This window comes from Aulonocara sp. 'chitande type north' Nkhata Bay, linkage group LG3 (genome assembly GCF_057382095.1).
Source record: "Aulonocara sp. 'chitande type north' Nkhata Bay isolate Kocher_YH1m ecotype deep benthic linkage group LG3, A_spYH_male_GT1.1, whole genome shotgun sequence".
Taxonomy (NCBI): Eukaryota; Metazoa; Chordata; class Actinopteri; order Cichliformes; family Cichlidae; genus Aulonocara; species Aulonocara sp. 'chitande type north' Nkhata Bay.
The window spans coordinates 23,600,850-23,745,028 of NC_141346.1; the positions used below are offsets into that span (position 1 = coordinate 23,600,850).

Sequence of the window (144,179 nt, forward strand, 5' to 3'; positions counted from 1 at the left end):
ATTCATAAAGCTTGTTGCTGTTTTAACTAAGAGAAATTAGTATATATGGTTACAAAGTGTGCTTTGCAAGCGTAGTTATACGATGTGTGTGGTTATATGATGTGAGTGCAGCCCTCCCAGGATGTTGTCATTATCTTGTTCCGCCAGGTGGCTTCCTTCATTGAGTAGAGTCTGTTCTTCTCAAGGCTCCTCGTTCCCCTTATGGAGGTCGTGCACATACTCATATGGGTGGGTTACATAGGGAGCAAACAGAAGCATTCTAGCTTTTTTTCAAGTCTGAACATTGTTAGGTTTTCTATTACCAGTGTTTCCCCTTGAGTCACTGCTACATCTTCCACTTTGTGAGGAGATTCTGTAACATTAATGCATTTTAAGTCTCATGAATATAAGTTTACCATCAACTAAGTACAACACCTTTTTCCTAACACTCATTTAACCATAATTTCAGATTGAACCCTAGAAGCAAATGTTAAGTCTGGTGAAAATTGTTTTAAAATCTTGGATTTGTTCAGAAGGCTGTGATTTAAATTAAAAACAGGACTCTTCACCACATTAACCTTTTAAGGTGAAAAGTGGTTTTATTACATTGAACGATGCATCATGGCACTCAGACTGTTAATCACTGGTAAGAAGCTGTAAATAACACCACATTACAGTCACTATGAGCAGAAATGAATATATGTTTACAAAAAATAAAAGTTATTTAAAGTCAGCTAATGCTGAAAGTTCCAGTTCCACTCATTTTTCTTTTTGACATAAACTCCATCTTCGTTCTGTGAGATACAACTTCCATTTGCTTCCGCTTATCCTTTTCAGGACCGCGGAGGGTACTGGAGCCTATCCCAGCTGAATGTCTTTGCACTGTGGGAGGAAGCCGGAGTACCCGGAGGGAACCCATGCAAACACAGGGGCGAACATGCCAAGTCCACACAGAAAGACCCCGGCCTGATGGTGGAATTGAACTCAGGACCTTCTTGCTGTACGGCAACAGTGCTAACCACCGTTCCGCCCAAGATACAACTTATCATATTTAATTTGAGCTCCATCCTCCAATGGATAATCAGCTTTTTCATTTCAACACTGCATGTCTTTCTCCAATGATCTATTTTCCTCATGTATCTTCTTCCTCTCTGTGGCTCCTGATCAGAGTACAAACATAAAAAGAAAAAGGAATTTGCTTCTCCTGAGCTGATCTTTCTGTTTTCTGTCTATAACTGCTGAAAACTGAAGGCCTTAATGTTAATCCACCTCCATCTGATCCTGCAGATCTTCATCCTTTTCTTTCAGACATTCTTGTGGTTCTGTTTGAACTGGCAGCATCTGCTGATCTTTGGTCCATTGCATGGGTTCATACGATTGTGATGTTGCAGCATATTGACTGTGAGCTGCATCATCAACATTCATATGATAATCATTTTGTTTTTTCACATACTTTTTTGGCTTTTTAAAATTCTGATGCTTGCGTGGTCTTCTTTCTTCCTCAACTTTCTGTTTCTTGACTGGCAGTGTGCAGACCTCATTCAGTTTCAGTGCATTTGGACGATTTCTACTCTGGTTATTCTTTTGATCAAAATCACATGTTCGTTGCATCGGCTCCTCCTCCTGTTTTTCTTCCACACAGACGACTCTCTCTGTGAGACTGACAGATTCTTCCAGCTGCTGTTTTTCATTTACGTTCACTTGTTGCTCCGCCTGCAGCTCTCCTTCATGTGGGAGTTGTAGTTTTTCTCTCTCCTTGTCCTTCTTCTTTGTTTCCTCAGATCTGAGCCCTTCATTAACCTCCAGCTTCTTTCCCTGAGCTCCTTCTTTCCTCTCTGCTCCTCTCAGTTTCTCTGGCTGCTCTCTGATTTGTTCTGGGCTCTGTTGACATGTTTCCTCTGGTTGTTTCTTGTGGTTTTGTCCTTGTATTTTCAGATGTGTATCCAGTGGAACTTGGACTGATGAAATCATGCTTTCTGTCTGACCCCTCTGTTCCTCTGGTTGGTTTTTATTATCTTTCCTTATTTTCAGTTCTCCCTCATCTTTCTCTCTTTTCCTTCGTGTCTCTGATTGAAGTCTCCTCTGGTTTTCCTCTCTCTGTTGTTCTGCCTCCAGTTTTTCTCTCCATGTCTCCTTCTGTGGAATAAACACAGAATTTACTTTGTTTACTTCACCACTGTTTTCCTCTGCTCTCTTTTTCTCCGTTTCTGACTCTTTCATGTCCACATTTCTCTCCATCTGTCTTTTTTCTACAAGCTGCTCTTGTTGTCTCTCTTTTTCTCTCCGTGGTTCCTGATCACTGCTCAGATGAAAAGAAAAATTAAAGGACTTTGCTTCTCCTAATAGCATGGGCTCCTCTTTATGTTCTTCTGTAAATGGTGAAAACTGACATCCTAAATCAGTTTTTCCTGCTTGCATCTTTTTCTTTCTTTCACTTTCAGCCACCTCAGCTTTCATTCCCCTTCCTGGCATCTCCTTTTCTTCATCTGTTTCTTGATCTGTTGTAGACTGAGACACTTTTTCAGTCATAATAAACTGATTTATCCTGTCCACTCCTGTCCTCTGTGTTTTTATGTCATCTTTATTTCTCAGCTCTCTGGTGTCCACATTATGTGTTTCATGTCTTCCTCTCCTGCTCTGCTCTTCAAACTGAGGCTCATTCACAGTCACAGCAGATGTTTTTGTTCCTGGACTGTCGGTGTTGCTTCTTTGCTCTGTTTCTTTCTGTTTTTGTTTTTTATCATGATCATTTTGTTGTGTCTCTTTTTCCTTTTCTTCTCTTCCTGTCATGTCTTGTGTTTTTTGTTCTACTGTAACCAAAGACTCTTTGTCACTAACAGTTAATGGATTTATTCTCTTTTCTTGTGGCCTGTCAGTGTCCCTTGTTTGAACTGTTTCTGTCACAGGCTGATTTTGTTGTGTTTCTCCATCTTTATTTCTCTGCTCTCTGATGTCCACATTATGTGTTTCATGTCTTCCTCTCCTGCTCTGTTCTTCATGTGTTTCTTGTTTCATTTTAAACTGAGGCTCAGTTTTAGTCACAGCAGATGTTTTTGTTTCTGAACTGTCAGTGTCCACTTCTTTGCTCTGTTTCTTTTTGGGTTTTTTCATGACCATTTTCTTTTGTCTCTTTTTCTTTCCACTGTTGTTCACATCACCCTTTTCTTCTCTTCCCGTCATATCCTGTGTTTTGTGTTCCATCTTAATCAAAGACTCTTTGTCATTAACAGTAGATGGATTTATTCTCTTTTCTTGTGGACTGTTTATGTTCTTTATTTGTTCTGTTTCTAAAACAAATTCATCTTGTTTGGTTTCTCTGTCATCTTCATGTCTTTGGTCTTCTCTGCTGTCCACATCATAATCTTCTTCTCTTCCTGTCATGAGTGGTTTGCTTTGTTCTTCCACCACTGGCATCCCACTGTTTTTAGAGCTGATCGTGTTTTTCTTCCTGGCCTGTTCAGCTCCATCCTCCTCACTCTTCTTTTTTTCTGTCAAATAAAAGAAGCAGGAGAAATGGATGAAGAACAATATGAAACAAAGTTCTTGTTGTTTTTTTGTAAATGGGTAAAAGTGAGAAAAAATAAATAAATTACACATTAAAGTATTTGAAGCAACCTCAATAAATGAGCAGTAATTGAGATTTAGTGCCATCTAGTGGTGAATTTACAGATTACAACCAACTGTTAGCCTTGCGGATGCACAGAAACAGTGACAGACATCACCAGTGTTGGGGAGTAACACAATACACGTACCACCGTTACATATTTAAAATACACAAAATGAGTAACTGTATTCCGCTACAGTTACCGTTTAAAAAGGTGGTATTCAGAATACAGTTACTCTGTTGAAATAAATGGATTACACGGCGGTATTTTCCTGTTTCATATGTTCGGCTATGCCTTCTCTATTTTTGGTAATTCCACGTCGTGGAAACCAAACAAAACACTCATTAAGAGGCTCTAATTTCTGTGTCTCAATCTTGCGGCCCATGTCACCCCTACTTCCGGCCCGCATAATGACCTGAAGAAATATTTTTAAAAGTGATTGTTCAAAAACTTATTCAATATGAAGGCAATAGGCAGAGTGTTACAGGCACAGCCCTAAAGAATGTAGCCTCATGGTCAGTGTAGCCCAGTTGTAACTAAGCTATTAAGACTCGACTGCAACCTTTAAACACCTCTCTCTGTCTCTTGCTAGCAAAGTTGACCCAGACAACAAAGTAAAGCTAGTTTTCGGCTACGAGCCCGACATGAACCCGACGTATTAGCCAGAGGTCCCTTTACTACGGTTCGGCGCCGCAGACCTGTTTTATATACGCGCGGAATAGTTTCTATCTGGGATCGCTGCAAAAAGTGCAGCCTTACCTAATGTCCACCTACTGTTACTCATTTTATATTAAGATTTAAAAATCTAGTTGGTATTGGTATGGCGAGTATCCTTCAGTAATAGTAATAAATCACACAGCCATAGTACATGCATGTAGTTGTAAAAAGCATGATAATATATTAAGTAATCCAAAGTATTCTGTTACGTTACTCTCATTGAGTAACGTAACAGAATACGTTACAAGATACTGTTTGGGGCATGTATTCTGTAATCTGTAGTGGAATACATTTTAAAAGTAACCTTCCCAACACTGTGGATAAACATATCTGTATTAATTACTGGCATAGTAAGAATGAAGCACCTGCCAATACCTCACTAATGTGGGAGAAATGTTTCGTCACTCATCCAAGTGACTTCTTCAGTCTCAGCTAACTGCAGGTTTCCCCAATTTTATAAACAGTACATTTGCATAATGACTGAAACCAGCCCACTGAAGAAACCCCAAGATTGGGAAAACCTGCAGTCAGCTGAGACTGAAGAAGTCACTTGGATGAGTGACGAAACATTTCTCCCACAAAACGCTACGTCCAGATGAACAGGATCAACTTTTGGAGATTTACTTTCCTGGATGATTGAGCATGCATCAAGACCAACAGTAGCACTGTTTCCATGAGCACCCTGTTTATCAACAGCTCTGGAGACACTTGTTGTTAATCCAAGCCTCAACAGATCCAGTATGGAAATATGGGACCGGCACTGGGAGTTTTTTGGGGGAATGTTTGCCTCCTGTGGGTTCCTAGTTGGTAACACCTTCTGAATATGTTTTTCTTTTATTTCATTCATTCATTCAAGCCAACATACATTCTTACAGCCAACAAATACAATACACTAGAAATGTTGGTGGATTTTGAGTTTCTCTACTAATAAACAATGATGAGCAGACTCTGTGGAACTAAACCATTTTTAGGGTCAAGAAGACAATTCTATTCTTCAGGTGATTGTTGTTCTAATAGATCCCTTTAAATCTTTTACACTGGACTCAGAAATATTTTTAGAAGTAACACATAAAATCATTTTTTGATAGATTGATTGATTATATGAGAAATAATAATAATAATCATTATTATTTACGAGGGTAAAACACAATTATTCATCATTCAGAGAAAAAAAATGACTTACTGAATTTGCCTCTTCTCCACTTCCATACAAAGAAAACTGCACCAATTAGAAGAAGAACAACAGCAACACTGACAGCCGAGGCAACAGTGACATTTGGATTACTGATTGGACGACTGGGTGGACCAGAAGGACTGACCAAGAAGAAATCATCTGAAATTAATAAAACAATTCATAATTCATTGTTTACAAATTAGTAAAATATCATTCTTTGATGCATTTGATACATCAGAGCAACCTGAGCTATTGCTCTGATGTATCAGTTTCTAATTTTGGTCACTTCCAATTTAAATCTTTACATCTTCACCTCTGCCTCATGTCTTTTTGTCAGTGCCACTGTCTCTGGGTCTCATAACCATGTAGTAAACTTTACCTTTCACTCTTGTTGCTATCATTCTGTCACAAAGGATGGCAGACATTGACATTCGTCTCCACCCTGCCTGCTCTCTCTTCTTCACCTCTCTTGTTCACTTTCCATTGCTTGGAATTGTTGTCCCCAAGTTTTTAAAATCTACTTTTAGTATGTCTACTCCTTGGATCTTTAGTGTTACAGTTGCCTCCCCTTCACAGAAATGAAATTCAAACCATTAAATAAAACATTCGATTTACCTGGAACATGTCTGTGTGTCTCTCTGCTCTGGCTTATTTTCTTCTGTTGGACTCTGCAGGTGATGTTGTTGCTGTGTCTCTTCTCCACAGTCACTCTGCTGCTGACAGTATAGAGGTCATCAGGACCTCTGAGGGTCTCTGTAGGTCCAGCAGAGAGGAGGTTTCCCTCACTGTCCAACCACAGCAGCTCAGGCTCTGGATACCAGCCTGCACACTCACACTGTAACACCACTCCACTGATGGTTTTATTGAGGCCTGCAAAGCTGATAACAGGTGAGGAGACGGCACCTGGAAAACAAAAACAGATGGTGACATTGGTTTATTAGTAATTTTTTAAAAAAAGAAAGAAAAAAAAATACAACAACAGCAACAAAAAAACAAAACAAAAAACCTCTTGAATATGGTCTGGAGGTTCTTCTGAATGCACTTCTGAATATTAAACCCAAAATATATCTTTATATTTTTTGTATATATAGTTTATGCATCCAAGGCGAATGGGTAGTGTAGTATTCACAGTTTAACAGCCTACCTCCCAAAACAGCAAAGAAGACATTTTTCCACAGAAGAAGGCTGTGCAGCTACTAAAACAGCACTAATGTCAACCTATGGATCAGAGTTTAAGAAAAAGTTCTACTATTTTAAAAATCCAATGCAATTACACTCATAATATTTTCACTTACCAACAACAAGCTGAACTGTAGTGTCTTTATTTAACTCTGGAAAAAAACATCTGTACGTTCCCTCATCAGACAGTTTGACTTTGGAGATTTTCAGTGACATGTTTCCATTCTTCAGTTCGTCTGTGAACACAGATGTTCTGTTGGTGTAGGACGGATGTTTTTTAGACTCCAGCTCCACACCATCACGCCACACGAAGACAAATCTGGGGTTTAGGTCAGGTCTCGCCCACTCCACAGCCATGTCCAAAGCATCCATAACAGGGTCCAGGTTACATGGCAAAATGATGTCATCACCAATCCAAGCCACTACTGGATGAAGAGGACCAATAACCTCTGACTGACCTGAAGAGAAGAAGTATATTTCCATTGACACAAAGCTGCTGTAACAGAACGGGATTGTGTCTTAGATTTCCAGACTTTTTTTACAGCCTGCTTACCAAGTGCTGTTGAAAAGTGTTTGAAAAACCAGAGATTCTCTTTTAAAAGACCAAAGTTCATCATGCACACTGTTTTTCTTTCATCTTTGTTCAGCTTCTAAAATCATAATATTTGAAGGATTTAAGCCCAAATTTTACATGGGACGCCTGCTCACACTGTCTTTTGACTAACCAAAAATTAGAAGACCACTGTCGCCTCTGACACTAACTTCCATCACTTTTTATCCTTTTTAAATAACAAGTCTGTAAAGGACTGCAACCCCACACACTGTTCTTCTGGTTGCGCTATGAGTTTTTATTGATTTTCCACTCATATGACTCTTCCCGGTTCGGCACACACATCAGCCAGATTTTCAGCTGTCTGTACACTCCTCTGGTCTCCAACCTCAACCTCTATACAAAGGGAAAACCTCATTAGATCAATCATCTCTACCAGTCCCTCCAACCTCCCTGGCACCGCCCCTTGGACTCACTGCACCACCCCTCCCCTGCAGCTGAGCCAGGGACCACACTTCTGCCACAAAGTCAATTCTACAACAAGTCTGAGCTGTGTGACAAAACCTTCAACTACCATTGTTCAGTTTTCAGTGTAGTAGTCAAGCTGGAAGTCATGAGACATAATATTATAATATTATGTCTATTATGTCTCATAATATTATTATGAGACATAATAACTATTCAAAGGAGAAAAACATAGGTCTTTCAAAGATGAACTGCTCAATGACTAAAACATCTGCCAAAAATGGTCAAAACCCTCTGATTGTATTTTCTTGTCATATTGAAATTTAGTTGAAAAAAAAAATAAAACATTTTCTTAAATGCAAAAATAAATAAACTCAAGGACAGGTAAAGATCAAAGTGAATAAAATCATTTATTTGGTTTTTCAGGGAGGGGGGAGTGGCTTTAAAGGGATAAAGGAGCATGTGGTGGCTGCAGTGAAAAAAAGCAAGCCTACCATCACTATGTTCACCCTGTGTTTGATGGAAAGATGGTAAGCTTTTGTGCTGCTGAAAACCATCTCCATTTTGATAATGGCCCCACTGTGAAGGTTAATGTTTTAATGTCATTTGTGCTTAGAGATATATAATCGTTTGTATGTTGATAAAATATCTCATCCTTATTTAGGTCTGTTAAGGTTCTGTGTGCACTCTGTGCCACATGAGATGGGAGGACGTTTACTCCTTTCTGTTGTTTGGGAAGAGGGGGAAGTTTATGGGAAGGTCGCATCTTGTTTTATGATATATGGTATGGCAAAACAAACACTTTATATCTGTCCAGTTTCATGTCTTAGTTGGACTGCTGCCCACAATTCTCCCAGGAGGCACCTGGCGCCAATCATCTTGGGCGAACTCTTGGGAAGTGGTACGGGGGATCCAGCCCAAGTTCGCCTTGGTTCAGGTGGAAGGAATGGCTTGACCTCGGTTGGCTCCCCTCGCGAGTGGTCACACGAAGAGCTCTGTCTTGTGTCTTGTTTTGTGGCTGCAGTTGGTTGTCTTAACGTTCCAGCAAGGTTTGTGCTTAGATAACCTTAACACCCACCTACTTGTTCTTTGTGGTGTATTGTATTGTAGACATACCCCACGTTAAACTATGACAGCATCATCATCACTGCTGCAATGAAGATGAATCAGCAATCTTTTTTTTTCAAAAACTGGGAGCTGTGTAGGCTTTTTTTTTTTATGCAGGACTTTTTTAGGCACAATTGTGAGTAAAATGGTCAGGTTTACATGGTGACGACTGAACACTACAGAGCTGTGCATTAAACAAAGCATCAAAGCAAAGAATTTGCCTTGAGGCTTTTTTGTAATGTAATTATTTGAATTACTTGATGAATCATTTCTGCCTTGGTAGCATTATCTTATTGCAACTGACACTCAATTTCCCAAGTCACTGCTGACTGCATTTTTAAAATATGAATTTCAGTATTGCTCACGTACATCCACATTCAGACTGGAGACAGTTACATTATTAGGCCAACAGGTGGATGTAAAACTTCAAACTTCAAATCATTGTTGCGGAAATCCACAACAAAAATGATTAATAACTCTGTTACACTGATGTGTTTCACTTACCTCTGCATGGGTGTATCAGGGCAAAGACAGCAGCTGTGTAGAAAACCAGGACGCTGCACCGATCAAACAGATCCATAACGTCTCGTCCAGTTCTCACATGGAGCATGGTCTGATTCTGAAAGTAGAAATGAAAAAGCATTGTGAGGAATATGTTTGCAGCACCCAAAATCTGTTTAACAGATGCTGAAAACATCATTTTATCAGCTTAATCACCATCAGAGGTCGACCTTGGAGTCTGGGTTTAAAGTGAGATTAGAAGCAATAACATGGCTCAATACACAGTATAATGCTATATAAGATGTGTTGGGTGTGGCCTCAGATAATATGCCATATAAAAATCTGAATGTGGATTTCTGACAAAATAATGTCATAGTTTTTCACTAACACACGTTGTTTTGTGCTTGTTTACAAAAGAGTTTTATGTTTTGCATGTTTTACAGAAAATGTTAGGTTTCAAGAAACCAAGCAGTTGTAAAAAACCTGTAAGAAAAAGAAACATGAAGCTTTCACCACCAAGATGAAAATTGTTTAAGGTTTTGCTTAGGAGGGACTGATTCACTGTATTACTTTGGGATTTTCAGAGAATGGGAGTTGGCGCCCCCTGCTGCACGTGACGACAGAGTTCCAAGTTCACTTGCAGCGACAGAAATAAACTGCAGTATAATCACGGTGAGAAAATGAATTGTGCGATTGGTTTGAGTTCGGATTTCAATCATTACACTAGATCCTAGAAAAATTACACTTTTCGTTCCTGTTTGATGTCTTTGTCCTTCCTGCTGCAGTCAGCACTCAGTTTAGTTTCACTATCATTTACAATACAACAGCGATTCGGTGTAGAACAGATTTATACCGACAAATGTTTATTTGAAATATTAGACCATCTGAAAAGCAGAAAAAAAGCAGGTTTAAAGCTTTTTAAAGTCACCATTCATATATAAATTTTCAAACCTGGCGTTCATCTGCGCACTACCGAGATCATTTCGAAAGTGGAGGAGATTACGCCATTCCCACGGGACACACTCCACTATCTTCATTTACATGAGCACACAAGAAAGTCCGAGCCTAAGACCTGTATAGGTACAACATCTGTTGAAGCTTCTGCATACCTGTTTCTGAGCGTCCTCAGCGTGATTTCAGGGAATGCTGTTTCCGGTCACCTGGAGAATAAGGAGCGCTTCCGTGTTTCCTGCTTTTTTTTTTTTTTTTTTTTTTCTGAATTAACGCACCTTAAGCTGTAATGTATTCCGTATGATTAATGTTTGCTTGCTATGTTTATTTTGCTAAATGTAGACTTCAATCAGCTTCCAGAAATTATAGTTAGACTTAAATAAATAAATAAATAAATGAGTAACTTTTTTTCATCTATCACAGTTGATCACTTGGCATGTTTCATCTTTGTCCAGGTGGTGGCGCTGCACGATTACAGGTGAACAATGAAGTGCCAGGTGAGCAAAACGACTATTTTTTTCTTCTTTGACTTTGGCCTTAATGCCCTAGAGCAGGTTTCAGCACCCCACTGCTCCAGAGATGCATGTGGCTCTTTCATCCTTCTGCTGCAGCTCCCTGTGACCTTGGAAAATAAATAATAGTACTTAATTAAAATACTTTTTTTTATCGTAGTTCATTAGTTTTTAAAATGTAATTCTAAATTTGAAGATTCATAACCTCCAATGTGTGACAACTTGCGGGCATGAGCTTTTCGACCCCTGGTAGGTCACCCATGGATAAATTCAAGAAAGTAAAAGTGAAGAAAACAGAAGGTTTGATGCTATGTGGGCAGAGTCATTTGCCTTCACTGAAACTGCTTTAGCAGTATGCTTCATGTGTGGTGAGAAACAACGAAAAGCCAGATGTTGCTGGGCATTTCCAGATTGAACACAATAAAGATGAAGGTGATGTCTTACGGTCCTAATGTGCAAACGCTGTGTCCTGAGATTTAGGAGCAAACATCACTTTAACCAGGTAAAATAAATATTCTAAATGACTATTATTTTGTGAATATATATTTTAGATTATTCAGTGAAATATTTGATTTTTTTTAACCCTTTTATACACGAATTATGACAACCTCAATCAGGATTTTTTTCTTAAGTATTTTTATTCATCTTTAGGCATGAAAAAAAGTTTTTAGAAATTGTTTTTTAAACATGTATTTTTCAAAGAGTTTTTTGCATGTCAACTTAGATGGACACCATGCTGACCAGTGGGTGGCAGGGTATGGAGCGACACATCAGTGTCCAATGTAGTGGTTTATGTGCAATTATACCATCAACACTCACACAAATACAAGAAAACAGCATTTGAATAGCTGTCCACTCACTATGCGTGAAAGGGTTAATTGAGGTATACAGCCGACTGCACGCCCCAGCACATGTGATGAAATGATGACAGCACACAGAAGCATACAACCTTTTTGGTTTGCTGCAGTTGAATAATTTAAGCCTGGCTTTTTATTTCATAAATACAAAGAGGAATCAAACAGATACAGAACGTTTTAGTTCTACCCACAGGTGTCTTTTTCAGAGTTAAAATACATTTCTTTTTTTTCTCCAGCAGTTCATTGTTTTCTCAAATGCAATACACTAAAGTTTTCATACACAATCTACAGATTGAAAAAAAAGAAATAGGTGGACTCCATTTCTATGCTAATATTAGATCTTAATGATGGAGTGGGATTTGTCTCACTCAAGATGAACAAACATCACAGGAGTGACTGCGGACCAGAGACACATCAAAAGTTTCACCTGTAGAGTCCAACAAAACAAACATCAGTAAGAGCAGAGAAACACAAACACACTCCAGATAAATCTAAGTTCATTGCGACTGCACTTAGCTATAAAGTCTATATTAACTCCACGTGTTTGATTATTTCAGATTGTTCTCTTCGTGGTCTTCAGTCCTTCTCGTCCTCCCGACGCTTTATATTGTAAGCTAGAACCTGCACAATATACATACACTCTCCAGGTGTAGCTGTTGGCATGATGATATTGTATATTATTTGGATTATTTCTTTATCTTGTCAAGGGCCATGTCATCATTATAAATTGTTTAAGCTGTACATGACTTTATGTTTTGTTATTTTATGTAGTCAAAGTTTTGGTGCTTTTATTTTGAAAGTCAAGCTAGCGTAAAAGTTGCACTACTTTCCTTTTTGGGGGAGAAAGGAGGAAAAAACACATGTAAGCGTGCAGCAAGAAAGGTCTTTATTGAAGGTCGTGTTTAATGGGCTTTAACTACACACGGTTAAAGGAAACCTCAGAAGAACGGTGGCTAATTCCCTTTTTGCAGCATGCAGCCAACGAGATAATTATTGATTTATCGTGTTTTGTTGTACAGTGTTATTTTTTTTATGTTCAGTTTTATTTTGTTAATGCTGTATAGTTTTCATGGTGGCTTTGGAGAGAAGTCTTCAAATAAGCCAGTGATAGAAAACCACTGGTGTCTGCCTGTGCTTCGAGGGAATTATACTTGGGTTAAGTCAGACTCCATCTACTCCATCTACAGCCGCACTTCATTGTCTGCTATACCGATGACTATGCAACCCTGTATTTGTTCATCTTTCTTGGCACCAAAGTCCCAATGTTCTGCTGACTGACAGAGATTTCTAACAAAGGCGTCTACGCTCTCACTGTGACATTGGGAATGGTGATGGAAATTCACACGCTTATGAAGCTTTTTGTGTTCATCAAACTTCTTCACCCCCACCTTATAGTAATGATCATTTTCATCTTCATCTTCATTTCAACTTCTAATTGTGAAAGTACTGAATATAGGTTCTGCCTATTTCATCATTGCAATAACCATGTATTTACTTGCACATCACAATCCTCTTGGTTGAGTTTAGTAGAAACTCAGAAGCGATTAAAACACTGCTTCCACTGGTTGAGTGAAGTCCAATAAATCAGATGTATTAAACGTTGCCATCATCACTGCTACAACTACAGCTTTGAGACATGACTGTCAACTACTTCTGACACCATGTACAAAATGTCACAAGAACTTCGTGGAAGAGCAAACCAGCACTTTATTACTTTACAGTTGTCATCCACACATGTTTTCTTATACCCCATATCTATAGTCCATAAGGAATTGAATTATTAGTGGGATTCATGCGCGTTTTGGTGATTTTTGTGAGAAATAGTGAACCATTGTGGTTAATCATTAGAGACATGGTGCCAGGAAGAGGTGCTCTGCTTGTTCCTAAGTAAAAACCAGTTCATCAGCAATTCTGTTCGCAGGTCAGAAATTTACATAAAAAACAGACAATACATATAGTTATAATATATAACTTGTAGTATATTATATATAAATGTACCACTTCACTGGTTAATTACATAATCACATGGAGGGGAGTACTTCAAACCATAAGCACTACCTATCATAAGTTTTTTTTGTACATTATTATATATATTATTTTATTAATAAAAAAGCATCAAGAAGTCGCAAGCAAAATGAGAACACACCGTGGTACATGTTTAAACAAGGAAGGTTTAATCATCAAAATGAATTATTAACCAAAAAGACATAACATCATTTTCTTTTTCACCCAAAAATGTCATGGCTGTGTGCGGGCAGACAGGGAGATAGGACCGAAAATGCAGCACTCTGAGGCAGACGTGAACTCAAAACACACAGCTTTATTGCTGGAGCAACGGAACAGAAACTAAACTAAACTGAGAATACAAAAATAAACTGGGCAGGCAGACGGACGGAACACACAGATAATGTAAGAGTATGACGCAACACTGAGCAAACATAAGAAACTCAAAATGCTGGGTCAACACTGACTCAGAACCGTGACAAAAAAACACATGTGCAATGCTTTTGGGATATTAGGACCACCAGTTTTAAAGTACAGCAGAAATAACATGAGCCTATATGAGACTGCTTGCTGTGTTGTTTTAAAAACAACAATGACAGCACAAAGAAATGCATTTTTGAAGATTAAATATTCAGAATTTATTTCCAGGTCTGTGTTGACGAGCATAACACATTTTATTTGAATGACGAACAGGTTTTAACAACTGTTAAGCACATTGTTGTGTGCTTTTTTTTTTCCAGAAGAATTTGATGTTTTGAGAGTATAAGTTAATTTTCTAATTTTACCAAGTAAACATTTCAAAAAATGTGCCAAACAGTTGTAAAACAATCTGTAATCTGTAACACTATCTGTAGTGTCTTTGTTTCTGTCTCTTATTTAAATCACTATCTTTTTCATTATTATAAAAAATTATAATTTTAAGTAAAGTTAACATGTATAAAAAGGGTGTGGAAGTAAGAAATATGTTAATAGATGATATGATCTCTGTGTGGCATATGTTAATATCATATGTTAAACTTTTTCCACATAATTATTATCATTATCATTCTGTGGTTTCCGAATTGCTGAAATTATATTTACTCTCCTGACCTCCCCTGCCTCTTTTTGTCCATGCATTGTTGGCTCAGGCCTCCTGGCTCTGGCTCAATGCATGTAAATGACATCGGCAATCAGCAGCAGGTGTGAACAATTCTGAGTTGTTGTGTTTAACTAGTGTTGTATTTGTTGTAGTCGTGTTTAGTTGTTGCCTCCAGTTGCTTCGATCCCATGTCATCAGTAAATCACTGTGAAAAATGGGTTTCAGTGACTGTTTAGAGTTTTACTGAAAAGTGGCTCCACAACATGATGTCAAAACTGTGTGAACAAGATAAAACGTGTTTAAGTTTTGGAAGAAGATAGACTCATTCAATGAAATATTTTAAGAATTTGAGACAATGCAAGTCTCTGTTTTGTAATCTGGCGCCCCCACAGCCGGACATGACGTCAAAGGTAAACTTCGTAAACAATAAATCCTGGAAAAACAACACTTTTCTTTCCTGTGTGATGTATCTGACTTCTCTGCTGCAGTCTCCGCTGAGTTTAGTTTCACTGTTGTGTGTAAAATAAAAGAGTGATACAGTGGAGAACAGATCTGTACTGAAACCTGTTTATTTTAAATATTAGACCATCTGAAAAGCAGGTTTGAAGCTTTGTTAAGTCAGCATGGATTTTTAATTTGTTGCGGTTTTTTAATTTGTTGCATTTTTTTTAATTTGTTGTGGATTTTTAATTTGATGCAGATTTTTAATTTGTTGCAGATTTTTAATTTGTTGCTGTTTTTTTTTTTTTTTTTTAATTTGTTGCGCTTTGCACTTCCCAGCCACCGTAGTTCCACATTAAACCGCGGCCGTCGCCAGGTAACTTGGTTCCCCTTCAGCTGTTCCCTATCAGGTGAACAGGCTGTAACTTCAGGGTCAGTCGAGCTGATCGGTGGTGCCTTGAGGAAGACGTCGGCTCGTTATCTGTAAGAGAGGGTTACCAGGCGGAATACTTTGTAAAAAAAAAAAAAAAAAAAAAAAAAAAAAAAAAAAAAAAAATTAAATTAAGATAATTTCCTTGTCTGAAGATAATATAATGTTGATACGCGTATGCATTTGCACGAGCTGGAGACCTTTTTTCCCTGAAGTGAAAATGATGAATCTGCGGATTCAGCATTTGGAACACGGAGAGTGGATTATGTAAACAAATCTAATCGGTCCAGCCGCCAAAGATATGCGGAAGCTCACCTTTTGCAGCAAGTGAGCGGAAAGAGTATTTACTCTTTACTCTTTCTTTGATTTTGGTCATTGATCGCTGACAGGGAGCTTTCCGAAATACTGGGTTTGCAGGTATGATTCCATACATGTGTATAATGTGCTCTGCTCGGACTTTCGAGGAGAAAAAAAAGATTATTTTGATTTAATTTAAAACAAGGACAGTGCTGCCTTTGTCCTGTGGGAGTGGCGCAGGTTACCACACTTGTACTTTTTTGTTCACTTTTTTTTTATTATAGAAAGTTGTAAAAAATAAATACAAATACATTAGCATCATATAATCGGACCATTTCGTTTTCATAGCCTGTAAGTTAATTCAGGGACATTTAATTTCGTCACCGAATTCCTGCTGGACTTTCTCTTTTGATTTGGACGTCACGAAATACTGAATTAAGCTTTAAATAATTACGTTTTTTTTTTTTAAATAATCCAGATGCTGCACATCTAAAATAAGACACATTTATGTAAAAACACATTTCCATAGAAGTCTGTTTTAATGTAACTGCAAATGAAAGTGAAACTAAGATGAAGCCTGTTCTGCTTCGAAGATGACGGAGTACACAAAGGAAAGCAACAGGTCTTTTTTCGAGCAGTACATTCTGAATTAAATGAACGGAACTATTGCATAATTGGGTTAAAAGATTTGATGGATCCAGCCTGTTATACGTCTTTATTCGGATCGGACCATGTTGTTCACTTCTTAATGTAAAACAGTGACGTCACCTGATTTGTCCTCATGATATCATTACAGTTAGTGGGAACAGGAATACAGTTTAAGTAGTTTATCCATAGCATAGAAGAAAATTATAATAAATAATAAGTATTAAGTGTCTGTCTGTATTCTTTTTTTCCCCCAGACCTGTAGGATGCTTAATCCTTGCTTTGATGTCTTCAGTGTTTTGTACACTTGTATTGTCCTTGGTCTGATATCCTTGTGTCAAGGTAAATTATCCAGTCATTCATTTATATAAATAAAAGATAAATTGTAGATTCATGTTTTGATGCATGCTCAATCATCCAGGTAAGAAAATCCTAAATGTCCAGATAAACAGAATCAACCATATGTTTACATACAGAAATGAATATTTAAATTTATGTATGATTAAGGGACCATCTCGAGTGTCCACTGTATAAAAATAATCAGTGACTACCATACTGCACAGCCAGACACTGGCCATCTCATAGTAGTTTAACTGTACATATCAATAGCACACACCTTCCAAAAACTCATATAATGACATGCTGGGAAAAAAAAAAGGTTTGCAGGCTGGAAAAACTGACACTGTTTGACTTAAGTATATTTATACAGGTGTTTAGCCAGTATTAAACTTTTGATATAGTTGCTTGGCTTCATGAGTGAATGTGTTAAATCATTTGTAATATTGATACAATAGATAATGATTTGCAAATTACATAAAACACATATTTTATTTATTATTGAACAAAAGAAAGATTCCATCCATCCTCTGCGTATGTAACTAATGCTCACTGGGTGGCTGGAGCCTGTCCCAACTACCACAGGGCTCGAGGCAGGGTACACCCCGGACAGGTTGCCAGTTTGTCAAAGGGCTAACACAAAAAGACAGACAACCACTACAAAAAACATTATTTATTTTGAATTTGAAAGGTAATCCTGGAAAAGTAAGTATTACTAAAAAGAAACAACTGGAGGAACACTTTGCATTTAATTACATTAACTGGCAACAGGACAGTACATGACTGGGTCTAAATCATTTTAAGAAAAAATGGACACCGTGTTCTGGACCATCTTGTTATCTCTGATTGTACAGGACTACATTAGTGCCTATAGAATTGGCATCTTGCACATCTTGGAAAAGCATCATCAGTGGTTAAAGGTAAATACAGATCTTATGCTCCAATCTAGATGACATGTTTTTCAGGGAAGGCCTTACATATTTTATCAAGATAATAGAAAACCACATCTTTTACAACAGCACTGCTTCATAGTAGAATAGAATATAAGTTCTTAACTGACTTGCCTGCAGTTCAGACTTTTCACCAGTTAAAAACATTTTGCACATTATAAAATGCAAAATCCAACAAAGATGATAGAAGACTGCTAAGTACCTAAAATCCTTTATCAGTCAAGAATGAGACAACATTCTCACCCAAAAGTCCAGCAACTGGTCTCCTCAGATTCCAGATGTTTACAGCTCTGCTACACAGTGGTGAACATGGCCCTATCCCAACATGTTTGAGACGTGTTGCTGTCATCACATACTTAATATTTTTCTTATAATGGTATATTTACACAGCTAAAGCATTTATATATTTTTTCTGGTTTCTACTGTGATGAAATTGTTTTGTTTAATTTTTCTGTGTATGTACATTGACAGCAATTTCTCCAGATTCTCTGAATCTTTTTATAATATCATGTACTGTACATGATAAGATATTCTAAGTCTCCACAATTTTACGTTGTAAAACATTATCCTACAATTGTTCCACAATTTGTAGACAGTCCTTTTACAGATTGTTGAACTGCACATCTTTACTTTTGAGATACTCTGCCACACTGCGATGCTCTTTTTATACACAGTTATGTTACTGACTTGTTGCCAACTAATCTAATTACTTGAAAAATGTTCTTCCAGATGTTCTTTCTTTTTAATATCACTTACATTTCCAGCCTTTTGTTTCCTTGGTCCAATGTTTTTAAGACGTGTGGCGGCAAACAAATTCAAAATGAACTAATATTTTTCGTCAAATAGTATAATGTCTGAGGTTTACAATATTTTCTATGTTCTATTATGATTAAAATGATTTTCTGTAATTGGCAAATCATTGCATTTTATTTTTAATTACTTTTTAGAGCATGCCCGCTTTTTGGAAGCTGGGTTTGTATATCAGATCATGAAATGTCATGACTAGCAAGTAGTACTAGTATAATTTCATGGTGGCAACACATTTTTTGATATCTCTTAATTCTGATGGTAAGAGCATTAGTATTACAAATCATCTGACACATTAATTCACAAATGTTATAGTATTGAGGGACTATATCAAAGTAGAATAGAATAGAATAGAATAGAATAGAATTCAACTTTATTGTCATTGCACATGTCACAGGTACAGGGCAACGAAATGCAGTTTGCATCCATCCAGAAGTGCTTTAGTGATATAGATATATTACAATATATATTAGCAATAATATAGATATGTGAGTATATTACAGAAATGGGTCTATTATGGTATATAATGTACACGGTATGAAGTATGTTGTGAATATTCTATAACTATAAGTATGTACAGGCTGTAGTGAGTACAAGCTATGAACAGGATATAAATATGAAAAACTATACAGAATATGAAATAAATAACTTTACAGAAATCTGAGATATACAGCTATACAGAAATGGGAACTATGCAAGTTGTAAACAGTTGTAGGATTAAAGATTATCGAATGTACAGAATGATTATTTACACAGAGCTATACAGTAGTGCAGTTAAGATAAGTGAGGGTGTAGATAGTTTCTACAGAGGCTATATAAAGTGCTGGTGGTTGTGAGTGGTGGTTCAGTCCATGTTATTATTGTGTGTTTGAGGGTACAGTTGTCCATTGTGGGTGTGTGTATGTTCAGTCCATGTGTTAACGTGGGTCAGATGTCAGGAGGCAGAGTTCAGGAGTCTGACAGCTGTGGGGAAGAAGCTGTTCCGGTACCTGGTGGTCTTAGTCCGGAGGCTCCTGTAGCTCCTCCCAGAGGGCAGGAGGGTGAAGAGTCCATGTGATGGGTGACTGGGGTCTTTGATGATTTTCCCAGCCCTTTTCAGACACCGCTTCCTGTAGATGTCTTTTATGGCAGGAAGTGGTGCTCCGGCGATGCGCTGGGCAGTTTTCACGACCCTCTGCAACGCCTTCCGGTCCGAGGCAGAGCAGTTCCCGTACCAGACTGTTATACAGTTGGTCAGGATGCTCTCGATGGTGCAACGATAGAAGTTCACCAGGATGTCTGAGGACAGGTGGTTCTTCCTCAGAGTCCTCAAGAAGAAGAGGCGCTGGTGAGCCTTCTTGACCAGCTTGGAGCAGTTGGTTGTCCAGGTGAGATCCTCAGAGATGTGGACTCCCAGGAACTTGAAGCTGCTCACACGCTCCACAGCCGTCCCCTTAATGTGGATGGGTGGATGTGGGTCAGCATTCCTCCTGTAGTCCACGATGAGCTCCTTGGTCTTCTCAGTGTTAAGCAGCAGGTTGTTTCTGTCGCACCACTCAGCCAGACGATCCACCTCCTCCCTGTAGGCAGCCTCATCGTTGTCACTGATGAGGCCAATCACCGTGGTGTCATCTGCAAACTTAATGATGGTGTTGGAACCATCAGCAGGTCTGCAGTCGTGGGTGAAGAGGGAGTAGAGGAAAGGGCTCATCACACAGCCTTGTGGTACACCGGTGTTCATCGTGATTGTAGATGAACAGTGGTTATCCAGCCGGACATGTTGGGGGCGGTTGGTCAGGAAGTCCAGTAACCATTTGCAGATGAGGGAACTGATGCCCAGGTCTGTCAGTTTCCTGATGAGTTGTGAGGGGTGGATTGTATTGAACGCTGAACTGAAGTCTATAAACAGCATTCTGGCATAGGTGTTGTTGTTGTCCAGGTGTGAGAGGACGGAGTGCAGTGCGATGGAGACTGCATCCTCTGTGCTCCTGTTCTGGCGGTATGCGAATTGGTGGGGGTCCAGGGTGGGGGGGAGACAGGATTTGAAGTGTGCTAGGACCAGCTGCTCTAAGCACTTAGTGATGATGGGGGTGAGTGCTACTGGGCGGTAATCATTGAGGCAAGATGGGTTGGAGTTTTTGGGTATCGGGACGATGGAGGTGGATTTGAAGCAGGCCGGTACCACAGCGTGGGCCAAGGACAGATTGAATATGTCTGTGAGCACTCCTGCAAGCTCCCCAGAACACGCTCTGAGAACACGCCCGGGGATGCCATCAGGACCTGCAGCCTTGTGGACATTGATCCTGCTCAGCACCGCTCCTACATCGGTGGGGGAGAGAGTCAGAGGTTGGTGGTCTGGCGTCATGTCTGCTTTGTTTGTGGTTGTGGGGTTCCCTCGCTCAAAACGAGCATAAAAGTTGTTGAGCTCGTTGAGGAAGGAGACATCAGAGGATGCGGGGGAGGGTTTGGTGGTCCTGTAGTCTGTAATGGTCTGGAGTCCTTGCCACATGCGTCGGGGGTTGGAGTTGGAGAAGTGTTCTTCTACCTTCTTTTTGTAATGGTGTTTGGCTTTTTTGATGCCCTTCTTTAGATTAGCCCTGGCTGTGCTGTAGGCGTGTGCATCTCCTGACCTAAAGGCAGTGTTGCGGGCCTTCTGTTATTTGCTAAATAACCACTGGCTTTGGATGTTATCAGTCAATTTAGAATCTGATTTCTGACACCCATTGAATGGACTTATAATATCTGAAGCAGTTGAAATAACTGTACATATTAAAGATTGAATCAAGCTATGTGAGTTTGTTGAACCTGCAAAATAATAATTCTATTAATAATAATATTTACTGACACATAGTTAAACCATTATGAAAATATTAAAGCATGATGAGATTTTAACTATGAAATCCTCTTCCTTATGGGTGTACACTTGACTGAACAAAATCTATGACCAGTTTCTCGGATTAAGGATTAAGGATTAAGTCTGGACAGTGTCTGGACAGTGAGATGAGTTAAAAATGAGTTACTTTTTAGACAGTCAAGGGTTGACATGGATCACGTGACCATGAGTTCCAGGAGTCCAAAAACAATGGTGACACACAAACAGTGGTGGTGCAACATTTACCAACGTAGAAGCTTTAAAATTACAGAGGAAAATCCAACAAACTCCTAACCATGGTGATCTGAATCTGAAAGGATCTCCTTCTAGTGGTGTAAAGAAAATGAAAATGAAATTACAAATAACAGTGATTAAAAAATGTACCAAACCCAAAATAAACTAAATATTCTACAATTTAGAGCAAGTAAATAATCTATAATAATAATAATAATAATAATAATAATGGATTGCATTCATATAGCGCTTTACAATTCCACTATTCATTCACTCTCACATTCACACACTGATAGAGGCTACAGTTGTTGCCACAGTTGCCCTGGGGCAGACTGACAGAAGCGAGGCTGCCATATCGCGCCATCGGCCCCTCTGGCCAACACCAGTAGGTGGTAGGTGAAGTGTCTTGCCCAAGGACACAACAACCGAGACAAACAGAGCTGGGGCTCGAACCGACAACCTTCCGATTACAAGACGAACTGCTTGAGCTACGATCACCCTAACAATCTGTAATAATCTATAACAATGATGCTAATAATACTACTAATAATAATTTATTAGCACTGTGTGTGGTCAAACATAAACATACACAAACACACACACACACATATAATATACTAAAAACATCTTAACAGCCTTCCATATACCATGTACAAATACCTCATACACTGTTTAAAAAACTGACACAAAATGTTACTCTAAAAGTAATAAAATGCCAAAGCCAGCAACATCAACAAAGAGACAAAGTCAAGATGCAAAACAAGCAAGTATTTTTTTTTCCGGCAGGTTATGAACAAATTTATTCATAGAAGCAACTTTAGATATTTATTTTTATATCATAGGACTCCCAAAATCTATTTCTGTTTAAAAAACTGCCTTAATGTTTATTTTCTTGTAAAATTCTTCAGTGTACTTTCGTTTCAATTAATTTCATTTCAGTTTTATTTCTACAACAACAGTTGCCTCAAGGTGCATTGTATTAAAAGGTAAAGATAACAATAATACAGAGAGATCAGAGTAAACCCCACCAATGAAATGACCCCCAATCAGCAAGCACTTTGGCAACAGTGGGAAGAAAGAATCCCCTTTTAACAGGCAGAAACCAGGTTCAGGGAGGGGTTGCCATCTGTCGTGAACAGTGTTGGTCAAGTCACTTGAAAAAAGTAATCAGTAACTAATTACAGATTACTTCCCCCAAAAAGTAATACCGTTACTTTACTGATTACTTATTTTCAAAAGTAATTAATTACTTAGTTACTTAGTTACTTTTTAAAAACACGATTTACAACCTGAATAGGTGATAAAGCGATAGATCTTTCAGCCCAATTCTACTTTTTCTGCATAATCCATCATACAAAATGTAATCAAATGGAAAAGTCCCTTTTAAAAAATAATAAAAAACTAATAAAACAATAAAACTTGTTTTATTACTTTTAATCTTTTAACTTTATGCATCAAGTAAAAATTAAATTATATGCAACATTCTCTGACTTGAAGAAATTTGTTTAAAATTTAAACCTATTTTCTGCACATTCCAGCACATAAAATAAAATATTTTTTCGTGTTTACACTCAGTCTTTCAAATAGATGCAAGTAAAACACAGCAGAAAATAAATAAAATCAAAGACTAGCGGTCCTGTTGCTCTATTTTCACCTGTAAACCAGGAGTAGGGTAGGCGGAGGTTTACCCTGGTGCAGGTGTGTTGCAGTGGTCAGTTGAAGAATCCGCGAGTTTCTCTGTGAGTTTCCCATTACGTGGTAGCGCACTCGGAGCTTGCTTGGAAGTTTAGGGTTTTTATTCTCTGTAAAAATAAATTTTCTTCCCACGCACAACGGACACTAATGTTTTTGTCACTTTTTATGGAATCAAACTTAAAATAAGGTCAGTACTTCCACGCTTTAAATGCTGCACGCTCATACTCTCTCCCGCACTCGATTTATTATCCATTATTGATCTGCACACAGCTGTTGTCATGAACGTCGCACTCGCTTACGTCAATGTCATGAGACATTGTCGCAAAAAAATCACGGTTTTAGTAACGCAGTAACACACGCAGTGTTATGTGGATATGTGAATTAATTCTAAACCAAACTTCATTGTCCTGTAAATTAATTCCTATATTTAAAGACAAATGTAAATGCAACGTTATGTAAAAGCCTCTACACTAATATGGTTTATGTTGCCACTGTGTGGCTGTAAGTGCAGCCATGACATACTCTCATCTCAAGGTTAAGTTCTTTATTACTTTTCTCACTGGGAATAACACGATGAACTGGCCAAATCTGTGATATTTCTATTATTTAATTAATAATATCCATAACTGCTGATGTTATTTTTTTAGACATTCAAAGTTACCACATTAGTTAAGTTCGCCAGTCACTGACTCACTGGAATTATACCAAACTGTTATGTGCTTACAGTAATAACAAGGTTTGTTGTTCATTTCTGTGTGAAATAAAAACAGAAGCCTTTGTTGTCTCAGGTCAGTCAGAGGTGATTGGTCCAAATCAGCCAGTTGCTGCAACCATTGGTAATGACATCATTTTGCCATGTTACCTCTACCCAACCATGGATGCTTCAGACATGACTGTGGAGTGGAGTAGACCTGACCTGGACCTCAGATTAGTCCATGTGTGGCCGGAGAGACCTGAGTTACAAAATCCATCCTACAAGGGCAGAACATCTCTGTTTATTAATGAAATGAAACATGGAGAACTTTCTCTGAAGATCTCCAGAGTAAAACCGTCTGATGAGGGAAAATACAGATGCTTTGTTCCAGACCTGCGTAAAGACTCTAATGTTCAACTTGTTGTTAGTAAGTGGATGTCTAAGTTATTTAGCTTCTTCTATTAAGAACAATTCATTTACTATTAAACATCAGCTAACATTGGCTAACATTAGCCAAAAGAATAGAAAACTCTGAAACTCAGAGTTGATAAGAATTGAACCATGAAGTTCAAAATCCAAAATCTGTCTCCATAACACACACCTCAGAGGCTAGTAGCAGAGAGAAAGATAAAGACAATATTTCAATTTCCATGACAATTTCCATGGCAAGCAATTGGTACATATCACAAAAACATTTGTTTATGCTGAGAAATAATCTCTCTATTCTCCAGTATTCTCTGGTAGTAGTGTCCAGTATTACAAATATTACAACAAAGTAAACAAGCCTTATCATTCATTAAGTTACACAACTCATTATCAGTTAGGAAAAGATTGAAGTCAGAACTATGTTCAAAGTCCACCAGCTGTGAAGTGAGACAAGCCTCTTTTTCCAGGTGCCGTCTCCTCACCTGTTATCAGCTTTGCAGGCCTCAATAAAACCATCAGTGGAGTGGTGTTACAGTGTGAGTCTGCAGGCTGGTATCCAGAGCCTGAGCTGCTGTGGTTGGACGGTGAGGGAAACCTCCTCTCTGTTGGACCTACAGAGACCCTCAGAGGTCCTGATGACCTCTATACTGTCAGCAGCAGAGTGATTGTGGAGAAGAGACACAGCAACAACATCACCTGCAGAGTCCAACAGAGGAACACCAACCAGAGCAGAGAGACACACATACATGTTCCAGGTAAATCGAATGTTTTATTTAATGGTGTGAATTAAATTTTTGTGAATTGGGGGACTGAGGGGGGGGGCGACAACGAGCAATGGCAAGTGCGTAAGAGAGGTGACAGAGGAGGATGCTGGGATGGGGAGAGATGGACGCATATGATTTGGTGACCCATAAAGGTCTGAGAGAAGAAGTGTTAAAGATATGAATCAAAGAATGATATTGTACTAATATATATTGTAAACAATGAATTATGAATTGTTTTATTAATTTCAGATGATTTCTTCTTGGTCAGTCCTTCTGGTCCACCCAGTCGTCCAATCAGTATTCCAAATGTCACTGTTGCCTCGGCTGTCAGTGTTGCTGTTGTTCTTCTTCTAATTGGTGCAGTTTTCTTTGTATGGAAGTGGAGAAGAGGAAAATTCAGTAAGTCATTGTTTTCTCTAAATGATGAATAATTGTTTTAACCTCGTAAATAATAATAATAATTAATATTATTTCTCCTATAATCAATCAATCTATCAAGAAATGATTTTATGTGTTACTTCTAAAAATATTTCTGAGTCCAGTGTGAAAGATTTAAAGGGATCTATTAGCACAAAAATCACCTGAAGAGTAGAATTGTTGTCTTCTGCTCATCATTGTTTATTAGTAGAGAAACTCAAAATCCACCAACATTTCTAGTGTATTGTATTTTTTGGCTGTAAGAATGTATTTTGGCTTGAATGAATGAATGAATGAAATAAAAGAAAAAACATATTCAGAAACTGTCACCAACTAGGAACCCACAGGACGCAAACTTTCCCCCCAAAAAATCAATGTACTCCCAGTGCCGGTCCCATATTTCCATACTGGATCTGTTGAGGCTTGGATTAACAACAAGTGTCTCCAGAGCTGTTGATAAACAGGATGCTCATGGAAACAGTGCTACTGTTGGTTAAAGACAAAGGGAGAGGAGGGAGACAGCATGAGAGAGGGAATATTTTAGATATCAGTCTCATGACAACGTGTTATATTGGGGTGATTTGGTACTATGAGGTCATTAGGATAGATGGAGCCAAAAAGTTCAAGAATATAGATGACTACTCATGTGTGGTGTCCAGTGTTGGGAAGGTTACTTTTAAAATGTATTCCACTACAGATTACAGAATACATGCCCCAAACAGTATTTTGTAATATATTCTGTTACGTTACTCAATGAGAGTAACGTAACAGAATACTTTGGATTAATCATGCTTTTTACAACTACATGCATGTACTATGGCTGTGTGATTTATTACTATTACTGAAGGATACTTGCCATACCAATACCAACTAGATTTTTAAATCTTAATATAAAATGAGTAAGAGTAGGGTGGACATTAGGTAAGACTGGCCTTTTTGGAGTGATCCCGTATATAAAACTATTCCACGCGTATAGAAAACAGGTCTGCGGCTCCGAACCGTAGTAAACGGACCTCTGGCTAATACGTCGGGTTCATGTCGGGCTCGTAGCCGAAAACTAGCTTTACTTTGTTGTCTGGGTCAACTTTGCTAGCAAGAGACAGAAAGAGGCATTGAAAGGCTGCAGTCGAGTCTTAATAGCTTAGTTACAACTGGGCTACACTGGCCATGAGGCTACATTCTTTAGGGCTGTGCCTGTAACACTCTGCCTATTGCCTTCATATTGAATAAGTTTTTGAACAATCACTTTCAAAAATATTTCTTCAGGTCAGTATGTGGGCCGGAAGTAGAGGTGACATGGGCTGTGAGATTGAGACACAGACATTAGAGCCTCTTAATGAATGTTTTGTTTGGTTTCCACGATGTGGAAATACCAAAAATAGAGAGGGCATAGATTAACATATGAAACTGGAAAATACCACCGTGTAATCCATTTATTTCAACAGAGTAACTGTATTCTGAATACCACCTTTTTAAACGGTAACTGTAGCGGAATACAGTTACTCATTTTATGTATTTTAAATATGTAACGGTGGTACATGTATTGCGTTACTCCCCAACACTGGTGATGTCTGTCGCTGTTTCTGTGCATCCGCAAGGCAAACAGTCGGTTGTAATCTGTAAATTCACCACTAGATGGCACCAAATCTCAATCACTGCTCATTTATTGAGGTTGCTTCAAATACTTTAATGTGTTATTTATTTATTTTTTCTCACTTTTACCCATTTACAAAAAAACAACAAGAACTTTGTTTCATATTGTTCTTCATCCATTTCTCCTGCTTCTTTTATTTAACAGAAAAAAAGAAGAGTGAGGAGGACGGAGCTCAACAGGCCAGGAAGAAAAACACGATCAGCTCTAAAAACAGTGGGATGCAGGTGGTGGAAGAACAAAGCAAACCACTCATGACAGGAAGAGAAGAAGATGATGATGTGGACAGCAGAGAAGACCAAAGACATGAAGATGAAAGAGAAACCAAACAAGATGAGTTTGTTTTAGAAACAGAACAAATAAAGAAGATAAACAGTCCACAAGAAAAGAGAATAAATGCATCTACTGTTAATGACAAAGAGTCTTTGATTACAATAGAAAAAGAAACAAAAGAAGAACAGGAAGTGACAGGAAGAGAAGAAGAAGATGATGTGGGCAACAGAGAAGAGAAAAACTTTAAATCGGAAAGAGAAACACAACAAGATGTTCATGAGACAGAAACGGAGCAAGGAAGGGACACTGAGAGTCCACAAGAAAGGAGAATAAATGCATCTACTGTTAATGACAAAGAGTCTTTGATTAAGATGGAACACAAAACACAGGATATGACAGGAAGAGAAGAAAAGGATGATGTGAACAACAGTGGAAAGAAAAAGAGACAGAAGAAAATGGTCATGAAAAAAACCAAAAAGAAACAGAGCAAAGAAGTGGACGCTGACAGTTCAGAAACAAAAACATCTGCTGTGACTAAAACTGAGCCTCAGTTTAAAATGAAACAAGAAACACATGAAGAACAGAGCAGGAGAGGAAGACATGAAACACATGATGTGGACACCAGAGAGCAGAGAAATAAAGATGACATAAAAACACAGAGGACAGGAGTGGACAGGATAAATCAGTTTATTATGACTGAAAAAGTGTCTCAGTCTACAACAGAACAAGAAACAGATGAAGAAAAGGAGATGCCAGTAAGGGGAATGAAAGCTGAGGTGGCTGAAAGTAAAAGAGAGAAAAAGATGCAAGCAGGAAAAACTGATTTAGGATGTCAGTTTTCACCATTTACAGAAGAACATAAAGAGGAGCCCATGCCATTAGGAGAAGCAAAGTCCTTTAATTTTTCTTTTCATCTGAGCAGTGATCAGGAACCATGGAGAGAAAAAGAGAGCCAACAGGAGCAGCTTGTAGAAAAAAGACAGATGGAGAGAAATGTGGACATAAAAGAGTCAGAAACTGAGAAAAAGAGAGCAGAGGAAAACAGTGGTGAAGTAAACAATCTTTATTCTGTGTTTGTGGCACAGAAGGAGACACAGAGAGAAAAACTGGAGGCAGAACAACAGAGAGAGGAAAACCAGAGGAGGCTTCAATCAGAGACACGAAGGGAAAGAGAGAAAGATGAGAGAGAACTGAAAATAAGGAAAGACAATAAAAACCAATATCGCACAAAAGAAAAAACAGAGAGGAAGAATCAAAGAACAAAAAATTGTCTACAAGAAAGACAGGAGGAGGAGCTGATGGAGGTCGACACTCAGAGCAGAAAACCACATGGGGTCTGCACACTGCCAGTCAAGGAAGAGAAAATGCAAGCAAGGAAGCATCAGAATTCCCAAAAGGTAAAAGAGAACAAACAAAATTATCAGTTTATGGACGTTGACAATTTTCCTCACAGTCGATGTACTACAACATCACAATCGTATGAACCCATGCAATGGACCAAAGATCAGCAGATGCTGCCAGTTCAAACAGAACCACAAGAATGTCGGAAAGAAAACGATGAAGATCTGATGGAGGTTGAAGAATATTCAGAAGAACATAAAGAGGAGACCATGCTTCTAGGAGAAGAAAAGTCCTTTAATTTTTCTTTTCATCTGAGTAGTGATCAGGAACCATGGAGAGAAAAAGAGACACAACAAGAGCAGCTTGTAGAAAAAAGACAGATGGAGAGAAATGTGGACATGAAAGAGTCAGACACCAAGAAAAAGAGAGCAGAGGAAAACAGTGGTGAAGTAAACAATCTATATTCTGTGTTTGTGGCACAGAAGGAGACACAGAGAGAAAAACTGGAGGCAGAACCACAGAGAGAGGAAAACCAGAGGAAGCTTCAATCAGAGACACGAAGGGAAAGAAAGAAAGATGAGGGAGAACTGAAAATAAGGAAAGACAATAAAAACCAACCAGAGGAACAGAGGGGTCAGACAGAAAGCATGATTTCATCAGTCCAAGTTCCACTGGATACACATCTGAAAATACAAGGACAAAACCACAAGAAACAACCAGAGGAAACATGTCAACAGAGCCGAGAAAAAATCAGAGAGCAGCCAGAGAAACTGAGAGGAGCAGAGAGGAAAGAAAGAGCTCAGGGAAAGGAGCTGGAGGTTAATGAAGGGCTCAGATCTGAGGAAACAAAGAGAAAAGACAAGGAGAGAGAAAAACTACAACTCCCACATGAAGGAGAGCTGCAGGCGGAGCAACAAGTGAAGGTAAAGGAAAAACAGCAGCTGGAAGAATCTGTCAGTCTCACAGAGAGAGTCGTCTGTGTGGAAGAAAAACAGGAGGAGGAGCCGATGCAACGGACATGTGATGATCAAAAGAATAACCAGAGTAGACATCGTCCAAATGCACTGAAACTGAATGAGGTCTGCACACTACCAGTCAAGAAACAGAAAGTTGAGGAAGAAAGAAGACCACGCAAGCATCAGAATTTTAAAAAGCCAAAAAAGTATGTGAAAAAACAAAATGATGATCATATGAATGTTCATGATGCAGCTCACAGTCAATATGCTGCAACATCACAATCGTATGAACCCATTCAATGGACCAAAGATCAGCAGATGCTGCCAGTTCAAACAGAATCACAAGAATGTCTGAAAGAAAACGATGAAGATCTGCAGGATCAGATGGAGGTGGACTAACATTCAGGAACAAAAGAGCAGCTTGTTTTAGCTAAAACTCAAAACCTCTGCTGCAAAGAGAAAGTCAATTTGAAGGTTATGTGACTTGGAAATATTCAACTTTAAAATTAATTTATTTCATGTTGGCATTTTATTGAATAAATATATCTGCTAATGCATCAAAACACATTTAAAGATAATATGTCTTCTGTTCATATCATATTCTTCAGTTCTGCATGTACTCTGTGATTTTCCCTCCACATTTTACCTTTGAAAACTATTTACTTTGCCTTGTTTGGTATCATTCTTTTTAGCACAACCTCATGTGTCTGAATTTACAGTTATGTTTTCATTTTGGCATACTGTATTAACACAATTGATCTAAAATCAGACAAAAACATAAGATCTGAGTAGAAAAAGTTATTCTTTTACTGTAACAGCAACAAACATGTTTAATGAATCATATTTCATAACTTTAAATCCAAGTCTAAATTGTCAATTTTAAAATCATGTGCACAAGTTTTGCAAACAAGAAAGTTATTTGCGTCCATTTACCTTTTACCTTGATTTTGTAAATAACCATTTCAAACTATTTACAGAACAAGCAGCTGTTCCGCATCAATAAGATGCCACAAAAATTATTTGTGCCACTCCAAAAACATAATTTCTGTCCACTATAAAGGAGAACATCACAGCCTGATACCTGCAGGCCTGACAGCAGCAGGTGTATCACTCCTGTTTCTACCTGGAGACAGCAGTCGCCTCATTGTTCTGACACACAACACAAAACTATCCACAACACTACACACTAACTACACAAGACAACACATTAACTACACACTGCAAACATGCTAAATGTCACAAATCTCTCACATCTCAAAACTCGCTCTTTCTCTTTTTCTGCTGTCTTTCTCTCTCTCTCTCTCTCTCTCGCCATCACTCCTAAAACTTGCCCTGTTTTTCTTTCTCTCTCTCATAAGCAGAGAGGTCTCGCTGTGCTGTCCTTAGACAGTAAACATGACGAAACTATTGAGGAAAAAACACCGCGTATATATTGTTTATCATGACTCTGGTTTTACGTGGCCTATCAACACAATTTATAAACTGGTATATATCACCTTGTTGCTTTGTCTTTAAGTGGTCATGTGATTGGCTCACCACGACTACTTTATTCTTCCTCAGTCAAACAGCAGCACTCATGCGATTGTTTTGCCCCTTAGCTCCAGGTGTTGTGCTAGACAGTGATCATGATTATCATCCGCGGGAGCGCGCGCAGCTGCTTAAAGCTGTAGCGCCCAGATTACTTACAGCTACTTCCGTGCAACTGATATAAGATGCGGTAAGCTGAAGAAAGCTTCAACTATCTGTTTATTGAAAAATAGTAACGGACCGCATTTCCTTGTTAGTAACTGTAACGGCGTTGTAACAATAGGAATAGTAATTAGTTAGATTACTCGTTACTGAAAAAAGTAACGCCGTTACTTGTAACGCCGTTATTCCCATCACTGATTATAATGCCATCATTCTATATGTCACTGTAATTAAATTACAGTAAAGTCACAAACAAGATCTGCAAAGCTGAATTGTAGCATCCCAGCTCTCTCAGCTGGGATGCTATATATAAATAAAATTGTATTGTATGTGCTCTCAGCAGCAGAGAGCTGCAACAGCAGACCAGCAACCACAAAAGTACAATGATAAAACACCAAAGAATGATTGACTCCCCCCCCCTTTTATTATACTTGTATTATAAACAACTTGCCAGTGGGCCCTTAAAGTGGACATAAGAAAAAGAATAATTTACATAACAAAGTCCTTCTCTCAAAAACGGGCATAGATGTAACACTGTCTGTGAAGCTGGATTTAGCACCATCTTGTGCTAGAACAGAACGCTATGTCAGTGGTTTGGTTGGTTGCTGGTAATAGACTTGCATTAGTTTGTGTTAGCTAACTAGTAACAGAACCAATAACTCAGGGGGAAATAAGGCCGCTAAAGCTAGAATTCAGTTTAATGGGGCCACTTTATTGTTGCCTGTAGCTGAAACAATGAGTTTTATGTTAAGAAGTCATGGATATGGCCCTCTTTCACTCTCTGTCACTGAAGTAGTAAATGGTTCCTCGTTGTTTGACTAGCCTCTATTTCTAATAAACAGTTCTTTATTTGTCCACTTCAATCTAATCAAATAAATACAATTTAAAAGAAAAATAATTCAGAAAATTTCTAAGACATATAGAACTTAATTTTCCATTTAGCTTATTGTTTGCTTGGTTGTTACTTGTTAAGATTGCTTATATTTTTTTCTGTTTGGTTGCAACTTAATATTTTAAATTATTCTTCAGATTTCTTTAAACCCTAATATTGTGCATGCATGTTAATGTACTCATCCTTTCTATATATTTTATGAAGGTTTTTCAAAGTTGTTCTTTGGTCCTTCGCTGCCTTTTTTTTTTTTTACAAATTTTTAGTCTGATAGTTGTATCTGAGAGAGGAATATTTTTTCAAGCTCTGTTTTAACCTTGCAAATTAAATTGAAATTTGTTTAGGCGAGTGTTGATGGATTATGCATGGGTGTGTAACTTTTCTCAGCTGCTTCGACAGAGTTTTGTGGAATTATTTCTTTGGGTATGTGTGACAAGACTGAGGATGGTGCCTTCCTTAAAACGTAACACTGGAAGACGTGGCATCTACACTACTACCCAAATTCCATAAATGTAAGTTTTTCCTAGTGGTGGGTGGATCGTTCCAAATATTGATAGTATCGATACCAAGTTGGCATCGGATCGATACTAGTCTGGTGAGAGCGATTCTTTACTTTGAGTACTGCTCTTTCAAAACGCTGTGCTTTCGGCAAAGACGAAACAGCCAGATCGCTGGACTCCTGTGTCAGCGAAGAGCAGGAACACTTTGCTCCCTCTCCCCCACTCTTATGTTTCGGTGTTGCGCTGACACTCACATGACTTAGACACTTTGGGGGTTGTTAAGTTGTTTACATATTAATTATATTTTTACCAGTTGTTTTTATTGTTGAGAATTTTAATTGTAATTTTTGTATTATAGTTTATCAACAGTATTTGTTTTAATTTCTTTACTGGTTTGAGTGCACTTAAAATTTTTCAAAAAAAAAAAAAAAAGACCGCCACCACGGCAGACCCGATGGCATTTTCATGCTTCACAGCATCATTTATTCTTACAATAATCACACAGTCGCTGTAACAGTACATTCAACGGCTGCAGCTCTCCTGCTGCCAGTACACATCAACACCAAAAACAACAACAGCACAAGCAGAGAACAGGTTTTAAGGCGGCGCGGCATGATTGTAGATGCCGTGAAGGTAAGTCCATCTCACCTGCAGCAACATCGCAGACCACGACCTGCCACAATAATAAAGCATTTTTTTATTTAATTATAAATAAATTATTTCTCCTAATTATGTCTTGGGTTTTAACTATTTAATAATAAAAAAGGAAACATCACAAAAAACACTTTTTTAGTGTTTTATTTAGCAATTCAATGACGCATCTGTCGTATTTATTGAAAAGTATCAGTATCGGAATTGCTGATACTGGCCCGTATTTACTTGGTATCAGATCAATACCAAAATATGCAGTATCGCACACCACTAGTTTTTCCTACTTGATATTAAATTTTTGTTTTTGTTTGTAAAATTGTTTAAAAGGAAAAGAGTACATGCTCTCACAGTTACCCCCAATATAAAAAGAGGGATATTTTGGTGATAGAGTTTTTATATACATCTCTGCACTGAAAACTTTTTTTTTCTTTCTGAGTGGACCTAAAGAAACTAAATGGATATGTTCTTGCTTGTCAGGTCATTCCATTAAGTAGAAATTCTGCGTATTTTAGTTATACTCTGTTATAATTTCCATATGTATTGCTTTTAACAGTGTTCTGTAAATCCTTTGTGAGTGATTCCTGCATCTTTCAACATGTACGCATCTTAAAATTACAGCGATGGATACAATACATTGTTGGCCTTCTGCTGGGCGGTTTGAGAGCAATACATTATTAGTAAGACTACCGTTAAGTCTTCGACATAATATATTTAACAAATTGTACCATGCTTAATTATTTATCAAATTTAAAACATATAAACTGTTAAACATATAAATGTTGCATGCCTGCAAATAGCTTTTCCTTGCACACATTGAGGAATCTACACTTGTTTCAGTTGACTCATCTTTAAATTGCATTAGCAATGGATTGAGGTTTAAGGATTTTAAGCCTCCAAGCCCAAATTTATTGCAATAATAGAAAGCATTGTTGTCTGTTATAATTGTGTTAACAAAGTCAATAATAAGCGTAATGGGACGTCACTTCCCCAGTGTTGTGTTTACAAGGTTCTATAATAAGGGAAGAAAATTAGTACATGCTGTTACCCTGTCAGACCAGGGGTGTCGCTAATGAGGCTGGGTAAGAGAAAGAGGAGAAGAAGAAAGTAGAGAGCGAGAACAAGATGGAGCTCCGCTGTAAAGCCTAAAATAAAGTGTTGAACCGAGACGTCGCCTCCGCTCCCTGATTACACACCCAACAAATTGGCGACGAAGATGAGCGCTTCAGTACCGAGCCCACCGCCCTTTTTGCAACATGCGGGTGAGCCGCCAATACCGTTTATGACGTGGCGCAAATTCTTTGAGAACTACATGCTAGTGATAAATGCTACGGGAGATGCATGGCCGGAGGCAAGACGACGAGCCGTCTTATTACATTGCTTGGGACCAGAGGGACAACGACTGTTCTACACACTGCCGAATCAAGGTACAACGTTTGCTGAAGCCATGACTGCGCTTGAAAACCACTTTGTCCCTAAAGTGAATGTAGTGGCATGCAGGCACACATTCAGACAGCGAGTTCAGCGGGCTGATGAAACGGTGACCCAGTATGTTGCCGCCCTCAGAGCGTTAGCTGTGCCATGTGGTTTTGGAATAATGGAGGGTGAAATGATTCAGGATCAACTTGTTGCTAATGCTAATCTCAGTGTTGTTAAAGAAAAATTGCTGCTGGAGGAGGACCTCACATTGGACAAGGCAGTTACTATTGCATGTCAGGTGGAGGCTGCGGTCAAGAATGCTACACTCCTCTCTGCTGCGCCCACGGCCCAGACTGCGGCAGTACAAGCTGTGGAGGTGAAGGACGCACGTCTTCGGGGAAAGAGAGGAGCGCGACCGGCTCAAGCTCGGGGACCTACATCTAAAGAATGGCACAACAAGGCAAGTGATAAAGAGCAACAGCGTCATTGTTTCAGATGTGGATCCGAGAAACACCTGGCTAATGATAGAAACTGTCCAGCAGCAACAGTAAACTGTGATAAATGCAACAAAAAAGGGCACTTCGCCAGAGTTTGTAAATCAGCTGTAGCAGTGGTCAGGGAAGTAGTTGTTCCTGAGTTTACAGTTTTATGTGTCGATGATCACAAACTGATGACTGCAGCATGTGATAAGATTACATGCAAAATGAACATTGAAACACCACAGGGAAACTCTCAGGTTCTGGAGTTAATTGTGGATACAGGAGCTTCAGTATCTATCCTCCCAGAAGCCATCTACAAAGAACATTTTGCACCCTGTGCTTTGACTGAACCGAAAGTTAAGCTTGTCACTTATGCAAAAGGTGACTTGCCTGTCATTGGCTGCCTACAGGCTTCAGTGAGGGTTGCAAACAATGACAGAAAAGTGCCAGGATCATTCTTCATAGTTAAAGATGGATCACCTTTGCTGGGGTTGGACTTAATTAAAGCACTTAACATTGATATCATTGCTGGAAAAGTCATCAACAAAGGAGAGGACCCTGCAAGAGGAGCACCAGCCAGTAAACAAACATGCATGGTGAATAACATTGATTCCTCTTCTTCCCATCATCTCGGAGCTGTTAAAGGGTTTATCCACAAAGTTCAAGTGAACAAGACAGTACAGCCGGTTCACCAAAAACTACGGCGTCTACCACTCAGCATACGCGAGGAGGTGTCAGCTGAATTGAAACGTCTACTCCAAGCAGGCATCATCGAACCAGTGGATGCAGCTGAATGGGTGAGTCCTCTGGTGGTTGGAAGAAAAAGTAAGGGAGACTTAAGACTTTGTGTGGATCTGCGTGAACCTAACAAGAGTGTGATCATGGACTGTTACCCTCTTCCTCACATGGAGGATTTGTTCGCACAGCTGGCTGGGGCTACACATTTTAGCTGGATTGATTTAAGTTCAGCTTATCACCAACTGCCTCTTCACCCTGATAGCCGAAGCCTCACAGCATTCATAACCCATGAGGGACTCTTCCGGTTTACCCGAGTTCCATTTGGACTTGCTTCAGCCCCTTCTGCCTTCCAAAAGATGATGCAAACAGTCCTAAAAGACCAGACAGGAGTACAGAACTACTTGGATGACATAATAGTGTATGGACATTCCAGAGAAGAGCATGATGAACAGTTACAGGCTGTCCTCCAACGCCTGAAGGATGTCGGTCTGCAGATCAACTTCAACAAAAGTTCATTTGGACAGACATCTATTCCGTTCTTGGGACATGTCATTTCCAAGGATGGCCTGAGTCCCAGCCCAGACCACCTGACTGCCATTGCCAAAGCCCCTGCACCAAAGGACATGGCTGCTCTTCGTTCCTTCTTAGGCTTGACTTCGTGGTTCAGCAAATTCCTAGCAAACTATGCAACTGTGGTTGAACCACTCCGTGAGTTACTTCGGACAAGTCAGACGGCTGAACTTCAATGGACTGATACAGCAAATGAAAGCTTCAACAAACTGAAGGAAATGCTACTAAAAAGCCCAGCACTGGCAATCTTCAACCCAAATCTGCCAACGTTCATCACCACTGATGCGTCAGATTATGGTCTTGGAGCTGTTCTGACCCAGATGAACTCAAACAATGAGGAACGTGTTGTTGCTTTTGGTTCCCGCACCCTGTCCCCAGCCGAGAGGAAATATTCAACAATTGAAAAAGAAGCCCTCGCCTGCGTATGGGCCGTTGAAAGATGGAGGACGTACATATGGGGACGCAGATTTACTCTGAGAACTGATCACCAGGCCCTCACCACCCTGTTAAGTACTAAGGGGATGAACAGAGCTGGCATGAGGATAGCACGTTGGTCAGCCAGACTGATGTGTTTCCAGTATGACTTAGAGTACCGTCCAGGAAGCCAAAATGTTATAGCTGATTGTATGTCCCGTGTTCCCCTGCATACCACAAACACAAATGAAGACTTTGAACAGGACTTAATCACAGAGATTGCTGAAATTTCTCCTCAGCTAACAGCGCTTCCACTGGCTGACTTCAAAGCAGAATGTGAAGACTGTCCTGAACTAAGAAAACTAAGACAGATCGTTCTTTCGGGCTGGCCGAAAGTAAGCAAATCCTTACCAGATGATGTCAAACCCTACTTCCTGGTCCGACATGAACTGGCAGCAGAGTCACCGCTGATATTTAGAGGAACACGGCTGATTGTTCCCAAATCTCTGCGAGGAAAAGTAGTGCACCTAGCCCATGAAGGACATCAAGGCATGGTCCGAACCAAACAACGCCTGAGAGACCTATATTGGTGGCCAAACATGGATGAATTGGTCCACGAAATATTGTCCACATGCACAACCTGCCAATCATGTGACAAGACTGCAGCTGTTTCACCTGCACCGTTACAACCCATCAAATTCCCAGAGGGTCCGTTTCAACATGTTGCTGTCGACATTGTTGGTCCGTTTGAACAAGGAACCTATGACTGCAGGTTTGCCATCACACTAGTTGACTATTTCAGTAAGTGGCCTGAAGTCGCATTCACACCAAACGCCTCAACTGCGACAGTGATTGCATTCCTGACTTCCATTTTCGCCCGTGAAGGAAACCCTTATGAAATTACAACTGATAATGGTCCGCAGTTCACCTCAGCTGCCTTTGCTGAGTTTCTCGCTGAAAGGGGCATAAAACACATCAGGACAAGCGTCTATCATCCTCAAGCAAATGGATGTGTGGAGCGCTTTAATAGAGTACTGAAGGACTCCATACAGACAGCACAAGCTACTCAGCGACCATGGAAAACTGTGGTTACAGAACTGCTCCAAAATTATCGAGCGACTCCCCACGCTACAACCGGTGAGTCCCCTTTCCAGCTCCTCAGAGGAAGAGCCATGCAGACTAAACTCAACATCCTGCCTCCACCAAAGGATGCTGGACAATATGACCACATCAGATCCAAAGTGGCATTGACACAGAAAAGAAGTGCACTTTATACAGACAGAAAGAGAGGTGCTAAACCTACTAAAGTGACTGTGGGTGCTTCAGTGAGAGTACGAAAGCCATTCCATGTGGGAAAAGGAGAGCCACAATACACCAAGCCGCTGGAGGTACAGCAGCAGACGGGTGAGAGTTCTTTCATCCTCAGCGATGGGAGAAGATGGAATGCAGCACGTCTCTCACTTGTCCCAGAGAACTCAAAACACACACAAAGAGCTGATATAGAGACAGAAAACATCAGCTCAGCACAGACTGCTACACGTCCCACACTGCAGAGGGACAGACAACCACCAAGATGGACAAAAGACTTTGTTATGAAATAGTTCAGAGGTAAAAAGAAAGGAGAAATATGCAGATGTGAGAAATGACTGTGAAGGGAAAGTGCATTTGAGTTTCATTAGTTATGTTTAATTCCAGCTGTGACTTCTGAGAAGAGGGCACATGGTTGTTCCTTTTGATTCAGGGTTGATCCGGGGCACGTTTACTTTGCCATTACAGTTCTTTTATCAGGATATATATAATACTGTTCTTAAGTTACTAATTGCCTCAAAAGTAAAAGGCTGTTGAATGTTTCCTGTTGTGCTACAAGGGAGAGAGTATTATTTGAGAAAGGGGGGAGATGTTGTGTTTACAAGGTTCTATAATAAGGGAAGAAAATTAGTACATGCTGTTACCCTGTCAGACCAGGGGTGTCGCTAATGAGGCTGGGTAAGAGAAAGAGGAGAAGAAGAAAGTAGAGAGCGAGAACAAGATGGAGCTCCGCTGTAAAGCCTAAAATAAAGTGTTGAACCGAGACGTCGCCTCCGCTGCCTGATTACACACCCAACACCCAGGATTCTGTGGAAAATGGAGGACAAACAATGTGGAGTAAGAGTCAGATCTTCACAGAGGAAACAATTTTTAAATTCAAATAGTAAATGGCCTGTATAGCATCTTACTAGTCCCTAAGGACTCCAAAGCACTTTACACATCCAGTCATCCACCCATTAACACACACTGGTGATGGCAAGCTACATTGTAGCCACAGCTGCCCTGGGGCGCACTGACAGAGGCGAGGCTGCCGGACACTGGCGCCCTCTGACCACCACTAGTAGGTAACGGGTGAAGTGTCTTGCCCAAGGACACAACGAACAAGACTGTCCAAGGTTTGAACCGGCAACCTTCCGATTACAAGGCGAACTCCAAACTCTTGAGCCATGATCACCCCATTCAAAGTTCAATTCAAAGTCATTCTATCATTAACTCAGTTACTTATTACTCCTCATGCAACAGAAGTACCTAGGCTGCTTTCCCCCCAGATTCTTTGGGACAGGAATCAACACCCGTGTCAAACAAGCAGTCCTCACACAGTCCTCATTTAGAGAGTGCTCTATCGACCTTAATGCTGCAGCTAACAGGTGGATCTTCTAGTTTCAGTTCAGCTAGCCAACCATGAACCACTTGCATCATAGAGTGAAAGTGGACAGTCTATTCTTGTTTCTCGTTCTTTTTTGTTTGATAACACTCATTGCTGTAACTATATACAAGAGGTGAGGGAAGGAAAGGGGGTCCAAGGCTCCACGGGGAATGGTGAGGGGAATTCGACACACGATCCTCTTCTGCCATGCTCCACTTCACTCCACTCTTGCGATTCACACTTGCACTCAACTAATGCAGGGACCGGGAACAAGGACAGGACCAGGGAATCTAGATAATACAGACGAGACAATCGTAACTAGAAAAAACACAAAGGCAACATAACAGAAATGTGAGTAGTTCTCAGAACCATTATGGCACAGAGAAGTTCAGACACAGGCTGTATCCCAATTCAGGGTCTGCAGCCTTAAAGTACGCAGCCTCAACGGTCCTCAAGGGCCATGTACTCAAAGACCGCTAAGGCCTGAAGTGCGAGGCTTGTGAAACGGGACGGTCTAGCCTCTGTCGTGCTGCCCAGGTCGCCTAGCAACCATGATAGCTGGAAACGTGTGGTTGACAGAAATGAAGGAGAGCATATTTTGTTCATTTGTTTGTTTGTTTCTACACAAGCTTTGTGTGATCTAATAAGTATCTGAGGCTGAGACCACAGGACTGTAAAACATGATTATTGGGCTTCATATCTGTACTGAACAGTCATTTAAGATTAGCTAGTAAATAACAATTAGCTAATGTTGTTCATGAGACTTATGTCAGTGTAAATATGATATGGCCAATATAATAGTTATTATATTAAGATAAAAGTTACACTGATACTTATTGTTCAAAAGTGGATAGGATTTGCTGAGGTTTTATCGAATCCAGAGCTTCGTTCCCATCAAAGTTTCAGATACCTGCAAGACTACAAACTTTCTTTTTTCAGCAGTAGGACAACAGTTAAATAAACAGAACAGGTCCCAATGATCCATCAGTTATCAGACATTATTCATTCATACATATGACTCAGAGAAAAGCTATATGTATACTTTAATTTAGTTTGTTATTCTTTTTTTTTGGGGGGGGGGGGGGTATTTAGCATTTTATTTTATTATTTTAAGTACATTTATTTGCAGCTGATATAGTCAAATATAACAATTTGTGCACTGTTTACCCTGGTGTGGTCCTTCCTTATTGATGTTTATACCTTGGCTTCCTGCCAATCCTAGATCATCTTATACTGGCCTTTTAGGACTTTTCTTGCTAATAAACCTTTAGTAGGGTTACACCTCAGTACAGCTTAAATGGGCTCGCTTCTGATTTAATTATTTCCAGTTTTTTCCACAAGGTGACGCTATAGTACATGTTTAACACATGTTTTGCTGGTTGCTGCAAGGCCACATAATGTGAAATTTGTGGGGGGATTTTGTTTGTTTGTTTGTTTGTTTCTAGTTTGAATATTAATATGAATAAATCAGACTCTCAGGTTTACTGTTACGGATGATTTCTTTTTCTTTTCTTTTTTTTCTGAAGGCTTAAACATTTAGAGCTGTCTAGCCAGAGCCTTATTTTTGCATTATTGATATGATATTTTAAGACATCAACCTCAAACATGATTCAAATCTTTTCTTTTTAACTTTTGTTTAAGAAAATTATAGAAAACAGGAATGCCAAAAAAACATAAACATCTTAAATTATTTTAATAATGTAGTAAGATTAAGGCAACCTGATCTCCTAATAGAATCAATTGTTGATTGCTATACTGAGAGAAGACACCAAGAGTGTAGTAAGATTGAAGGAATTTAAACCACTCGAAGTTAGAGAAAGAACCTTTGTGTGGTTATATCGCAATTTCTACTTTTATACGGTAAGTCACTGAAGAGCAGGCGGTTGTTGCTTCCCTCTAGTGACATCATTACTCACAGATGCTCAACAATGTTCCTACCACAGCCACAAACTACCAGACCATGTTTGCCTGGAAGCTTGTAATTCAAAATTAAGGATTTTAGTGGCCATTAAAATCCGTTCATAATTTCCAAATAGAAATAAAAATCATGACACAGTGCTCTCCTGTACAAGCTGCCTTTTTTTGGTTAAGAGTATCAGTATTGGTACTGGCATCAACAATACTGCCTCTGTATTTTCTTGGTATCAGATCAATACTAAAATCTGTAGTATCACACAGCACTGTTTTTGTGTCTCTTGGCTGACTAAAACACATATGTCCTATAACTAGGACTTTACACTTTTAATCTGGAGGGATAAGAAATCTGACCTGATATCTGCACTTTACTGACATCTAGCTAACATTTAACACTGACATTTACTGACATAAATACAATAAAAATACAATATATAAACACATACTGATATGTACTAAAAAGTACATACTTTTAGAAGCATATATAACCCTATGTTCATACATATCCATTAAGATTTGAAGACTGTGTATAAGAATATTGCATGTTTGAACTGAAAATTAGTTATTTCCAGGCTATACACACACAACTGGGGTCTTTAATCATTCTGCACTTACTGTGTGTGTGTGATAGAGAGTGAAGATGTGAGATGCTGTGTTTGCTCCAGTAACACGTGGCAGTGACAGAGTTCCTCTGCTTGTGTTTCCAAGAACATAAAAAGAAACCTGGTGCTGGTGCAACTGGGAACAGGATGTTCTAAAATAAATAAATATTTGTGTATACACATCTGTTGTAAATAGTAACATCCTCAAGGTCATTTATTTTACAAGTTTTACTCTCTGGTTCAATTTATTTAAATGATTTCCAAATGTGTCACAGGTTACACATATTCTGCTGAACCTAATCTGTGTTCACAACCTCAATGCAAAGACATGTTTATTTTTGATAATGCAAGGTAAGGAGCTGCTTTTCACAGTAGATAACTCTACTCTAAGAGATTATATTTTAATGGGAGTAATCGTCAGATGTTATTTCTAAAAATCAACTTTAACCAACACGGTGAATTAAACCTCGAAACAATTAAATAAACTTTTTAAAATCATTCCGCCAAAGATCATCTGCAGTTTTGAGGGTAACTGTTTACTATAATGCTGTTTGGCACTGTTGCTGCATCCTGCTACACTGACCAACAGACACCCTCATATCAAATACTGGATATGCAAATATGGGTGGAGAAGTTTTTGTGGGTAGGGTGACACAGGGTAGTCAGAAAAGCTGTCAAGTACAGTTTATGCAACACGGGGACCTTAAACACACAAGTCATGACTGTGACGTCTGTTATTATAAGCATTGGCTACAAACATATTGTGTGTAATTCACAGAGGAGAGAAATACACAGTACATGCTCAGTTTATTTTTGATGTGCAGTGTTAGCAGAGTGGTTTTCTGGTTGATTGCAATAATAAGACAGACTAGCGAAAGACAGGGTAGAAATAGAAAAGAGGGAGAAAACATTTAAAAGAATGGAGTTGGAGGAAAAGGTCAAAGATAAAGTAAACAGACATAGGGATGGGTATCGAAAACCGGTTCTTGTTGAGAACCGGTTCCCACTGTTTCAATTCCTTGGAATTGTTTGCCATTTTTGCAAACGATTCCCTTATCGATTCCAGTCGTCCCGAATGACGTCATCACGTTGCGGAGCGTCATTTACCTGGCAGGAAACACGGCGCGAAAGCGGCTCAAATGCTCAAAAGTTTGGTTATACTTTATGAGAACAGATGACAACAGGGCAACTTGAAAAGTAGATATTTCATTTAAGGGAGGAAACACTACGAATATGCAAAAGCATTTGCTCACAAAACACGCGATGACCTTAAATGAATGTCGTGTTTTTAATTCCGCTCCGGACTCGTGAATCTCAACCCAGCAGCAGCGGTAACGTTTGCACGTCCTCTCCCATTAATGCAGCAGGTAAATAATCAACTAACAGTGCATATTATGTTAGCGCGATCTGCCTTATTACAAAACCTGCCATTACTGTGCATTTAGGTGATCATGATAAGAGAGACAGAGTCTGTCTGGCTCAGATGCTGGCAGTTCTCGCTGCAGTCTACCGGTAGCGTCTCCTTTCAGGCCAGGATAGACGAATGTCACCGAGCAGTGACTAAGTTTGTGGTAAAAGGCTTGCACCCATTTGCCACAGCAGATGCCCCCGATTTTTGGTAAGTGAATGTGTTTAATTGTAGGCAGGGACATTACTGGATATTCTTGTGTAATTGCTACTGAATAATTTATGTTATACTTTGTTATTGCTACAGAAGAATATTTATTTTATTATTTTACATTTACAATTTTTTTTCCTGGGGACCCTGTGACACTCCATTGAAGAGCCGTAGGCTGGATCTCTTAAGATCTCACTGCTGGGTTTGTAAGGCCATGTTACTTGTAAATTTCTATCTTGTTCAAAGAGAAGATATAAAACAAAGTTCTAAGCTAATTGACCTTAGTGTTCTCCTTTTTTAAAAAGAATCGATAAAGAATCTAATCGTTAAACAGAATCGAAAATGGAATCGGAATCGTGAAAATCTTATCAATACCCATCCCTAAACAGACATGCAGGGTGTCTAACTGCTGCTTTTTTAACAAAGAGTTACAGACATCACAGGATTAAATAATAAAGCCTCTTTGTGGATGGTAGGGCTGGTGCTGGGTCATGTCTCATATTCAAACACAAATCTATCACATTTCTTTACTGATAAATCCTTGAATAAACATGAACATTATAAACTGAACTTTGCTTGTGCTGGAGAAAAATCATGTGATCTTCCGGCAGTTCATTGACACAGGATAAGGGCGTTTATGTGCCAGTAAAAGCCCCGGTTCATTTTTCATGCTAAATTTATATTTGCTTTTCTTTCTTTGTGTGTTATGAGTATGTATGACCTCTTTCGTTGTCCCCCCCCCCCCCGTGAACAGGCATATTTAAGACCAGCAGTCTCCAGCTCCCCACACAGGATCTGCAGACTGAGACCAAGAAAGAAGAACAGAAGGTAACATTGCAAAAGTTTTTTCTTTCTCACCACTGGTTTGTAAACCCAATGCAAATGAAACCCCCTTTAGGTCTTTATCAGAGGTTAAGGCTCCGTGATGAAGGCGCTTACTGTGCCTCTGCTTGTGTGCACCATAATGGCTCTTGCCCAAGTTTCTTGTGAGTATTTAAAGGCAAATGTGTAGATGTTTTTAGATTTTACATACAAAACGTGATTGAAAAATAGCAGATTTTAGATGTTTCAATCAGTTAATTGTTCATGAGCATTTTATCTTTGTGGTACTGAATTTATGATACTGTGTTAACTCTCTTGTTTATTTCTTGTCTGTGGCTGAAGCTGTCCCTGCAACTGTTCCAGTTTACAGTAATATACCCTTGACAGATGCTCCTCCTGTACCAGGTGAATGTAAGATGGTTATTTTAGGATGAATATCTCGATGATCCACCTGTAAAAAATTAGAACAGCACATGCTCTACATTAGTAACTGCAACCAAAAGCATTTTCAGCCCATGCAGATGCAGACATTTGGTGAATGAAACCATTTACAACAGATGCAATATAACAATATTTATTTATTTTAGTTTTTCCCATAAAAGCCAAAAAATGAAGAGTGACAACAGATTAACTATTCACTGGCAGCTCAATATCAGCATTTCTTGTCCATTTGTCCTCAGAGGACCCTTTTGGTGGCTGGGTTCCATCTTGCCCTGATGGATGGAGTATGCACAGTCAACAGTGCCTCCTCTTTGTTCCAAGATACATGACCTGGGCTCAGGCTCAAGTAACAAAGATATTAATTTTTACACTAAGTATACTATGAAAGCTTGGAGTACATTAATGATGTAAAATTTCTTGGTCACTTAATTCTGTCTGTTTGTCTGCGCTGTAGAGAAACTGTCAGTCTCGTGGAGGACAGCTTGCATCTGTGTATAGTGCCAGTCAAGCTTACGAGATTCAAAAGGAGGTGCAGCGTGCTGGACGTGGCTATGGACAGTTTTGGGTTGGAGGCCATAATACTCCAGCGGTAAATAGCATGGTGTCTAGCAGTTTATGAAACAATTGCATTTTTAATTAATATGAATTAGCAATTTTGTTTAAATTTTGCTTTAACAGAATCCTTCCTGGTCCTGGAGTGATTATATGGGCGTGTCTGCTTTTGCTGAGTTTTGCAGAGGACAGGAAGCTAAACATAAGCACCACTGTTTGCAGATAACTTTTGGTGGTAAGTCTACCCCCAACCCCCATCAAAAAAAAGAAAAAAAACTGCTAGATTCAAGAAGTTTATTGTCATATACACTGCAAAACACAAGTGGTGATGCAGAGCAAACAAATTCTTACTTTGCAGGTTCTCTTCACACAACTAAATAATCAACTAACTAAAATAAAGAGTAAACTTAACTCTGAGCGTAGAACATAGCACAGAAGATAATAAAGTAAAACAAGAGCTTTGTAGCTTATCTGTGGGTAATTTAGAATAAAGTGCAAGTAGTTGCAACACTGTCACAGTGGTGATATTTACAGAGTATGCAATATTAACATGTTTATATTGTATGAAGTTGTATTGTATTGATTGTATATGAACAAAATAGCAATTTTTCAGGTCAAAGATAATCAACAACTAGTGAGTGATTCAGTAGACTGCTGGCCTGTGGATAGAAGCTGTTCTTTAGTCAGGTTGTCATTGCTTTCACACTCCTGTAGCGTCTGCCAGTTGGCAGGAGTGTGAACAGTGTGTTGTGGGCGTGTGTGTGGTCCTTGATGATGTTGTGTGCCCTTTTCCTGACCCGACTGTTGTAAATGTCCTGTAGTGGTGGGAGGAGCACTCTACTGATGAAGTGTGCCTTTTTAATGACACGCTGGAAAGCCTTCCTGTTGTTGTAGTATCCTTCCAGCTTCAGTCTGTACTGCCTCTTGGTTTCCATGATGTATCTACGCAGATCATGTCTGGCCTTTTTGTTTCTATCTGCATCACTAGAGACGAATGCAGCGGAGCATGCATGTAGCATGGCATGTACAGTTCAACCGTGGCTTCTGATTTGGATACGTTTTGTAGCATGACAATATTGTCAATGCATGTGCTGATGTAACTGGTGAACACTGATGCATATTCCTCTGAATCCACAGAACTGTCCTCTGCTTTTAACTGTGCACATGCATCAATGATGATATAGCCAAATATAATTAATTAAAATAAGTTGACAAATATTGTATTTAGTTGTGTCTTAGCAACTAGCTACACTCATTTTTTTGCTAAAAATTGTCCCCTCATTTCAGAAAGTTTTTGTTACATTTTATAAATTTTGATGAAAGAGGATCGTTGAGTCATAGTGTCACTGTTTGAGACCGATTCCTGTTTTGTTTTTTGTATGTTTTTTGCAGAAGGAAAGGCAGGATGCTTGGATGACATGAAGTGTGAGACTAAGCTCCCATCTATCTGTGGTAGCCTTATCATGTGATCTCATCACTAATGCAAACCAATACTTCATCAGTAAAAACACTGACGTGTTTTTCAGCTATTGAGTCTTTCTTGGTATTTCTGTTCTGTTGCTACAGCATAAGGAATCAAACGACACATACAATAAACTGCAGAAGGATTTTATGTTTGGAAAGTCTTTAAAAATAAAAGAATGCTTTCACACAATGTACACATTTGTTTTGGAAAGTGGACTGTATTTCATATTCTTATGTAAATTAAAACACTAAAGCATTGAAAGAAACTGGTGGTCTGTTGCTCCATGTTACAGCTATAGTTCTACTATATTCAAAGCACAGCATGAAGTAAGTAATTTTTAGTGTACACCTGTACAGCTGGGATAGGCTCCAGCACCCCCTGCGACCCTGAAAAGGATAAATGGCCTGTATTTGTATAGCGCTTTCACACACAATCACACACTGGTGATGGCAAGCTACATTGTAGCCACAGCCACCCTGGGGTGCACTGACAGAGGCGAGGCTGCCAACACTGGCGCCACCGGGCCCTCTGACCACCACCAGTAGGCAACGGGTGAAGTGTCTTGCCCATGGACACAATAACCGAGACTGTCCGAGCTGGGGCTGGAACTGAACAACGAGGTGCTAACCCTGTTGAGCACCACAGTGAGCCTCCTTCACCTTCCCCAATGTCTGAGACACTGACAAGTAGGGGTGGGTTTTCATAATCAATTTATCGATTAAAATCGATTCTTGCTTGGATAACGTGATATCAATCCATTAAAATCCTGAATCGATTTTTTAATATAAATTTATTTTGCCCAAAATGCCAGAGTCTCAGGTTAAACCTCACAAAATTTCTTTCTCTCCCGACAGCACGGACACAGACACGAGCTGAAAGCCGACAGCTCGTTGATTCTGAAGTTTCGGCGGGTCCGCGCTTTGTCTTTACGCCTTTTTTGCCCTGATTCTGAAGCTGCAGGTTTTATCACTCTCCAAACAATATTGAGTAAACCAGCAGCAAAAAAAGCAGCAAACTATGCTTCACATAAACATCGTCATGAATTCCCTCTTATTGTTTTGCTGCCACCATGATAAAATCACACTACATGCACATCTCTCTCTCTCTCTCAGTATACTTCAAGAACAGTTTCCCGTCTAAAAAACTTTTTTCTGCATTATTTGCTTGCTTGTTACGCACAACTCTACCATTCTTACAGTGCTGTCGGCCATTGTTTTTTTTTCCTTTGACTTACTTCCGAAAATAAAACCTCATTTCTGTCGTTCAATAGGCTACTGAACAAATGTAAAAAATTTTAAATTATGCAAAATTGCAAAACGCTGTGTCTCTAATAAAACCTCTGTAACTTTGCTCTGCTTCACTTCAGCAGCATCAAGTGATGTTCATATGTTCATTAATGGTTTTCTTTTGTTTTTGATGCACTGCAGAATATTTGAATGAATATTTCAGGTGATATAGATGTAGAAAAACACATTTTATCAGTTAGTACTGAAAAACTATACTCAGACTTTCTCGCTAAACACTTTCACCTCTGTTGTAAATGTGTTTCATTATTATGGAGATTCTGATTACACATGAGCTTTGAGTGGCACAGACTGAGACTAACTATTGCAGTTTTGTTGTGTTTTGGGTTTGTTTTGTTTGTTTTTTTGCAGAAGAAAAGAGAGAATGCTTGGATACCATGGACTGTGAAACTGGAAACCTTATCATATGATCCTGCAATAATTCTCTAACTCATTAGTAAGAAGCACAATGTCTTCATTACCTTTTCTTTCTCTGTATGTCTGCATTTTTGCTATGATGCAAGCAATCAAGCATCACATGCAATAAATTGGAACTGGGTTTTCTCTTTAAAATTCTGCCTGATGAAGAAAGCTTTCTGCAAAGCTTTATATTGTATATTGAGCTGCAGTTCATTTCTGCATGCAAATTAAAACTATTAGCATTGTAATAAATTTGTCTGTTTTGTGATACATCTTCAGTTCTATTACATTCATAGTCCACCGCAGAGTAAGTAATACATTTGGACAACACTTTAGAATAATATCAATCTATTAAGCATTAGAATAGAATAGAATAGAATAGAATGAATAGAATTCTACTTTATTGTCACTGCACATGTCACAAGTACACGCAACGAAATGCAGTTTGCATCCATCCAAAAAGAGCTTTAGCCATGATATAGATATATTACAAAAATATATATTAGCAATAACATAGATATATAGATATATTACAGAAATGGGTCTATTATAGGAATGAGGGTACACAATATGGGTCTATTATGGGTATGTTGCAATGTACATGGTATGAAGGTAGGTTATGAATATGATATAACAATAAGTATGTACAGGCTGTAGTGAGTGTGTAAGCTATGTACAGGTTATGAAAATGATATAATTAACAAAACTATACAGAAATCTGAACTATGCAAGTCATAAACAGTTGTAAACAGTTGTACAATTATAATTATTGGTTGTACAGAATGATTGTCTATACAGCATTTACAGTAGTGCAGTTTAGATCAATGGGGTTATATAAAGTGCTAGTATGGTTCAGTCTATGTTATTATTGTGTGTAAGAAAGTGCAGTTGTCCATTTGCTTGTTTTTTCCACTGTCTGTGTGTTCAGTTGTAGGTGGTTGTGGGTGTGTGTATGTTCAATCCATGAAAAAGTTTAATGTGGGCCAGTCCATGTTATTATTGTGTGTCTGAGGGTACAGTTGTCCATTGTGTGTGTGTGTGAGTAGGTGGTTGTGGGTGTGTGTATGTCCAGTCCATGTGTTAACGTGGGTCAGATGTCAGGAGGCAGAGTTCAGGAGTCTGACAGCTGTGGGGAAGAAGTTGTTCCGGTACCTGGTGGTCTTAGTCCGGAGGCTCCTGTGGCGCCTCCCAGAGGGCAGGAGGGTGAAGAGTCCATGTGATGGGTGACTGGGGTCTTTGATGATTTTCCCAGCCCTTTTCAGACACCGCTTCCTGTAGATGTCATTTATGGCAGGAAGTGGTGCTCCGGCGATGCACTGGGCAGGTTTCACGACACTCTGCAATGCCTTCCGGTCCGAGGCAGAGCAGTTCCCGTACCAGACTGTTATACAGTTGGTCAGGATGCTCTCAATGGTGCAACGATAGAAGTTCACCAGGATGTCTGAGGACAGGTGGTTCTTCCTCAGAGTCCTCAGGAAGAAGAGGCGCTGGTGAGCCTTCTTGACCAGCTTGGAGCAGTTGGTCGTCCAGATGAGATCCTCGAAGATGTGGACTCCCAGGAACTTGAAGCTGCTCACACGCTCCACAGCCGTCCCCTTAATGTGGATGGGTGGATGTGAGTCAGCATTCCTCCTGTAGTCCACAATGAGCTCGTTGGTCTTCTCGGTGTTGAGCAGCAGGTTGTTTGTGTCGCACCACTCAGCCAGACGATCTACCTCCTCCATGTAGGCGGCCTCATCGTTGTCACTGATGAGGCCAATCACCGTGGTGTCATCTGCAAACTTAATGATGGTGTTGGAACCATCAGCAGGTCTGCAGTCGTGAGTGAAGAGGGAGTAGAGGAAAGGGCTCATCACACAGCCTTGTGGTACACCGGTGTTCATGGTGATGGTGGATGAGCAGTAGTTGTCCAGCCGGACATGTTGGGGCAGGTTCATCAGGCAGTCCAGTAACCATTTACACACGAGGGAACTGATGCCCAGGTCTGTCAGTTTCCTGATGAGTTGTGAGGAGAGGGTTGTATTGAACGCTGAACTGAAGTCTATAAACAGCATTCTGGCGTAGGTGTTGTTGTTGTCCAGGTGTGAGAGGACAGAGTGCAGTGTGATGGAGACTGCATCCTCTGTGCTCCTGTTCTGACAGTATGCAAATTGGTGGGGGTCCAGGGTGGGGGGAAGACAGGATTTGAAGTGTGCTAGGACCAGCCACTCAAAGCACTTTGTAATGATGGGGGTGAGGGCTACTGGGCGGTAGTCATTGAGGCAAGATGGGTTGGAGTTTTGGGGTATCAGGACAATGGAGGTGGATTTAAAGCAGGCCAGATTTGTGACATTTAATGCATATCTGTGTAGTTAGTGTGTAGTGTAGTCAATAGTTTAGTTGTGTGTGTCAGAACAATGAGGCGACTGCTAAATGTTACAGGTGTTACAGGAGTGATACATCTCCTGTTGTCAGGCCTGCAGGTATCAGGCTGTTGTTCTTTATCTCATAGTGGACAGAAATTATTTTTTGGAGTTGCACAAATAATTTGTGTGGCATCAAATTTGATGCAGAACAGCTGATTGTTCTGTAAATAGTTTGAAATGTTTATTTAAAAAAATGCCTTGGCTGCATTTTTAGTTAAACAGCTGGAAAAAACTTTGTTTTCTGCATAACTCAGTTACTTTTTTGAAGAAGTAACTATACAATTGCCGAACATTGGTCTTTATATACTGTATTTTGCAGAGTTACAGGACTCTCTCCCAGACCACAGATTCATACTCATAATACAAGTCAGAGCTTTATATATATATAAAAAAAAAAGAAAGTTGTGTTTTCAAAATTGGAGTTCAAGTTATTTTTACTTCCAATATTGTTAACATACTGCACAGGTCATGAACAAGATGTTTTTAAAATTTCATTGTAAGTGGATTAAAGCAGTTAATTAAAAGTAGTCTAACATAAATGTAAATGCTGTAATTTGATTATTTTAATAAACTATGTAACTTGGATGGATTCAATGCTGGCGTGACCACAGTGCACACGTCTGCTGTTGCTCACAGTGGTCCAAGGGACCGCTCAGGGAGTTTGTGTGTTCACTCAGACACATGAGAAATTAGAGGGAACATCGATCTAATGGTCATTAATCCTTGCCACAAGCATCGGGGGTTGGAGTTGGAGAAGGGTTCCTTCTTTTTAAAATGGTGTTTGGCTTTATTGATACCCCTCTTTAGCTTAGCCCTGGCTGTATTGTAGGCCTGTGCATCTCCGGACCTGAGGGACATGTTGCTTAATTATTATTACTCCACCTTGGTATTACATACCAATTCTCCATTATGTTACATAAGAATTCAAAAAGTTCACACACAAAGACACATAGAAAATACAAATATTTATTTCCAAATGGAAACATAGCAGACCTGTGTTTGTAGAATAATTAAATGTAGGTGGTACCGGTGTCTAAACCAGACATTGTGAGACTGTTTTAAAAGAGAGCAGTTAGGGTGTCCTGCACTGTTCATATAGATTAACTCGGCTGATATGAATACAATACAAGGGGGTATGTTTCTGGGTATTTTTCTTAAAATAAAGTAATTTCAGCTAGAAATGAGTGAAACACGAAACAATCCTCCAGTCTTTTCTTCAGTATAAGCAAACCAAAGTACATAATATGACAGAAGTTCCTGTATACAGTGTGCTAGACAATATATAATCGCTTAAATGGCAGTGTATTATATAACTGTTTCATGCAAGCAGAGGTCGACTCGACTGAGTTCGACTCCATCATCAATTTTCATTCTTTAAAGCAACACTGTAATTATGTCTCTCATTTACTACTAACGCACTGCTTGTTGGCATTCACTTACAAAGACGAGGTGAGTCAGTAGCTGATAGATTGGCAGCCATGTTTTTGCAGAAATCTGAAACAATGCTATATATACTATATTTCTACCTTGACAACTAAAGTTTTTTCCAAAACTTTAGAGGTGGTATCCTGTATTAGCAATGCATTCTTGGGCATGCCTTCCTCGTTCAGAGGGTCACCAGCTTAAAAAAACCCGTAAGACTCAAACGTATTAATTTCATGTCTCTCTCTCTCGCTCTCTCTCTCTCCTTCTCTCTCATTTTTTTGTTTTTTTGCTTGGGGGGCAAAAAACAAATCATTTGTCTTCTCTGTCCAAAATGTGAACATTGGCATCCTCAAAACAGTAACCTTTATGCTTTAGATGCAGATCTACAAGCAGATCCCACCTGAGATGTTTTCTACATGCCACTGTGAAGGGGGCACCATAATGGTCTGGGGAGCTTTTTCCCTCAGTGGAACAATAGAGCTTCAGGAGGTGCAAGGGTGTCAGCCGCTAACTATGTCCAGATGTTACAGAGGGCATCCTTCATGACTGAGGGCCCTCGTCTGTGTGGTAACAACTGGGTTTTTCAAAAAGACAAGGCTACAGTACACAATGCTCGCAGGACAAGGGACTCCTTCCAGGAGGATAACATCACTGTTTTGGACCATCCTACGTGTTCCCATGATCTAAATCAAGTTGAGAACTTCTGGGGATGGATGGCAAGGGAAGTTTACAAAAATGGACAACAATTCCAGACATTAACACAGAATCCTTTGGTAAGTGTATTCTTCATCAGAACTGCCTGTGTTTTGGTCATGTGTGTCAACAATTGTTGTTTTCTGTCTTTACCTTTGGTTGTCTCTTTTTAGGTTGTGAAAGAAGTGTTTTCTCTAGGGCCAGTTCATTTACTGGTAGCAGCATTGTCAAAGTTCAAGCTGAGAGTTTATGAAATACCAGCAGCATCAGTCATGATCGTTTCCAAAAAAATTGGTTCACTTTATCTTAAGAAATAAAAGTTGGAAGTTTAAGGTAACAGTGGTCCCAGTGGTAACCAGAGCACTAGTTGCGGTAAATCCCAAACTAGGTGAGTGGCTCCAGCAGATACCATGAATAACATCTGAGATCTCTGTCCAGAAGAGCGCAGTCCTAGGAACAGCAAAGATACTCTGAAGCTCCCAGGCCTCTGGTAGAGAACCCAAGCTTGAAGGATAAAGACCACCCACAGGAGTAATGGGAAATAAGAGACTCATATTTGTTTCCCCTTACTTCAACTGTACAGAGACATCTAAAAAGTGGCTAATTTATTTGGAATATTATTAATAGAAGCCACGCAGTAGTAAAAACAAAAAACAAAAGGGGGGGATCAAATTGTAATGCCCATGATGACATATTGTTTTCTAACTGTCCAAAGTCTTGGACTAGAAGGACATATTATTAACACCAGCAAGTGCAGATAAATATTTAATTCCCTAATTTTAATATATGTATATTATGACTGCTGAATATTTATATGCCTTGACACAAGAGATGTAACACAGACAGATGCTTCACTGAAAGCTTTAATGTTGCAAAACAAGAAAAAACAAAGAAACAACAGTTTTGTAGGATAAATGCTGTGGTAACACAATCACTCTGCTCTTGTTAAAGACACAAGGCCTAAAAGACAATGCAGCTTTTGCTGATTTGTCATTTTGATGTTTAGATTGGTACCAAGAAAGGAAAAATGTAACTAGGAAAAGAAGTAGGAGCAAGCATAACACAGACACTTATACATCGGTTTGTGTTTTACTGGAAAATTTATGCTTCAGTCTCAGCCTTGGTGTTTTGATATTTTCTTGGCACAGACAGATGGCCGATTTGCGTAACACTGCATATCATCCCAACACTTGGAATCTGCAAATTTCAAAACCAGAAATCAGTAAATTCTATTGCTGTCAGCGTTATTCGTGTTAAAATGACGTTAACGCCATACCGTCATTAACGCGGCAAATCGCCCTTAGCAAGTTAACGCAGCTCGCCCCATGCAAGGGGCTGCACACGGCAGCAAAGCGTTAATGAACCAACCACACTGACAGGTTGATGCCATGCAGCCCATGCACGGCGTGAGCCACGGTAATGGCGTTAATGTCATTTTAACGAGATTAATGCTGACGGCACTAGTAAATTCATTTTAAAAAAAAAGTCATTCAGAAATTAGGCAATCATGTTAAATATTGTGCTTTGAATTACCGCCATAATTCATCTGCAGACAATCCTGCTTGTCTGTATTATTAGGCTCTCCGGGGCACCAGTGTGTATAGTGGAAAGGGGTCCCATCACTCCACAGCCAAACATTTTCCTAGAAGACAGAAATTGATAGCATCATTTCGGGCAGGCCAAAAGATCATGCCTAGCCAAAGTCTTGTGAAATCAGCTTTATTTAATTGACATAACCAATGTAGGCAGCTGGTGAATCTCAATTATTTATTTATAATATAATTTAAGCTGCTTTTAATTGATTCATGTCAATTGATTTTACATTTTGAGATAATGGTAATCTGTCATCATTAACCCTTTGAGACCTATTGGAGCAGGAATGCTTCGTTTTGCGTATCTATTTTTAAATACCGGTAGAACCGCAACCAAATAAGTTAGCACATTATTATTTTTATTATTTATTTTTTTGCATAGCAAACCGGAGAAGTTGTACTTAAATCTTATGCATTCAGCTTGTTCTAGGTCACAGTTTCCTTTCCCATATGGCTTTGCAAAAATTGCATAAAAAGCACTTGCATTTAAAAAAACAAAAAAAAAACCAAACCCATAATATTCCAGAAACACGCTTTGCTGATCTGATCAGCTGTTCGTAACACTTCCTATGTTAGAATAGACATCGGTGCGAACTGTCGCATGTCCGCCATTACCTGCTAAAACCGGAAGTGACGTCATATTTTGTGGGAAACTTAGTTTGGTTTTCCCTTAACGACCTTTATAAACCCATGCTGGTGCTTTTCTGTATAGTTTCTGGGATGCTTAGAACTAAAATTTCAGCGCTGGAAATAGTTTAGTTTGATGCACATGCTGTTTTCTTTGCTAATTTGCATTATACTATTTATTTATCATTATTAGTATTTCCCTGCAGTATATAAAAAAACTAATCTCAAAAATAAAACTATAAAGACACTCAAAACAAATTTCCTGTGGTTGGAAACTATTTTGTGCAACTATTTTGTATTTACAGTTTTGAGAGATAATATGAAATATGTGTAAAAACAAAACAAAAAGTATTTTATTTTTTGTGGACTTTATTGCAATTTTTTTTTTTTTTTTTGAATTTATGAAGTTAGTATAGACGTAATGCAGACATATTATTAAAATTTGGGCTATAATGGTTGTATTGATGTATAGCAACTTGAAATGCTCCCAAAAATGGGACTACAGCATGTAAAAATATAAAGATAAGCTCTGGCGTACTTGGTTCTACGGTAGGTCTTAAAGGGTTAAGAGAAACAGAAACATAACGTAATGATTTAAAAAAGTACCTCAGATGCATCAGTTCCTCCTATCCAAGTTTCTTTGTAGCCATGATCACCAGTCAGCTTCAGAATGTGATGGTACTCGCTGCTGCTGTGCACAGATGCAAGGTGTGCACCCATGGACAAGCAGTTTCTCTTCAGTGAAGAGTGACAGAGAGAGGTTTTTAAAGTCACAACGAGGCTAGATGTGTTTTAATCAAGTTTTGAAGACAATACAAATAAGAGAAACTTACCTCAGCTTGAGCCCAACTCATGGATCGTGGAATGTAGACAAAGCAGCGTTGATTGAAATGAGTCCAACCATAAGGACAACCAGAGGACATGTTGAACCGGTAACTCTTTGCTGGGAACAGATAAATAGCTGTATGTATGTATCTCCAGCTGATATTGTACTGTTTGATTTTTTATTATGACATGTACAATATTGAAAAAAAACAACCATACAAATACCAGCTTGACAATTAAATATTACATATTTAAGTGATCGACAATATACAGGGCACTTTGACTACCTCACAATTATATATTGTAATTATATTAATGCAGCTGTAATCTTTTTTTTATTGATTATTAATCATTTTCATCAAATTAATCATTTCAAGTAATAGGCAGTAAAATTTCAAAACACAAAGTTTCATTAAAAATTGTTATTGATTTTATGATTATTAGTATATTTACAAAGAGAACTGAACAGAACAAAACATGATCACTTAAATACAAGTCAATGCAGATGTGTTTTAGCAGCTGATTCTGCAAGTGTTATCTCTAGTCATTCTAAAGCTGAGGGGACATGATGGCAAAGTATGGTCAGCTTTGGATTTCAACTTTTTAATAGCCAGAAGGGCTGATATGAGGCTGATATGAGGCTGACACTTTTGGTATTTAACTTGTGTTCAGACTTAGACAGCTGTGAGAAACCAATATGGTCTTTTTAGTTATACAATTTATATTCAATGAACAACTTTAATGTATCTAAAAGGTCTTTAAATTGGCTTGTGACTGTTTTTATTTTCGTTTTCTTTGGACACTATTTCTACGTCAAAGTTAAATTTCACAATCTCTCTCTCTCTCTCACTCTGTGATATATAAATATAAATTTTAAAATGCATTTTTGTTTTTCTTTCATTCCTTAAAATGTGTTCTCTACATTCTAAACTGAGAGTCGCATCATGCATGACACAATTGATTTTCTTTTCTTTATAAATGTGATTAACTCTGGTGAAAATATGGAAATGTCCACTGACCAGTTGGAATTAAACCTCCTGCACCACCGCTGACGTCTTCACGTGGCAGAAATGAACACAGCAAAACAATAGATGGCGACTGATTATTTAAACACGTACATACTGACATATATTTACATACTTCTCATTATACGGCAATACTCACAAGCAGTGGTCAGAAACATCGATCCACAAAGAAGTGCAGCCACAACCAGGAGCTTCATGGTGTCTCTGTGAAAAAACAGAAGACATAAGTACTGACAAATCTTTAAAGAAAGGAGAAAAGATAATTTGAGAGTTTGTACCAGACCTTTTGTAGAAGGTCTTCTTTCTTTTCACTGTGAGCCAGTAGCTTCAGTCTTCCACCATAGAGGTGATGAAAAGCTCTGAGACTAGTGTTTATATACTCTTACATTTGTATACTTGCAAAATCAGGAAATGACTTATTTCTTAACCAAAAAAAACAAAAAACAAACAAACAAAAGCCCAATTGCCTCATCCCTAATTTGATTTCATGCTGACTTGGTTTCAGAAATTTACTGATAGTCAACAGAGAGGTTTCAAAGAGTACAAGGATCAAGGATATTAAAATACATTGTAATTAGTGTCTTTATCAGTATTTAAAAAGATACAATGCATAACGTCTTCCTCCTGTTCTAAAAGTTAAGAATGTATTGCCACCCCTTGATAACGTAATTGTGACTGAAAATATTGTTGCAGTTAGTTAAATATAAACTGGAAGAAATATCATGTTGTCCTTTGAGATAAAATTGAAGATTTAAACAGTTTTAAATCCATTACACTAACAGAGAACTCCACAGCCCGGTAACATGGACTTTAAATACTTACAACTTTAAATAAAGACAGTAGCTGCAGGTTTCATAGATGTGTAATTTATTCTTTTCATTTAATAGAGTCCACATTATTATAGTAATAAGGTCTATTATACTATAGTATAATAGTGCGCATGTGCCAACCAGCATGTAGCCTGTTACAGTTAGTCCTGCTTTTTCTCATTAGTTTAGCTTTTTTTCCTTAATTGTACTTTTATCTGTTTATTATCTTTCCCTCAATCATGTGGATTGAGAGAGTTTCTGTTCTGCTGGTGGACGCAGAAGTGCTACTTTTGTCGAGGAACGGGACAACACCTATATACTGCATGGACTGTTTACTCGCTGGCCAGACCTGCAGACGTACCAGCTGAAATTTGGATAAAAACATATCGGGGATGCAGAGGTCAAGGACAGAAGAGAAGAAAGAAGGAGACGGTGAGACAGCGGAGGCTCAAAGCAAGGAGGAGGTATAAACCGTGTCTGCCGTCTATCGTATGGGAAATGTGCGATCGTTAATAAATAAAATTGATGAGCTCTCAGCGCTTGTACGGAGTCAGAGGGAATACCGGGAGTATAGTCTTATGTCTTTCACTAAATCATGGATGCACCAGGACATTCCCAACGATAACACATCCTTGGAAGGCTTCCATACTGTTCGGGCAGACAGGGACAGCATCAGTAGTGGTAAAAAGAAAGGAGGTGGGCTTGCTGTTTTTGTTATACATAACAATAAAAGAAAGGTTTTGTTGCCCGGATATTGAACTGTGTGCTGTTGGATTCGGGCCGTATCATTTGCCCAGGGAATTTGCTCACGTCAGATTGCTGGCTGTTTACGTTCCTCCCTCGGCTAACCCCAGAGCTGCATGTGACACTACCCACTCAGCACCCAAGTGCCTTCATTCTGATCTCGGGTGACTTCAACCATGTTACATGGACAATACATTACCAGCATTTAAACAGTATGTAGACTGTCCCACCAGGGGGGAGAGAATCTTAGACCTACTGTATGCTAATGCTAAGGATGCATACAGCTCCTCCTCCCTCCCCCCACTTGGAAGGTCAGATCACAACCTGATTCACCTCACCCCCCACTATGTGCCAATGGTGAGGAGGGAACCTGTCACCACGAGGAGCATTACCCACATCACCCACTGCGTGAGTATGTGAGTGGGCTGAGCAGCTCCTTTAGTCAGAGACTGAAACACCCTCGCTGCAGGAAGGAGCGCTTTCGCAGATCATTCATCCCAACAGCAGTTAGACTCTATAACTCCTCAATCACGATGTCATAAGTCACTGGACACTGTGAACATCCACAGTCACCACTTTATGCATAATGGACCTTCCATGACCTTCCAAGCTATATAGTTTATGTCTTCCATATTTCCAACTATATCCATAATCACATACTGTGTATGCTACCATTGTATATAGTGTATTATCTTACTTTTTTCATTGATTGTACTTATTTGTATTTTTGTATTTCCTTCATATATCTGTACCTGAGCTGAGGTGACGCAAAAATTTCCCCGCTGTGGGATCAATAAAGTCTTATCTTATCTTATCTTATTAGGAGGTGGTCAGAGGAGGCCTTGGCGGAACTACAGGGCTGTTTCGAGGTGACCGACTGGGAGATACTCTGTGAGCCTCACGCCGAGGACATCAATGGGCTTACTGAGTGTATCACAGACTACATAACTTTCTGCACAGACTCAATTGTTCCAGCTCAGACTGTTCATTGTTTCCCAAATAACACGTTGTGGGTGACTAAGATAAAGAGGTGAGAAGGGTTCAGGTGTTTCTGAAGGACAAGATCAGAGAGGCTAAGGACAATTACAGGAGGAAGCTGGAGTGGAAACTCCAGCAAAGCAGCATGAGAGAGGTTTCGAATGGCATGAAGACCATCACTGGATTCAGGCCAACCAACAGCAGGGGAGGTAAGGGAGGTGAGAATAGAGCTAATGAGTTGAATTTGTTCTTCAACAGATTCGAAACTGCAGTGACTGCTCTCACCCCCCCCCCCCCCCCACCCCCCCAAAAAAAACCTCACCTGTAGTCAGCCTGGAATCCAGAACAACACCACTGTACCTCCCTCTCTCTTCACATAGCGCTGTTGTCTCTTGTGAGAGTCCTGACACCTCAATCGTGCCTATACCCATCTGGACCAGCCGGCGAGCACGGTGAGGGTCATGTTTTTTTACTTTTCCAGTGCTTTCAATACCATCAGGCCGACCCTCCTGGGTGATACGTTAGCAGCGATGCAGGTGGATGCTTCTCTGGTGTCCTGGATTGTTGATTACCTGACAGGAAGACCACAATATGTACGTCTCCCACAGTGTGTGTCTGACAAGGTAATCAGCAACACAGGGGCACCACAAGGGACTGTCTTCTCCCCCTTCCTCTTCACCCTCTACACCACAGACTTCAGCCACTGCACAGAGGCCTGCCATCTTCAGAAGTTTTCTGATGACTCTGCGGTGGTTGGATGCATCAGCAGGGATGATGAGACAGAGTACCGGGCTGTGGTCGACTCCTTTGTCACGTGGTGTGAGCAGAATCATCTGCAGCTCAACGTGGCAAAGACCAAGGAACTGATCGTGGACTTCAGGAAGACCAGGAAACACTTGACCCCTGTTTCAATCCAGGGGATCAATGTGGACATTGTGGAGGACTATAAATACCTTTGGAGTACACATTGACAATAAACTGGACTGGGCTAAAAACACCACAGCACTTTACAGGAAGGGCCAGAGTCGTCTCTATTTTTTGAAGCGACTGAGGTCCTTCATCATCTGCTGAAGAATGCGCAGGATTTTCTATGATTCTGTTGTGGCCAGTGCGATCCTCTATGCTGCTGCATGCTGGAGGAGCAGGCTGAGGGTCGCAGATGCCAACAGACTTAATAAACTGATCCGTAAGGCCAGTAATGTTGTGGGGATGGAGCTGGACTCCCTTAAGGTGGTGTCGGAGAGGCGGATGCTGTCCAAGATAAAGACAATGTTGGATAATACCTTCCACCCACTCCACGACATGCCGGTCAGTCACAGGAGCACGTTCAGTGAGAGACTGAGAGTACCGAAAAGCACCACTGAACGACACAGGAAAACTTTCCTGCCTGTGGCCATCTCCCTCTACAACTCCTCCACCTAACACACTGTATACTGCAATAGCTACACCCTTTTTGCACATGTTCTTCTTTCTTATTCAGCTATTTATCAATAAGTGACTTACATGTATATATATGTGCATATGCATGCATACATTGTATATATTGTGCTATTCCGTACTTAGTGTATTGTCTGTCTGTGTTACTGTTTATACTGGAGCACTGTAACCAAAATAATTTCCCTTAGGGATCAATAAAGTATTCTGATTCTGATTACCAACAGCTATATCCACTATGGGGGGAAACTAGTGAGGGAGACCATTAAGACCAAGCTGGGATTCTTGAGTCTAGAGGTTTGGAGAAACTTCCTCCCTTTCTTTCATCACAGCTGTCATGTTGACCCATTGAGAGAGGCATCGTTTCAGAAACATCAGGAAAGCCTGAAGTTTGTCGCAGGCATCACACAGGACTCAAGATCTTCACCACCAACTCCCTGGGAACTCGTCAAAGCTCCACTGTAGACCTGCCCCAGAAGATGAATAACCCAAGATTTCATGAACAGCGTGATAGAGACCTATCCTCTTTGTAATTTCAGAAGTACTCAGATAATCCTCAGAGGATTCAGTCCTGCAGAAAGATATATATTCAATATATATTATCCTCTCTGGTTATTCTGGTATGAATGACTCTGAATTACGTTATGGTAAATAACACACTATTGGCAAAAAAACGTGTGAAATAATTCCAGATTATAGTTTTTATTTCAACATACATGTGAAGACCTTTGACCTAAATAAAGTTTTATTTAATGCTGCTAGAGAGAACATTGTGTCTTCTTCATGCACGTTCAGTATTTAAAACAAGCTGTGAAGATCTGAGATCAGCAGCTTTTTGAAACACCAAACTGAGATACTGTTTGAACTACTATTGCTGATATATAGTCACAGTTACATGGATGCTTAATCGTTTTGACTGTTTGTCTTTAACTTTATCAGTAAAACAGCTGCAGTTACTGTTGTAAGTCCTGAGGTCTGAATCTGAGACCAGCTTCTGTAATAACAAAGAGAACAGAATCATCACAAGCTATGAAATATAAAGTGTGTCTCTCAAATCTGAAATAAAGCTAATCCTTCCATGTCCTCACACACATCAGGATCTGAAGTTTTACTCTTACATGTTTTTCAGCTGACATTAGCTGTTACTTTATTTAAAAAAAGCCTTATATACTATCAGATTATCCAGGCTAATATTTATCTTTGAGTAATTGGTGCTTTTTAAATGGAGATCTGCAAAGATGAGATGATGGAAAAAGTTTCCAGTCCTGGCTCAATCTGCTGCTGCATCATGGTCACCAACATAGGTGTCATAACTGGTGTTTGTGCTGCTTGGGTATTTGACAGCAAATATTAACGCTTTAAATTATTTCTCTTGAAGGATGTAAGTTGTACAGAGTACTGTTCATGTAACTTTGTGAACAATTAACAATAATTAGACTGTTTTTTAGCCTGAACATTTTAAACAAACTCAGGAAAACAAACAAACAACAACAACAAAACAAATACAAAGAGTCTGCTAAAAAAAAAATCACCAGTGGAAAACTTAACCATAAATTTTAACTTAAGCTGCCAAACGGCCGTAGTTGGTTTTAGCACATAAATATTGGACTTATTATCAATGAGGGGTTACTGAAGTGCAAGCGTGTCTTTTAATTTGGTGTTTCTGTCCTTGCAGATGTGGCCAGAGACAAATTTAAATTTTAAAACCAGCTCTGCACAGGAGCAGAAAGTGCCATGATTCACTGCGATAAAGGACCCAAACGCAAGACTCGGAAAAAAGAGGGATGAACAAGAAGAGGCAGTTTCTATTGTGCTGTGAAAACTCAGATGCCAAAATACAGGCAACAGAACATAATAACTGGAAACAAGGAAACTAAACTTGGAAACAGAGAACTAAGAAACTAAGAAACTAACAAGTTACACTTAGAACCAGGAGCATGGAGGAAACACATAATGCTTGTCGTACTCTCACTAATGTAAGGGTACGACACGATAATAAGCAGGTGATGACAGAGGGCTAAATTACACAGCAGAGTTATGAGAAAATGGGAGACAGAAGGGAAACACAGCTGGGCCTAATTAGGCAGGACGAGACAAGGGAAGCAAAACTAGGCACACAACCTAAGCACACTAAACTATAAACAAAAGAGCAAAAGAGACAACACGAAGCGTGGGTACAGAGACAGAAACTTAACACTTGTCATTTTGTCTCTGCACACTACCACAGTGGATTGTACATCAAAAAATCAATATGTGACTGAAGTACAGACTTTAGCTTTAACTCAAGAGAAAAAGCACAATCACAGTCACAGTCATTTTTATACACAGTCTCCCATTTTCTCCCATGTTCGTATTTCATTGGACAATTACCTTAAAAGCAGTTTCATGGCCAGATGAGGCCTACTCCCTTATTCATTCATGAAAGTGAACCAGACAGAATATCTGAAGTTGTTTTTAAAATGTTGAATTTGGATTTCATAGCTTGTTATTTCACTTTTAATGTTTTTTAAGACATGAGAAATTGATAAGTATGAGAACTACATTTTTCTTGTCATAGAAAAATTAATAAAACTTTCAAGTAAAAAGCAGAACTTTTGAAAAAAAGTATGATGAAATCTATGATGAAATTCCTTTTGTCAAACAAAACAGAAGTTACAAAACAACATTGTCTAGACATTTGTCTAGACAGCCCCAGTTCCAAGGAAGTTTAATTACAGAAAAAAAATTTGATTATATAAATAAATACACATAATGCAATAATTGAATGATTCCCAAACTCATGAATCCAGATTTTATGCATAACAAAGCACAGAAAACATACAAAAATGCTTGAACTGAGAAAACTTAACATTATATGAAAAACAACAACTCGTCTTAAATTTAATAGCAACACATCTAGCTCGAAAAGTCAGTGGTACTACAAAAAACAGCTGGCAGCTAATTGGATTAATTGGCAACAGGGTAGTAACATGATATATTCTATAATAATAGTAACTTAGAGAGGCAGTTTTCTTAAAAGTAAATCCTATTAGAATTTTTTTTCTCAATGTAATAATACAAATAGATTGAGTCTCTCATCATCTACAGTTATGTTTATCATCAATAGATTTTAAGAATCTAGAGAAATCTCTGTGCTCAAGACAAAGGCCAAAAAAACAAACAAACAAAAAACTGCATAGACATGATCTTTGGGCTGTCAGGCAGTGCTACATTGAAAACATTCTGTTCACTGTATTGGAGGATTACTTACAAGGAAAATAGTGTCAGCAGATTTCACTAGGTGATCCACAATTGCTGGTTAAAACTCATGCAAAAAAAATCTATATGTGTACATAATCCAGAAAGGCGAATAATTTGGCTCAATAGTTAAATTGAGGCCAAATTGAAAACTGTTCTGTGGTCAGACATATCAGAAGTTGAAATTATTTTCCGCGTCAGGTGTTGAGGAACCAGGGCACCCTGATGAAAAGTGGGCTACTGGAACAAGAAGGCATCGGTGGGCAAGAGACGAAAACAGGGCGTTGTTGGAATGCTACTACGCAAGTAACCCCGGCGGAAGGGGCTACATGAATAGGATGAGGGACCTATGGATTCTTCGATACCCAACATCCACAATGACGGCGAAACAACTAGTAGCTCAGTGTTCCAACATTCGAAAGAAGGGACTGCTCTCACAGCTAGAGATTGACGAGGTACAACACAAATGCTACGGCAAGGAGGAGTCAGGACGCCAGGTCAGGGGGGCGATATCATCACCCCCAGAGTGGGTACATAGCCCCAAGTGCGATAGGAGAAGGATTGTTGAGTGCGAGAGGAACTGACCTGAAAAATAGGATCATGGCCAAGCTTGAAACCTGGATCCCCCGTAGCCGGTTACCAAGATTACGTGAAGTACCCTCAGAAGGTCTGCTAGATGATGTTAATGCAGCACTACGGGCAATACCTACAACCACGATTACCGACACTAACAAGCTGATCTACAATACGGCAGCAGTGATCAGTGAGATGCTTGGCTACAAGTTGAACAGCGACAAGGGGCAGTACCCTCCATGGAGAAGGAGGCTAGAGGGCAAGATCAAAGTAGCACGGAGGGAGGTTAGCCAACTAACGGAGTTGCAGCAAGGTGCGACAAATAAGGTGCCTAAGAAATACAGCAAGCTGTCCATACCTGAGGCCTTGGAAACTGCCAAGAAAAGACTCACAGCCTTGGCCAGCCGCTTGAGGAGGTACACCAGAGAGATAGAAGGCAGGAGAATAAACCAGCTGTTCTCCACAGAACCAGCAAAGGTGTACTCTCAGTGGCAAGGGAACAATAAGAGAACAGCACCACCAAGGCTGGAGACGGAGCAATACTGGAAGAGCATATGGGAGGAGGATGCAACCCATAACGGCAATGCTCAGTGGCTAGAGGATCTGAGGGCAGACCACAGCGACCTCCCTGAACAGGGTCCAGTAACCATCACAGTGGCAGATATCCAAGAAAGGGTCTACAGTATGAAGAGTTGGACAGCACCAGGGCCCGACATGGTTCACGCCTACTGGCTGAAGAAGCTGACTGCACTCCACGAGCGTCTGGCAGCACAAATGAACCAGCTGCTAGTTAACGAGAGACACCCGGAATGGCTAACTGAAGGCCGGACGGTCCTGATCCCCAAGGACCCCAAGAAGGGACCGGTCCCCTCCAACTACCGACCAATAACCTGCCTCAGTACTACATGGAAGCTCCTGTCAGGCATCATATCGGCTAAGATGAACAGGCACATGGGTCAATACATGAGCGGGACACAGAAAGGAATTGGCAAGAATACCAGAGGCGCAAAACACCAGCTACTGGTAGACAGAACAATCAGCCGAGACTGCAAGACCAGACTGACCAACCTGTGCACTGCCTGGATTGATTACAAGAAGGCCTATGACTCAATGCCCCACAGCTGGATACTGGAATGCCTAGAATTGTACAAGATCAATGGGACCCTAAGAGCCTTCATCAGGAACTCAATGGGGATGTGGCGTACAACACTAGAGGCCAACTCCAAGCCCATAGCACAAGTCACCATCAAGTGCGGGATCTACCAAGGAGATGCTCTGTCCCCACTGCTGTTCTGCATAGGCCTGAACCCCCTCAGTGAGATCATTAACAAGACTGGCTACGGATACCGACTACGGAACGGAGCAGTTGTCAGCCACCTCCTGTACATGGATGACATCAAGCTGTATGCAAAGAGTGAACGAGACATCGATTCACTGATCCACACTACCAGGCTATACAACAATGACATTGGAATGTCGTTCGGACTGGAGAAGTGTAGTCGGATGGTAACAAAGAGAGGGAAGGTAGTCAGAACTGAGGGGATTGAACTACCAGAAGGCAACATTGCAGACATAGAGGACAGTTACAAGTACTTGGGGATCCCGCAGGCGAATGGGAACCATGAAGAGGCCGCTAGAAAGGCTGCAACCACCAAGTACCTGCAGAGGGTCAGGCAAGTCCTGAGGAGTCAGCTGAATGGTAAGAACAAGATCCGGGCCATCAACACGTACGCCCTGCCCGTGATCAGGTACCCTGCTGGGGTAATAGGCTGGCCAAAGGAGGAGATAGAAGCCACTGACATAAAGACAAGAAAGCTCCTTACCATGCATGGAGGGTTTCACCCCAAGTCCAGCACCCTGAGGCTGTACGCTAAGCGGAAGGAAGGGGGCCGGGGACTGGTGAGTGTCAGCACCACAGTCCAGGATGAGACAAGGAACATCCAAGAATACATTGGGAAGATGGCCCCAACTGACCGAGTGCTCAGTGAATACCTCAGGCAGCAGAAACCCAAGAAAGAGGAGGGAAACGAGGAACCATCATGGAAGGACAGGCCCCTGCACGGTATGTACCACCGGCAGATAGAGGAGGTGGCTGATATCCAGAAATCCTACCAGTGGCTGGACAAAGCTGGACTGAAAGACAGCACAGAGGCACTAATCATGGCAGCACAAGAACAAGCTCTGAGTACAAGATCCATAGAGGCTGGGGTCTATCACACCAGGCAAGACCCCAGGTGCAGGCTGTGTAAAGATGCCCCAGAGACAATCCAGCACATAACAGCAGGGTGCAAGATGCTAGCAGGCAAGGCATACATGGAACGCCATGACCAAGTGGCCGGCATAGTGTACAGGAACATCTGTGCCGAGTATAACCTGGAAGTCCCGAGGTCAAAATGGGAGATGCCCCCAAGGGTGGTGGAGAATGACCGAGCTAAGATCCTGTGGGGCTTCCAGATACAGACGGACAAAATGGTGGTGGCTAACCAACCGGACATAGTGGTGGTAGACAAACAGAAGAAGACGGCCGTAGTGATCGATGTAGCGGTTCCGAATGACAGCAATATCAGGAAGAAGGAACACGAGAAGCTGGAGAAATACCAAGGGCTCAGAGAAGAGCTCGAGAGGATGTGGAGGGTGAAGGTAACGGTGGTCCGCGTGGTAATCGGAGCACTAGGTGCGGTGACTCCCAAGCTAGGCGAGTGGCTCCAGCAGATCCCGGGAATAACATCGGAGATCTCTGTCCAGAAGAGCGCAGTCCTGGGAACAGCTAAGATACTGCGCAGGACCCTCAAGCTCCCAGGCCTCTGATAGAGGACCCGAGCTTGAAGGATAAACCGCCCGCAGGGGCGTGCTGGGTGTTTATATATACACTCAACAAAAATATAAACGCAACACCTTTGTTACTGCTCCCATTCCCCATGGGATGGACGTAGAGACCTAAAATTCATTCCAGATACACAATATAACCATCCCTCCCAAACAGTGGTCACAAATCAGTCCAAATGTGTGGTAGTGGGCACATCTGCTATATTGAGATAATCCATCCCACCTCACAGGTGTGCCACATCAGGATGCTGATCTGACATCATGAGTAGTGCACAGGTGTACCTCAGACTGCCCACAACAAAAGGCCACCCTGGAATGTGCAGTTTTTTGCGCTATTGGGGGTCTGGGGACCCAGAACCGGTCAGTATCTGGTGTGACCACCATTTGCCTCATGCAGTGCAACACATCGTCGCATGGAGTCTATCAGATTGTCAATTGTGGCCTGTGGAATGTTGGTCCACTCCACTTCAATGGCTGTGCGAGGTTGTTGGATATTCGTGGGAACTGGTACACGCTGTCGTATACGCCGGTCAAGCACATCCCGAACATGCTCAATGGGTGACATGTCCGGTGAGTATGCTGGCCATGCAAGAACTGGGACATTCTCAGCTGCCATCTGCCCTGAACAATGTGAACCATGATTCATCTGTGAAGCGCACACCTCTCCAACGTGCCAGACGCCATCGAATGTGAGCATTTGCCCACACAAGTCTGTTACGGCGACGAGCTGGAGTCAGGTCAAGACCCCGATGAGGACGACGGGCATGCAGTTGAGCGTCCCTGAGACGGTTTCTTACAGTTTTTGCAGAAATTGTTTGGTTGTGCAAACCAATTGTTCCAGCAGCTGTCTGGGTGGCTGGTCTCAGACGATCTTGGAGGTGAACCTGCTGGATGTGGAGGTCCTGGGCTGGTGTGGTTACACGAGGTCTGCGGTTGTGAGGCCGGTTGGATGTGCTGCCATATTCTCTGAAACGCCTGTGGAGACGGCTTATGGTTGAGAAATGAACATTCAATGCACGGGCGACAGATCTGGTTGACATTCCTGCTGTCAGCATGCCAATTGCACGCTCCCTCATTGCTTGTGGCATCTGTGGCATTTTGCTGTGAGACAAAACTGCACATTCCAGGGTGGCCTTTTATTGTGGGCAGTATAAGGTACACCTGTGCACTACTCATGATGTCAGATCAGCATCCTGATGTGGCACACCTGTGAGGTGGGATGGATTATCTCAATATGGCAGATGTGCCCACTACCACACATTTCGACTGATTTGTGACCACTGTTTGGGAGGGATGGTTATATTGTGTATCTGGAATGAATTTTAGGTCTCTACGTCCATCCCATGGGGAATGGGAGCAGTAACAAAGGTGTTGCGTTTATATTTTTGTTGAGTGTATATATATATGGGTGAATGAACAAGTTGTATAAAGCAAGTTGTATAAAGCACTTTGAGTGCTCAGATGGAGTAGAACCAGTCCATTTACCATAGAAGACAATAAACAGAGGTTAAATTCACCAAGATGTATTTACCAGTCGCGATAGGAACAGCTGCTCAGATTTGTCATGAAGAAATTTGGGTACCTTCCTGAAACACTACCCTTGTTCATTCACCCAATCACACTTTTAGTGTGAGAAGTGGATGTATGTACATCTGGGTCCGTTCTAGACAGGCACGTATGAGGAGGCAGACAGTAATGTAATAGGGACACATGGTGGTAACAGAGGCAGGAAAGAGGTGGTGGTGGGGTGCTCTGGAAAACTGCTTTTGTTATGTAATCGGATTGCACTTTGTCAGGCCTCTAAGACCTGACCAGCTTGGCCCTAAGCTTCTGCCGATCTAGCTCTTAGGGACACTGAGCCACACAACCCCCCTGACCACGCTAAGGTGGCAATTCCTCAGGGGAAAAACTGAAAAATAAAACAATTTCTCAACAAATTATAACAACTAAAAACATGACATGTACCTTGATTGGCTGGCCTATATAAAATATATTCAAACCCAACAATACACTTCACACTGTTGCCAATATTAATGAAACTAAGAAGGGTAGGCCAAGTTATAAAAACAAAGTAAATTCACCAAGTCTTGAAAAATAAAACTGAAAAAAATTGAATAAACCCCCCCCCCAAAAAAAAAAAAATCCATCCAGATCTTTACAACCATCAACATAAAACTTGTCATGGCTGTGTGCAGGACCAAAAAATGCAGGACTCACTGAGGCAAAGGTGAACTTGAAGGAAACAGCTTTATTGCAGGTTTCAGATTGAGGAGACTAACTATACTGGGGGGAAATAAACTAAGAGGCAAGCAACACAGGTAAACAGAACCCACAGCGTAGTTTGCGGGTGAGTAAACGTTAACAGTGCGACAGAGAGCATAGAAACACACAGGGCTTATATACACAGACACCTAATCAGGGAATGGGAAACAGGAGGGAGACGAAACTGGGAGAAATAAGGGCTAACGAGACAGGGAATACACTAAGACACAGACCTGCAAAATAAAACAGGAAATGCACAGACTGGACTCAGAGATGCGGTACAGACAGAACAGAGGGAACACAAAACAGAAGGTGTAAACCCAAACACACAGTCAGTATAAACTAGAACTAATAATAATAATAATAATAATAATAATAATAATAATAATAATACTAATAATAATAATAATGACGAAATGTATTTTCATTGGATTGACTAACTCTCAAATAAATTTGCAAAATAAAGTAAGACTAAAGTAAGACCTCTCAATATAACCAAACACAACGGATTGAGAACAGAACTTTGTAAGTTATTTCTTTTTTGTCTTGTTTTAAGCTTGTTTGTTTTGCAAGGAACTAAACTACTTGTTTGCAACTGAACAGCTCCACTCTCCTTTATCCTGTTAGTAATCTCACCAGTTGCTGACTTTGATGAAACCTGACACTGGGTCATTTGCATACTAACAGTGTTTGGATGTTTAGCTGGGGGTGGGGGATCTCTGCTCAGTGCTGTATGAGCAAACACATAAACAAAGCATGGAGGAACACAGCAAACTAGAGTTTAAACTGATTAGCTACTGTGGTAAATCTTCTCAGACAGGGGGTCTGCTTATTTTTTTGGCATCTGAAGAAAACGCTTTTATTATTAATCAATTATTTGCCACAATTATCAGTAATCCACTTGGCTCTCAGCGAAGGCGGTCGCACTTTTTCTCCTCTCCTCCTTCCCCTTATCTTTCCTGCTTAGCCTCTTGTGTCCTTGTCTTGTCTCGTGTGTATTACTTTCCCTGAACAGTCTCTCACTGTCGTTCTCTAAAACCTAAAAGAGAATTATGGATTTGATCAACTGGTCTCTGAATGCTATTGACACCCTTTTCTCAACGAGAAGTCTGGGCTCGGGAGAGCCCGAGTGCCCTGGAGGGACTTTCCCTGCTGGATACACGATGGACGGGTGGCAGAACTGGAGGGTCATGTGCCTGGCGGGACTGTCGATCGAGGACGCTGAAGATATCTACCTATTCGGAACCAGGATTACAGGGTTCTTGCTGATCGGAGCTGGCTTGGCCCTGACTTATCGGAGAAATAGGAGAGCGGAACCGGCTGTTCAAACCACCACCCCCCCCCCCCCCCCCCCCCCCCCCCCCCCCAAGGTTGCCCGCTGAAATCGAAGTGATGGGACGAGGCGCAACCTCTCACAACGAACGCAGCATGGTTAACACCTTGGAGATGCTTACAGCTGCCGTGAGGACTCAAAATAACACCATTGAGCATATGTTGGGATACATCAGAGAGAGGCCTGCTCAAAATGAGACCCTTGAGCGAAAGTTGGATCACATCACAGAACGGCTCACTGCAGTTGTGGGGTCTCAGAACCAAAAGAATGACAACACCACAGATCTGAGTTTGATACCATCATGGGGAGGCTCGCGGCTCTCCAACAGGAGATTGAGAGACCAGTGTCGGAGTGTTAAAGAGCAGCTTGAAATTCTCCGTAGCTGCTCGCATAAAAGAAAAATCACCAATATTCAACATGCGGACACCACGGCGCCAGCTGCTCAGGCCCAAGGCTGGAGCCGAACAACAACTCCCTGATAACGACTGTGTGATGACTATTTTTCCCATCCCATGCAAGGCCACCTGGGTTGGCTGGCAGACTGTTTACTTAGCCTGATAGGGCGGAGGACACTATCTCAGCTGAACTCTGGACACGCACACACATACACTTACACTGATAAGCACGCACTCATCTCCCTCCTTTTCCAAACGCCTTCGGTTTCCTGTGGGGGAAGACGGCGGGTCTGAAATGGTAGCGCTGTGTAGGATGACTGCTGTGTTTCCTTCCGATTACTCCTCACCCCCTACCCAACCCTGTGGCTTGTCACGTGCTCCAATGTTGTAATGTGGACATTTATGTGCTCTCTGTGCAGAGGAGGGTTTTTTTTGTTTCCTGTTCTCATGCCGTCCTCCCGTAGGTGCCCAGCGTGAGAGGATGTCTCTTTTTTCTCTTGTATTTTTCCCATTGTTGTGTACTTTTTACAGTGTTGTACAGTGTTTTTTTCTGTAATGCTGCCGATCTCTGACTGTGTGCAAGTCCGGGGGGGGGGGGGGTCCTATTCCTCTGCCAGGCAACCTGCATATGGCCAATAAAGCATTCATTCAATCCAATTCAATTCGTCTTCTAAAATTGAGATTTTGGGTTTGCCAAAAAAATCTAGTACATTAAGTTGCCTTGAAACTTAGGTGGTGGTGCATTTTTCATAAGTGACAGTAAGTAAAATCAAAAAAAGAACTTGCCCCAGGTGCTGCTTAACTGTGGAATCCAGAACATGCTTGCTTAGCCAACAGCGAGAATACTTATTCATTTTTGCATTTTTGCTCAGCAGGTTTTGATTAAATTTAAGTAAATTTTAATGTGTTATCAAATGATCAGCAGCAGGAAAACAATCCATACAAATTGGTTGCAGAGTTTCTTTTTCACTCTTTCACCTTTTTTTGACACTGTTGCCACCTGCTGGAAATGAAACATAATTTTAAATGCCTGTGTGCCATAATGTAACATAGCCAGATCTAAACAGGAATACAAACTTCATACACTTTATTTGTTTTGACCAGGATATGTCCCTCAATTCATATATTAAACAAATATGTAGGACTGCTTTCTTCCATGTCTATTAAAAAAAGCATCTTCACTTTAGGGTGATGCTGAAAAAATAGCTTTTTACTTCTTAGTTATAACTTCAGTGACGGACTCTTTTTATTTTCATCTTGAATAATTTGTATTATCAGTCTTTCCTAAAAAGGCATTAAAATGCATTAAATGCATTTGGTTTATCCAGGAGTGCTGATAGGGACTAGAAAGAGAGAGAATCCTATATTGGCTTCTCTTTTTTGACTGTTAAATTTAATTTTAAGTTCAAAATCTAGTTTAAAATTCTTCTAATCATATAGAAGGTCTTGAATAATCAGGCCCCATCTTATCTTAAAGCTCTCATAATACCATATCACACTAATAGACCTTGTGGTATACTTGTGATATCTAGAGTATTTAAAAGTAGAATGTGAAGCAGAGCCTTCAGCTTTCAGGCCCCTGTTATATGGGACAAACTTTCACTTTTGATTTTCGAGACAAAGGCCTTCTCTAATTTTAAGATTAGGCTTAAAACTTTCCTTTTTCATAAAGTATATAGCTAAGACTCATCCACTTATTTGCTTGGTCTACTATTGTCCTACAGTTAGCTGATATGTAAACATTTCCTTTGCTGCACTTAAAGTCCTCTTTCTCTTTCTATTGTCCACCTTTGTCCTTTGCCTGCCAACGATGTCAATGATGGTGGCAGCAACACCACTCGTTTAAAACAGCAAATAATTTATGTCTCATACATGGATGTACTCTGCATAGTATAAAATGAAATTGAAGAAAAAAGGAGCTTTTGTAAGGACAAACTATTCAAATTTTCATTTCACAGAAAAATGAGCTTGAAAGTATTTTGAATTCAGCATGAAACAGCTCATTGCAAATGGTTTTCATATTTTGATATATACTCTTCTTGATGGTTAAACAAGTTCTCAGAAAGTCAGTAAAATAAATAACAAGAGCAAATAGGTGATGTTCAAGCTAATTTATCATTAGATTTGAGTACAGATAATCTCTAATGCTAACAACAGGCAAATCCTGTCACCTTCTTGTGACATGTCAGGGGTGCAATGTGGGTTAGCTAATCAGAAGTTTAATTGTCCTGTGGTTGTACACTGCGGTACCTCCTTTTTGAGCATTTTTAAATGTAACCATAGTGGTCTCGATTACTGTGACTGTGTAGTTTTCAGTCATTCAGGTCATCGTAATTAAGGAATTAAGAAAAGTGACTGGACTTCTTGAAGACTCGACTTATTGAGATATCTTATACAAGATGTGAGTGGGCATTAAAGTGTTTGGGAAGGGATCTCAAAACTGGATTATAGATGGCAGACATTTGGTGTCATAAACCACCTCCTCTGTTCAAGGGTAGTCGTTCATAGTGGACATAATAGTGGACTTTCAAATCAGCCTGACTTCCCACTTCCTGGATGTAAAGATTGACTACAATAGGTGACACCAGGAAGCCCATGGAAAAAAAAACGTTTTTTGTAGAAACCCTCATTCTCAAAGGGCTTTGCATTCCTCCTGAGTGTTATGCGCCATCTAAAGGTAGAACGTGACGTCTAGTGGGATAACATTGATTCAGCAATTAAAGACATGATAAACACAAAAAACATAACTGGTGTGTACATCTTTTTTAACTAACTTTAAGTTTTTTTTCTTTTCATCTCTTTTTAATTGAAATTCTCCTTTACTTTAAAAAAATACCCGCTGACATTTGTCCATGTTCAGGGATGTATGTAGCTAATTACTGTGGCTGAGTCGAGCAGTTGTAAAGATATAGATGTGGACGTGTGAAGTAATTGTCATTTTCTGTTAGGTAGTCACACAGTCATGACGTTGGAAAGTTATAGCTAATCCGTCTTTACTGAACTACTTTAGTTTTTGCTCTGATGTCATGAAGACTTCAACCTAGTCCAAAACCCTAACTCTATGTTTTTTTTTATGTAAACACTTTTAAATAATCATTTAGAATGACAGCTCCCTGTCGCTCCCTCCCTCCCTCCCCAGAATTGTAGCAAGCTGATTGCTACAATTCTGGGGAACAACTGAAAATAGATTTTGCATTTTCTTAGAGGTCAGGATTAGGGGCATCACCAATGATGTCTTAGACACCTCAGGATTAAACAATAAAGTTTCTTTGTTCATGGCAGGGCTGGTGTTAGATCCTCTCCCATATTCAAACATAAATGGATTACATTTCTTTACTGGCAAAGCCTTGAATAAACATGAACTTTATAAACTGTACTTTGCTTGTGTTGGAGAAAAATCAGGTGGTCTTCCAGCAGTTCATTGAAACAGGATGAGGGCATTGATGTGCCAGTAAAATCGCTGGATCATTTTTCAAGTTAAATTCATATTACCTTTTCTGTTTTGTGTGTTATGAGTGCATATGAGCTCTTTTCTCGTTTTCACCCCTGTGAACAGGCATATTAAGAATTGTATTGTATCGTTTAAATATTTTAGTCTGTTACTGTTACTGTCTTGGAGAAACTGTAATGCACAATATTTCCTTAGGGATTAATAAAGTATTCAGATTCTTAAGACAAGCTGTCTTTAGGTCCCCACACAGAAAGGCTGTATCTGCAGATTGAGACCAAGAAGGAAGATCTGAAGGTCATTTTGCAAAGGTTTACTTTCTTTTCAATGAAATGAATGTTCTCAGTATTGGTTTGTAAACTCACTCAAATGTTACCCCGCTTTAGGTCATTATCAAGGTTAAATGTTAAGGTTCCATGATGAAGATGCTTACTGTCCCTCTGCATGTGTGCACCATGATGGCTTTTGCCCAAATTTCATGTGTGTGTGTGTTTTTTGTTTTGTTTGTTTGTTTTTTAGATTTTACATACAAAATATGTGATTGGGGAATAGTACATCTTAAATGTTTCAATCAGTTTCGTGTTATTTTTAAGTGTTAAGTGTGCGAGACCATTTTATCTTTTAAAAATCAGGTATAAAATGAATGTTAAAAAATCAAAATTAACAAGGTGTGCAAATCAGCAGTGTTTTTAGATTCACAGTGAACAGTCAAAAACAGTTATGAGGTGTGTCATTGAGGTACATTATTTTGTTATTAAACGCATGTACACTGATGTGATATGAGACAGACCACATCAGGTTACAAGTAACGCGTTACTGCCCATCTCTGGTGGGAACACATGGGGAAACAGCTGACTGACATGAACATAATGGCAGGACAGTGAAACTAAATACAATGAACAAAGGCTGTATCGCAATTCAGGTTCTGCAGCCTTAAAGTACGCAGCCTTAACGGTCCTCAAGGGCCGCGTACTCAAAGACCGCTAAGGCCAGAAGTGCGATGCTTGTTGGCTTGTGAAATAGGACGGTCTAGCCTCCGTCCGCTGCCCATGATACTAACAGCTGGAAACGTGTCATACAGCTTTGTTTGACAGAAATGAAGGAGAACATATTTTGTACATTTGTTTCTCCATGAGCTTTGTGTGATATAATAAGTATCTGAGGCTGAGACCACAGGACTGTAAAACATGATTGTTGGGCTTCATTTCTGTGCTGAACAGTCATTTAAGATTAGCTAGTAAATAACAATTAGCTAATGTTGTTCATGAGTTTAAAGTCATCTCACTTTGGTAATGTAAAGATAATATGGCCAATATTAAAGTTATTATATTAATCATTATTAGTCATTACAGCAGTGAACTTGAACTCTGTGTCAAATACTGAGCTTCAGTACAGATTCAAGTTACAGTTATTTATATTTCCTATCACCTTAAATCTTCACTCAAAGACACTCAAGTATCTTTGACAGTGTATATACAGATGTATTATATATAAGAGACAAATATTGTTCTTTCAGTATGTTGGCATTACTAAATTTGGCTCGATGCTTATATATATTTATAAAAAGAAAATGTACGAGCTGTGATAACTGTTTCTGATAAAATGAAGAGTAGAGTATATTAAATATCCCTTTATTGGGTGAGAAAATCAGACCATGTCATAACTGCTTTAAGTCATACAGAATACATATCAGAGACTTAAACAGGCTGACTTCTGCTAAATGGGTCAAACTGGGCAGAAAGTATACAAACACATAACATCCTTATAGAATATGATGTAACACTATAGATCAACTTACCTCAGAATATATAAAGCATATAAACAATTACAGTAATATTATGCAACAAACACAGCAGTGCTACTAATCCAAAATACTCAAAGCTTCATAGAACTGAAACAAACATTTATTTTTAGCTCCATTCTGCTGCTGATACATACTTTAGGTTTCTGAATATTAAACTTGTCTCTGCCTTTCATAGTGTGTAACTTGAAGGCCCTGAGTACTTTCTCCCACACTGAAAACACTGGAATGATAAAATTATTTGAACATTACCTAATAAGACTGATTCAAGACAGACAATTAGTTATGTTAAACTTTTCTAGCAGTCCTTCACAAACAGGGAACAGTCTGTCTATTCTCTCCATCTGTGAGCTGCTGCTGGCTCTTCCTCCTCCTCTTCCTCACATACTGCTGAGATTGTCCTGGTGGATCATCAGGGGTGCAAAGCCTCACAGATGATGTGCAGCAGTGGGTCCCTCAGTCTGTCCTCACTCTGGACACTTGCAGTCGTCACACATGGAAATCAAATGTGTGATAAGCTGCAGGATTCAAACACAAGTGTAACTTATAAATAAATGTTCATACTTTTATTCCACAATCAGAGAGAAAGAAACAGAGAGAGAGTGCAGGCCAGACAGACAGGTGACAGTCTCAGGTGTATACACTGCTACAAAACAGCACCAGAGAAGCAGGATTTAGTGTTTGTGTTATTACGAGTGCTAAACAAGAAGAGTTCCCAGATGGTACAGTGGACTGAATGTCCTTCTGAAAAGGATATACACGAGTGGATCCTCTGCCTTTTTCAACTTCCTTTCCTTCATGAAGGCAGTAGGAGCATCCATGTTCACCATTAAACTGTTTAAAATTCTGGACCAGAGGTCTGGCAACTGAGTCACTCATTAGAATTAGAGGGATTACTTTTGTATTGACACAAACTCCTTTGTCATTTTCCCATGTGAAACCACTGTCCTGTAGATCCACACACTCATCAATGGAAGGTTTTAAGAAACTTTACATGTGAGGCTTCTCATCCCGGAACCATAGTCCACAAAGGAGTACATTATCCTGTGTTGTTTTCAATGGCAATTCATTAATGGTGCATAAAAGGGATTTTTTTTAAAAAGTTGGCACACCATCACAGCTAAATGTTAAGCTGAGGGTTTGAAGGGCCGTTTCTGAACCACTCAAAGCTTTCTGATACAAAAAAACCATTACAAATGTCACCGAGAGAAGTTGTTATGCCTTTTGGTCAGAAGTCAGTAGTTAGTGCATAGTCTGATGAAGTTACATAAGCAAGGTGATAAATAAGTTCAAAGTTAAGAAATATTATAAGTAATTCATGCTAAAAAAAACAGTTAAAATGTCTGGGTTCGAAATTTGCTCAGAGTGAGTCATCGTTATCACAAGCGATCTTTGTATTGTATGTGCGGAAATGGGAACGAGGGAGCGCTCTAATAATTCACCTATCCAATCTGATTTGCTTTCAAAGTGTTTGTTTCCTTTTTTTTAAACTGTCTATTTTATGGCTGTTCTTTATTGATCTGTTACCCATTTTAGGTATTTTGTTTTTTAAATACTCCGATATCACCATGAAGCACTTGGGTGTGACACTGAGACCAGTGGAGAAACATACATGGGAACAAGACTGACGGGGAGATAGAAAGAGAACACCGAATGCAGAGACAAGACTAAATGGAAGGGATAAGGCTGACTAAACATGGGGCATGGAAACTCCCCTGTTCCGTGCTCCATGATAACAGAAACCTACGGACTAGAAAACAAAACTAAGAAGACCTAAGAAAACAAATATAAACAGAGGGATCACAACTGTAAACCAAAACAAGGAACAGAACCTTAACCATAGAACATTAAACAACCCAGAATCAAAAGTCCAAACACATTTACACTGGGCCAAAGACCCAGGAGCGTGACATCTTTGTTGACCAGCAGTCAATAAATGAAATTAAACATCCATGAAATTCAAGCTGGGTGGAGAGAATTGCGTAAGGTTGGTAAAGACAGGGTTAGTGAAGCATGGAATCAAAACATACTTAACCCTTTAAGACCTACCATAGAACCAAGTCCGCCAGAGCTTATATTATATTTTTACATGTTGTAGAGCCATTTTTGGGAGCATTTCAAGTTGCTATACATCAATACAACCATTACAGCCTAAATTTTAATAATATGTGCAATAAACTACAAATAAATTTTTTAAATGGTTTTTGTTTTTTAACATATATTTCTAGTTAGAGAAATTTAAGAGGCTTATCCCTCAAAACTGTTAATACAAAAAAGTTGCACAAATAGTTTCCCACCACAGGAAATTTATTTTGAGTGTCTTCATAGTTTTATTTTTGAAATACACCAATTTCTATACACTGCATGAAAAACGAAAATAAATATTATAGTGCAAATTTGCAAAAAAGCAGCATATGCATCAAAATAAACTATTTCCAGCAGTGCAATATGAGTCCTAAGCATCCCAGAAACGACACAGAAAGTCATAAAGTCAAACATAACCTTTAAAAACACCAGTATAGGCTCATGAGGCCTTGATGGTAAAAAACTACATTTCCGCGAAAATGACGTCACTTCCGGTTTCGGGCAGGTAATGGCGGACATGCGATAGTTCGTGCTGATGGACGTAGGAAGTGTTATGAACAGCTGATCAGATCGGCAAAGTGTGTTTCTGGAATATTATGTTTTTGTTGCTGCAAGTGCTTTTTATGCATTTTTTGCAAAGCTATATGTGGAAGGAAACTGTGACCTAGGACAAGCTGATGGCATAAGATTTAAGTACAACTCCTCCGGTTTCATATGCAAAAGAAAGCTTATTGCGCTAGCTTACGTGGTTGCAGTGCTACCAGGACTTAAAAATAGTTACGCAAAACGGAGCGTGCCCACTCCCACCGGCTTTAAAGGGTTAAGTATTTCTAGTTCATTTCTTCCTGGTATTGAAATGTAAATATAAGAAAGTGTATATAAGTGCTCATCTCTACATGAGGGGTGAAGCTACAGGCTGACACTTGAAAGAGGAGAAGACATTCTACAGACAGGTACGTTACAAATATGCTGAGGATCTTCTATCCTTTCTTTATCAAACTGCTAATCACTTTTGTTAATGTGTTTCTTACAGAGACACTAAATATCATCATGAAGCTGCTGACTGCATCTGCACTTCTCTGTGCAATGATGGCTCTGACCGCTGCTCAGGGTAAGTATAAAAGTATGTTACTAGTATCATACTGAATGTTGTGCATGTCAATGGGCTTTAAACAGCTGTCCAAATAATAAGATCTATTTTTAAATACATGTTTTTAAAAATAGAAATCTAAAGGAAGAAAATGACACATTTTCCAGTTGAAATTTCTTGAAAAGTAAAACTATTGCCAATAAAACACAAGTTAATGACCATGATTATAATTATTCCAGTAAAGGGGGAATTGAGTCAGCATTTTGTCACACAATATGTTTGCTTTGTCTTCAGATGAGTGCTATGTTCTCAAGAAGTCCTCATGTCCCGCTGGTTGGACTGAGTACAACAACAAATGTTACTTCTATGTTTCTACACCCTTACCCTGGGTTGATGCTCAGGTAATAACATCAGGACTCACCAGTTACTGTGACTGTGTTTCTTTGATTCTTTAATATTTGGATAAGACCTTATAATAATAAGTTTTTAATATTATATTAAAGAAATTTATATTGACAATTAGTAAAATTTTATCAAAGCCAATGTACTGTTAAAATTTGTCTAAAATGATAATAGTATGTATTGATCATTATTAATGTTATCATTTATTGAATTTTAATAATGCTATCATTTGTTCTAATATGTATGTATGTCATATATGGCTTTACTTTTTAACAAGTAAACAGTAACAATATATTAGTAAACAAGAAATACAAACAAAGAAGCAAACAAACTAACGTCTCTAGTTTCACGTTCCTACAATTTATGCCATGGATAAATCACCTGTCAATTTTTGCTTCGATTAAAACCAGTTCTTATATGTACTGTGAAATATGCATCCAAGCTTATAATAGCAAATATTATTTTTTTAATTTATAAAAATAATGCTAATTATTGCAGTAAATGGTTTAAGCCACCAACATTAACTGCATGAAATAATTCTGAATGATAAATGATTGTAAATGTATTAATCATTAGTCCTTTCAATATAATAATTATTAAAAAACTTTACTTTTTATTACTTGTTAAATGGTAAGCTATTAATACAAGGTCAGATAATTAAAATCAATAATTTTGTCAGTCAATGTAAATATTTCTTAGTATGTTTTATTATTATTTGTATGTTTGTGGTGGTGTAATCATGAAGGTTGTTTTATAAATCTTCTGTAACTCTTCTGTCTTTTTGTTTACTGTAGAGAAACTGTCAGACCATGAGTGCAAACCTTGCATCTGTACAGAGCCTTGGGGAATACCAGCTGATTCAGAGGGTGATATCTGATGGGAGTAAAGCTAATGGACGAACATGGATTGGTGGTTCTGATGGTCTACAGGTATGCCAGTCTGCCAGTTAAAACATAAATCTATCCATTGGATATTTTACTTATTTTTCACTGTTATCTTTTTTTCCATTTCCATATAATTCCATATATCTTGTTTCATATATTTGATATCTTCAGTTTGTATCTACAATGTCGGTAGTAGTGAAAGTAAAGACAAACCAATAAATGAGAAGGTGTGTCCAAACTTGGTAGTCGATGTATAATGTTAAAGTGTAGTTTCGTTAAAAAATGATTTCTTATTTTTAACTTTTTTCTGTTCTGTAGGAGGGTTATTGGTTTTGGATCGATGGAACACGTTTCCAATACACAAACTGGTGTCGGAGGGAGCCTAACAACTCGTGGGGCAACGAGCACTGCATGGAAATGAATTCTTCAGGTATAATATTGTACATAATATATACAAGTGCTATTGTCATTATATATAAAACCAAAAAAACCAAAACATTTTTCTCATATATTCTATATTTTTGTGTCCATGCAACAAAAATTTCGGTTAAAGTTGATTTTTGGTGCTTACAGGAGACCTGTGTATGAATGATCAGCCTTGCCAGTCCCAATCCCCTTCTGTCTGCATTAAGAGTAAGTCATGATTCCTGGGCTGACATGAAGGCACGTCATCTGAAAAAGAAAGAAATCTTCTCATATATCACTCAAAATATCTGTTTTCACATCTTTACCTTTTTCTTTTGCTGTAACGATGCATAAGGAACGAAGCGACAAGTGACATAAAATAGTGTGATTGTGTCTTTTAAAAGGAGCAATTGAAATGTGTAATGGAAAGAATGCTTTTAGCAAAAACTTAAAAACAAAACTTTTTTTCTCTTCTGCATCATTAAACTATTAAGCATTGAATCAAACTGGTCTGTGAGTATCTGTGTTTTTGTGTAACATTATGTAAGCTTTCAGTTCAGTTTTTAAACACTCACTGATTAGATTAACTCACTGATAGATTAACCCACGTATAAATCTGCTTGAAACTACACTAATTTCTCTTGAAATTACTTTAATCTTTTTAATCTGATGCTGTTTGCTTCTGTGTCCTCCATCTAATTCTTGCTTTTGATGGCATGAGCACACACGAGCATACAATTAGACACACACACACAAAAACACACACATGATGAGGTCTCTCTTTAAATAAGTCTCCCCTCCTTTGCTTCCCTCTTCCCAAAATTGTAATTTCACCTAATAGTGCTAAATTTCAGAAATAACCAAATATTTTGCTAAAGCTTTTGTACATTGTCATACTTGTTAAGATACAACCTTGCACCCTTTTCACAAACCTCTAAACACAAACTGAACTTTTTTTCACAAAACCTCTGCAAATACATAATAAAACCATGCTAGGTTACTTTTATAACAACTTCTGGGTAAAAGCCGTAGGTTATTAGTTTAAATGTTGGTTTAAAAGTCGTGACTCAAGAGTTGGGTTGGCGATGTGCTGGGTTCTTTAATTAACTCCCTGGCTTGAATAATTCTATTGGGTCATAGGTTCGCTAGCTTTGATCAAATATTGGGCCAAAATTTTACCCAATTGTTTGTGTAGAAGATACGCTTCAGAAGAAGCCACAATATTCTTCTGGAACTGCCATTTTCAACTAGACTGTGATCTGATCAGATATCACTGATTTCTCCTCTGCTATGAAATAAAACATGGTAAGCAAAAAGTGAATTCAAACACTCTAAAAATCACTGGGTTATTTTTGATAATTACACTTTACTGGTTTATTCTAGAACTTTGATTAAAGGCCTTTTTACAGACAACACCAGCTAGCTTGTGATGAAGAAAGATAAAGTTATTTCTACTTAAAAAGGCTTGATAATGTATTTTAAACTTATTATTTGAAATGAGGCTGAGGTTGCTCTGTTTGACAAATTATTTAGATTTTACTACATCTAGAGCATTTTTTGGTTTTGCATCTTTTGTTGAATAGATGAATCTCAGGACATGAATCAAATATGACCAAATTAACGAGGGCTCATTTAGCTATGATGGAAGCATAAAATGTTGCTCATTAAGGTGTATGAAATTATCTGAGAGGGAGAGTCCCTCTTGCCACTTGTAATGTTGGGTTGTGTTCAGTGGTTGAGAATAGTCGGTAGAAACCTTAGCAGGATAGTAGGAAGGATACACGATCATACTGGTACTGTCAATTCCACAGCGTATCCTTTAATGCACATTCTCTTCATCAACCATACAAGGCCTTGCAGGAGGTCTCCTCTCTTCGGGAACTCACTCTGCAGGAGGGGGAGATACGGCAGAGGTGGAGGAAGATCTCAGCCTGGGCGTCTATTGTCTTGTGTAGTCTGGAACATGAGTGGATGACGGGTGGGTGCAGTTTTCTCTGTGGTGGGGTCGGGTGGGCTGTCCTGGGCTCTGCGGGGCCAGGCGGCGCTGCCGAACTAGGGCCCCCCTTTCCCTGGCGGGTTGCAGAGTATGGGGTTGCCTACTGGGGTCAGCGGGGGAGCTGGCCCCAGGGAGGGGTCACTTGCCCCTGCCTTCCTTCCCTCCCCATCTCCAGCTGCCTCCCTTTTCCCGCTCCACCACAATCACCCACACATGCAGGGCCTTGGGGTAAAGGTGTGTCACCAGGGTGCAGGGAAGGCATCCCCCCTTCTGTCCCCTTCTGGCTGCCTGTGCCTCAATTTTATCCCACAACTTAGACATTAACATTACTCACACTCTCATTATACATACATATAGGATCTTGGGGGTGGGCACGATACACGGAGTCCAAAGTACCATCAGGGTGTACACCCCACCCCTGGCATCGTTGCCCACCTCTCAATTTTAAATACACGTAGACATTGAGGGCTAGCAGGAGGGACCATGCGCTTACCTGCTGCTCTCTGGCAGGTAGCTCCAAGCCCTCCTGGGTTTTAAATGCACCTTAGAACACACATGCATCAACATTACAATGAGCGGGTGGAGGGAGGTTTGGAGTCTTCTCTCACCCCCATTCTCTGCGACCTGCTGGAGCAGGGGGGCTAGGACTAGGAGGAGGAGTTGGCCGTCCGACTGTGGTCTGGAGTGTGGAGCCTTCCTGCTGCTGCGGAGTCGGGGCGGTCTGCCTCCCCCCACCGCAGGGAAAAGGGAAACACCACCTGGGTCTGGGTGCAGTTCCCCCCTCCAGGGGCGGGGGCACCTAGACCCGGTTTGTAGAGTACGCTTGGGGAGTGTGATCGTGTGTACAACGTCTCTTTATGTCTGTCTCCACGTTGGTTGAGTGTGGAGTAAGTGCATATGAGAGCATGAGGGTGGGAATGGATGTTTGTATCTGTGTGTGCCTGTATGTCTGTGTCTATGGCTACGTTCACACTGCAGGTCTTAATGCTCAATTCCGATTTTTTGATCAAATCCGATTTTTTTGTCTGCTCGTTCACACTACAAATAAAATGCGATAGCAAATGCGCTCTAGTGTGAATGCTCAAAGCGCCCCGCATGCGCAAAAGAAGATGTCACACACAACGTGCTCTGTTTAGACCCAGACCAAACAGTATTGTTTGACTGATGGCCCTTAATATAATATAAAGACTTCGGACTTCACGTTTCCCAATTTTTGCTTTAAGTTATTTTGTTATTTACATAATAATGTAGATAACCTAATAATTATCCTTATTGCTGTTTTAGAGAGGAGCGGTGCTTCAAAGGATAGTTGCAGATTTCTGTCAGAATCTGCAGATTATGCAGTACAAATAAAATGTTAACATTTGTCCAACGTTGTATTCCCAGCAGTTTCACCGGATGGCCAGGAAGCGTTCGCGATGTCTTATTGGGCGCTGATAATTGGCGTCTGTCTTGTGTCAGTGACGTAAAAGACGGATTTAATGCGACTTGACCATTCACACAGCAGTCGCTTTCTGAAACATCGGATATGTATCGGATTCAGTACCACTTACGAAAGTGACCCAGATTGGATTTGAAAATATCGGATTTGTGCCGTTCACACTGTCATACCATGATCGGATATGGGTCACATAGGGTCAAAAAAAATCGGATTTGATGCGCTTTCGCCTGCAGTGTGAACGTAGCCTTTATGTCAGGTTGGGTATCAGACACCACCTCTCTGGGGACATCTCAGGCCCTCCAAGGTATGAAGGCCTATCTCCCCACCACCACTTCCCCTGCAGGTGGCAGACGGCCTCAGACATCGGTGCGTTGGTGGTTCTTTGTGTCCGGGGATGGGCGTCCAGGTACACACCGGCTCACTCCTTGGTGGCTGCTTATCGGGGCCTGGAGCCTGGGGCTTGCTCGGGCCACTTCGGGGGTGGGGTGCCCCCGGCCTCTTGGCCTGGGGCTCGGTCACTCTGGCGCAGCTGGCTGCCGGTGGAGCTCACGGGCACGTCACTGCAACCCCCCCCCCCGGCTTCTGCTCCGCGGCTGCTGAGTGACCCCTCATCTGGGACTCTCGTCAGCTCTTTCTGGGATAGTGGCACAGCTGCCCCTCTGTTGGTCTTCCTTGGTCTCTCGTGTTCTGGGGGCCTCTGGATGTCTGGAGCCTGGATCTCCTCCATACTTGCTTCATGCCCTGGAGGACGGGGCAGTGGCTCCCCACACCCTCTAGCAGATCATTACATGAAGGAACCTTTTAAAAACAAGCGCGTCCATGCTCACAGGTGCACACACGGGTGTTCACACACACAAACTACACCCTTTTTGGCTCCTACCTCAAAGCACACTGTGCGCTGTCGATATTACATGCTGCACAATAATGTTTAATATTTAGTATTTACTGTTATATTCCCATATATCATCGTGATGTTGTTTATTGTATTGCTCTCGTTTTCTTCTGCTTGTTTTCTTTTTTCTTTCTCAACAGGTGATCCAGGTGATTGATATATGTATTTTTTTGTCTGCTTATTTAGTTGGTTTTTGTTTATAAGACCGGAAGTAAACTGCCGCTTTAACATCGCTGTAGTGCAGGTGCACGTGATTTCGCGCCAGTTTGCTGCATAGTCGTATTCTAAAGCGGAAGATGTCGGACTCAGCTGAAGTGCGTGGCCGTTTTTTGAAATGGACATATAGAATAGAATAGAATAGCCTTTATTGTCATTGTACAGAGTACAACGAAATTGGAGTGCCACTCCCTTGGTGCAAGTTTCAATAATAAATATAAATGTAAAATATAAAAAGTACAAAAAAACAATCGTAAGTACTCAAACAATAGTATGTACAATATATACAGGATAGCAGCATTAATATAATGACAGTATGAATAGCAGCATAATATAATGACAGTGACGGTATGGAATAGGTTCAATTGTTTTTGTGCTTATTTACTACGGTGATAGCTCTGGGAAAGAAGCTATCCCTGAATCTGTTTGTCCTGGTTTTATGTGACCTGTACCGTCGGCCTGACGGTAATAGTTCAAACAGTTGGTTGCTGGGGTGAGAGTGGTCCTTGATGATATTGCCAGCTCTGCTGAGGTACCGAGAGTTTGCAGTGACCTCCAGGCTGGGCAGAGAGCAGCCAGTGATCTTCTGGGCTGTGTTGATGACCCTCTGCAGTTCTTTCCTGTCCGCAGCTGAGCACCCTGCATACCATGTTGTTATGCCGTACGTTAGGATGCTCTCTATGGTGGCTCTGTAAAATGTCACCAGCAGCCTCTCCTCCAGGTTGTTCCTCCTGAGCACTCTCAGAAAGTGGAGACGCTGCTGGGCCTTTTTAACCACCGCTGTAGTATTTGCAGTCCAGGAGAGGTCATCAGATATCTGCACGCCAAGAAACCTCATGGAGTGTACCCTCTCCACACAGCTCCCGTGAATGTAAAGTGGGGCCGGGTCTGTTCTGCCCTTCCTGAAGTCCAAGATAAGTTCTTTAGTTTTCGTGGTGTTCAGTTGGAGGTTGTTAACTGAACACCACTCAGTCAGTCTGTTGACCTCATCTCTGTAGTCTGACTCATCCCCCCTTGAGATGAGTCCAACCACTGTGGTGTCATCCGCGAACTTTATGATGGTGTTTGAGAGATGGGTAGGGGAGCAGTCAGATGTGTAGAGCGTAAACAGGAGGGGACTCAAAACACATCCTTGTGGAGACCCGGTGCTGAGTGTGATGGTGCTGGACCGGTGGGGGCCGAGTCTGACAGACTGTGGTCTATTTGTCAGGAAGTCCTTGATCCAGAGGCAGATGGGGGTGGAGAGTCCCAGGTGAGACAGTTTCTGGACCAGGATCTCCGGGATGATATGATTGAATGCTGAGCTGAAGTCCAGAAAGAGCATTCTCACATAGCTTCCTCGGTGCTCCAGGTGACTCAGCGCAGTGTGGAGCGCTATGGTGATAGCGTCCTCGGTGGAACGATTTGTCCTGTAGGCAAATTGGTGGGGGTCCAGAGTGGGAGGCAGACCGGCCCTGATGTGCTGACAGACCAGTCTCTCAAAGCACTTCATCACTACAGGCGTAAGTGCAACAGGCCTGTAGTCATTTGGGCTGGCCACAGCTGTCTTCTTGGCGATGGGGATAATGGTGGAGGTTTTGAGGCAGGGCGGGACGGTGTTTGATGACAAGGAAAGGTTGAAGATTTTAATGAAGACTCCAGTCAGTTCGTCAGCACATGCTCTGAGAACCTTTCCATGTATTCCATCAGGACCTGCCGCCTTCCTGGGATTCACTGACCTTAGAACACACCTCACTTGGTGCTCCCTAAAAGTTAGTGTGCCAGTGCTGGGGGCGGGTGAAAGTGGTGTGGCAGCTGGGGGCCTGGTCGTCTCAAAGCGGGCGAAGAAACGGTTTAGATCCTCAGCCAGTGAGGCATCAGTCCTAGATGTTGCCTGGTTATTGCTTCTGTAGTTGGTAATGTGATTGATCCCCTGCCACATTTTTCTGGGGTCGTTGTCAGCAAAGTGATCTTCAATCCTCCTCCTATAGGCAGCCTTAGCTTTCCTGATGCCTCTACTCAGGTCTGCCCTGGCCGCCCTATACGCAGCCCTGTCCCCTGACTTGAAGGCAGTGTTGCGGCTTTTTAGGAGGGATTGCACTTCGCTATTCATCCAGGGTTTTTGATTTGGAAACACCCTGACCCTTTTGTTGACGGTGACATTGTCAACACAGTTCCTGATGTACGAGAGTACAGTGTCCGTGTACTCCTGGAGGTTGTGGCTGGAGAATAAATCCCATACAGTTGTTGAGAAGCAGTCCTGCAGTTGAGAAAGGGCTCCTTCAGGCCAGGTTTTTATTGTCTTTGTCCGGGGCTTTATTTTTCTCAGCAGGGGGGTGTAGGTGGGGGTGAGGGACATACATACATATTCCCGTCTCTTCACTTTTCTGAAACAAGCAGACACGAATATTACAGTAATGTCATGGTCCTGGGTCATTTTGGCCCAGCGTTTTGTGTTTCCTTGAAGTTCATTTTTGTGCTTTGTGTTTATTCTGATTTTGTATTGGTTTAGGGTTGAACCTGTAGTTTGGTGTGTGTATTCAGCCCTACCTGTGTCTGTCCTTGGTGCTCTGTTCATGTCCCCGTGTTGTGTTGTAAATCAGTCTGTGTGTTCCTGCTTTACTTTGAAGGCTCATGTTCTGGATTTCCTATTCTATTTTGAAGGTCTGTGTCTGTTGTCATTGTGTTCAGCTTGTGTCCTCCGGTCCTCATGTGTATTAGGTTCAGCTGTTCTTCCCTCCTGTGTGTGATTACCTGATTACCTTGTGTGTGTATATTTAGTGGGTGTCGGTCTGTGTTCATTGTCGGCTCGTCTGCGTTCTATGGTGTTCCTGTCTCTGCGTCTCTCTGCCCCGCACCCCTTTTGTATGGTCTCAGTCACTGCTGCATTTTGGGTCCTCCCTTTCCTCCACACCACACGGCTCACTCCGCCAGCCGTGACAAGTAATATGTAAGCTATGTCCTGGGGACAAAAAACTATCGTCTGCTGTTAATAGCACGAGTAATCTACTGAAGCGCCTGACACAACAGCATAAACAAACACTTCTGAGTGATCCTTGTTCATCATCCGTGGATAACACCGCGGCAACTCCTGCTAAGCAGGCAAAACGTGATTTTATTTCAGCAGCACAGAAAGCATCTGAAGGTGATCTTAAAAAAATAATTGCAGGCTACATTGTGGAAGAGATGCTACCGCTGCGTACTGTAGAGTCTACGTCTTTAAAAATATTATTTATTATTTAAAGAGTTTAATTTCTATTGTTTGCCCACTCAAGGTTTATAGGGATTTTAAGAAGTATTTAGTTAAATTACTTTTTTAGTAATTAACCCTCTGGGGTCGCCGGACGCGCCGGCGCGTCAAAATCACATGACCAATTTAAGACGACACAGCTACAAGATGCAGCACGTCAGAGTCTCCATTTCAACTTGGGTCGAAAGTGCGGACTTCAAACTATATACCAGTTTTTGAATTGTGTCGATGGGCCACGTAAAACCAGAGTTATAAAATAAAAAATACACGCGATTTTTTTTTCTGAACAAAACAGTGGTGTTTACAGCGGGAAGAACGGTAAAAACTGCGTTTTCTACAGACAGCGCTAGCAAACACTCTCCGCTTGCGAGTGAAAAAAGAAAAAGAAAAAACACCCCTTCCCTATTGGTGTTAGAGTTTACCATGTAAGCCAATCAAAAAAATGATAAGGCAACATGTGACATTTGGTTGTTTAGGGAGAAGGGGAAGTTTTTAGGAGTGACCACAGACTTGGCCAAGTATCTAATACAGCGAGAGATGATAAGCTCTGGGCTGTTAAGGTTCGACAATCAGCCAGAAAATTACTGGGCCTGGAAGCAATCTTTCCACAGTTTTTAAAACTGACGTCAAGAGAGGAGCTTGATCTGCTATGTAAATGGCTGGGACCAAAGTCATCAGAGCATGCTAAGAGGATACGAGCAGTCCACATACACGATGCAGCTGCAGGTGTAAGAATGGTATGGCAAAGGTTGGAAGACTGCTATGGATCGCCAGAAGCAATTGAAGAAGCTCTCCTAAAGAAACTGGATGATTTTCCAAGAATCTCAAATCGAGAAAATCAAAAGCTGAGAGAGCTGGGAGACATTCTCTTGGAGCTTGAAGCCGCCAGAGCCGATGGGTTCCTACCAGGCCTCAGTTACCTGGACACATCTCGGGGCATCACTCCAATCGTCCAAAAGTTGCCATACTCCCTGCATGAAGAGTGGGTCTCTCTAGCATCTCGTTACAAAGAAAATCATCAAGCGTCTTACCGGCCGTTCTCCTTCTTCGCAAAGTTTGTTTGTGATCAAGCCAAAACGCTCAATGATCCAAGTTTTGCCCCTCTTACAGGTGGTTGGAGGACAGGGAAGCCAGAACACCCCTTCAAGTCAAACATGAAAATACCCATTTCTGTCAAAAAGACAGAAGTCTCCTCAAACTCTAAAAGCATGCAAGCAAGCCCCTCAGGGAAGAGGAGGGTCGAACCAGATGAACAACGCCCATTCCATAACAAACCACTCCCCCTCAGAAACTGTCGTGGGTTTAGGAGTAAATCTTTGGATGAAAGGAAAGCTTATCTTAGAGAGAATAATATTTGCTTTAAGTGCTGCAATTTGTTCACTCATCTAGCGAAAGACTGCCACAAAAACGTTCAGTGCAGAGAGTGCAATCTCCAACCGGAGATTTTATGTGTATGTTGCTAACAGAGTAGCACGCATCCGGAAGTCTTCGCAGCCTGAACAGTGGCACTTTGTTAGTTCAGAACACAATCCTGCTGACCATGGTACCAGACCAGTTCCAGCTGCACTGTTGAGAGATACAAACTGGTTTTCTGGGCCATCATTTCTTGAAAACGACGAGAGAGTTGCCCTTACCCCACCAGAGTTCTTTGAGCTTGTTGAACCAGACGGGGATGCAGATGTGCGTCCACTGATTGCAACCTTTGCTACAGGAGCTTCTGAAAGACATCTTCACACAGGTTTGAGCGCTTTTCCAGCTGGAAGACACTTGTATGTGGCATAGCAAAGCTCATCCAGAAAGTCAGATCCTGTGCTAAGATTCTGGAGGGAGATTTGACAAAGGTAGATGAGCGTACACAGGCAAGAACAGTAATTGTACAGACTGTACAGCACGAGGCCTTGAAAGAAGAACTCAAGAGCCTGTTCAAAGGAGAACTTGTCTCAAAACGCAGTCCTCTCAGGAAACTTGACCCTTTCTTGGATTCAGATGGTGTACTGAGAGTTGGTGGCCGCACGTCATTATCCGCAATCTCATGGGAAGAGAAACATCCCATAATCATTCCCAAAAGAAACCACATTGCTACCTTGTTGGTGCGGTATTATCATGAGCAAGTAGTACACCAAGGTAGGCACTTCACGGAAGGGGCCATCAGATCAGCTGGACTGTGGATTCTGGGAGGAAAAAGACTTGTATCAAGTATCATACACAAGTGTGTCGGTTGAGAGGAAGTCTGGAAAAACAAAAAAATGTCCAACTTACCTGCTGATTGCTTGACCCAATCTCCTCCTTTCACCCAAGTTGGATTAGATGTTTTTGGACCATGGGCGGTTTGTGCCCGTCGCATGAGGGGAGGCCTTGCAGAGAGTAAGTGCAGGCCTGTTATGTTTACTTGTTTAGTAACAAGGGCAGTTCACCTGGAGGTGATAGAATCTCTGTCTACGTCGAGCTTCATAAATGCGCTTAGGCGATTCACTGCCATCAGAGGTCCAGCAAAGCTCTTTCGTTCAGACCGAGGCACAAACTTTGTTGGTGCATGTAAAGAACTTGGTATAACCCCAGAAGATGCAACACTTCATTCTTACCTAGAAGACCAAGGCTGCACATGGGACTTTAATCTTCCACACTCCAGCCACATGGGGGGAGCATGGGAAAGAATGATAGGGATGGCTCGCCGCATTTTGGATAGCATGTTGCTCAAGATGCATTTCCCTAGTCTTTCACACGAAGTGCTCACCACGCTGATGGCAGAGGTCGCAGCCATCATGAATGCCCGGCCAATAGTCCCTGTATCGTCAGATCCAGACTTGCCGACCATACTCACCCCTGCTATGCTTTTAACACAAAAGGTGGACTCCGTGTCTGCTCCTTTGGAAGACATTGACCTCAAGGATCTCTACCGAAGTCAGTGGAAGCAAGTTCAATGCCTTGTGGATTCATTCTGGAAAAGATGGCGTCAAGAGTGCCTGACGACACTCCAGCCAAGAAGGAAATGGCAAGCAGAACAAGCCAGCCTGCAAGTTGGAGATGTTGTGCACCTAAAGGACAAGGAGGCTAAACGAAATCAATGGCCCACAGGACTTGTGGTAAATACCTTTCCGGGTCAAGACAGCAGGGTCCAGAAAGTGGAGGTGAGAGTTGTTCAAGGAGGCACCCCCAGGGTGTATTCGAGACCCGCCACTGAAGTTGGGTTGTTACTCAGAGGGACATAGTGGTATAGTACTCTATACCAGGCGGGGAGTGTGCTGCCCCTTTAAGGCAGGCATGATAATTTGGGTGGGTTTTTTGTACCAGCAGTCTTGCCATAGTACCTCACCAGTGAAAAACAGTCCTTTAGCCAAACTGTTGTGTGTTCCACTTTTTGTTCACTTTTTCTTGCTGAGCCTGAGAGAGCACATGCCTGTAAGTAGTTGCTATCTGTTTTGTAAGCTTCCCAGTGTTAGTTTTGTGTAGCAGTTTAGAGTTTTGTGTGAGAAACTCTCTTTTGTGAGGAAAAACAGCTGCGATGCTAACACGTTAGCCCGTCTATGGGATTTCTCATGTAATGTTAGCATTAAGCTAATCGCTAAACGTGTGGGCCTAATAACCAGTGAAAGGGTTTGGATATGTTTGTGTTTATATGTTATATACATTGTAGTGCATGGCGTAATGTTTGATGTTGTAAAGAAAATGCAATTACAGCAGAAATGTAGTATTTTATTTGTGTTTCTGTACCAGTTTTACAGTGTTTCAACAGTAAACATCTAAAACGTATCCGCTGACTCCTGGATGTTTATTGTGGACCTGTTAGCTATCTGCCAAGCTAGAAACCAGCTTCACACCCTAGTGAGGGCAGAATAGACGGCGAGAAAGAGAGAGAGAGTGAGAGAAAGACAGCAGAAAGAGAGAGAGTTTTGCAATGTGGGAGATTTGTGACGTTCAGCGTGTTTGCAGTGTGTAGTTAATGTGTTGTCTTGTGTAGTTAGTGTGTAGTGTTGTGGATAGTTTTGTGTTGTGTGTCAGAACAATGAGGCGACTGCTGTCTCCAGGTAGAAAACAGGAGAGTGATACAACTGCTGCTGTCAGACCTGGAGGTATCAGGCTGTGATGTTCTCCTTTATAGTGGACAGAAATATTTGGAGTGGCACTGTTGTGAAATCTGTTTATGTTGTCCTAGTAAGGCTACCATGAGGGCAGCCACTAGAGGTCGCTAGAAGACCGGTGTATATGTGTTTTTTCCAGAAATTGATGTAGCCACGTACACTGCTGCTACAACTCAATAAAAAGTGGTTCGTGCTTGAGAACCCTGCGTCTTATTGCCTCCGAACATGACATGGTGTCAGAATTGAGGACTTCACGCCGAGTTACACGACGAAATGGCTAAATTTGGACCTCCGGAGCCGTTCGACTTTACACGGCCGGCAGAGTGGCCGATATGGCGGCAGAGATTCTCCCGTTTTCGAGTGGCGTCCAAGCTAGGGATGGAGAGCGGCGAAGTGCAGGTGAACTCGCTTCTTTACTCCATGGGGAGAGATGCCGAACCAATATATGGCTCATTTGTGTTTCCTGCTGCTACGGAGGCCAGGCCAAGTCCGTAGTTTGAGTATGATCTGGTTATACAAAAGTTCGATGAGCACTTTGTCCCAAAGAGAAACGTTATCCATGACCGCGCCTGTTTTCACAAACGGAGCCAGAGGGCCGGGGAGACGGTCGAGGCTTTCGTGCGGGGCCTGTACGAGCTCGCGCAGCACTGCGAGTTCGGCGGCAGTAAAGACGAGCAGATCCGGGATCGTATCGTCATTGGATTAATTGACAAAGATGTTTCACAAAAACTCCAGCTCGAGGCGGACTTAACTTTGGATAAAGCCATTCAACTAGCACGCCAGAGTGAACAAGTCAAACAGCAAAGTGCAGACCGAGTGGAAAGCACAGTGAATGAGGTGAAACAGAGGCATTATAACAGCATGAGAAGGAGTTACTACCAACCTCATCAGGTACGTGAGCAACAACATGGTGAGAGTAAACCAAAATGCCAAAGATGCAACAGGGTGCATGACAAAAGAGAAAACTGCCCAGCCCGCAATAAAAGATGCAGAAAGTGCAATAAGTTGGGACACTTTGAAGTTGTATGCAAAACCAAAATGCTAAAAGAGGTCAGGGCTGAGGCTGTAGAGGACTCAGATGAGGATTCATTCTTCATAGGGGAGCTTTTCCTAGGAGCAGTAATTGAGCCAAAAACAACAGTCATTGAGGAGTCAGGCTCAGATGCCGACTGGGACATTGAGCTATTGGTAAATGGCAGTCCAGTTGATTTCAAAATTGATACAGGCGCAGACACCACTGTTATGACAGAAACGACCCTTAATAAGCTACAGCAGAGACCCAAACTTATCCAGTGTAAGCCAACTGTGTACAGCCCTGGTGGAAAAGTCAAGTGCATGGGTAAATTCCTTGCTACTACAGAGTACAAAGGCCAAAAGTACCAGTACTGGATTACAGTTATAAAAGGGCAATATGCAAGTAACCTACTGGGGAAGACAGTAGCAAAGCGCATGGGATTAGTCACTAGAGTTAACAAAATCAGTAGTGACTTAAAAGAGGATGTGTTCGGAGAAATTGGCCTGCTGAACTGTGAACCTGTAAAAATCGAGCTGACCGAAGATGCAGTGCCGTACAGTGTAACCACCCCACGCCGGGTGCCTTTTCCTCTCCTCCCAAAAGTGGAAAAGGAAATAAAGCGCATGCTCAAACTTGGCATCATTGAGGAAGTCACCGAGCCAACAGACTGGTGTGCACCAATGGTGCCTGCTCCAAAGCGCAACAAGGATGAGGTCAGGGTGTGTGTGGACTTAAAACGTCTGAATAAGGGAGTAAAGCGTGAACGGTACATCTTGCCCACATTGGATGACATAACTCCTAAGTTAGCAGGGGCTAAAGTTTTCTCCACTTTGGATGCCTCCAGTGGGTTCTGGCAAATACCACTGGATCCCAGCTGCCAAAAACTAACCACGTTCATAACTCCCATGGGCAGGTTTTGCTTCAGACGCCTGCCATTTGGCATAACTTCAGCACCCGAGATCTTCCAGCGGCTCATGAGCACCTTGCTCAAGGGCCTAGAGGGGACTGTCGTCGTGATGGACGACATATTGGTTTTCGGGGCTAACAAAGAGGAACATGACCAACGCTTAGGTGCAGTATTACAGACAATCAAAGCATCAGGACTTAAGCTCAACAGGTCCAAGTGCCACTTTGGAAAGAATGAACTACAGTTCTTCGGTCACATCATCAGTGCGGATGGTGTGAAACCTGATGATGGCAAGGTGGAGGCTATTGCCAAGATGCCCAGCCCCACCAATGTAGAACAACTCAGGCAGGTACTCGGATTAATAAACTATGTTGGAAAATTCCTGCCAGGCCTGTCCACGGTGCTGCACCCCCTCTCCAATCTACTCAAAAAAGAGACTGTATGGGTGTGGGGCGAGCCTCAGGAGCAAGCATTCAACAAAGCAAAAGCAATGCTCGTGGTTGCACCAGCACTTTGTTATTATGATGCAGGCCGACCAACAGTTGTCAGTGCGGACGCCAGCAGCTATGGCCTGGGTGCTGCACTGTTACAGGACAATGACGGGGAGTTACGGCCTGTTGCCTTTTGTTCTCGCACGCTCACAGACGCAGAGAAAAGATATTCGCAGATCGAAAAAGAGTGTTTAGCATCTGTCTGGGCCTGCGAACGTTTTACCCGCTACATCCAAGGCATGGGTCATGTACGTCTACAAACTGACCATAAGCCCTTGGTGCCTTTGATCAACTCATACGACCTTGATAAAACGCCACTGAGATGTCAGAGATTGCTGATGCGACTGATGCGATTCAATGTCACTGCTGAGCATGTTCCAGGTAAACAGTTAGTGGTGGCGGACGCACTCTCCAGACATCCACTGCACGGATGCTACCCGTCCGAGACAGACAGCCATGTCAAGGCATATGTGAGCAACGTAGTGACAAGCAAACCTATCAAGTCACATAAGTTGGAGGAAATTCGTAGAGCTACACAGAGGGACCCAGAGCTTCAAAAAGCAATCATCTTCATCAGACAAGGGTGGCCTCGGAGAATGGCAAAGAGCTCACCACTGCAAGGCTTTTATGCAGCCAGAAGCCACCTTTCAGAATCAGATGGTCTAGTGCTCTACCACGATCGCATCGTAATTCCCACAGCACTTAGACCCAGTGTCCTTGACCAATTACATGAAGGCCACCAAGGACTAACTAAATGTAGAGAGCGCGCAAGATCAACAGTGTGGTGGCCCAACATTGGACTTCAAATAACACATAAGGTGAGGTCATGCAACTTTTGCAGAGAGCACAAGCCTACACAGCGACGGGAACCTCTCGTGACTACTCCTCTGCCCAATGGCCCCTGGCAAAAGATTGCAGCTGATCTTTGCGAGCTTGAGGGTAAGAACTTTCTTGTCGTTGTTGACTATTTTTCAAGAGACATTGAGATTGCTTCCCTCACTACAACAACCAGCAGACAGGTCATTAACAAGCTTAAACACATGTTCGTTAGATGGGGCATCCCGTTAGAACTGGTCAGTGATAATGGGACGCAGTTCACATCATCAGAGTTCCAAGACTTCAAACTGAGTTACGGCTTCACCCACACTACGTCGAGCCCTCATTACCCCCAGTCAAATGGAGCTGCTGAAAGAGCTGTCCAAACGGCCAAGTACATTCTCAAACAGCCTGACCCCTGCTTAGCCTTAATGAGTTACCGCTCTACACCAATTGCAGCAACCGGTGCAAGCCCAGCTCAACTTATGACAGGACGTCAAATCCGCACCACCATCCCAGTACTCGAAAAGACATTGCTGCCCAGTCCAGTCAATAGGGACACAGCGTGCCAAAGAGATGCTGCAGCTAAGGACTCTTACAGATTCTTCTACAACCGCAGACATTCAGCTCGTCCACTTCCTGAGCTTCTCCCAGGCCAGGATGTTGTAGTGAAGCTTGACGGGGAAAAGGGGTGGACGACTCCAGCCAAGGTCATCAGTAAGTCTAAGGAGCCGAGATCCTACTTGGTGGAGATGGCGAATGGGAACGTGACTCGCCGCAACAGACGACACCTTCAGCCTGTCCCAGGCACCGCTGATCCTGAGGAGCAGCAGCAGAGCACTGTTCCAGCTACACCGACTACTCCAACTAAAGGGGCGGCCGCTTCCCAAGAACCACCAGTAAGGCAGACATTGCCAATCCCTGTCCCGGGGTCTCCTCTCCACCCTACCACACCTGTGAGAGTGACTTCCAGGGGGCGGGAAATTAAAGTACCTCTCAGATTCAGAGACTGAGGACTATCTCCTTTCTATGTTCTAAGGGCAGAATAATCCCTTATCAGGACTGAGGGTAGTCTACCCCTGTGATGTCCTGCGTTCTGACAACACTGTTTTATGTTAAAGTACCTTTGTTAAAAGGGGAGATGTTGTGAAATCTGTTTATGTTGTCCTAGTAAGGCTACCATGAGGGCAGCCACTAGAGGTCGCTAGAAGACCAGTGTATATGTGTTTTTTCCAGAAATTGATGTAGCCACGTACACTGCTGCTACAACTCAATAAAAAGTGGTTCGTGCTTGAGAACCCTGCGTCTTATTGCCTCCGAACATGACAGGCACAAATAATTTGTGTGGCATCTTATTGATGCAGAACAGCTGATTGTTCTGTAAATAGTTTGAAATAGTTTTTACAAAAAGGGTAAAAGGTAAATGGCTGCAAGTAGCTTTGCTGTTTGCAAAACTTGTGCATAGGATTTTAAAATTGACAATTTATATTGGCATTTAAAGTTATGAAATATGATTCATTAAACATGTTTGTGGTTGTTAAAGTAAAAAATATAACTTTTTCTACTGTTTTTTTTTGTCTGATTTTAGATCAATTGTGTTAATACAGTATGTCAAAACACGTGAGGTTGTGAAGAATGATACTAAACTAGGCAAGGTAAATAAAGGTGAAATGTAGAGGAAACATCAAACGTATTTAAAAATGGCCAATTATACCCTGGACCCCAGAGGGTTAAACATTTTTTTAACCCTTTAAGACCTACCATAGAACCAAGTCCGCCAGAGCTTATATTATATTTTTACATGTTGTAGAGCCATTTTTGGGAGCATTTCAAGTTGCTATACATCAATACAACCATTACAGTCTATATTTTAATAATATGTATGCATTGAGTGCATAGTAATTACATAAATTGCAAAAAAGTGCAATAAACTACAAAAAAATTGAAAATCGTTTTTGTTTTTTTTAACATATATTTCTAGTTAGAGAAATTTAAGAGGCTTATCCCTCAAAACTGTAAATACAAAAAAGTTGCACAAAATAGTTTCCCACCACAGGAAATTTATTTTGAGTGTCTTCATAGTTTTATTTTTGAAATATACCAATTTTTATACACTGCAGGAAAAACGAAAATAAACATTATACTGCAAATTTGCAAAAAAACAGCATATGCATCAAAATAAACTATTTCCAGCAGTGCATTATGAGTCCTAAGCATCCCAGAAACGACACAGAAAGTCATAAAGTCAAACATAACCTTTAAAAACTCCAGTATAGGCTCATGAGGCCCTGATGGTAAAAAACTACATTTCCGCGAAAATGATGTCACTTCTGGTTTCGGGCAGGACATGGCGGACATGCGATAGTTCGCGCTGACGTCTATTCCAACGTAGGAAGTGTTATGAACAGCTGATCGGATCGGCAACGCGTGTTTCTGGAATATTATGTTTTTGTTGCCTCAAGTGCTTTTTATACAATTTTTGCAAAGCTATATGTGGAAGGAAACTGTGACCTAGGACAAGCTGATGGCATAAGATGTAAGTACACCTCCTCCGGTTTCATATGCAAAAAAAATTTGGCGCTAGCTCACGTGGTTGCAGTGCTATCACGATTTAAAAGTAGTTGTGCAAAACCAGTTTTGAAGGGTTAAAGTAACGCAATAGTTACTTTTCAAGTAATTAATTATTTTTAGACTCTCGTAATTCAGTTACTTTTTTGAAGAAGTAACTAGTAACTTTAATTTATTACTTTTCAAAGTAACTCTCCCAACACTGGTCTTAACAAAACAGATGTGTTATTAAAATTGTGAAAACATTTTACTAAATTTAAACATTCAGTTTATATTTTAACACGTTATCAAATGTGTGGCAAAAAATATCATAAACATTTTAAACAAACCAAACATAAACACTAGTTTAATCAGGTATCAGAAACATCAGAATTATTAAATTAAGTTAAAGTGAGTATTAAACATGATCAATACATATAACATATCTACTATGATTAAAATCAGAATGTACAAAGACACATAACATACCTATTGATGCACATTTATGTTGCATCAACAACAAAAGTGTATATGAGAGTGCGATGATAAATCTGTCTAAATTTAAACAAGCGAAAGAACTGAACACTAGGTTTAGTTTAACATAAAACTGAAAAAAAGATGAAGTAAAATCTTTCCCTCTGTTACTAATCCCTCTCCCTTTTAATAATCATACAAGGAAAGACCTTTTGATAATCAAATTCTTATCTAACAGTTCTGTTCACTGTGTGCAATGTTAGTGATCATTGTTATTAAAAAGTATAAGAGAATTTGTGCTCTTCTGCACCTTTATGCAAGAAGGAATGTGTCACACATATATAAACAAATGGATATACAGATGGTGTTTTACTGAGCATAAAGACCAAAGCATTGTAAGTGTATATTCTAAAAAGCAGGCAAAACAGAAGTCACCTTAGTAAAGCCAAGGTCACTGTGATGGATGCATGCAACCACACAATTGAGATACTTAGGTAATATTCATTTGGTCTTTTGTCTTATGTTTATGTTATGCTCTAAAGCTTCTGTGATCATAAGTTAACTAATTTGATATTTTGAGTTTACCTGTAATGCATGACAGCACTAAGCTATAGCCCAAATGGTGGCATGTAGTGATGTGACGTTCTGTATTGAGGCTTCGAAGCGTGTGTCGAGTAATGGAGGGGGCGTTTCCGCGAAGCGCGTATCGAGGCTTGCTTCATTTATGGGAGGAGCTGAAAATGATGACGTCCGAAGCCTCGCTGCCCGGCTGTACCACGTGACTGGTTCAGGAAGCGGTTCGAACTTTGCCGCGAGCTATGACAGCGATATAAACCCCTCAGACCCCATTCAAAATGTGGGCGTTTGATGGAGAGCTGCGGTTAGTAAGAGTTAGAGACAGTTTGGAGAGAGTTAGAGACCGTTTGGGAAAAAAAGAAATCGCCTACGACCTGCCACAGTGGAGAAACTGTTGTTTTTAAATAAAAACCAATGATGTGTCCCCTAAACACTAATCACTGTCCTTGCCTCAATGTTACAAAAGCACAACTATGCGCTTACCTGCTGCTCTCTGGCAGGTAGCTCCATGCCCTCCTGGGTTTTAATTGCACCTTAGAACACACATGCATCAACACTACAATGAGCGGGTGGAGGGAGGTTTGGAGTCTTCTCTCACCCCCGTTCTCTGCGGCCTGCTGGAGCGGGGGGGCTAGGAGGAGTTGACCGTCCGGCTGCGGTCTGGGGTGTGGGGCCTCCCTGCTGCTGCGGAGTTGGGGCGGTCTGCCTCTCCCCACCGCAGGGAAAAGGGTAACACCACCTGGGTCTGGGTGCGGTTCCCCCCTCCAGGGGCAAGAGTACCTAGACCCGGTTTGTAGAGTATGCTTGGGGAGTGTGATCGTGTGTACAGCGTCTCTTTATGTCTGTCTCCACGTCGGTTGAGTGTGAAGTGCACATGAGAGCATGAGGGTGGGAATGGATGTTTGTGTCTGTGTGTGCCTGTATGTCTGTGTCTATATGTCAGGTTGGGTATCAGACGCCACCTCTCTGGGGACATCTCGGGCCCTCCAAGGTTTGGAGGCCTATCTCCACCCACCACCACTTCCCCTGCCGGTGGCGGACTCCCTCAGGTGTCGGTGCGTTGGTGGTTCTTTGTATCTGGGGGTGGGCGTCCGGGTACACACCGACTCACTCCTTGGCGGCCGCTTATTGGGGCTCGCTCGGGCCACTTCGGAGGTGGGGTGCCCCCGGCCTCTCGGCCTGGGGCTCGGTCACTCAGGCACAGCTGGCTGCCGGCGGAGCTCACGGGCGCGTCACTGCAACTCCCCCTGGCTTCTGCTCCGCGGCTGCTGAATGAGCCCTCATCTGGGACTCTCCTTAGCTCTTACTGGGACAGTGGTGCGGCTGCCCCTCTGTGGGTCTTCCTTGGTCTCTTGTGTTCTGGGGGCCTCTGGATGTCTGGAGTTTTGATCTCCTCCATACCTGCTTGATACCATAAAGGACAGGGCTGTGGCTCCCCACACTCCCTAGCAGATCATTACATGGAGAAACCTTTGAAATGCAAGCATGCTGATCCACACAGGTATGCACACAGGTGTACACATGGGTATTCACAGACGCGGACTACAGCTTTCTTGGCTGCTGCCTCAAAGCACACTGTGCGCTGTCTATCTTGCGTGCTGCACAATATCGTTTATTATTTAGTAACTATTGATATCTACGGCTAGCTAGTTTATTGTGATGGTGCTTTTTTTTTTTTTTTTTCTTATTATGTTGCTCTTTGTTGTTTGCTGTCTCCTCTGTTTTTTTTTTTCTCCATACAGGTGACCCAGGAGTTTTGTTTTTTTTGTTTGTTTGTTTTTTTCTCTCTTCCCCCCCTTCTCACCGTCTCTTCTCCCCTTTGGTTTTCTTTCTTTCTTTCTCTCCCTCTCTTTCTTTCATTCTGTCCCCCTGTCCTATAAAAAAAAAAAAAAAAGGCCAAAACTATAATGATGAGAAGATTAAAAAATATCTTACCTCTGAAGGTTTGGCAAAAGAAAAAAAAAACAAAAAACAACAAAAACAACAAAAACAAAACAAAAGCACAACCACTGTCCACACCTCACCTCACAGTATATGATCATTTCCATTTTAGGCATTTCCAAATAATCATTTTCCATACTGCCAGCATAAATATACACAGTATACTGCCATCACTACAATATAGATGTTTTACACACTCCTTTTGTTGTTGACATTTACAGGCTGTGTGCAAAATGCCACACTCTTCAAATTCATGCCAACGAATATTTTTACGTCCAGTAGGTGTCCTACTAGAGCAAATGAAGCTTCAAGAAGCTTTGCGTTGGGGTGAACCAATTGGATGAAAAGCTTCAGTGCTTCATGAGGCTTCATCTGCCCATCACTACTGGCATGGACTTTGCTTTGCATTGTTTGTTATTTTATATAGGTATATGTTATATTGATTATATTTTTGCTCTTTCTGAGTTACCTGACCTCCGCTCCAGTCCTTCCTGGTTTGGCTGAAAGAGGGGGCTGAGGGTGGAGCTGGTTTAAATGCAGAAGCCAATAAAGTGGACTGGACCATCTATTGTGATCATGCAGGGGGAATGGGGTTCTTCTTGAATGATGGTTAGCTGTTATCTCTTTAGTTTTCACCTTTGGTGTATATAATGGTTTATTCATTTGCTATATAACTGGAGCTGTTTCTCATTTGGGCAGGTCAGTTTGTTGAGTTATGTTTTTGTTAAGTGGCTTTTGAGTAGCGTTCTGTTAAGTTAACCTCTTTTATGGGCCCACTTGGTTCTTAAAAAGTTTATTTTTGTTATTTTGAATTTTTGTAATCATCTTGTCCTTTTTGGGGTATAATAAAACCCATTTTTTTGAAGATTACATTTGTGCCTGTGTATTCCTGGCTGCTTGGATCATGACAATTGGTGGCAGCAGTGGGATACAGCCAGTTTAAAAAACTACACACACACAAAAAAGGCACAGTTCTTTTTGTTTTTTCCCTCTTTTTTCCCTCTTTTTTCTTCACTCCTTATCAAACCATGCAGAGAGGAACAAGGAGTGTGAGAGTAGTCCGAGGAGATGTACCAAGCCAGCAAATGGGCTCAGAAGGACAAGTCGATGGAGAACAAGAGGAGAATGGAGCTTCTGGAGGGGTAGACAGCACTGAGGGCCAAGGTAAGGAGCCAACGATATTGGATCTGATCTCTCTTCTCCGTTCACATATGGGCCAGCAGGAGGCCAGAGAGGCTAAACAGAAGGAGGAAAGTGCAAAGCAAGAACAACGTTTTAAAGCACTTCAACACCAGTTTCAGTTGTTACAGGTAGAAGTACAAGCCCGCACTTCTCCAGTGCCTGAAGGTCAGGCAGCTGAATCACCTGATCCAGAATCTCCAGATGATGGCATTCTTCCTCAAGCTGGTCCCAGTATATCAGTTACTGGTTCATCAGGCCAGTCCCATTTTCTGGAGCCTAAGTTACAAAAACTCACCGACGAGGATGATATTGAACATTTTTTGATTACCTTCGAACGCATTGTAATGGCCTGTCGGTGGCAGAGACATGATTGGGTTTTTCACCTTGTACCGCTGCTTACGGGCAAAGCACGAGGTGCATATGTACATATGGATGTTGATGATTCTTTGGATTATGACAAGGTTAAGGCAGCTATTCTTTATAAATATGATATCAATCCTGAGACCTATAGGCAGAAATTTCGATCTCTTGATGTAAACCCTGCAGAAAGCCCTAAAGAGTTGTATTCACGGCTGAAGGAGCTTTATGTAAAATGGGTCCATCCTGAAGATAAAACCGTTCAGGACATTGGGGAAATCATCATCCTTGAGCAATATTTACGAATGCTATCTCCTGAGTTGCAGGTGTGGATAAAAGAGCATAATCCACCCTCTGCTGCAGAGGCTGCAAAGCTGGCTGATGTTTTTGTGCGACAGGGAAAAAGGGACAGCCTTGGAGCTTCATAGCTTGGAAAATAAAGGACAGCCGGAAATCACTCCTGCAAAGACCAGCTGCCAATGTGAGTAAGGCTTCATATAGCCACCCACCCAATGGGTCTTTGAAGTCCCCGGCCAAAACCTTGGTATGCTATCTTTGTGGAATGGAAGGTCATTCAAAGCCCATGTGCCCTGAAAACTCAGCTAAATTAACCCAAATGTGCTTTGTGCCTCGAAACAATGATAACTCTGAGGTAAAATTAGACAGAGGGTTAAAGATGACATCAGTTGAGATTAATGGTGATACATTAAAGGCACTAATTGATACAGATAGCACACAGACTCTTGTACACAGATAGTTTGTCCCCTTAAATAGTATTAATATGACTGAGACGATTCCTGTTTGTTGTGTTCATGGAGATGAAAAGCGTTATCCAACAGCGGACCTATACATCAAGGTGCAAGGACAGGTTTATCTCCTGAATATTGGGGTTGCTGATAATTTTCCATTCCCTGTTATATTAGGCCAAGATCTACCTGTGCTGTTTGACCTTTTGGATTATAGCCACACATGCAATGTTGCAGTAACTAGGGCTCAAGCTATGAAGCCAGAAGATGCCACTCAGACCCTTAGTGCTCTGCCATTTTATGAAGCAGAATTAGAGACAGCACCCGGGAAGTTGCGCAAGTCCCGCATGGAGAGAAGGCGAGAGAAATTTCATCATACTATTGTGAAAGCATCTCCCGTCTGTGAGCCTGAAATATCTTTGGACTTTAAAGTCCCAGCTAATATCCCTGAAATGCAACACAATGATCCGGTATTAGCACCCTTTTTTCAGAAAGCCAAAAAGCAAGGACATGAGATGGAACCAGATATTAACAGCAGTGAGGATTTTTTTCTGAAAGATGGCATTCTTTATCGCCGGCAAAGATCACAGGTACAGCTGATGGTTCCTAGTGGAGTCGGGGAGGTGGTACTGAATTTGGGGCACTCTGTGCCGTGGGCAGGACATTTAGGGAAGCATAAAACCATGGCTCGCATTAGGAAGCATTTCCACTGACCGGGCCTGCGTGCTGACGTGGCCCAATTTTGTAAAAGCTACCTTCAGTGCCAAAAGACTTCCATCAAAACCCCCTCCAGAGCTCCACTTCAGCCTTTGCCAGTTATTAGCACCCCATTTGAACGGTTGACGATGGATGTTGTTGGACCTGTTGAGAAAAGCAGGGCAGGAAACTGTTACATGCTGGTAATAACTGATTATGCCACAAAGTACCCTGAAGTTTTTCCTCTGAAATCTATAAAGGCCAAGTCTGTGGCTTTTTGTGTGGTGAAATTTTTCTCAAGGGTGAGATTCCCTCGTGAGATCCTGACAGACCGTGGGACTAATTTTATGTCAACTTTATTAAAGCAGGTCTACCAGCTTCTTGGCATCAAAGGGCTAAGGACTACTCCATACCATCCTCAAACAGATGGCCTGACTGAGTGCTTTAACCAGACCCTGAAGCAGATGTTGCGCAAGTTTGTGAATGACACTGGTACTGACTGGGATCAGTGGCTGCCTTACCTCCTCTTTGCGTATAGAGAAGTACCCCAAGCTTCTACTGGCTTCTCATCTTTTGAACTGTTATATGGTCATGAAGTAAGGGGGCCCCTCTCTTTGCTAAAAGAAATGTGGGAGGGTGACCGGAGAGGGGCAGGGGCTACTAATGTCATCTCATATGTTATACAGATGAGGGAGCGACTTGAGAAGATGACTGAGCTTGCCCAAGCTCATATGGTAGCTGCCCAGCAACATCAGAAGGTCTGGTATGATCGGTCAGCTCGGGAGAGGTCATTTGAACCTGGACAAAAGGTACTTCCAAGTGATGACAGATATTTTATAGCATCAGGGTTTGATTTACTGACGCCCCTTCATGCGTCACAGATACATTTTATACATAGATCAGATCAACACCACAATGACTTTTAACCCAGAAGATCATCTTCTATTTTCATGGCTGGTACTTTCCGTTCTTGTCTTAAAGTGAATTGTTCCTCTTTCTTGCCGAGACATGACTAATCTCTCCTCTAAATAAATCTAACTCATGTGTGTGTGTATGTTGACCTCACATGCTCTTTGTGTCACCTCTTCACCTACTAACTGTCTGTGTCTCGTCCTCAAATGCTCTTTCTCAATTCACCTGTTGCACTTCTGACCTTTCACCAGACCAGAGGCTCACTGAGACTATATGTATGTCTTCTACTAAATAAATGTTTTAACCAAGAACTTCTACTAAAACCTTAATATGAAATGACCTGATATATAAGTGTTTTGTAAGCATGTACTGCAATTCCTTCTATGGCTCCAAGTCACTTGCACAATAGATTGTCCGGACATCGCGCCGAACAAAGCTTCCAACCCCCAATTAATTGACCGAGCTCCAACTCTTTAATAAGCACAGATATGCATTGTGTATAAAATAGTCATAACTGCACCTGAAATACAAGGTCAACATAATAACTGTATGCATAACATCTTAAGGCCTTCTTAAAGCTATCTGTTACATTGTTAAAGCCTCGTCTTAGCCTGCTGCTCAAAATAACTTTCACTTCTGCAAAACTCTCCAAGCCTGTTTCCTGTCCTGTTACTTTTAGCCTTTCTGAAAGACACACTGTTTAAACCTCTAAACGCAATATAAACTCCAGATTATATTATTAATGCAATGGTAATGATGACAATTATTTAACAATAGCAGTAAAATAATTTCCCTGCTCCACAGCTGTTAGCTAAATGGCAAGATTCAGCAGAAACTGGGAGCTACCACCTATCGGGTGGCAACTCCAGGTCACTCTCGCTCCAGTAGAGTTTTGCATGTAAATCTCCTGAAGGGGTGGGTGGAGAGGCCGAAGAGAGCAGAAGTTTTTTTGATAAGGGAGATTCATGAGGAGGAAGAGGTAGAGGAGCAGTATCTTCCTTCAGGTGTGCTCCAGCATTTGGACCTTAATCACCTTTTAGAAGAAAAACAGCTTCAGGTGAAAGAGTTATGCAGCTCTGGGGTGGGAGGACTGATGTTATTGAACATGACATTATATTAAAGGATGGAGCGTCTGTGAGACGTATGAGTTATAGGATTCCAGAGCACCATGACACCACAGAGAAAAGTAACACTAAGCACACTGAACATAGAAACGAGACTTTCAAAATAACAGTACACATGACAACACTGGCTTGACAACATGAAACATATAAACCAGAAATACATGACATACTGACAGAGAAGGCAAGGGCAGATTCACACAAGGGGATATAGATGTAAACCTAAACTAGAATAAAACTCAACTAAATCCTAACTGAAGATACCAACACAAGAACTTAACAAATTTTCAATATAATATCAGAGGTCACAAATACAAAAATAAACACAAAATGCTGGGTCTCAGACTCAGCCTCTGACAATAACATTGTTATTTAAAGATTAATAGGTAATTTTTATTTTAGTTTGAGAAGTGGATGTATGTAGATCTGGGTCCGTTCTAGACAGGCATGTATGAGGAGGCAGACAGAAATGTAATGGGGACACATGGTGGTAACAGAGGCAGGAAAGAGGTGATGGTGGGGTGCTCTGGAAAACTGCTTTTGTTGTGTAATCAGATTGCACTTTGTCAGGCCTCTACTCTAAGACCTGACCAGCTTGGCCCTAAGCTTCTGCCGATCTAGCTCTTAGGGACACTGAGCCACACAACCCCCCTGACCACGCTAAGGTGGCAATTCCTCAGGGGAAAACTGAAAAATAAAACAATCTCTCGACAAATTATAACAACTAAAAACATGACATGTACCTTGATTGGCTGGCCTATATAAAATATATTCAAACCCAACAATACACTTCCCACTGTTGCCAATATTAACGAAACTAAGAAGGGTAGGCCAAGTTATGAAAAAAAAAGTAAATTCACCAAGTCTTGAAAAATAAAACTGAAAAAAATTGAATGAAAAACCCCCCAAAATATCCATCCAGGGCCCTATTTCAGGAAGCCGGTTCAGAAAACTCAGAGTGAAAAACGATACTCAGGGTTGAGTAACCCCGAACTGTCCAACTCGGAATATTCGGTTTCAGAAAGGCTGATAACAATTAGTTCAATCAACGCGGAGTTGCTTTAACCCCAAGTTAAGCGCGCGCACGAGGATACATAAAGCCCTGATTAGTGGAGCACAGATTAAGCGAATTACCATGGAGAAGGAGGGAAAGAAGGCGCGGTCAATGTATTTTACAGCGCTTGAGGCCGAAATTCTGATGGCAGCATATGCTGATAACATGCAAATTTTGCAGAAAAAAAGTAACACAGCCTCAGCTGCAAAAGAAAGGGAGCATGCATGGCAAAACATAGCCGACAGAGTCAATGCGTGAGTGTTAATTTAAACATTGATCTAGGGATTTCCACCCATTTAACACGTTATTTAATTATATTTTATTTTGTATTTTATACCTTTTATTTTGTGATGTGATTTGAGCGCAGGTGCAACCCAACAGGCCCCCAACGTTCCTGGCAGCAAGAAAAAATGAAATATAAAAATATAGTCCAAACAGGTAAGGTGTAATTGTATTATGAGCCATAGTGCTTGGTCTGTTTGTCCTATGTAAATCAATTGCAGTTAGAGGCTACATTAATTTCCCCTCTGTAAGCACTTATTGAAATTATCTGAGCACATTATAAGTACATATTTGCTTACTCTGTATGCTCAAATGTGACCCATTATGGCCACTAGAAAAAAAGCGGAGGCCCGAAAAACAGGTGGGGGTCCTCCACCACCACCACTCACAGAGCCTGGCCACTTGGCTTCCACATTTGTGATAATGTTGGCAGCATCACATATGATCTTCACAGTGCAGAGAACACAAATTAGCAGCCATTACTATAATGAAATAATTTGTTAGTTTGAAATGCTACAGGGAACTATGTACCTGTACATTAATGCTGTGGAAAGACTTCCTGTTCACATAGTCTCCTTCATTTACTGAAGGAGCAATGATTGGAATGTGAGTGCCATCTATACAGCCAATCACGCCTGGGAACCGTGAAAATAAATGTAAAATTTAAGTAGTAGTTCAAGTATCACCACATCATGTATTAAGTTTTGTTCATCCTGCTACCCGCAATTTTGTGGCATCCCTCTTTGATAAATCTTGTGGGTCTATGACCGGGGAACACCACAGACGAGTACAGGAGACGTTTCAGTGCAACTAACATTCCTGACTGCCCGATAGACGGTAGCCTTGGAAACGAGCTCAGCATCACCAATATTATACAGAAAGCTCCCGTTTGCAAAAAACCAAAGTGCAATACAAATAATATGTACAGAACTGAGAGAATGTCCGCGATGTGTCACATGCGCAATATATGGCCTGAGGATGTTATCCAAATAACTTATTGATTGTGCTGAGAAACGGTAACGTTCGCACAGGAAATCATCAGGTAATGATAAAATGTCCATACGCGCTCTGATCACTCTCTCCCGGCGGAGAGCTCTGCGGAGTATTTGGGCTTCAAGATCTACTGGCTCTTCAAGGAAGGGACACGCCATGTCTGACACTTCCTACTGTCAGGTTTCCGACAAAGAGGCGGGGACAGTCAGGGTTAGTTGTAGTAAACCTGCTAGGGGGCAGGTTAGCTTCACGGAGTGTGTCGTCATAGTGACTCACTCAGGCTTCAGCTGAACTCGCTTTGTGAAACCGAAAACCCAGAGTTTTCGTTAACTCAGGGTATACTTACTCAGAGTTTGCACTAAACCGGCTTTCTGAAACAGGGCCCAGATCTTTACAACCATCAACATAAAATTTGTCATGGCTGTGTGCAGGACCAAAAAATGCAGGACTCACTGAGGCAAAGGTGAACGAAATAAACAGCTTTATTGCAGGTTGCAGATTGAGGAGATTAACTATACTGGGGGAAAATAAACTAAGAGGCAAGCAAAACAGGTAAACAGAACCCACAGAGTCGTTTGCAGGTGAGCAGACGTTAACAGTGCGACAGCGAGCAAAGGAACACACAGGGCTTATATACACAGAGACCTAATTAGGGAATGGTAAACAGGAGTGAGATGAAGCTGGGAGAAATAAGGGCTAACGAGACAGGGAGAAGTAAAATTGAATACACTGACGTAAGACATAGACCTTCAAAATAAAACAGGAAATGCACAGACTGGACTCAGAGATGCGGTACAGACAGAACAGAGGGAACACATGGGCAGACACAAAACAGAGGGTGTGCAGAACCAAAGGGTGTAAACCCAAACACACAGTCAGCATAAACTAGAACAAAGGATCATAATAACAACAAAATAATAATAATAATAATAATAATAATAATAATAATAATAATAATAATAATAATAATGACGAAATGTATTTTCATTGGATTGACTAACTCTCAAATAAATTTGCAAAATAAGGTAAGACTAAAATAAGACCTCTCAACATAACCAACCACAACGGATTGAGAACAAAACATTTTAAGTTATTTCTTTTTTGTCATGTTTTAAGCTTGTTTGTTTTGCAGGGAACTAAACTTGTTTGCAACTGAACAGCTCCACTCTCCTTTATCCTGTTAGTAATCTCACCAGTTGCTGACTTTGATGAAACCTGACACTGGGTCATTTGCATACTAACAGTGTTTGGATGTTTAGCTGGGGGTGGGGGATCTCTGCTCAGTGCTGTGTGAGCAAACACATAAACAAAGCATGGAGGAACACAGCAAACTAGAGTTTAAACTGATTAGCTACTGTGGTAAATCTTCTCAGACAGGGGGTCTGCTTATTTTTTTGGCGTCTGAAGGAAAAACTTTTATTAATAATCAATTATTTGCCACAGTTATCAGTATTTGTCTTCTAAAATTGAGATTTTGAGTTTGCCAACAAATCTAGTGCAGTAAGTGCATTTTTCATAAGTGACAGTAAGTAAAATCAAAAAAAGAACTTACCCCAGATGCTGCTTAACTGTGCCATCCAAAACACGCATGCTAAGCCAACAGCCTGAGAAGATTTATTCATTTTTGCATTTTTGCTCAGCAGGTTTTGATTTAATTTAAGTAAATTTTAATGTGTTATCAAATGAACAGCAGCAGGAGAACAATCCATAAAAAATGGTTGCAGAGTTTCTATGCACCTTTTTTTTCACACTGTTGCCACCTGCTGGAAATGAAACATATTTTTAAATGGCTGTGTGCCATACTGTAACATGATCTAAACAGGAATAAAAACTTCATACTACACTTTATTTTATTTTATTGTGACCAGGATATGTCCCTTAACGCATATATTAAACGAATATGTAGGACTGCTTTCTTCCATTTATGCAATGTCTATAAAAAAAGCATCTTCACTTTAGGGTGATGCTGAAAAAATAGCTTTTTACGTCTTAGTTATTACTTCAGTGATGGACTTGTGTGCTGGCATTAGGTATTTTCTGTTCTGCAGCAGTTTGCCCTCTAGTGGTTGTTTTTGTGTATTTTTTTTACTTTGTAAGATCTAGCCAGAGGCAGTTTCACCTCCGTTAATCTGTTGCCATCCATGCCTTCACAAGTTGATAAACGGCATCATCTGTGAGTAATATTGTTTGTTATCACTGAGACAACTTGTGTGCATTATTATTTGTTGTGAAGGCGTGATATAGTTTGTAGTTAGAATTTAATTTGAATGCATGTATAACCTAAGCTAGTAAGGTTAAGCTAGCTCATATGTCATGTGGTTTCTTTAACGTTTTGATCATGAGTGTGATTTCATTTGATGTTTTATTCAGGCACTCACTAAGCAGATAAATATTGTGCTCATATTTTTGAATATGTGTTTGTTATACTGTATATTGATGCAACATTTTTATTGGTTTATTTCTGGTTTTGTCAACAGTTTCACACTTTTTCCTTATTAAATCATCCAACTCAACACATTGGCCTGTTCCCTGGATTTTGATTAGGAGAGTGTTTAGCTGTCTGTATAGCTGAGTCTACGTTCACGAGGACAACGCTTAGTGAGGACAGAACAGTGAAAAGATGGACCATCACATCAAGCTTTGAAGGAATCTCAGCAGCCTATTTCTTCGCCACCAGTAACCAGTAAGTAGAAGAAAAACATCAAAGAGGCTACGTTCACTTCTTCTGTATCTTTTTACGGGATTTGAAGACCCATTCACCTGCCTGTATTAAACGATGTCCAGCTCAAACCCTATTGACGCCGATATTCAGAGCCTGGAGGTTAGGTCAGAGTGTGCTGCCTCAGCTGCATTTTCCAAGCAAAGCTCAAATAAATCTTCAGCTAGTGCCGCTGCTGCTAAAGCTCGTGCCAAGGCGGAAGCTGCACGCACGCAAGCAGCCTATGCAAAATGTCAAATAGATATGCAAGTGGAGAAAGCACGCATAGAGGCTACATTGAATGCACTAAAAGAAGAGTGTGAAGCTGACGCTGCCTCAGCAGAGGCTCAAGTGTTTGAGGCTGCTGCGGATTTAGACAACTGGGACCTTGGGAGTAAAGCCAGTCATGCTCAAGCAACGAAGCAGTCATTACAGCGAACTGGTGAGTTCATCCAAGCACATTTCTCTTCAGGGCAGAGTTATGCTTTAGCTCAAAATGAGAAAGAAACACAGGCTGCTGCTTCTGTACCACAACACAGACACCTCCCAGATATCGAAGTTCATCGCGTCAGTCGTGACCCACAACAGTCGTATGCTTCTGCTTGCTCGGCTGAAGGCCTGCACCCAGGCAACCAGAGAAAGAATCGCCCTGACCCTCTGTCTTTTAACACAGATAGAGATGTCCCCTTCATGCACACACATCGCTGCACAGACTCGACAAACCAACTTCCACCCCGCTCACCACTGGAGGCTCAAGGTGTATCTGAGGTAGCTGTATATCTGGCGCGTCGAGACCTTGTCACAGCTGGATTAAAAGTGTTTGATAACCAGCCTGCTAGTTATCTGTCATGGAAATCTAGCTTTGTTAACGCTGTGGAGGGACTTAGCCTCAAACCTAGTGAAGAGCTGGACCTGCTCATTAAGTGGCTTGGTGGGGAGTCGCTACACCACGCCAAGAGGATAAGGGCAGTTTATGTCAACAATCCATTCATGGGTTTGAACATGCTTTGGCGAAGGCTGGACAAGTGTTATGGCTCTCCAGAGGCCATTGAAGCTTCTCTCTTCGATAGATTGAACCACTTCCCAAAGCTTTCAAATAGAGATCACCAGAAGCTTCAAGAACTCGGAGACCTGCTCCTAGAGATCGAGGCTGCTAAGCAAGAGGGATATTTCCCAGGGCTCAGCTTTCTAGACACTGCAAGGGGAATAAACCCTATAGCGGAGAAACTGCCCCACAATGTCCAAGAACAGTGGATAACTCAGGGGTCTCGCTATAAGAGGGAGCACCAAGTTCCATATCCCCCTTTCTCATTTTTTGTGGACTTCGTGTATAACCATTGTGGAGAAGGGAAATTATTTTACTGCTATTGTTAAATAATTGTCATCATTACCATTGCATTAATAATATAATCTGGAGTTTATATTGCATTCAGGGGTTAAACAGTGTCTCTTTCAGAAAGACTGAGTTACAGGATGACAGGAAGTTGTATGCAGAAGTGAAAGCAGATAGTTATTTTGAGCCGCAGGCTAAGACGAGGCTTTAACAATGTAACAGATAGCTTTAAGAAGGCCTTAAGCAGTTATGACTATTTCATACACAATGCATATCTGTGCTTATTAAAGAGTTGGAGCTCGGTCAATTAATTGGGGGTCGGAAGCTTTGTTCGGCGCGATGTTCGGACAATCTATTGTGCAAGTGACTTGGAGCCATAGAAGGAATCGCAATACATGCTTACAAAACATTTATATCAGGTCATTTTATATTAAGGTTTAAGTAGAGGTTCTTGGTTAAAACATTTATTTAGTAGAAGACATACACATAGTCTCAGTGAGCCTCTGGTCTGGTAAAAGGTCAGAAGTGCGAGAGGTGACATCGAGGCTGAGTGAGGTCAACACATACACACACATTAGTTAAATTTATTTAGAGGAACCGTCCTTGTTGTCTAGACAAGAAAGAGGAACAATTCACTTTAAGATAAGAACGGAAAGTACCACGCCATGAAAATAGAAGATGATTTTCTAGGTGAAAAGTCATGATGATGTTGATCTGATCTATGTATAAAATGTACCGGTGACGCATGAAGGGGCGTCAGTAAACAAACCCTGATGCTATAAAATATCTGTTCATGCTTTGATTAAGTCGAGGACTACTGGCTGTCTGCGTACAGAGTGTCTTCCCACACGTGTGTTCATTAAAATCATTGTTTGACCAAAGACCTTCTGGACCATGGGTGGTGTGTACTCTCCTTCCTCAATTTTGAACCTTAACACCATGCAGAGATGAGAAATGATCCTAGCTTTGCTTTTGCTAACTTCAGTTCAGCTGTGTTCAAAGGTGACGGATCCTTCTCCAAACAATGGAAATCCAAACCTCCTTTATCCGTAAGTAAAACTGAGGTAGGAAACCCCCCCACCTCTCAGTCCTCCAAAGGACTCACCGTTGATCTAGACAGAGAGTGTCCTCTCCACAAGAAACCTCACTCCCTCAGGAAATGCCGAGGCTTTCGAGAAAGATCACTTGCAGAGCGAAGACGCTTCCTGGTGGAGCACTCCATATGTTTTAAATGTTGTGCTTCAGCAACTCACCAAGCTAAAGAGTGTAAAGCTGACACCCACTGCTCTGAGTGTGACAGCGACCGGCACATCGCAGCACTCCATCCTGGACCGGCACCTTGGGCTCCAAGTTCCAGACCACCTTCTGCAGAGCATGGTGGGGAGCCTACCGAGTGTGTCACTGACATAGCAGCCTCTTCATGCACAGCCGTGTGTGGTGAGGGTCTTAAAGGTAAATCATGTTCCAAAATCTGTCTGGTCAGTGTGTATCCCAAGGGTCGCCCAGACCAAAAGGTGAGGACATACGTGATGCTGGATGACCAAAGCAATGTGTCGCTAGCCAGATCAGCATTCTTTGACATGTTTGACATCCAGGGTGAGGCTTCCCCCTATACCCTCAAAACATGCTCAGGAATCACCGAGACTGCTGGAAGAAGGGCCTCTGGATTTATGGTGGAGTCAGCTGATGGACAGCTGCACTTATCATTGCCGACTCTTATTGAGTGCAACCTGATTCCCAATAATAGGGACGAAATCCCTACTCCAGAAGCCGCCCAAAGCCACAAGCATCTCAGGTGTATTGCTGACAGGATCCCTCCTCTTGATGCGTCAGCTGAGATACTTTTGTTACTTGGGAGGGACATCATCAGAGTTCACAAAGTGCGCAGTCAGCGTAACGGCCGTCACAACGAACCTTATGCCCAACAAGTGGACCTGGGTTGGGTAATAGTCGGTGACGTCTGTCTCGGTGGGGCTCACCGGCCGACTGTCAACACATTCAAGACCAATGTCCTTGAGAATGGACGACCAAGCTACTTCAAGCCTTGTGAGAACAGGATCATCTGCAAAGAAAAGTTCATAGAGGAACAGCTAATATCCCCTGACACACTGACTTCCAGTCAGCCAAGCTTAGGTGAGCTGGTCTTCAGCCATTCAAAAGAGGATGATAAGCTGGCACCCTCCATCGAAGATGAAATCTTCCTCCAGATCATGAACAAGGAGTTCAAGAAAGATGATTCCAACAGCTGGGTGGCTCCCCTGCCATTTCGTAGTCCAAGACCACGTTTACCAAATAATCGAAAGCAAGCCCTCAGCCGACTGATGTCACTTCGCCGTACCTTGAATAGGAAACCGGAGATGAAACATCATTTCATAGATTTCATGGAGGATATTTTCAAAAATGGACACGCCGAGCCAGCTCCTCCACCAGAGCCTGACAAAGAGTATTGGTATTTACCTTCCTTTGGTGTCTATCACCCCCAGAAACCGGGAAAAATAAGGATCGTCTTTGATTCAAGTGCACAGTTCAAAGGCATCTCATTGAATGATGTGCTCTTACAAGGCCCGGACCTCAACAACACCCTAATTGGGGTTCTCATGCGTTTCAGAATGGACCCAGTGGCTGTGATGACAGACATTCAACAGATGTTCCACAGTTTCCTAGTGAGGGAGGATCATCGGGACCACCTCCGATTCTTGTGGTTTCGTAACCACCAACTTGATGACAAAGTGCTGGAGTACCGCATGAGGGTTCATGTGTTTGGTAACTGTCCCTCGCCAGCTGTGGCCATTTATGGCCTGAAGAGGACGGCTATGGAGGGTGAAGAGGACTATGGACCCGAAGTGCGGAGCTTTGTGCACAGACATTTCTATGTTGATGATGGCCTGAAATCTTTCCTCGGTGCAGAAGATGCCATCAAAGTGCTGAAAGGTGCACAAGACATGCTAGCGCAATCCAACCTCAGACTACACAAGATTGTGTCTAACAGTGTTGAGGTCATGAGGGCATTTCCAGCTGAAGATCTTGCTAGCAACCTGCAAGACCTGGACGTGGGTCAGGACTCCCCTCCCATGCAGCGCAGCCTGGGTCTTGGTTGGGATCTTGCTACAGATACTCTAACTTTCCATGTGGACTGCGCAGAAAAACCCTTTACACGTCGGGGTGTGTTGTCTACTATCAACAGCTTATTTGACCCGTTGGGGTTCGCTGCTCCCTTCAGTGTTCAGGGCCGCCTCATTTTGAGAGAACTCACTACTGAGACTTGTGACTGGGATGCACCACTGCCCCGAGAAAAGCTTGAACAGTGGCAGAGGTGGTGCACATCTCTTCAAGACCTAAGAGAGTTGAAGATCCCAAGGGCCTACACAATGGTCCCACTCTCCACAGCTCAGAGCAAGGAGATCTGTATCTTTTGTGATGCATCTACCAAAGCTATTGCTGCTGTTGCTTATCTGAGAGTCACAGATGCTGCAGGACATAGCGAAGTTGGATTCCTGTTTGGGAAAACAAAGTTGGCACCTAAGCCTGACATCACCATCCCAAGGCTTGAGCTCTGTGCAGCCGTTCTTGCAGTGGAACTGGCAGAGGTTATGTCTGCAGAATTGGACATTCAGGTAGACGACATCAAGCTTTTCTCAGACAGTAAAGTAGTGCTTGGGTATATATTTAATGACTCTAGACGGTTCTACGTCGATGTTCATAACAGGGTACAAAGGATCAGACGTTCAACCAACAAAAGCCAATGGAACTATGTTCCTTCTGATGTCAACCCAGCTGACCAGGCAACTAGAGCGATTCCAGCTAACCAGCTTGCAGCTTCCTCCTGGTTGTCTGGACCAGCCTTTCTTGTAGACAAGCAACATTGTCACTTAAAACAGGAAGCTTTCAGCCTAGTTGAACCCGCAACAGATGTGGAACTACGTCCAGAAGTAGTGACTTGTGCCACAAATTTGTCATTTCAGCTGGGCAGTAAACGCTTTGAGCGATTTTCAAGTTGGAGGTCACTCACCAGAGCTATTGCCAGGCTCTGCCACATTGCTTACTCCTTTACAAGGGCAGCAAAAGAAGGTCCTTGCCACGGTTGGCACAACTGCAAGCTGCTTTTCAGTCCAGACCAGCTGCATCATGCAAGGATCAGAATTCTTCTTGCTGTCCAAAGGCAGGTCTATTCAGAAGAAATACACTGCTTACAAAAGGGAGGTCAGGTCCCTAAACAGTGCTCTCTCAGCAAGCTTTGTCCTTTCATTGATTCTGAAGGTCTTCTCCGCGTCGGAGGACGACTGAAAAAGTCACAGCTCACAGCAGAAGAGGGTCAGCCAGTTATCATGCCTGGTAAACATCATGTTACCTCCTTGCTTATCAGACACTGCCATGAACAAGTCTGCCATCAAGGACGACACTTGACGGAAGGCACTTTGAGGAGTGCTGGTTTCTGGATTGTTGGAGGAAGACGGTCTGTCAGCAGTTTGGTCTACAACTGTGTGACATGTCGAAGATTGCGTGGGAGAGAGGAGGAGCAGATAATGGCAGACCTGCCTGCTGATCGCTTGAGTACAGATCCTCCGTTCACCTTTGTTGGATTGGATGTGTTCGGACCATGGTGTGTCACCTCAAGGAGGACACGTGGAGGGCTAGCCAACAGTAAGCGGCAGGGACTGGGCGGCTGCTGTCCCCACCCGAGGAGCCGATACGGGTGCAGGGACCAGCAGAGCCTCAGTTGACCCGGAAACCGGAACAGGGACCAGCTGGGCGCCAGCCCCCCTCACCTGGGGAATTGAGACAGGTGCAGGTGAGTGCTGGGCCGCAGCTATCCCTAGAACACAAGGGGCCTGGGAGGCGGGCCTAGAAAGAACAGTCTGCAAGAGATCGATTCCCTGCCCTGAGTGAGCGGATGAGGAACAGCGCTCTGACTTCGTAGCGTTAAGTGTACTAAAGCTGTAGCTTACAGGCACTAATGCATCACCGTCAGTGTGTACAGACTCTAGAGAAATGTGATCAGCTGATGCACCAACAGTCTTAGAGCTTCTTTCTTCGGAGCTAACCGTACTTATACTGACAGAGGAGGGGTTAATAGCCGATGTAAACATAGGTCTGTGCACCGGAGAGGCAGATGAAACAAAGTCTTTTACCACCGGATCGCCGGAAGCAGTAAACCTAGGGTAAACAGTGGTGGGTGTAGAGCCCCCTGACTCAAGAACATTTGAATCAGTACATACGTCAGAATGGACAATCCCCGGGGGTGATGGCTCAGAAGCAACGAGCTGGAGTCGAGCTCTCACAGGAACATTTACAGTCTTGGATTTTACTGTTTTACCATCTAAGGGGGCAGGTAGTAAAGCCCCAGGGGTGAGCTTAACTGCAAAACAATCATCCTCAGCAGACACACAGGTAAAGGGCACAGAAACAGGTGTCTCTAACTCAGGAAATGCTGACTTCGAGTTTTTAGACCTAGGAAACACTAGCGGAGGATGATCTTTCTCGAATATGAGTCCAAACGTAGGAGAAACTGTCTCTGAGTTGACCCTCCGGGCAGTACAATGGTTCATAAGAAGTTCGGGTTCAGATTCAACGTTTACAGACCGTGAGCCTTTAGCGTCTACGGCAAGAGTCACAGAGTTTGCATTCCTGCATTCAGAGTAGTGAGAACTAGCCTCAGAGTGAACAGAGAAAGTGTATTTGTCACTCACCCCAGCCGGCTGCCCAGTAGTCCCGGAATCCGACTGAGGAGAGGACCGGCGACGGCGTCTCCTCCTTAATGAGGGAACGGAGGTGACGGGGGAAACCGGTGATGATGCGGGGGTGACGGTCTCCTCTTCATCATCCGACCACATCGCTGCTAGGAGAGCAGCGGGAGAGCGACGGTCAGAGCTGAGAGGGGATGGAGAAGGGCTCTGCGGCAGCGGCGCCAAAAAACCCTCTCGTTTTAGCAGCTGCTGTTGCGACACCGAGAGCCCCGTCTGCTGCTGCGGTACCGTCGCGGCGAGCTTAGTTTGCTGCTGCTGCGGCGGCTGATGGGCGGAGATCTCCGTCTGCAGTCGCTGTGGCGTGGAATCCCGGGAACGGACACTGTCTGCCAGCTCACGGGCTTGTAATGCCTCCTTAGCTCGGCTCAATTCGTCGATAAAGCCTTCATAGCAGGTGAGCTGCTGAAGGAAAGGGTTTCCCTCGATTATTGCCTTTATGGCGTTAAGTCCGACGGAAATTGTCCGTGAGTCCGAGGCGTGGGTTATTCGTTGCACCAGACTCTGTACACGGAGAATATCTCCCTCACGGGCGGAGCCTGCTGGGTCCATTACGTGGTTGCGTCGTTCTGTCATGCGGCGGCTGTGTGAAGGAAAGAGAGGACCCAAATGCACGGCTCTAGACACACGGGGATGAACTCAAAGGCCGGTCTTTATTAACAGGAACATAAGAAGTCATACAAAACTATACTGGGAGCAACTAAAAGCTGAGGCGCTGGGAAGACACGGAAAATGCACACAACCTAGAGGGACGACGCAACACAGAACAAAGGGACACTCTGACATAAATACACAGAAGGTAACGAGGGAAGTGGGAACACACGGGGAACACAGCTGAAGACAATTACTCATGGCCGAGCAGGGAGGACACGAAACTGACGATACTGACACCAAGATGTGGACCTTAAACACAACACAGTACACAGAGATGAGCACGGAGAGAGAGAGGCAGAGAGAGAGGCAGAGAAGAAGGATGAATACGAGGGGATGAGGAGAACACAGAACACATAGGATGGGAACACGGTACCAGAGCAAACACCACAATAAAAACATGGACACAGGGGGAATCCAAATACCAAACCAAACAATCCAATGGACATAAAAAAAAAAAATACAAAACTACAGAAAAACTAAGAACACTGGGTCAAAATGACCCAGGACCATGACACTAGTAAGGTTAAGCTAGCTCATATGTCATGTGGTTTCTTTAACGTTTTGATCATGAGTGTGATTTCATTTGATGTTTTATTCGGGCACTCACTAAGCAGATAAATATTGTGCTCATATTTTTGAATATGTGTTTGTTATACTGTATATTGATGCAACATTTTTATTGGTTTATTTCTGGTTTTGTCAACAGTTTCACACTTTTTCCTTATTAAATCATCCAACTCAACACATTGGCCTGTTCCCTGGATTTTGATTAGGAGAGTGTTTAGCTGTCTGTATAGCTGAGTCTACATTCACGAGGACAACGCTTAGTGAGGACAGAACAACTTGTTTTAATTTCATCTTGACTAATTTGTATTATCAGTCTTTCCTAAAAAGGCATTAACTTAAATATATTTGGTTTATCCAAGAGTGCTGATAGGGACTAGAAAGAGAGAGAATCTTATATCCTATATTGGCTTCTCTTTTTTGACTGTTAAATTTAATTTTAAGTTCAAAATCTAGTTTAAAATCCTTCTAATCACATAGAAGGTCTTGAATAATCAGGCCCCATCTTATCTTAAAGATCTCATAATACCATATCATTCTAATAGACCTTGTGGTATACTTGTGATATCTAGAGTATTTAAAAGTAGATTGTGAAGCAGAGCCTTCAGCTTTCAGGCCCCTGTTATATGGGACAAACTTTCACTTTTGATTTTAGAGACAAAGGCCTTCTCTAATTTTAAGATTAGGCTTAAAACTTTCCTTTTTCATAAAGTATATAGCTAAGACTCATCCACTTATTTGCTTGGTCTACTATGGTCCTACAGTTAGCTGATATGTAAACATTTCCTTTGCTGCACTTAAAGTCCTCTTTCTCTTTCTATTGTCCACCTTTGTCCTTTGCCTGCCAACGATGTCAACGATGGTGGCAGCAACACCACTCCTTTAAAACAGCAAATAATTTATGTCTCAGACATGGATGTACTCTGCATAGTATAAAATGAAATTGAAGAAAAAAGGAGCTTTTGTAAGGACAAACTATTCAAATTTTCATTTCACAGAAATATTTGCTTGAAAGTATTTCGAATTCAGCATGAAACAGCTCATTGCAAATGGTTTTCTATTTTGATATATACTCTTCTTGATGGTTAAACAAGTTCTCAGAAAGTCAGTAAAATAAATAACAAGAGCAAATAGGTGATGTTCAAGCTGAATAATCATTAGATTTGAGTACAGATAATCTCTAATGCTAACAACAGGCAAATCCTGTCACCGTCTTGTGACATGTCAAGGGTGCAATGTGGGTTAGCTAATCAGAAGTTTAATTGTCCTGTGGTTGTACTCTGCGGCACCTCCTTTTTGAGCATTTTAAAATGTAACCATAGTGGTCTCGATTACTGTGACTGTGTAGTTTTCAGTCATTCAGGTCATCGTAATTAAGGAGTTTGGAAAGAAAAGTGACTGGACTTCTTGAAGACTCGACTTATTGAGATCATCTTATACAAGATGTGAGTGGGCATTAAAGTGTTTGGGAAGGGATCTCAAAACTGGATTATAGATGGCAGACAGTTGGTGTCATAAACCACCTGCTCTGTTCAAGGGTAGTCGTTCATAGTGGACATAATAGTGGACTTTCAAATCAGCCTGACTTCCCACTTCCTGTATGTAAAGACGGACTACAATAGGTGACACCGGGAAGCCCATGAAAAAACGTTTTTTGTAGAAACCCTCATTCTCAAAGGGCTTTGCGTTCCTCCTGAGTGTTATGCTCCATCTAAAGGTAGAACGTGAAATCTAGTGGGATAACATTGATTCAGCAATTAAAGACATGATAAACACAAAAAACATAACTGGTGTGTACATTTTTTTAACTAACTTTAAGTTTTTTTCTTTTCATCTCTTTTTAATTTAAATTCTCCCTTACTTAAAAAAAATGCCTGCTGACATTTGTCCATGTTCAGGGATGTATGTAGCTAATTACTGTGGCTGAGCAGTTGTAAAGATATAGATGTGGACGTGTGAAGTAATTGTCATTTTCTGTTAGGTAGTCACACAGTCATGATGTTGGAAAGTTATAGCTAATCCGTCTTTTCTGAACTACTTTAGTTTTTGCTCTGATGTCATGAAGACTTCAACCTAGTCTAAAACCCTAACTCTATGTTTTTTTTTTTTATGTAAACACTTTTAAATAATCATTTAGAATGACAGCTCCCCATGCAAGCTGATTCTGGGGAACAACTGAAAATAGATTTTGCATTTTCTTAGAGGTCAGGATTAGGGGCATCACCAATGATGTCTTAGACACCTCAGGATTAAACAATAAAGTTTCTTTGTTCATGGCAGGGCTGATGTTAGATCCTCTCCCATATTCAAACATAAATGGATTGCATTTCTTTACTGGCAAAGCCTTGAATAAACATGAACTTTATAAACTGTACTTTGTTTGTGTTGGAGAAAAATCAGGTGATCTTCCAGCAGTTCATTGAAACAGGATGAGGGCGTTGATGTGCCAGTAAAATCGCTGGGTCATTTTTCAAGTTAAATTCATATTACCTTTTCTGTTTTGTGTGTTATGAGTGCATATGAGCTCTTTTCTCGTTTTCACCCCTGTGAACAGGCATATTCAGAATTGTATTGTATCGTTTAAATATTTTAGTCTGATACTGTCTTGGAGAAACTGTAATGCACAAAATTTCCTTAGGGATTAATAAAGTATTCAGATTCTTAAGCCCAGCTGTCTTTAGGTCCCCACACAGACAGACTGTATCTGCAGATTGAGACCAAGATGGAAGATCTGAAGGTCATTTTGCAAAGGTTTACTTTCTTTTCAATGAAATGAATGCTCTCAGTATTGGTTTGTAAACTCACTCAAATGTTACCCCGCTTTAGGTTATTATCAAGGTTAAATGTTAAGGTTCCATGATGAAGATGCTTACTGTCCCTCTGCATGTGTGCACCATGATGGCTTTTGCCCAAATTTCATGTGTGTGTGTGTTTTTTGTTTTGTTTGTTTGTTTGTTTTTTAGATTTTACATACAAAATATGTGATTGGGGAATAGTACATCTTAAATGTTTCAGTCAGTTTCGTGTTATTTTTTAAGTGTTAAGTGTGCGAGACCATTTTATCTTTTAAAAATCAAGTATAAAATGAATGTTAAAAAATCTAAATTAACAAGGTGTGCAAATCAGCAGTGTTTTTAGATTCACAGTGAACAGTCAAAAACAGTTATGAGGTGTGTCATTGAGATACATTATTTTGTTATTAAATACATGTACAGTGATGTGAGACAGACCACATCAGAAGTACATCATTGTTGTTGTTATTAAGTGCATGCGCAATGGTGATTAGAGATATGTGGAGAGTCCAGTCCTACACCTGGTTCAGGGCCTTAATAGCCTGGGAGGAAAAGCTCCTCCTCATTTTCTCTGTGTTGGGCTCAAGGGGTGGAATTGCTTCCCTGACTTCAACAGTGAGAAGAGCCCATTGTCAGGGTGGGAGAGGTCTTTTCCTGGCTTTGGTACTGAACCACTTGGTCTAAATAGACTGCAGGTCAGGAAGCTCTTAGCAAATGATGTGTTTGGCAGTGAATACTGACAGTGTTGGCCTCCAAACACTACATTATCCTCTGGAATGTACTTGGGGCATAACACAACCCAAAAGGCATTATTTTCCACTCAAAAAACCCAAGCAGAGACAGAATGCAGTCTTCATTTTGCAAATTGAACTCTCTGGCTCTCCCGCAGACGTTATTATAGATAGCAGTATTATTTCCAGTGTGGTACTGATGGTTTTAAATATGTTTATTACAAAACAAAACAAACAAACTTTCAATGACCGCTCTGGGGCCCGTTCTTCGTACGTCGCTTACTATATCCAAGATCAAATGACACATCCAAGACCAAATCATCGCGCTAACCGTGAGCTCGCTAATCCGGTTCCCCGAACACACCTACCGTTGACGATTAGTATAGCTGGACGCAGTAATGTGACATCACTGGGTGTCGTAAAAGGGGCTACGCATCGATAGTAGAAACATTGATCGGCAACCCGCTGATTGGTCGGTGAAAATGTCGAAGGAGCACGCTCGGCTCGGTATTTTCTGGCAGCAGAGCAAGAACTCATGAGTGAGGGATTTCAGGAGTTTCAGAGTTTAATTAAAATGCAAGGGAACACTGCAAAGGCTGCAAAAGCAAGGAGAGAGGGCTGGCAGAAAGTTGCTGACAAATCAAACTCGTAGGTAATTTAATAATAATAATAATAATGGATTGGGTTTATATAGCGCTTTCCAAGGCACCCAAAGCGCTTTACGATACCACTATTCATTCACTCCCACATTCACACACTGGTGGAAGCAGCCACAGCTGCCCTGGGACAGACTGACAGAAGCCAGGCTGCCATATCGCGCCATCGGCCCCTCTGGCCAACACCAGTAGGCGGTAGTGTAGATCTATCATATGACACTATATTGTCCAATATTATATGGCATTATATTATATTATAATATGTTATATTATATCCCCTTTCACATTAGAGCCACAACAGGACCCACAAGAACATGGGAACAAGTAAAAGTGAAATACAGGAGTATTCTACAGAATGGTAATATTTATCTCTTATATTGCTTTTCGTCTCTTGGCAAGGGACCCTGTAATACTCTGTTAGTTTGTTCATAACAGCAACCAAGAAGAGGGCAGAGCAAAAAAGACAGGTGGTGGTCCTGCACCCCCTCGTCAACAAGTTGGTTAAGTAAATAATACCCTCACGGGAATATCGATATCTCTCAATGAGCACACTGTCGCGCTGAGCTAAAGGATCCTGTCTATCCCGCAATATACGCTGAATTCTGAGGACTCTCCTTATCAATCTCGCACCTTCCGCAATGGGTTGCTCGCGTAAACGGACAGGACATGGCTGCGACAGACTTCCCAAATCCACCTTCGCTTTTATAGCCGTGGTCTCTCATCTTGATTACACGAAGTAATTTACAATTACTACTCTGAAATATGAATTACATCTGTAATAATCACATCAGAATCAGAATCAGAATACTTTATTCATCCCGAGGGAAATTAGGGGTTACAGCAGGCAGCACGCTAATGGCGCATGCGCACTCACAAAGGAACCTTCTGACCAACTTTACACAAACATCACATTGGGCAGACATGTCAGAAGGTAGGCTGATAGGAAAAAAACAACGAAAATACACTACATGAGGTAAGAGGAGGAGAAAAAAAAACTCCACTCAGACTGAGCTCCTAGTGGGAGAACAGTTTGATAAAAGAAAAAACACCTCAGCACAAAAGCACATGACTATCAATACACCATAGAAACACGAGACAAGCAACAGGGGCGGGTAAAGGGTAAGAGAGAGCCGGCGTAGACAGCGCATCCGGTCCTGCAGCATCTGTGCTGGTCCAGTTGACTGCTATCATCCCCGGTAGGGCACAAGCATCGAAGGCGTTGGAAAGGGAGGGGGATGAGTGAGTGCTTATCAGTGTAAGTGTGTGTGTGTGCGTGTCCATAGTTTAGCTGAGACAGTGTCCTTCGGCCTATCAGGCTAAGTAAACAGTCCTCCAGCCAATCCAGGTGTCCTTCATGGGGCGGGAAGAATAGTCATCACACAGTCGTTATCAGGGAGTTGTTTTGGTGGGCTCCAGTCTTGGGCCTGCAGCTGGGGCCGTGGTGTCCAAATGTTGAATATTGTTGATTTCTCCTTTGTGAGCAGCTCGAATTCTAGCACTCCGAGGCTGGTCTCTCGATCTCCCGTTGAAGAACTGCGAGCCTCCCCATGATGGTATCAAACTTCTGTTCCGTGGTGTTGTCAGTCTTTTGATTCTGAGACCTCACAACTGCAGTGATCCGTTCCGCGATGTTTTCCAACTGTCGCTCAAGGGTCTCATTTTGAGCAGGCCTCTCTCTGATGTTTCCCCTCATACGCTCAATGGTGTTGTTTTGAGCCTTCACAGCAGCTGTAAGCGTCTCCAAGGTGTTGACCATATTACGTTCGTTGTGAGAGGTCGCACCTCGTCCCGTCGCTTCGAATCCAGCGGGCAGCCTTGTGGGGGTTTGAACAGCCGGTTCCGCTTTCTTATTTCTCTGATAAACCAGGGCTAAGCCAACGCCGATCAGCATGAACCCTGTTATCATGGTTCCGAATAGGTAGATATCTTCAGCGTCCTCGATCGACAGTCCCGCCAGGCACACGGTCCTCCAGTTCTGCCACCCGTCCATCGTGTAACCGGCAGGGAAAGTCCCTCCAGGGCACTCAGGCTCTCCCGAGCCCCGACTTCTCGTTGAGAAAAGGGTGTCAATAGCACTCAGAGACCAGTTGATCAAATCCATAATTCTCTTTTAGGTTTAGAGAACGACAGTGAGAGACTGTTCCAGGGAAAGTAAATTCACACAAGACAAGACAAGGACATAGAGGCGAAGCAGGGAAGATAAGGGTGAGGAGGAGAGGAGAAAGTGCGACCGCCTTCGCTGAGAGCTCAAGAAGTAATGTACATGTACATGTAATAGAATGTTAATAGTACATTTCCCTTTTTTAGGAAATGACCTGTATGTATCTGTGTGACATCAATACAAGGATCAAGTGCTGCATTATCTTTAGTTACATTGATGTTATTTATTTATGGTGAAACAGTGGTGGAATATCGCTGTTGCTTTCGTATAAATGAAGCGGACATACCTGCGTGGCCGCGATCTAATCCTGTTTACATAAAGTAAACCTGGTCCCGAGCAGGTTTACGCTTACGGCTCTGTTGCTATGACAGCAAGTCCCGGATGAGCTTCGGGGAACCGAACGATCCAAGATCACGCGAAATCGTCAACAATCTAATCCAGCTAACTTACTTAGCGAGGTACGAAGAACGGGCCCCAGGTTGCTCAATTTTCTCAAATCTCAATCAACAATCTCAATCTCAAAACTCCCATTCCTTTCAAAGCTATTGGAAAAAATAGTTTTTATCCAACTGAATGCGATTTTGAATACTAATGGTATTAATGAGGTTTTTCAGTCTGGTTGCATCTACATTCCACGGAAACAGCATTTTTAAAGGTTTTTAATGACATCCTTCTAGCAAATGATCCTGGAAGCTCTGTGATTCTTGTGCTTTTAGATCTTACTGCAGCATTTGATACTGTGACCACATTATTCTCATCTCCCATTTGGAACACTGGGTTGGCATTAAAGGTGCAGCACCTGATTAGCTTCATTACTATCTGAGTGACAGAATGTTTAGTGTTTATGTTGAAAGATGTTTGTCAACGTCCGCCCAGTGTTCTTGTGGGGTGCCTGAGGGCTCAATCTTTGGTCCTCTTCTTTTTTCATTGTACTTGTTCCCTTTGGACTCTATTCTTAGAAAACACAAAATATCCTGTCACTGCTACACAGATCTATGCCATATTTACTTGCCTTTAGCACCTAATAGTCCAGGCTCCATCCAATTCCTTTTAAACTGTTTTGAAGATGTCATGGCTTAGATGGCTCTGAACCTTTTGAGCTTGAATGAAAGCAAAACAGAGGTAATTATACTTTGGCCTAATAATATCTCATGCAACCCAGTTATTAATTATGGTTGGCTTAGGTCAAACAGCATGTCACAAATCTGGGAGTCATTATGGACTTGGATTTTAAACTGAATAAACAAATCAGTTCTGTGTTGAAGAAAATCCTTTTCCAGTTTAGGCAAATAGCAAAGATTAAACCAGTTTTGTCAAGGCATGATTTGAAGGAAATAATACACGCCTTTATCTCAACTTGGCTTGAATATTGCAATGCACCTTATACTGCAGACAGCCAAGCATCCATCTCATGTCTTCAGCTTGTTCAATGTTGCTGGCCTGGTACACACAGGCATGAACATATCTCAACTATCCTGTCCTCTCTTCATTGGCTTCCTGTTTATCACAGAAATCAATTCTGTGATAAACAGGCTTTTTTTTCAGCAGAGTATGAGGGGACTGTTTTACAGCTCCATCCATTAGAAAGATAAGAGCATGTGAAAATTCCTGCAATGGTTCTACTTCCCGTTTTTGTCTTGAAAAGAAAGATACATATGACTTAGTACACCCATACAATTCCTGTAAAATAGTCGGAATCTTTTCTGGATTTTCTTTTTCCTTTTAAAGTCAATACTTAATCTCTTAAGTGTCTCCTAGATGATGATAAATGAAAAGGGCTTGTTCGACTGGTCATGCCCTTAAGCCTAAACTTCTTCAACCCACTCAACGATACTTATACAGTCTTACCTCTGAACAATGAGCACTTCCTTTCATGAGGCAGGTAGATCACTCTCTGTTATTGGAACTGAAGCAGAGGAATACCTATGAGTAGACAGATTGGTGGAAGCAGTGCTGGTCCCAGGTTGATCAGGTTCTCGCTCTTGTAGCATCTGCCGATTTTCTGCTTGCAGTTGGGTTAGCTCCTCCTCCATAATAAAACAGAGGAGTATTAACTCTCTAGGACCTGGCGTCCACCTATGTGGACATCACATTCTGTGTTATTTAGACCAAAATAATCAATTTTGCTCTACAAGGGTCTGATATCCACTTACAAGCAGAGATGCGCGTTACTGTAATCCGATTACTTTTTACTTTTTTCAAGTAACAAGTAAAGTAAGGGATTACTATTGCAAAAAAGGTAATTAGATTACTGTTACTTTCCCGTAGGAACGCTGAGTTACTGCGTTACTAAAACCGTGAGTTTTTTGCGAGAATGTCTCATGACAATGACGTAAGCGAGTGCGACGTTCGTGACAACAGCTGTGTGCAGATCAACAGTGGAAGTACTGACCTTATTTTGAGTTTGATTTCATAAAAAGTGACAAAAACATTAGTGTCCGTTGTGCGTGGGAAGAAAACTTCTTTTTATAACGCAAAAAAACCCCCTAAACTTCAGAGCAAGCACCAAGTGCACTACGACGTAATGGGAAGTTCACAGAGAAACTCGTGGATTCTTCCACTGATCGCTGTGGCACACCTGCACCAGCGCAAACCTCCGCCTTCCCCACTCCTGCTTTACAGGTGAAAATAGAGCAACGGGACAGCTGAGTCTTTGATTTTATTTATTTTCTGCTGTGTTTTACTTGCATCTATTTGAAAGAGTGAGTGTAAACACAAAAAATATTTTATTTTATGTGCTGGAATGTGCAGAAAATAGGTTTAAATTTTAAACAAATTTCTTCCAGTCAGAGAATGTTGCATATAATTACATTTTTGCTTGATGCATAAAGTTAAAAGATTAAAACTAATAAAACAAGTTAAAAAGAGATTATGCAGAAAAAGTAGAATTGGGCTGAAAGATCTTTCGCTTTATTACCTATTCAGGTTATAAATCGTGTTTTTAAAAAGTAACTAAGTAACTAAGTAATTAATTACTTTTGAAAATAAGTGATCAGTAAAGTAACAAGATTACTTTTTGGGGGAAGTAATCAGTAATTAGTTACTGATTACTTTTTTAAAGTAACTTGACCAACACTGCTTACGAGGACATTATACTGCTACTGTTCTATTGAAATTTTAAACAAATATCCTCATATGTGGCTGTCATTTTTTCTTAGGAACAAAAATCAGGTAAAAAAAGAAAGAAATCTGGTAATTCTTTGTTTTTACATTCACTGGGTCCCAATATGCTCAAATATCAAAGATAAATTAACAGTGTTGGGTAAGTTACTTTAAAAAAGTAATTAATTACTAATTACTTAGTCAATATTGTATTTAAAATACTTATCTAATTACTGTGTCAGAAAAGTAACTCAACCCTCCTGGGTCCAGGGTATAATTGGCCGTTTTTGACTACTTTTGATTTGACCTCTATGTTTCACCTTTAAAATGTGTTTTTCTTGCCTTGTTTGGTATCATTATTTTCAGCACAACCTCAAATATCTGAAATTTGAGTTATTCTTTCATTTTGGTATACTATATTAGCACAGTTGATCTAAATTAAGACAAAAAATTCAAAATCCGAGTAGAAAAAAGTTATATTTTTTACTGTATAACCCACAAACATATTTAACGAATCATTTTCATAACTTGAAATACAAATAGAAATTGTACATTTCTAAAAATTATGCACAAGTTTTGCAAACAACAAAGTTATATGGTACTATTTACCTAAAAATGCAGCCAAGGCCTCAGGCGTTTTTTATATAACCATTTAAATCTATTTACAGAACAATCAGGTGTGCTGCATCAAATAAGAAGGCACACAAATTATTTGTGCCAGTCCAAAAATGTAGTTTGTGCTCAGTATAAGACAGAGGAGAACACCACAGGCCTAAAACCTGCAGGTCTGACAGAACAGCGTTTACACTGGAATCTGCCTTTGATGGCTTTTTTAGAGCAAATATGAAATTCAGCAGTATAACTGACACACAATACAAGACAATAACTACACAACACACTAGCTACAGCCTCCAAACATGCTAAACGTCACTAATGTCTCACATATGAAAACTCACTCTCTCTCTCTGTCTTTCGCTCGCCCGCTTTCCGTTGCGAGTGTCACTCCTAAAAACTTCCCCTTCTCCCTAAACAACCAAATGTCACATGTTGCCTTATCATTTCTTTGATTGGCTTACATGGTAAACTCACACCAATAGGGAAGGGGTGTTTTTGCTTTTTTCACTCGCAAGCGGAGAGTGTTTGCTAGCGCTGTCTGTAGAAAACGCAGTTTTTACCGTTCTTCCCGCTGTAAACACCACTGTTTTGTTCAGAAAAAAAACATTGCGTGTATTTTTTATTTTATAACTCTGGTTTTACGTGGCCCATCAACACAATTCAAAAACTGGTATTTAGTTTGAAGTCCGCACTTTCAACCCAAGTTGAAATGGAGACTCTGACATGCTGCATGTTGTGTCGTCTTAAATTGGTCATGTGATTTTGACGCGCCGGTGCGTCCGGCGAACTCAGAGGGTTAATTACTAAAAAAGTAATTTAACTAAATACTTCTTAAAATCCCTATAAACCTTGAGTGGGCAAACAATAGAAATTAAACTCTTTAAATAATAAATAATATTTTTAAAGACGTAGACTCTACAGTACGCAGCGGTAGCATCTCTTCCACAATGTAGCCTGCAATTATTTTTTTAAGATCACCTTCAGACGCTTTCTGTGCTGCTGAAGTAAAAATCACGTTTTGCCTGCTTAGCAGGAGTTGCCGCGGTGTTATCCACGGATGATGAACAAGGATCACTCAGAAGTGTTCGTCTATGCTGTCGTGTCAGGCGCTTCAGTAGATTACTCGTGCTATTAACAGCAGACGATAGTTTTTTGTCCCCAGGACATAGCTTACATATTACTGTAATGTTCGTGTCTGCTTGTTTCAGAAAAGTGAAGAGACGGGAATATGTCCATTTCAAAACACAGACACTCGCTTCAGCCGAGTCCGACATCTTCCGCTTTAGAATACGACTATGCAGCAAACTGGCGCGAAATGACGTACAGCTGCACTACAGCGATGTTAAAGCGGCAGAGTTTACTTCTACATTTAGAAGATAAATCATTGAAACTAAATAATGATATTCAGCGAGTTTAATTATTTTACAATGTAACGCAAGTGCATTGTAAGTAACTAATTAAAATACCTAAAAATGAACAGTAATTAGTTACTCTACTTTTTCAGTGGAAAAGTAATTTAATTACAGTAACGCGTTACTTAGTAACGCATTACACCCAACACTGGAAGTTAAAAATGCATGCCATGAAAGATTTCGGGTGTTTGGAGGTTAAAGTACCACGTTACAATGATTATTTGCTTTAGTTTATATATCCACTGCCTTGAATACACATGAACGTTATAAAGTTTACCTTATTTGTTCTGGTGGCAGGTCAGGTGAGCTGCCTCCAGAACAAAAATAATTCATTGGACAAGGATGAGGGTGTTATCAGGCCAATAAAAGCTCTTGATCGTGTTTGAATTAGTCATTTCTTTCTGACTTGAAGCTGCATACAGTTGCTCAACACAGGCAAACTGACACTGATAAGGACAAACAAAAGGTAATTTTACAGTCGATTTATTTCTTCATTATTAATGAATAATTAGTAGTTATCTATTAAATATCAGTACAGCATTATGAGCTGACTGCAAAAGTAACATTTCCTAATATGTTTTTCAAACGTTATCATCAGATTTCATTTCTGCACCATGAAGATGCTGACTGTGTTTCTTCATGTGTGTGTCATGATGACTTTCACACACAGTCTATGTGAGTATTTAAAACAAGTATTTTTTTCCTCTCACTTTATCTACTTTATAATATACATATATACTCTGCAGATACAGAATATACATGCAACACATGACCAGAGAATGGAATATCTTAGATTTTTCACAAAAAAGAATTGTGTTTCAAATAAAACGTCTTTCAAACTGTCTTTGCAGCTCTTCCAGAGGAAACAATCATGCCAGGTGAATCTAAAAGTTGTCTTTTAATGAGAATATATTTTTTCAATACATTAATAAATAATGGAAGTTATTGCACTACAAAATTAATTGGAACCAAAGAACATTTTAACTCATGCAGATGTAGACAATTGGGGGACACCGCCACCATCTACAGAAGGTGAGTACTTATTGGAGTATGTGATTTTCTTTTATTCTATTTTATTTTTTTCATTCTTTAAAATTGAAGTTGAGCATAAGAAAAATCTATACTGTACAGTCGTGGCCAAAAGTTTTGAGAATGACAGAAATACTTGTTTTCACAAAGTTTGCTGCTTCAGTTTTTATATCCATATACTCTACAGTAGAATGTTTTGGAGAGTGATCAGATGAATTGCAAAATCCTTATTTGCCATGAAAATGAACTTAATCTCAAAAATTCAATTTCCACTGCATTTCATCATTCAGCATTTCATGCCATAAAGGGACCTGCTGAGATCATTTTAATAATGTTCTCATCAACTCAGGTGAGAATGTTGACAAGCACAAGGCTGGAGATCATTATGTTATGCTGACTGAGTTAGAATAACAGACTGCATGTATTAAAAGGAGGGTGATGCTTGAAATCGTTGTTCTTCCTATTAAACATGGTGACCTGCAAGGAAACACACGTAGCCATCATTGCGTTGCATAAAAAGGGCTTCACAGGCAAGGATGTTTTTGCTACTAAGACTGCACCTAAATCAACCATTTATCACATCATCAAGAACTTGAAGGAAAGCGGATCAATTCTTGTGAAGACGGATTCAGGGCGCTCAAGAAAGTCCAGCAAACACCAGGATCGTCTCCTAAAGATGATTCAGCTGCGGTATCAGAGTGCCACCAGTGCAGAGCTTGCTCAGGAATGGTAGCAGGCAGGTGTGAGTCCATCTGCACGCACAGTGAGGCAAAGATTTTTGGAAGATGGACTGGTGTCAAGAAGGGCAGCAAAGAAGCCACTTCTCTCCCAAAAAAACCCACCACGGACAAACTGATAGTCTGCAAATGTACAGCGAGTGGACTGCTGAGGACTGGGGCAAAGTCATTTTCTCTGATGTTTGGGACATCTGGAAAAAGGCCTGTCCAGAGAAGAAAAGGTGAGTGCTACCATCAGTCCTGTGTCATGCCAACAGTAAAGCATCCTGCGACCATTCATGTGTGGGGTTGCTTCTCATCCAAGGGAGTGGGCTCACTCACAATTATGCCAAAAAACAGGAATGAATAAAGAATAGTACCAAAACACCCTCCAACAGCAACTTCTTCCAACCATCCAAGAACAGTTTGATGAAGAACAATGCCTTTTCCAGCATGATGGAGCACCGTGCCATAAGGCCAAAGTGATACGTAAGTAGCTCAGGGAACAAATAATTTTGGGTCCATGGCCTGGAAATTCCCCAGACCTCAGTCCAATTGAGAACCTGTGGCCAAACCTCAAGGTGGACAAACAAAAACCCACTAATTCTGACAAACTCCAAGAAGTGATTATGACAGGATGGGTTGCCATCAGTCAGGATTTGGCACAGAAGTTAATTGACAACTGCAGAGGTCTTCAAAAAGAAGGGCCAACACTGCAAATACTGACTCTTTGCATAAACATGATGTAATTCTCAATAAAAAACATTTGAAACTCATGAAGTGCTTGTAATTATACTTCTATACATCACAGAAACAACTGAAACAAAGATCTAAAAACACTGAAGCAGCAAACTTTTTGAAAACTAATATTTGTGTCATTCTCAAAACTTTTGGCCACAACTGTACACTCAGTTTCATACTTTCTTCTTTATTTAGTTGTTTAAAAAAATATTGTACAATAAGGTCATATAATACACATCATAAGCTTATGTAATCATACAGTGATTATACTGTATATAAGGACATGCTAGGTAACATTTTTATTTCTTAGTTTACATTTTGCTAGTATCTCTTCACTTCTGTAATTTACCTGTATTTTGTATTTCTTTTTAATGTTGTAGAACGTAGAAGGTAATCAATGACACCACAGCAATGATACACTAAAAAATATCTGTGGTTCAAACTGTCTTTGCAGCTCTTCCAGAGGAAACAATTGTGCCAGGTGAATCTAAAAGTTGTCTTTTAATGAGAATATTTTTTTTGATCCACTAATAAATACATTTATTACCCTAAAAAATTAATTGCGACTAAAAAACATTTTAACTCTTGTAGATGCAGACTTTTGGGTAACACCACCAGCACCCCCATCTACAGAAGGTGGGTATAGTTATTGGAGTATATGAATTTATTTTATTTTTTCCTTCTTTAAAATTAAATTTGAACATAAGGAAAATCTGCACTGCAGACTCAGTTTCATGCTTTCTTCTTTATTTGTTATTTGTTTGCAGATGACTCATTTGGGGGCTGGCATCCATCTTGCCCAGATGGATGGAGTATGCACAGTCAACAGTGCCTCATCTTTGTTCCAGAAAACATGACCTGGGACGATGCTCAGGTAACAAGGATGACTTTTTTCCTATTAATAAATCTTACATTTTCTTGGTCACTCCATGCTGTTTATCTCCATCGTAGAATAACTGTCACTCTCATGGAGGACAGCTTGCATCTGTGTATGATGACTTTCAAGCTTATGAGATTCAAGCGGAGCTGAAGCGTGCTGGACATGATCATGGAGAATTTTGGGTTGGAGGCCATAATAGTCCAGGGGTAAATAGCATGATGTCTAAGATTTTGAGAAACAATTGTTTTTTTTTATGAATATGAATTTATATAATATTTTATTTTGCTTTAACAGAATCCTTCTTGGTCCTGGAGTGATTATTTGGGAATGTCTGCTTTTGCTGACTTTTGTAATGGAGACACAGTCGAAGATGAGCACCACTGTTTGCAAATAACTTTTACTGGTAAGTCTGTCAAGTGTTTAAAAAAACAAAACAATCTTATTTGGATTCATTTATTTTGATTATCACTTCAAACTCATTACTACTCTATCAAGTGTTTTAAAAGTATGTATTAAAGTATATTTTTCTTTTCTTATTATTGCACTGAGCATTGTTTTTTATCCTAGAATATTTACAGTTTGTGTTCCCAGTGATGCATCATTAAATAATTGAGATTTTAGAAATAAAAAAAAAAAATACAGTGTTCTGAAGTTACACAAAGCTATCATGTTATGTTCAAAACTTCTATGTACTGGGTTATTAATATGTGGATTAATGTTGTCCACTCACTAAGATGTTAATTGTGCGGTACAAAAAATAACTGTAAGTATTGTGTACAAACATGGTGGGTGAAACAGATTAAAAAGACAGGGACATTTATATATAGGCACAGAACACTGAATTGAGTAACATAAATGGCTGTGAATCAGGAAGTAAAACAGCTAATCACTGTTTGTGTCAGTCTTCTTGACAAATACCCTTTAATGTAAATACCATTACCATTTACAAATACTGTAATTTCACAGTTAGTACTGAACAAACTAAAATTACACTTATTTGCTAAACATTGTCACCCCATGTTGGAAACCTTTTTAGTCTGAGTAGCACTGACTGAGTGTGATTTTTGTGTTTTATTTTGGTTTTCTTGCAGAGGAAAAGAGTGGATGCTTAGAGAGCATGGACTGTGAAACTGAGCTCCCGTCTATCTGTGGAAACATTATTATGTAATTGTGAATCAACTCTATAATGCATCAGTAAAAAGCACAAAGATCTGTGTTTTTCTTTCTCAGTGCTGTTTCTTTCTCTGTATTTCCACACCATCGCTATGATGCAAGCAATCAGGCATCATGTGCAATGAACTGGAGCTGAATTTTCTGTACGATTAAAAGAAAGCTTTCTGTAGACCTTTACTTTGCAGAGTGAACTGTATTTCATTCTTAAATTAAAACTATTAGCATTGAAAGAAATTTCCTCTGTGATGTGTTAATCACCCTACCATAAGCAATTGAATACTTCTTTTTTTTTTTAATTCATGTCCAAATGCCCCGAAGGAGCTGTGCCTTCCATGGGATGAGATTTTTATTCATGGTGACATAGAAACTGTCAATCATGTTCTTCTGACAGCCAGCAGGGTGGAGGCATGGCTACCGACCCTGCTGGTTACAGAGATGTTCCTCCAAACTGCAGCATGTCTGGGTTAAGATAAGGAAAGTCAATGGTAGACACCAGAATAGGCTGCAGTCTGACTAAAGTATTGTAAACTCACTGAAAACTCATTGCTCTTAATTATCTGAATTATCCATTTAAAATATATTTGGTTAGGTTGCAGTCTTATCTTTAAGTTTGTTCCTTAAATTTATAAAGAGTCGATGGTTGACAGAGAACATATCAGGGTAACACTTTATAACTTGACGCTCAAATAAAGCACAAGTACCCTGTACTTACAGGCAATTTGCAGGCAACAAGTCAGGTTTCTGCAGGAAACAATGAAACAAGTGCACTGTAAGTACCCTGTACTTTCTGGGGTGTGAGCCATATTATGGATTCACTTAATCTCATTTAATTTTGAAGTGTTTTCCTGGGAAACAGATGCAAATTCTTCTGTAAATAACTTTAAGTATCGTAGCAGCCTAAGCAATTACTAGGTAAGTCGTTGTGTCCTTGGGCAAGACACTTCCACTATACAAATACAGGGCATTTAAAAAAAATAAGCTTTCACAATAAATTGCCATATGAAACAATCCTTACACTCAGAGCTCTGATGGAATTCACAAGTTCTTTTTTTTCCTTTTCAATTTGAAAAATGTCTTTGACTTTGTGAGAAAATGTCCGAAAAATTCCTCAGACTGTCAGCATATTTCTGCATAGTCGCCCCTACTAGTAGAAAAGCTATGGGCTCAAATTGTGGTCATAAATATTTTGTACTTGTAAATCAGAAAGTCTAGTTGTGAACTGAGTTTTGTAACCTTCAAACCATTTTTTTTCACTTTTATTTAAATCTATAATGTGTGACTTTAGCACTTTAACATTTAAACCTCCAAGAAATTCTGTAATCAGTAAGGCTAGAACGATCTGAAAAGGTTTTTGTGGTTCAGATGTCAAGCTTTGGTCATGGTACTTCAGCATCTAGCCAGCACTAAAGACAACAAACTGATGTAAAACATAACCAGGACAGAATCCACAACACAAAACCTCAAGCCAGTGCAACAATCTTACAATGACTAAGGGAGTGGTTCAGGCTAAAATAGTCACTCTGATGACCCCATGAGGACCAGACTGGTTAATATTGCAGATCTTTGGCAAGGTTTAACATCTGGGTGGGGAAGCCTGGAGGGAAACCGATGCTGTAAGAGCTAAATAAAAAAAACACGCCCCAAAACATAAACACACATACAAAAGCAGGGAGAAAAAGAGTAAGAAAGAGAGTCAGACAAGGCAGGCCAGCGCAGGAAGACTCCGGGATGATGACCTTTTCATATTGTGAAATATACTGCAAAACGAGCTTTCGTCTAGGGGTTCCATTACCCTTACTTGTATTTTTATTAATTTGACTGATTGGCATTTATAAACTATATAATAAAGAAAAACACATTTTTTATTAGGTTTTTTGAGTTAGTATTTAAGTGACTGCTTGTGAAAGGTGAACAGACAGGGGGACCGGCCACCCTACCTGTGTAAGGAAAAGAACTTGAGTTACAGCTGGTCACATTTAATCATTTGTGTATAACCTAAATTATTCGTATATGTAAAAAGAGAAGTGGTAACAGTAGTGATGGGTCCAGCAACACTGACGCATCGACGCATGTATCAAGCTCACCTAGCGATGCCTGTATCGGTGCGTGCGTCGCTTTAAGAAAAAGTCACGTGATCGATACAGCTGCTGTATCGCTAATTGCCAACGTGCCAAACTGTGTTTAAAAGGTACCGCATCCATATCTGCCAACAGAATGAGTCGCCACCAAAAAAAAACCAAACAAAAAAAAACACAAAATTACTCTGGCAAAGATAAAAAAATAATAATAATACACATCTCTCCATAACAAAATGGAGCCCGAAAGAAAAATTTATGTTTCTGCTGTCTGGGATCATTTTGATCTTTTAACTGCAAATAAGGTAATAGTTTGTCTGCCTTTGTTTCAGTGTAATCTATCAGAATAGAAAAAAACAGCAATGTGACTTGAAGTGTAAATTATTTATTTCATTTTATGCAGGTTAAATGTCACATCTGTTCTGCATTTCTTACACAAACAAAAGCACCTCCCCAGTGTTTAGGCATTACAGAGCCAAACATGAAAATGAGGAGACAAACACACCAAGAATGAACACTGGTAGGCCTATATAGACACTGTGGGATTATAATATTACCTTATGCCATGTTAGACCCCTAATTAAAGGTTGTGAATTATTATGTAGTTTTAGTTTGCATTATTCTCCTGAATTAGAAGAAGGTGATAACTATTACATTTGCATTACATTAGACTGCTGATTTATTGTGAATGAATGATATTGTTTTATGATGCATTATACTGCTGAGTTATAAGAAATACTGTTCACAGAAAGTCATCGCCTTATTTGTCTGATTAGAAGAGAACAGAACATGCTGGAGTTTTCTGCCCCATCTCAGCAGGAGCAGATAAACAGGGAGCCAAGGTCGTAGCTTAGGCGCCGTGTGAGAGAAAGAATGTGAATGTTTAGGCTTTTATGATTAGGTGGGGCCACTAGAGGCTATAAGAGTTTGATCAATGCTCCACCATTTTGAGATCTGATGCTGTCTGCGTACGGTGTCCATCTCCCACGCGTGTACATTAAAATCATCGTTTGACTCAACCCGGCCGGACCAGTGTTGTTATTGTGGTTTTTCCTCTTGTATCCATCTCCAATATTTGAATCCATAACAACACTGAACATCTTTATCATCATTTTTTTTTTTAATTAATATGTGTTTTATTATTTTCATCTAGGAAGACTGCTCTGGACCAGGCAGTCCTGAATTTTATTATAAAGGACTGCCAACCCCTTAGTATTGTGGAGAGAGAGTGTAACGTACTGAGGGAATAGGAAGACATCTTATCAGAACCTTATCCACCTGGCTTTACAGCTTTTGTGTACCCCAGCTTCATCTGTTCCTGTGAGTTTTCCAAAGCTGGGGAAATGGTGTAAAAACAAAAACAAAAAATGCAATAGACTGAATGCAAAAACATTGGATAAACCTATTTTTCTGAATAGAAATTTATAATAAACTCTGAGTCAAATGGGTAATATTACATTCACAATACTTTCATTTTAATTTTCACTTAATGTCATTCATAATATATTTTAAACATGTCTACAATATTTGTAATATAGAAGATATAAAATGATTCCATGGAAAGTACAATACCTTACAGTGTATACAGTGTATATAAGTATGACTAGGTCATTGAATCAGTGTCTGTTGTGAGTCTCAAATAAGTTGCCTGCAATGATATTTAAGGTCCAGCAGGTGTCAGTATGGAGCAAAACAGCAAAACTGTGTCGACACAGTGTCGATGCAGTTTGGGGAATGTGCTGAAACGCTTCACGAGGCCTCATCTACCCATCAGTAGGTAACAGTACTGACCTTTCCTGGTTGCTTCTTTTCTGGAACAAAAGAATACAAGCAGCTCAATCACCTGCTTATGAGCTCCTGGAGCAAACCAATGTGCCAGGCTAGGGGAGTGGGGTTAAGGTGTTTTCATGTATATAGAAGTGGTTGAAGTTATAATGTTATTGAGTAATGTATAGGAGTTGTTACAAATCTGAATATGTCGATCATATGTTATATTGTGGTTGATGTTTGCTCATGTGGAGGTTTATGTTTTCATTTCTTAGGCTGACCCCCAGACTTGGGCTATTCCAGATGCTCACCTGAGACAGGACGATTATAAAAGGAAGCCAATTGCTTGCAGATAGGTTGGATTTGTTACTGTGTGTTGATGTGTAAACATGTATTCTCTTTAATAAAGTCCTCCAGTTGATGGATGCATTTTATTCCAGTCTCGTGCCATTTTATTGTAGGTGACCCATGACTGCCAGCTAAAATTGACACTCCTGGACTAAAAGGAATGTAGATAAAGTGCAGTTATTATGGCTAGTAAACCCATTTGTATGTATTTTTGTATGTATGTATGTAATCAAGATGCAAAAGACATCTGTCCATTCTCAGTCTATTGTTGCCATTTATCCAAGTCCAGGTTGTAGGGACAGTGGTGTAAACAGTGATGCCAAGATGTACCTCTCTCCAGCCAACTTAGAATAGAATAGAATAGAATAGAATAGAATGCCTTTATTGTCACTATACAGTTGTACAGTGAGATACAGAGCATCTCCTACTCAGTGTAAACATGCTGGGGGGGGGTACAGTTCTGCAGCGCTATGTACATATGGACAGTATTAACATAGGGAAAAACATATATATATATATATATATATATATATATATATATATATAGAATGTACAATATACAAGCCGTAAGTAATATGTAATAAATTGTGTTATGTATATACAGTTGAGTTATTGCACGTGGAATTGGTATAAATTCCACTCTATCTGCTTTGGTGCAGCTGCCGTACCATACCGTGATGCAGTAGGTTAGCAGGCTCTCAATGGACGAGCGGTAGAAGGTCAGCAGCAGGTTGGAGTTCAGCTTGTACTTCCTGAGGACTCTCAGGAAGTGCAGCTGCTGTTGGGCCTTCTTGACGACCGCTGAGATGTTTCCTGTCCAGGAGATGTCAGCAGAGATGAGGACACCAAAGAACCGGAAAGTGTGGACCCTCTCCACACACTCCCCGTCAACTTCTTCAGTGATTTGATGAGGACACCAAGGCACCAAGCCAGTCAAGGGAAATAATATCTTCAGTGTGTTGTGAGTCTGCGCCTCGATCTCCTAATGCCTGAAACATCTAACCTCCAGCCAAGGCTAGACTCGTCACCCCAGCCCAGGCACCTTGTGGAGGAGGCTAATTTCTGATGGTGTATCGGTAGACCCATACATACACAGTTTGTGGCTAAAGGCGAATATATGATCCTTGACCATCCATACATCCATCCATACATCAATCAATCAGTCCAGCAATCGGTCTAATGTGGAAAAGTCAAAGAAGATGGATAGATGGACTTTAATACCATGTATTTCCCCATTGCCACAGAAAAAGTTTGGGTTTTTTTTGTTTTTTTTTAATTGTTGAGCGGTTATGCTCTGTGGATCCTCCTCTTTGAACATCAGTCAATAGATGAAATTATGACAAAATGAAGTAATTTTATGTATTGAAATTCTGCTTTTAGCAAAACCTTTGTCCAAAAACGAACTTTTCTTTCTGTCTTGTCTGTATCATTAAAATGTTAAACATTGAAATGTGTGAGTAGACCCATGAACATGTGACCAGTTTCATTCAAAGGCATCCAGCTATTATTCTTTTCTCAAACAACCAATATATGTTCATCCACCACTGTGTAGTCAAAGTAGGTACATATTTAGTTTTAAACTCAATAGGATTCACTCTAACTAAAGAGTTAAAGGTAATCAGCCAGAAATGCATATATCTAAATGCAGAAATGCATTTAGATATATGTGTGTGTGTGTGTGTGTGTGTGTGTGTGTGTGTGTGTGTGTGTGTGTTTATAAATTTGGACTTGGCTATTACATGATCTTCAGGTTTTGAGTACTTGTGATATGGCTTATTTTTTCAGTTCCCATTTGGTGTTGACACACGTTTTTAGGTCAATGTGTATTGCACTTGAATACACTGAAGAAGTCTTGGTGACCTAAAGAGTCCCTAATTTTTTATAGTAATACAGAGGTCATCCCAATTTTCTATTCAAGTATTAGGACATATCATTTATAACTGGATTTACTTTGTTACTTTGCCTTGTCCATTGTAGTTGCAGTATCTGACCACATGATGGGGCCGTGGTCAACATGATACAAAAAAGGTATGCATAAAGCTTCTGTGAGTTATTTTTAACTTTTTAATGTTTCACCTTAATTCAACTGTACAGAGACAGCCAAAAAGTTAGGAATACTGGTTATAGAATCCACAAAGTATTTTAAAAGGTGATCAAACTGTCATGCCTATGACAACATTTTTTTAATTGTCCAGAGTTTGGACTAGACGGACATATAATTAAGACTGATAACAGAACCAGCACTTGCAGATAAATATAAAATTCCCCAATGAGATGTAACACAGACAGATACTTGACTGAAAGCTTCAATTGCACAAAAGACCAAAAGAAAAGAGAAAACAAAACAAGAAAAACAGAAGAAAGAACAGTTTTGTAAGATCAGTGCTATAATAAAACAACCAGTCTGCACTTGTTAAAGACACAATGCCTAAAAGACAATGTAGCTTTTGTTGATTTGTAATTGTGATGTTTAGATTGGGTGCTACCAAGAAAGGAAAAATGTAACTGGAAAATGAAAGAAGTAGGAGACAGCATAACACAAACACTATTATACATTGGTTTGTGTTTTCATGGGAATTTTATGTTTCAATGTCAGCCCAGATGTCTTGATTTTCCTTAGCATAGAGAGATGGCTGATGTGAGTTACATTGCAGACATCACAACACTTGGAATCTGCAAATTTTAAAAAATAAATTCAGTAATTTC

At 40.8% G+C, this 144,179-nt stretch overlaps 7 protein-coding genes and 1 long non-coding RNA gene across 10 annotated transcripts; 4 read left to right on the forward strand and 4 right to left on the reverse strand.

Moving 5' to 3' along the window:
* Positions 1-552: 552 nt before the first annotated feature.
* LOC147334659 (uncharacterized) lies at positions 553-10,503 on the reverse strand. Of its 3 annotated transcripts, none has more exons than XM_086273695.1 (6): positions 10,387-10,503; positions 9,281-9,395; positions 6,771-7,112; positions 6,091-6,378; positions 5,485-5,634; positions 553-3,467 (listed from the first exon to the last, which is right to left on the reverse strand). In XM_086273695.1, the coding sequence occupies exons 2-6, from the start codon at positions 9,384-9,386 to the stop codon at positions 1,240-1,242; spliced, it is 3,114 nt and encodes a 1,037-aa protein (XP_086129821.1). In that variant the 5' UTR covers positions 9,387-9,395; positions 10,387-10,503; the 3' UTR covers positions 553-1,239. The 3 variants fall into 3 exon arrangements, with proteins under 3 accessions (XP_086129821.1, XP_086129830.1, XP_086129837.1); XM_086273704.1 differs by lacking the exon at positions 10,387-10,503 and adding an exon at positions 10,229-10,355; XM_086273711.1 differs by lacking the exon at positions 5,485-5,634.
* Positions 10,504-15,784: 5,281 nt separating this feature from the next.
* On the forward strand, positions 15,785-30,452 carry LOC147334660 (uncharacterized). Its single transcript, XM_086273887.1, has 6 exons — positions 15,785-15,967; positions 16,750-16,834; positions 24,154-24,486; positions 24,953-25,240; positions 25,499-25,648; positions 27,465-30,452. The coding sequence occupies exons 2-6, from the start codon at positions 16,759-16,761 to the stop codon at positions 30,284-30,286; spliced, it is 3,669 nt and encodes a 1,222-aa protein (XP_086130013.1). The 5' UTR covers positions 15,785-15,967; positions 16,750-16,758; the 3' UTR covers positions 30,287-30,452.
* LOC147334661 (uncharacterized) lies at positions 24,345-25,201 on the reverse strand. Its single transcript, XR_015126360.1, has 2 exons — positions 24,968-25,201; positions 24,345-24,668 (listed from the first exon to the last, which is right to left on the reverse strand). It is a non-coding gene; the product is annotated as an uncharacterized LOC147334661 (long non-coding RNA).
* A 14,212-nt stretch (positions 30,453-44,664) lies between the features above and the next one.
* LOC147334662 (type-2 ice-structuring protein-like) lies at positions 44,665-47,587 on the forward strand. Its single transcript, XM_086273726.1, has 8 exons — positions 44,665-44,686; positions 44,796-44,869; positions 44,940-45,027; positions 45,206-45,268; positions 45,544-45,650; positions 45,759-45,893; positions 45,983-46,091; positions 47,249-47,587. Exons 3-8 carry the CDS (start codon positions 44,967-44,969, stop codon positions 47,323-47,325), a joined length of 552 nt encoding a protein of 183 aa, XP_086129852.1. The 5' UTR covers positions 44,665-44,686; positions 44,796-44,869; positions 44,940-44,966; the 3' UTR covers positions 47,326-47,587.
* A 6,805-nt stretch (positions 47,588-54,392) lies between these two features.
* On the reverse strand, positions 54,393-72,585 carry LOC147334663 (type-2 ice-structuring protein-like). Its single transcript, XM_086273740.1, has 7 exons — positions 72,427-72,585; positions 57,756-57,820; positions 57,611-57,646; positions 56,600-56,709; positions 56,373-56,501; positions 55,081-55,189; positions 54,393-54,744 (listed from the first exon to the last, which is right to left on the reverse strand). The coding sequence occupies exons 1-7, from the start codon at positions 72,444-72,446 to the stop codon at positions 54,662-54,664; spliced, it is 552 nt and encodes a 183-aa protein (XP_086129866.1). The 5' UTR covers positions 72,447-72,585; the 3' UTR covers positions 54,393-54,661.
* A 7,856-nt stretch (positions 72,586-80,441) lies between these two features.
* Positions 80,442-82,828, forward strand: LOC147334664 (ladderlectin-like). Its single transcript, XM_086287387.1, has 6 exons — positions 80,442-80,494; positions 80,575-80,652; positions 80,926-81,032; positions 81,828-81,962; positions 82,236-82,347; positions 82,491-82,828. The coding sequence occupies exons 2-6, from the start codon at positions 80,592-80,594 to the stop codon at positions 82,559-82,561; spliced, it is 486 nt and encodes a 161-aa protein (XP_086143513.1). The 5' UTR covers positions 80,442-80,494; positions 80,575-80,591; the 3' UTR covers positions 82,562-82,828.
* A 43,419-nt stretch (positions 82,829-126,247) lies between these two features.
* Positions 126,248-127,693, reverse strand: LOC147334665 (uncharacterized). The gene has a single exon (XM_086273766.1). It carries the CDS (start codon positions 127,553-127,555, stop codon positions 126,947-126,949), a length of 609 nt encoding a protein of 202 aa, XP_086129892.1. The 5' UTR covers positions 127,556-127,693; the 3' UTR covers positions 126,248-126,946.
* A 5,462-nt stretch (positions 127,694-133,155) lies between these two features.
* LOC147334666 (lactose-binding lectin l-2-like) lies at positions 133,156-137,528 on the forward strand. The gene is made up of 10 exons (XM_086273753.1): positions 133,156-133,210; positions 133,343-133,419; positions 133,596-133,622; positions 133,738-133,776; positions 135,685-135,711; positions 135,822-135,866; positions 135,998-136,104; positions 136,182-136,316; positions 136,405-136,513; positions 137,202-137,528. Exons 2-10 carry the CDS (start codon positions 133,359-133,361, stop codon positions 137,276-137,278), a joined length of 627 nt encoding a protein of 208 aa, XP_086129879.1. The 5' UTR covers positions 133,156-133,210; positions 133,343-133,358; the 3' UTR covers positions 137,279-137,528.
* Positions 137,529-144,179: the final 6,651 nt, after the last annotated feature.

Bases quoted from the DNA above. Each gene is read 5' to 3' on its own strand.
- LOC147334664 (XM_086287387.1), top strand. From the start codon at position 80,592: ATGAAGCTGCTGACTGCATCTGCACTTCTCTGTGCAATGATGGCTCTG. The intron at 80,653-80,925 runs GTAAGTATAAAA...CTTTGTCTTCAG, and splicing joins GGCTCTGACCGCTGCTCAGG to ATGAGTGCTATGTTCTCAAG. The intron at 81,963-82,235 runs GTATGCCAGTCT...TCTGTTCTGTAG, and splicing joins GTGGTTCTGATGGTCTACAG to GAGGGTTATTGGTTTTGGAT.
- LOC147334659 (XM_086273695.1), bottom strand. From the start codon at position 9,386: ATGCTCCATGTGAGAACTGGACGAGACGTTATGGATCTGTTTGATCGG. The intron at 6,379-6,770 runs GTAAGTGAAAAT...TTTGTTTTCCAG, and splicing joins TACAGTTCAGCTTGTTGTTG to GTGCCGTCTCCTCACCTGTT. The intron at 5,635-6,090 runs GTAAATCGAATG...TATTAATTTCAG, and splicing joins GACACACAGACATGTTCCAG to ATGATTTCTTCTTGGTCAGT.
- LOC147334665 (XM_086273766.1), bottom strand. From the start codon at position 127,555: ATGGATTTGATCAACTGGTCTCTGAGTGCTATTGACACCCTTTTCTCA.
- LOC147334663 (XM_086273740.1), bottom strand. From the start codon at position 72,446: ATGAGTGCGTGCTTATCAGT. The intron at 57,647-57,755 runs GTGAGTATTGCC...TGCCACGTGAAG, and splicing joins GATGTTTCTGACCACTGCTT to ACGTCAGCGGTGGTGCAGGA. The intron at 56,710-57,610 runs GTCAGTGGACAT...ATCTGTTCCCAG, and splicing joins AGGAGGTTTAATTCCAACTG to CAAAGAGTTACCGGTTCAAC.
- LOC147334666 (XM_086273753.1), top strand. From the start codon at position 133,359: ATGAAGATGCTGACTGTGTTTCTTCATGTGTGTGTCATGATGACTTTC. The intron at 136,105-136,181 runs GTAACAAGGATG...TCTCCATCGTAG, and splicing joins TGACCTGGGACGATGCTCAG to AATAACTGTCACTCTCATGG. The intron at 136,317-136,404 runs GTAAATAGCATG...TTGCTTTAACAG, and splicing joins GAGGCCATAATAGTCCAGGG to AATCCTTCTTGGTCCTGGAG.
- LOC147334660 (XM_086273887.1), top strand. From the start codon at position 16,759: ATGCTTAATCCTTGCTTTGATGTCTTCAGTGTTTTGTACACTTGTATT. The intron at 25,241-25,498 runs GTAAATCGAATG...TATTAATTTCAG, and splicing joins GACACACATACATGTTCCAG to ATGATTTCTTCTTGGTCAGT. The intron at 25,649-27,464 runs GTAAGTCATTGT...TTTATTTAACAG, and splicing joins GTGGAGAAGAGGAAAATTCA to AAAAAAAGAAGAGTGAGGAG.
- LOC147334662 (XM_086273726.1), top strand. From the start codon at position 44,967: ATGAAGGCGCTTACTGTGCCTCTGCTTGTGTGCACCATAATGGCTCTT. The intron at 45,269-45,543 runs GTGAATGTAAGA...ATTTGTCCTCAG, and splicing joins AGATGCTCCTCCTGTACCAG to AGGACCCTTTTGGTGGCTGG. The intron at 46,092-47,248 runs GTAAGTCTACCC...TGTTTTTTGCAG, and splicing joins TTTGCAGATAACTTTTGGTG to AAGGAAAGGCAGGATGCTTG.